Below are 144,179 nucleotides of genomic sequence, written 5' to 3' on the forward strand. Positions count from 1 at the left end.
ATACATAAATGTTTGTATATATATATATATATATATATATATATATATATATGGGTGTGTAATTATTTTACGCATTAGATTCATCCAGAGACGTATATATCACACTATATTTGTATTATTGCAAAATTCTCACACAATTTTGTCGATAATTAATCTCTATGCTTTGAAGACTTGAAGACAATATGGTTGATGCCATATATCATAGTGCCTGAGAAGAATGATTAAAGCTTGCAAAAATATGGTTTGGTTTTCGCAAAATATCAATCTTCATTGTTATTTGTAATAATTAATTCGCAATAAAATATCAATCTCCATTGTAATATACATTGTAATAAATAATACATCGCAATAATGAATACATTGTAATAAAGAATACCGATTGTAATAGATAATACATTGTAATAAATAATGCATTGTAATAAATAATACATTGTAATAATACATTGTATTAAATAATACATTGTAATAAAAATACCGATTGTAATAAATAATAAAAAATATTGTAATAGATAATACATTGTAATAGATAATGCATTGTAATAAATAATACATTGTAATAAAGAATATCGATTGTAATAAAGAATACCGATTGTAATAAAGAATACATTACAATAAAAAATACCGATTGTAATAGATAATACATTGTAATAGATAATGCATTGTAATAAATAATACATTGTAATAATAAAGAATATTGCAATAGATAATATGTAATAAATAATACATTGTAATAAAGAATATCGATTGTAATACGATTGTAATAGATAATATATTGTAATAAATGATATATTGTAATAAAGAATACATTGTAATAATAGATAATGCATTGTACATGAATAATAATGCATTGTAATAAACAATAATAAAAAAATATCGATTGTAATCAATAATAAATTGTAATAAAGAAAAGATTTGTAATGAACGGAATCTTTGAACAAACATATGCTTGGAAATTTTAAGATTGTTTACGATAAGGATGTAGGTGAAGTTCAGTGTATGTCAACATAGGAAAATGATAGGTTCATATGTCACGCAGAGAATACAATATTTTGTGCATGAATAATTCACATGGCCTTTATCGTCTGAAATGAATCAAGGCGCTATATATGTGTTTTACGATTTAATTCAGGTCTAAGATATATGTACACGCAAACAAATTTGATAATGACGAGCGTTACAATATACATTTACATATGTTTTCAGATCATACAGCTTAAATTAAACCAATTTTTATAAAAAAAAATGTAGAATTCAGGAAAGCAGTTGTTTATATAAAAAAAATGTAATGGCAATGTTGATGTAAATAAGTAATAAACATCAAAGGTAATGGCAGGGCGTGTGTTATTATATTTTCTCCACGCGTACGGTTAACGAAAAATACCCCTTCGTGGACCCCATAGTTCTAGCGCGAGAACTCAACGAGAAATTGCGAGAAACGTCCTTTTCCGGTAAATCGCCATCATGGGTATGTGTGGAAAATAAACGTGACATTTAAATCTTCTGTAATCGGCTTTCTCATTTCACATCAATAGAGATTTTATAGCCATAACAATAAATTATATCTTCAATTTATATGATGTGTGTTGGTCATGCTCTAATATATCCAAATCAAATTATATTACAATATATGTGAGACAAAATCTCCATTCGCTGACCTGTGTTTATACACTACATTTATCTAAACATAAATAAAACTAAGCATCTTTCTTATTTTAGTAACTTAGAAGATGATTAACAAGCAACTGCTTACGTTTTCTTTGCACTGTTTTGTGAAATAAAGGCAGTTGAATGTTTGGTGGTCAGAATAATTTGATGACCAGTTAATACTTGCTATACAAGTTACATGCTTGCGATGATGAAAAAATCTTTCCCCAACTTATCGACATATGACGATGTCAAAGCTGTAAATACATGCCAGATTTTCTGAAGCAAGCGTTTGCCATATCTTGATATTGAATTTTCGTTGTCTCGTAATACTACGTTTGATTAATAATTAAATTGGTGTACTACCTGTTTGCCAGGTATCTCCAGAGATAAATGGCACAAGAGGAGGAAGACGGGAGGGCGTATGGCCCAGTTGCACAAGAAGAGGAAGTTTGAGTTGGGACGCCCTGCCTCGAACACCAAGGTATACTTTCCTGTAAAGAAAAACTGGCGTGTCTACCATTATTGACACACATGGTGCCTGACTGTTGTTAGCCAATGCTGGCCATGTACACATTATTGTATAATGGCATTCGCATCTATAATTTTCATCTATACAGCTGGTTACTTAGAGTGTAGCTTCGGTTTCTGTGCTATTCATACCCCCAACATATTTTTTATCAAGGGAAAGGGAGATCGGAGGTTTGAGACAAGTTATTTCAACTTATACTAATCTCTCTTGTTGGCCTGGATGTAAGCATGCAAAGGGTCTTATTGTGGGAGGAAACCAGAGTGCCCGAGGAAAACCCATGTGGTCGGGCAGGTGACCCTTACCTTTTCACGTCCATTCCAGGTGTCGAACCCCGGACGGCAAGGTGAAAGGTGAGAGCGTTGTCACTGCACCACCCGACCACCAAGGGTATGATTTCTCTTACCTATGAAATTATGAGAATGAGTACAATGAGTTTTTTTTAATTTAATGTAATATGGTATCTTAACTTGAAGAAAACAAGGAATCGATGATGAATGAAAATTACACCATCTTTCGACTGAAATGATGCTGATGGATAAATTATTATCAACTGATGATTCCATGATGATATTCTTGTTGAGTCATGGTAACAGTAATAGATCCAGATAAAAGTGTCTTATAAATTATAAACAATTTTTTAAACAATTCTGAGTTTTTCTGACCTGAAAGAGAACTTGTTTTGTCTTTAGAAAATTTAAACATTTATTTTTAAATACACAAAGCTCCATCCCCTGGAAATGTCGCATCATACATCGGACAGATAATATACAGGCTGTGTAAAACCATCTGTATTCAACCAACTAAGAGGTCTAGATGGCACGCTAAGCAAAGAACTGTATGGGGGACAACTCACAACCCTTTTGAACTGTTTGAAATAAGGTTTCAACAGTATGGCTGTAGCATTGGTTAACTTGGACTGTACAAAGATATTATCACGAATGTATCCAACATCAAAGTTGAAATGGACATAATTAAATGGACATAATTAATCTAAAGAAAATAACTCAATGAGGTGCTTGCGATGATGGAAAAATCTTTCCCCAACTTATCGACATGTGACGATACTAAAGCTGTTATAAGCCAGATATTTCTGATGCAAGCAAATCAAATCTCTAATCCTTGTTGGATTTTTCAGGCTTTGTCAAACAAAAGTATTCATATCCAAAGATCAGGATTTAAACAATATATTGATATGGGCAATATGCCTACAGGCTAGCATTGTTGTCTAAATATTGTAAAATTCATAAGTTTCGGTGATCTTTCCTCATTTTAAAATACCTGGATATTTTCCACAAAAAAAGCTATAAACTGAGCATTCCCTGTATATAGCATATAAGTTACCAATTTTATTGGGACAACTTCAGAAGTATATATGATTATTTGTAAATTCCTCCATGAACACGCTATTTTGAAAGTAATCTGGAAAAACAAAGCTTTTTAAATTCCATTTGACATATTTGCATATGCGGATACAACTTTTGTGTACACATAATCTCCTTTAATACTGCAACAAAGTTGATATGCTTGTGATGATGAAAAATCTTTCCCCAACTTATCGTCATATGACGAGTTAAAAGCTGTTATATATTGCCAGATTTTCTGATGCATGCATATCACAAGTTTTTATCAGGAACGTTGTTGTTTGATCTGTCCCTGTTGGTTGTAGAGATTTGCCTACATTTTAAAACATCAGATTTTCACAAGTGAATAAAAAAGGAAAGAAAACATTCAGGATCCTTCAAATAAATAGCATGTAAAACTTTTCTATTTAAATGGGACAATTTACTATGTGTTAGTTGTCATTGGACTTAAAGGTAGAATAATTACTGCTGTAAATATTACAGTTGACAAGATTTATGCTAAGATGTATAACCAGACGGCTATTTCAGTCCAATCTAAATAGCAAATACATTGCATGACAGGGGGAAACTTTTGTTTCTTAATTCAAATAAACGAAAATTATATTCATGCATTTAAAATAGTAAGGGGGGGGGGGGAGTGAAAATAATTCCTATGTGTTAATGGGGATGCAGAAATTATGCACAAAATGACACAACAATTTATATGTTTGTGATGATGAAAAATCTTTCCCCAACTTATCGACATATGACGATGTCAGAGCTGTACATACATGCCAGATTTTTCTGATGCAAGCAAACAATGGTGTCTAGCTATGTATAGATATTTATTTATTGTAAAATTGTCAATTTCATTGTTTGTAGGCCTACTTGTCATACTGTAGCTAGTCAAGCCACAATTAACATACAAGTCATTTATTGTTTATTGTTTAGACATCAGCATAAGTAAAATGATATTGATATCTTAATACACTATGGAACATGTTTGATCCCAGTATTGGTGACACAGAAATTTAATCATTGACAATTCTATCGTGAAGTTGGTAAAAAAAATAACACAGCTTGTAATGATGAAAAATCTTTCCCCAACTTATCGACATGTGACGATGTCAAAGCTGACCAATAGCCAGATTTTTCTGATGCAGGCATGTTCACTGATGTGTGAAATAGTTCTGTAGAGAATACTGATAATAATTCAGAAAATTCCAATGATTGTTCTTAAAAAAAAATCTGCAATTTGATTTTTAAAAAAATAACATTCTTGTATTACCAATAGAAATGAACATAAAAGGTTTGAGGAATAGAGAGTATGTCCCTTTCTATTGCTTTATGTTTTGAATTGATTAAGATCTGGAAATATTTAAAAAAAAAAAAAAAACAAAAAAAACAAAAAAAAAACGGGGTTTTCCTTTGGAATCTGTGATGATTAACTCAACACCATCTTTTGACGGAGACAGTGCTGATGGATAAAATTGTCAATTTCATTTTTTAGACCAAGTTGTACTGTAACTAGTCGAGTCATGATTAACATACAAGTCATTTGTTGTTCATAGTATAGACATCCGCTTTAGTAAAACAATGTTGATATCTTAATACACTATGGAACATGTATGGTCCCGGTATCGGTTAAACATAAATTTAATCACTGAAAATTCTATCATGAAGTTGGTAAAAAGATAACACACAGTTTCAGCTTGTAATGATGAAAAATCTTTCCCCAACTTATCGACATGTGACGATGTCAAAGCTGACCAATAGCCAGATTTTTCTGATGCAGGCATGTGCACTGATGTGTGAAATAGTTCTGTAGAGAATACTGATAATAATTCAGAAAATTCCAATGATTGTTCTTAAAAAAAAAGACTGCAATTTTACTTTAAAAAATAACATTCCTGGATTACCAATAGAAATTAACATAAAAGGTTTGTGACAGAGGAATAGGAAGTATGTCCCTTTCTATTGCAGGGTTTTCCATAATTTTGTTAGTAGTAGGCTGTGTAGTGAAAGTAGGAGGCTGTCCTGCCGTGTACATGTAGTCGTGTATGGAACATTATTACGGAACTGGATTGGTGTAGGCGGCCAAATGATCTAAGTAGCCGGTCAAATTGGTCGGCGACCGGCTCTTATGGAAAACCCTGCTATTGCTCCATGTTTTGAATTGATTAAAATTTGGAAATATTTTAAAAATATGGTTTTCCTTTGGAATCTGTGATGATTAACTTAACACCATCTTTCGACTGAAACAATGCTGATGGATAAAACATATTTCTGATGATTCCAAGTAAACCATACAGAAATATTATTTTATGAGAACAAAGTTTTTTAAAAATAAAGTATAGAGTGTGTGGTGGGAAGTTTGGGGTTCTAGTTGAAAATATAGGAGAGTGTTTGGTGGAAGTGCGAGGTTCTATTTGCATTCAAAGATAACCCGGTGCTTGTCCTGCTTAATTGTAAATGCTTTACCAGGATTTCAGAATTACATTTAATTAGATTAGTTAAATTGGAATCGATGATGATCAACAAACACCATCTTTCGGCTGAAATAAAGCTGATGGACATTTAACAATTTACCTGATGATTCCAAAGATAAAAGATACTTTGGTATAAAAATAGTTGCCTATTGTAGCAACAACTCCCCACATGTATTTGCTGGATTTTCAGTAGAAATTTAATAAGTCAGCTTTTAATTGAGGGAGAAAAACATTCCCATGAACTGATGAAGTGTCAATACAGGCCATTTTACCTCTATTGTTTCCATTGCAGCTTGGCCCCCAGAGAATCCGAACTGTGAGAACCATGGGTGGAAACAAGAAATTCCGTGCTCTTAGGTTAGACAAAGGAAACTTCTCTTGGGGATCAGAGGGTAAGAACCCACATGTCATATCTAAAGCTTCAAAAATGCTGTACCGATATTATATAGTATGAACCCGTACAACTTTCAGAATTGAAAATACATTTTTGTAGCAGTTAGTTCTTGTGAAAAAAAATCACAAATCATAAAGATTACAGTGTGAGGGAGCAAAGGGTTATTTAGCTGTGAAATATTCACAAATCATAAAGATTGGTGTGTGAGGGAGCAAAGGGTTATTTAGCTGTGAAAAATTCACAAATCATAAAGATTGCTGTGTGAGGGAGCAAAGGGTTATTTAGCTGTGAAAAATTCACAAATCATAAAGATTGCAGTGTGAGGGAGCAAAGGGCTATTTAGCTGTGAAATATTCACAAATCATAAAGATTGCTGTGTGAGGGAGCAAAGGGTTATTTAGCTATCCTGGTGGCAGATCTTGTTGTTCCTTAATTTTTGGTGGTGGAATATGATTGTCCCCTTGCAACATGATCTCCTAATTATTAATATGTACATTTTCATATTGCATTTTAATTTGTAGTATGTTTCTTTGAATTTCTGAATAGAGAGGAAATTATAGTCAGTATGATTTTGATGGCAGATGAAATCTTGTGATGATGAAAAATCTTTCCCCAACTTATCGACATATGACGATGTCTAAGCTGTTGATACATGCCAGATTTTTCTGATGCAAGCAGATAATGAATTTTGTCTGATACATTGCTATTTAAAAAGGGCACCTTTCACTTGGGAAATGAGCTTACACAATGATGTTTTAGATTTGTTATTAGTATTCAGTGTTAAAGACTAATCTTTATAACCATCTCTTAGAGGACTAGTGTCATAATACATATATAGTACTTAGCATGCTGGTAGAATTGACGATCAAGTGTCAAGATTGACTTGGCTCCTTTCAAGGTCCTAAAGGTCTGATGTGTTGAAAAGAATTCAAAATCTGGACACCCAGAGACCCAAGGTGGTTATATTTTACCAAACACATAATGGACTTAAAATATAGGGTCTATTTGAAAGGTCAAATATAAGTAATATATACTTTGGGAATAACATCACACTTCCTATGGAAATCAGTTCAGATGAGCAATTGTCAGGTCTAGTAAGCAATATCTTTTCTATAACCTGAATGAAATCAACTCATATTGATGGTTTTATTGCTACAGCTATTACCAGGCAGACTCGTATCATCGATGTTGTCTACAATGCCAGTAACAACGAGCTTGTGAGAACTAAGACACTTGTCAAAAGCTGCATCATCCAGATTGACGCCACCCCCTTCAGACAGTGGTACGAGGCCCATTATGCCCTTCCCCTGGGCAGAAAGAAGGTTGCCAAGCTGGTGAGTCTATGGAGCTATGTTATCATATAGCTGCTTATTTTGATTTGTGTAGAAAAAAAACTTAGTGTCTCCATGATTATACTCGTTTAGATCAGTGAGGAAGCTCTCCAGTACTGAATGGAGTTTCAAGTGAGATGTAGGAATTTAATCTGTCTGCTTGTCATGGCAGCTTGAGGTGTTTGAATTGATTTAGACAGAATAATGAACATATATACATTGATTTAATTGCATATTAGCTTTCCTGAATGTTGGTTGCATTCCAACTTGACTACATGTCACGCTAGATTGAATCAATCCAATAATTGGCTGTAAACTCAACATGATGTAGATATAGTAAATCCTTATTGATTGAGCTTAAATATCAGCTATCAATCCATACACATTCAAATATAGCAGTATCAATTTCAGGGATCAATGCTCAACAATTCTTATTTACTAAGTAAGGTTTGTGCTTGTGATGATGAAAAGTCTTTCCCCAACTTATCGACAAATGAAGATATTGGTGCTACTTTAAGCCAGAATTTTCTGATGCAAGCATTAACCCCGGTGTTAGTAAATATGAGGTCTTTAGTCTCTGGTTTGGGTTTTGGATGGGGTATTTTTGCTTCAATTTTGGAAGAAAATTGATTAATAGGGATGGAACCTTTCCTAAGTGAGTTGCAAATTTCAGGAATTTGTCACATATATAAAATAGGTTCAGTTCTGAGTGGAACCCTTGATCGGGCCAATTAAGCACTAATATGATTTCAGGACTTTACGCTTTCCATAGTAGGAATAGATTAGTGACAGACAATATAAAGACATTTCATCAATCCTTATGACATTTAATGTCATTATGAAAAGGTTTGTCTATGGTTTCGATATCTTAATAGTTGTACCAGAGTCTGTAATAATAAATGTAGTAACACTAACAATGTTTCTGTTTCCAGTCAGAGCAAGAAGAATCTGTTTTGAACAAGCTGCAGTCTGCTTCAAAGAAACTCGTGAAAAAATACAAAGAACGACAAAAGGTCGGAAAGGTGGATACTGCCTTGGAAGAAGAGTTTTCATCAGGACGTGTTCTAGGTAAGTAGATGTTATGTCCTATGTTAGTTGACAAAGTAGAAAATTAGAATGGTCAAGATCTTTCTTTTGATCATTTGGACTATGTTGATGAAGGCATTTTCACTTGAGGTTTGCACTGAAACCAAACAGATAGCCTTTTGAAGCTTAGAAATTAAATGGACCCCACATGTTTCTTCAAGTAATCCATCAGAACGTATACAGTACACCATTTGATCTGAAACGATACGCAATTATAAAATATCTAACATAAACTGTTACATACTTAGATAGGATGGAAGTGTAAAATGAGCGGTCAGCATTTGTACAAATGTTACTTTCTCCTATCTCTCCGAGCATGCTTCTTTTGGGATAGCTATGGGTTATCATGCCATGTTGACTGGGGTTCAATTCCAGTCTGGACATGAATGTGTATTTACCTGTCTTGTTGCATATATGCACTTGATGATGATGCCAATTTTACATGTATTAGCTGTTGATGTTTCATGAAATGTCTTGAATTCTGAAAGTGCACAAAATATGTATTTGCTGGAGTAATAACTCGGACAGTGTTGATCAGTGTTGTCTGCTACAGTTTTCCTAACAATAGGTCTGCTCAGTGTAGCAATGTAGATAGAAATTCATTTTCATCCTGGCAACCAAACCCAGATATGAATGCAGCAGATTCGAGTACAAGTTTGGGAAGCTGAATGTAATAATATTGGGAGTTGAATATTACAGTATTGGGAGTTGAATATAACAATATTTGGAGTTGAATATAACAAATATTGGGAGTTGAATGTAACAATGTTTGGGAGCTGAATGAAGGAGTTGAATGTAAAGTTAGGATTGAAATATTACAATGTTTAGAGTTTTTGTTTAAGGTGTTGGGAGTTCAATTTTTTGGAATTTGTATACAGATGTAGTTTAATATATATGTAGCTGTATACTATTAACAGTACTTCCATGTTGATTTTAGTTGATTACTCAACGAGGAATGACTTAAGGACTTGATGATGATGATGATGATGATGATGTTGACAAATTCACATGTATTAGCTGTTGAATTTCCATGAAATATGTCTTTCAATTCTGAGATTAGTGTGAATTTTGTACACATCTCCATCAAAACTGTCTTTTGTTCCCAACATTTCTGTGTCATTAAGCATTGTGTTGAGACTGTTAAATTAACATTTGAATTTGAACGTCTATTGTCAGGATTCCTTGTTTTGGAATAAACAGAAATCACAGGGTTAAATGTTGGATGTGAAATTATCACAATACTGTAGCTGTGCATTAAAACTTTGTGTTGTATTACATGAATTAAAACATATTGGGACAAATACATATTGCAATAATTCAGTTATATACTTAAAGTTTCTTATATAATAGACAAGAGTAGGCTGATCTGGAAAGGTCTTTATTGTCATTACTATGACATATGCACTTGATGATGAAGATAAGTTTTCATGTATTAGCTGTTGATATTCCATGAAATGTTTATTATTTCTGAGAGTGCTGGTCGTAAATCAACTAGAACCATCTCAAAGTTGTTCCAGTAATCCTTAACCCAAGGATGCTAGAAATGATTTACTTTGTTCAGTTTTCTGTTTATAGCATCTAAGCAAAAAATTAGATACATTCTCTGGGTATACATGGATAACCTTAAGTAAAGCTGGAATACTGGGCTTGGATAAATGATTTTCTGGAATAGCCCTTACTTTTGGTTAAAATTCTGTTCGTATTGTGAACTTGAGAGCTTTCACTAAACCACACCTAATTTGCTCCACCAGAAGATTGCAAGCAGAATGATTTTTCTGAAACCAATATCAATTTGTAGAACTGCAGAATTATATAGTGTATTTTGAGTGCAGATTGCAGTCCATGTGCGATATAATCAGTAATATTAGTAGCAGTATGATGATATCTTTGATAACTGGAGGGTTTAGGTTTGCTATGGCCGTTCTGGTTTGGCGTATAGCCTTTACCCAAAGATAACATGTCATAGTTACTCTGACTGCCAAAGGTGCTATATCATGAAAATTCAAGCAAACAAAAAAATTCTTGTAACATGTTGGGAAAATTGAGGGTAAGAAGCTAGGCATGAAAATATGTTATTTTAAGAGATCATTGTATATGGTTTATGTACAAGAGAGATTTTGACTCTTATAGTGTGAAAATTATCTTCAAAAGTTCAGGGTAGGCTCAGAATTGAAGGGTAGGTAAGGTTTCCCAGATCAAGAAAATATTTGTTTTACCTTAATGGTTGACATCAATATTTGTAAGGTAGACATTTCCATTCTCTGAAAGTGATTATTTCTGCAGATAATTACAAAACAAAATAATTAATTAGCAGTATGATGATGTTTGATGACTGGAGGGTTTAGGTTTGCTATGGCCGTTCTGGTTTGGCGTATAGCCTTTACCCAAAGATAACAAGTCATAGTTACTCTGACTGCTTTATCAAAGACTATATCTCCTTAGATATACACCAACTTACTCGCTAGATTGTAATGTTAAATGCCTTGGTCACTAAAAATGTTAAATTATATATACATTGAATAAGAGCTTTGTGGTATCATTGTTATGGCAAAATTTTAAAGAAAAAAAGGATTTATAAAATCATTTATTAGCAGTATGAAAATATTTAACCAGGAATGTTTGTCTCCAATATAGATACCTGTTCTCTTTTCATTTTGTTCCATTACAGCTTTTAGTAGTAATATTTATGAGACATGTTTTGGGGCAATAAGAAACCATGTATTGACTCTGTACATTTTTTTATCTTTGCAGCTAAGATTGCATCCAGACCAGGTCAGTGTGGTCGCTGTGACGGTTACATTCTGGAGGGTAAGGAGCTGGAATTCTACCTAAGGAAGCTCAAGACCAAGAAAGGGAAATAAACTTAATTTATACACCTGTGATGACTGTGCCAGAATAAAGGGGAGACAAATCACTGTTGTTTTTGTCTTGTGTTAAACATTGCCTTCCAAAAGTTTTTCAGTGTAAAAAAAAACCAGAACTTACTACATACATTTACAACCATTCCAGCAAAGTACCTATCCTAGTCCAGGTCTCTAGGTTTTGTGCAGAGGTCCCAAGCATAGAATTCAATTGATAGTGTGCATGTTCTCTTTGGGAGCGATTGCATGGGATTGCATAAATGTCCCTTTTAACATAAATAGAAATAGGTCTAAACCACTATTTCCAGTTAGATTGGACAATCATACTGACTTAATACATTGCATTCTAATCGGAAGTATTAGTCCAAAAGTTCAAATATGTAGATCCCTTTCACTGTAAATACTACTAAATGGCAAGTCATTTTCAGCCCATCAGCTCTTGTTCTTAAATTCACACTTCATAGTGCTTTCTTACACAACAATCTTTTAAATATGAAAGGGCAAATGTAATGGCTCGCTTCCTATAATAAAAAAAATCCACTCAACTCGTTCCCATTGGACCAATCAAACTCCAATGTCCACACTGCTGTGTTAGTGTTGTTGGCTCACGAACATCGGCTAGTCTACTTGTCATACAGCCTTGATTCTTCCGGAAGTAATTCATTATTGAGAAGAACCAGATGGAACTTTCTCGAATGTGTAGCGTTTGTTCACTTGGTCCTATGTTTTGCCATTTTGATTCTAGACCTGATAAAATCAAATTGACGAGCAGCCATCTTGTTTGACAATGAATGTTTATCACTCAAGAACTTGGGATCTTAATCCTAGTTATGTATATTCCTCTTGGTCCCTTATTGTGTCCATTTGATTTTAGAACCGACAAGAAAATCAAATTGACGAGCAGCCATCTTGTCGTTAGACCAAGTTTATCACTCAAGAACCTGGGATCTTAATCCTAGTTAATATGTATATTTCTCTTGGTCCCTAGTTGTGTCCATTTGACGAGATAAATAAGATGGCCAATCTTTTACTTGTCCCAGATATCTGTTGAGGACAGTCATGAAGTCCTAAATTATCTAGGTTGGTGAGATATGATACTTTCAAGTGTACTGATGTTAGTGAGCTGAGGAAACAGATTGACCTACAATTGTGTTTGTATCCTTTAGCGACACTTTCTTCTGTTGCCCGAAACAAAGTCGCATTTTTTTACTTCTAAAATAAGGCACGTGGTAATGAACCTGTAGAATGTTTGGATGAAGAGCTACCAAGTTAGTTTGAACAAACGACTTTGACCTACTTTCAAGGTCATAGGGTCAAATGTTTTATAAACATTATACGACTTTTACGTAATTTAGGACTGAAGCATGCTTGGATAAAGGGCTGCATACTTTGTTCAAAAGAACGACTGACCCATATGCAATATCATGGGTCAAATGTTCTTAAGATTTTCAAACGTCTTCTCAATAACCAAAAGGTCTAGGATACTGATATTGGCCACGTAGCATGCTTGAATTAAGAGTTTCGAGTTTGTTCAAACGGACGACCTTGATTCACAAGTTCACATGGCCCAATTGTTTAAATCTGACAACATCCCAATAAGCAAAAGGTCAGATACTATCAACGGGTATGTTGGGGTAAAGGACTACGAACTTTGTTTCAAATGAATGACCTTGACTGACTTAAAGGTCTTAAGGGTCAAATTCGTAACACCCCCACCTCTCCCAACCCCCAACCCCCCCCCCCCCCCAAAAAAAAAAAAAAAAAAAAAAGTCAATGACCCCTTCATTACGCAAAGGCGAAGGGCACTAACAGGCTTATAGCATGCTGGTATAAAAGTGGACTAAGATTGTTCAAAATAATGGCGTTGGCCAATTTTCGATGTCACAGCTAGGAGTCGAATATGTTAAAACCACTTTTATCTATAATAAGGCCCAGGGATCAGATATTTGCCCTGTAGTGTACTGTGATGAAGGACTACGACGTTTTTCTTTCAAATGAATGACCTTGACCCTAAGTCACAGGGGTCAAATATGTTGAGATATTTACGCAACTTCAACTCGATTCGATAACCTAAAGGTCCAGTGTGATATTTGCTGGGATTAAGGGCTACTAATTTTTTCCAAATGATTCACTGGAGAGGGTGAGTGAAATTTAGTGAAATTAACTTTTTTTGAGTTTATTGAGGTAAATTACGTTTTTTGATTGTTTCTTTTTATTCAAACTTTGTTTGATTCCACAACATGAGACGGACGTTGATTTTATGCACATTTTATATTTGCACTACATGAACAATGTTTCTATCTTTGTTGACAAGATGATTACTGTGACATGTTACAAAAATAACGATATTATTGACAGGTGGCCGTTAAGGTGCTTGTGCTTCTTGTCCTTATCGGTATGGCTGACATGGTATTACAGACTTCAGTCGTTGACTCAGAAATTAGAAAAGCCTAGAAACGGGACTGGTTTGCTGTTGTAGTTGTGTCCTGAGGCAGGAAACTTTACCATAATTGCTAGAAACGGAATGCAACGGTCCTCTCGTGTGTTGTTAGAGGAAGAAGCTACCAGCTTGTGTCCAGGGCGACTCCTCCTGTAAACGACCACGGTTTCCAGGGGAGATAAATCTTGCTCAAATATCATTTTAATATTTCGAAAGTTTTTTAAGAGACTGGTTTTTTTTTTTGTAATTGTTTTATTTTTCAAGAGCACAACACAATCAAAGAACAAACATAACAATATATCAGATGGATTTGATTATCACTCATCATCACCTATTTGAGAAAAACACACGTCATCATCAGCATTCTCATCACTCTCGATCACACTTTAGCTCATATAATCATCATCATCATCATCATCATCATCATCATCATCATGTGATCATCCATCATCATCATCATCATCATCATCATCATCATCATCATGTGATCGTCCATCATCATCATCATCATCATGTGATCATCCATCATCATCATCATCATCATCATCATCATGTGATCGTCCATCATCATCATCATCATCATCATGTGATCGTCCATCATCATCATCATCATCATCATCATCATCATCATCATGTGATCGTCCATCATCATCATCATCATCATCATCATCAACATGTGATCATTCCTTATCATCCATCATCATCATCATCATTACGATCATCATGTGATCATCCATCATCATCATCATCATCATCATTTCCACTCAACACCACCATCATCATACATACATACTTTACACCTCATCACTATCATCATTCATAATCCATCATCATCATACACACCTAATATTGTCATTCATCCAAGCCTTACACCATCAGCATATTCTTCATTTTCATTGTGTGTGTCCTATTTTTTTTTTTTTTTTTGAAAAGAAAAAGAGAGGGTAAACAAATAAATAAATAAGTAAATAAAGAGAGAGGGAAAGAGAGAGACAGACAGGATAAAAGTCAATAAAAGGAAAGACAAAGATAAAGATATAGAAAGCGAAATAAAAAGTAGAAACTGACGAGTAAAAAACGGGGAACAAGATAATTTATCTTGGGGTAATTTTCAAAATCTCAAGGAAAGATGCAGATTCAATATTTCTTAAAGAAACGTTCATAATGAAACTGTCAAGGGTATTGGGGAAAGGTTTTAGAAAAAATAAAAAACTATCATCAAAAACACAGAAGAATTATTTATAGAGTAAGAATTTTTTCCCATTTCTTCCATTCATTCTTAAAAAGTTCAAGAGAGTGGTCTCCCTTACCAGTAGCAATATACTTTTTAATATTATGATGATCCTTTATTAGATTTACAAGGGCATTTATGTTCAACTTACTGTTCAAGCATCTAATTTTATAGATATATTGCTTAATGATTATATTAATCTCATTGTCGATTTTACTATACACTTTTCTCGCAGAAAAGAAGCCAAACAAAATGGACTCTTTGTTGAGAGTAAAGGGGATAAGTAGTGCCTCTAGAAGAATTTCAAAGCTTTGCAGAAAGTTTTGAACCATTTCACATTCCCAGAAGATATGATTGATAGTTTCTGTTTCAGATTTACAGAAGGTACAGAATGGACTGTCAACTATGCCTGCTTTATAGAGAATAGAGTTTGTTGTTAAAATATAATGCAAAATTCTGTACTGAAACCACTGGAAGTTAGAATTATTTGTTATTTTAAAAGGTAAGGTAAAGATATTAGCCCAGATATGATCTTCAAAATCGAATTGTTTGGCCCACTTTTTCCTTCCAGTGGGAATTTCATTGTTTTCCACAAAACATTGATACAAATCTTTAGTGCCCTTTAATTTAGAGAAGAAAGGTTCTATGCTACAAGGGATAAATGGCAAACAGAAATCAGAGTCTAAAATTCTCTGCAAGTCAATATTATTCCGAATAGAGTTCAACAGCCCTTGAAATCTAAGAAAGTTTGTTTTTAACCCATATTTCTCAATAAATTCATTAAAAGAATAAAAAGTAATTGTACTTTTATCTTTAATCATATCATTTACCACCCTTATTCCCTTAGTGAACCAATCTTTATAAAAAACAGATTTCCCACCAATAGTCAGCTGTGGATTATACCATAGAGGAGTTTTAAGAGGAGACTGCTGTCTACCTTTCTCTTTAGACTTCAATATCAATAATTGCTCCCATGCCTTAAAAACATCACACCAAAACTTATTTTTACATTTTTCTTTACAAATCTTAAAATAATCACTTCCACAATTCATAGCTATGTCATTATTTAACAATCTAGAAAATAAAATTTTCCACTTGCTCGTAGATGGACTTAAAAATCTCTGGAGCCAACCTAATTTCAGTGCGCTAATAAAGGCTTGAATGTTAATCATCTTTAAACCACCTTCAGAAAAATTCTTGGTGATGATATTTCTTTTCACCTTATCAGTTTTCCCACCCCACAAGAAATTGAAAAGGATTGTATTTAGTGAATTAATGAAAGTAGTATTTGGATTAGGAAGAGCAATAAATAAATGATTAAATTGAGAAATTAAAAGTAACTTTATGATTTGTATCTTTCCTATAGGTGTCAATATTCTTCTACTCCAAGCCTTCATCAAAGATTTTAGTTTAATTAGTTTTTTGTCAAAATTCATTTTAGGCATTTCGTGCAGATTTACACTAAAATCAATACCTAATAAAGTAAATTTCTCTCTCCCCCACTGTAGATTTAATTCCGGAAAAAAAAATATCTGTACTAAATTTTTTATTGCCTATCCATATTACCTGTGTTTTGCTTGTATTAATTCTTAATCCAGAGACACTTGCAAATAAATTCAGCTCAACAATAGATTCACCCAAAGATTTTTCAGACCCGTCAAGTATTAGGGATGTATCATCGGCATACTGTGAGAGAAGAATGGGGAAGTTGCATACATTTATACCTCTTATGTTTTTGTTATTTCTTAATCTAATAGCTAAGATTTCAGTGCATAATATAAAGATATAGGGTGCGATTGGATCGCCCTGTCGGCAACCACGCTTGATAGTGAAGAAATTTGACAAGTTCCCCCCTTGATTCACTGCTGAACTAACATTTCTATGAAAAGTTTTCACCCACTTCCTAATACCCTCCCCGAAGCCAAAAAAGTTAAGCGTTTTATCTATAAATTCCCATGCCACTGAATCAAAGGCTTTTTCAAAGTCAACTATTAGGAGCATTCCAGGTATATTATTTTCCTCAGTAAAGTTCATTATATCGTAGATAAGTCTAGTGTTTTCACCGATATAGCGCCCAGATAGAAATCCTGTTTGGTCATTTTCAATAAGTTTACCTAGAACAGATTTTATTCTATTTGCAATAACCCCTGATGCAATTTTATAAACAATATTCAAAAGTGAAATGGGGCGCCAGTTTTTTAAAAAGTGTCTCGGTTTGTCTCCCTTAGGTATACAAGTGATAATTCCTTGTCTTTGTGTGATAGAAAGTTCATTAACTGAGTATCCAAAATTTAGTGACCTAACAATAAAAGTACCTAGTTGTTTCCAGAAGCATTTAAAAAATTCTGTAGTGAAGCCATCAGAACCAGGACTCTTGTTATTCTTCATTTTACTAAGTGTTTTACCTGCTTCTTCAAGTGTAATATTACCTTCTAGTGATTCTGATTCTATATTGTCTAATTTTGGAACATTAAAATCATTCATAAAATCTTCCAGATTAACATCAGATATATTATCTGAGACACCATATAATTTCTCATAAAAATCATGAACTTCAGTTAGAATTGCACACTGATCTGTAATTAACACCTCATCTTTCTGAACTTTGGGAATTATTTTTGAAGTATAATTTCTGTTTTCTAGGCCAAAAAAATATGATGTGGATTTCTCCCCTTCCTCTACCCATTTCGCCCTTGATCTGATAATATTTCCTTGTATTTTATGTAACCTAATTATCTCTAGTTCTTTTTTCTTATTCATCAGTTCAACTATGTCCATGTTTTCACTATTTTCTAATTCCTCTATAGACTTCTTTAGACTTTCTTCTCTAATATTCTGCGTTTTTTTCAAATAACTTGAGTAAGAAATTGTTTTTCCCCTAATTTCCATCAATAAGACTTCTAAAAACAACTGATCATCAATACTAAAGTGTAAATCTGAATCTGACATTGTTAAGATAGAATCTAAATTATAAACAGGTAAACAGTATCTGACTTTCATATCTTCAATACAGGTCTTAACCAGTTTCAGGTATTCCAAATCATTTAAGAGTGAGTTATTGAATTTCCATAACCCCTTTCCTTTTTTGAATTTATTAAACTTTAAGCTGATTTTAGGAATTGAATGATCTGATTTATATCCTGGCTCTATAGAAGAATTTACGCAACTGGATAACAGACACTCAGACACAAGAAAAAAATCAAGTCTAGCCTGTTTAACCGGATTAGTCCTTCTCCATGTGTATCTTCTAGAAAATTCATGATGTTCTCTAAAAATGTCTACTAAACCATAGTTTTCCATGAGTTCACCTACCTTTTCTCTTGCCTTAGGGTTATTTACATTTTTGTAGGTATTATCATAATCTATTTCTGGTTTTAAAACTAAATTAAAATCACCACAAATAATAACATCAGAGTTTCCTAGTTCCTCAACAACATCAACAATATTACTATAAAAGCCTGGATTATCCTGATTTGGACCATATATAGTTATGAGAGTAATTCTTGAACCTTCAATATTCATATCTAGGGCCAGAAAATTACCAGTATCATCTTTCTTTTCCTTATTAACCTTATATTCAAAATTATTATTTATGAGTATAGCTACACCCCTAGCATTGGACTTATAGAAATTAAAATAACACTCATACCCCCATTCACTTCTATAGATGTTTTCTTTATCTTGAGTGAAATGAGTATCCTGTAGACAAAATATATTACATGATTTACTTCTCAAGTAAGAAAAAACGTCTTTTCGTTTTACCCGATCCCCAAGACCCTGACAGTTTGAACTCAAAATCGTTATGTTATCAGCAGTATGTAGTAATAGACAAAAAGTAAATATAAGGTGTAACCCCAATCATTTTCCCGAAGCGAAACTTTGCCCATTTTCGTCAGAAGAAAACAGAACAGAAAAGAGACAGAAAGAGAGGAGAAAAGAAGAATAAAAAGTATCACAAAGGTCTGAGTCAAGACAACTTTACGACTCCGCGCCCTGAAGCAAAACAGTTAAGAAAAGTTTACCAGGCAAGACTCGTGCACAGGAACGGGAACGAGGTACAAAAAGGAAGTAGCCATTTCTACCGGAAGTACTATAGTAAAGATTGAAAAAACTAAGGTTATAATCCGTATTCTCCTGAAACTAGTGGAGGAAAAAAAAAAAAAAAAAACGGGTTCAGATTTTGAGTAAATCAACAACGTAACAATAGAAATAAAATAAAATAATTGAATCCACTGATACAAAAATTATGAAAATGTATAGCGGACCGATAGTTAGTGAAGAGAGAAAGGTAGAGGGAAAAAAAGAGGACGTGTTAACCTAGCTAGTAACGATTACTGTATATGGATCATCTTGTTACACTTATTGTGTAACGATAAACAGAAAAATATGACATACCTTAAATATCGAATTCCTTAATTCCAAGGTATAATTTCCAAGGGAACTCACACACATAAATTATATCACAACACACAAATATTATATCACAACACATGCACCTAGATCACGACTAATCGGTAACCGGGTAATTCCCGGAAAGGTCCATTACCGATTTAGCGTGACGCGATCAAACACATTGTCACTTACGAAAAATCGTCCCTTTTGGATCGTCTGAAATTCTCGTCCTTCATAAGGAAATCGTCAGTGAGAGGAATATCAAAAGAAAGCCTACGCTTTCTACCGTCCATTAGAATAGCATACAGAGACTGGTTTTGATTGGCAGTTAAATGATGTGTATTTCAATTCCAATTTAATAATGTCCCAGTCTTGGCGCATCAAGGCCCGTGATTGTTGTTGCTATTTCTCTTGAGGGCTAAAGAAAATTGTAACCATATTTCATGTACAGTGTAGTTAATTGTATAAATGAAATTAATACGATCCTCGAAACCCAAACGTAGTAAAAGGACAATTTATGTAAATAAAAATCCAGCTCCTAGCGTCATAGATTATTACGGTATATTTGTGTCAAACATTACCAGAAAAAAAAATAAACGAAGTTCGTTTGAATGTATTTGGAACAATTTAGGGCCAGCCCCAAAAGGCAGGCAATATTTGGAATTTTTAGTGATGTTTAACTGGAAAATGCATGCCACGCTTTGTTCCTGGCTCTTCAACACGTCATAAACTGTCGACAAAAATGCATTTGCAAGTGATACAGGTATGTTCGGCCTGTTGACCGAAATTTTCCTGTTCTGAGTGAGTACAATATCTCGGCTTTCCTTTTATAAAAACCTAGTCCAATGAAAGCTAGTGGGGCCTCTGCATCTCGGGTCTTATGAGGTTGTAATGTACACTTACAACGGATTTTATACTTAGTGTATATACAAGTTACTCAATTATGACATCCACAAAGATATGAGTCAGAAGCCTTTATGTTTTACATATATATAATGATATCCGTCTACAGGAACTGTTGTGAACTGGAGAAGCTAATTTATATAGCAATAAAGATAAACACATTTACATGTAGTAGACAGAAATATTTATTTACCAAACATCTGCTTTATTCGGTGATATTCAATACAGAAACTGTGAACATATATTTCATAGGAATGTATATGTCTATTAAAATATTGAGGTTTAGTTACTGTACTATCTTATGTAAGTAATATATGTTGGCTAATCAGTCGACTCATACTTAAAGTCCAGTCAAGTGATCGATTACCGAGGGTTTTCAGACATCACAAAGCACGATTCACATGGTGTTGTTTTCTTTAAAGTAAAACCATTGAATATTCGTTTTTACAATCATTGGATGGTCCTACGGTCTCGTGGCATCATCGAGCCGCTTCTTTGTGTTCTATTGCTATTCATAGACGGTGTATGTCACAGGATTTGTAAGAGAACGATGGAAATGCTGATACGTCAAACACAATTCAATCTTAACGTCAATGAACTGATGGCTAAATATGGACCAAGAAAACGATTTTACTTGCGAGACCTCTGGAAACCTACAATGAGAATACGACCATGGCCCCACGGCCAAACACCGGCTACTTTAATCTTGTCAATCCAAGAGAATTGTTAAGTTATCACCAGTTACCATCAGTTAACAGGGTTTACAACAACAGAACCACTACGTCATACTAGCATAATTCTATCCCTCACATCTTGTCCGTTTAATGTCTATTTACTGGTGTGTGTACTTGGTATTTGGTGAACTTCCATACTTTCTTAGTAAGATACCAATACCATCAATGACCTTCAATACTCAATTCTGTACGGATAAGATGGCTCTCAGTCTGGTGTCGAACTTCCGGTATGGTTTCGGAAGTACCGGAAATGCGTGACACAGTACCCGCGCTCCTTTAAAGCGCGTCAGACGTTGTTTGTCATGGCTATGTAGTACAGATGGAATGTATTTGCCGCCAAGCCGATCATATTGATCCCGCCGCTTAATCCATGAGATAGCCGGAAGGTTCTATTGACGCATGCGTATTCTGGGTTCATAAGGAGGTCAGATAGGTCGGTGAATCCGATCTCGTAAGCTTTGCCGGACTTCTTCTCCATTGAGAATCGCATTAGCATACTGTCCACTATGACAGGAGAGAGGAGGAAAGCGTTTATAAAGTCTGCCCCTAGGCTCACAACTAGGGCGACTATCTGTAACAAACAGAGAAGTTAAACTTAGTAAATACGAACGTGATGGTTGACATTTTGTTGACGTACAATTCATGATCATATCTGGCTTTCCAGGTTATTTCTAAATAAAAAAAATGAATTGCTACATTCGTTGAATCAATATAATAAGTTGATAATTATTGAAACAAAACATCACACCATTCTGAACGTCTGAATGTTTACTTCATATCTAATTCATATGTACATATTGATTAAATATGTAATGATAGTGATGTATGGAAAGGGCGTGAATTAGGGATAACTTGTTAAAGAAACGGATTTATTTCAAATACAATGTATATGGCTTTTGTCAGAATGTTATGTACGGAAAGACGACAAAAGTAATAAAATTACTGTTTTTATGTGCGTAACCGACGGAAAATGATTCAGCAAGCAGAACAAATATTGAGCGTGGTGATTTTTAGAATCGCATTTAAGTTTACAAATATATTTGTTGTAATACATCTCCTGTACATGAACGTTTTAATGGTTTACATGACATTTACCTGTATAAATACATCGTCGTCGCCATGTTTATGACGAGATACAAAGGTTGCTATAGTGACTGATGACGTGACGAACCCGAAACAGAAAAAGAGCGGGAACAGTTTACTTTGCACGTGGCCAAACCATATACGTGGTAGGTTAAAAAACAGCAGAAGTCCTGAAATAACAAGCAGAAAGCAATGACGTCAGCAGCGGCGAAAATTTAATCTAATTTAATTAAACAACTCGTATGATACCCTCGTTATGTCTAATAATGGTACTGAGACCTGAAATATGAAATATTTGCGATGGTCAACATGTTACATTTGCAAAGAGAAACATCATTATCAGTATTACCTGCTACAAACGTCATCCAAAATTGTGCTCCATAATGTGACACGAATGTGAAGAAGTAAAGGAAGTTGAAGACCTTTGAACTTTGGTCCGTCGAAGAGTTGCCTGGATACAGGGCAAAGCTGAGAGATATTGTAGCCAAAATTGCGGCGAGGTAGCGAACTTGTGGAATTCTATAAAAGGAAAGATTCTGATGTCAATCATATACTGTAAAATCACGTGTTTTCGAGGGTCTCAATTTTCGTCGTTTTAAAAAACACCCTTTCGTTCACAGTTTGTGACTGGATAATGTTCAATAAATTTGTACTAATTCCTACCATGACATAATTTGTGAATAAAGAAAGCCCACGGAAAGAACGAAAATAAATCCCCCGTGAAAATTATTGACGAAATAACATTCATGTATACGTCATGTAAAATATAAACAAGCGGAGCGTCATGGGATTCGCACTACATAGTGTTGAATGGGAAATCACGAAGAAACTGAGGCAACAAACGTGGATAGCCTTCTAGAGTTTTGATATGATTATGAATCTTCTGTATGAAAATGACTAATATAATTCTGCTGCAACATCAGCGATTCGACTTTTTTCCACGTCCCTTTTCATTTCTCGGCCCTCTTTTGCTTTCCAAGACAAGACATAACAAACTACCTTGCCCTTTCATTAACGGTGTGTGCGTAAAGATTCGTTTGTCTCCTGCCAAGATAATGTCACACTTCTAGTACGACAGACCTCTCATATATTGATAGTACTCTGTCCTATTGGTCTACAGGTACTATATAACATGACCGGCTGGGGTTCAGCTGGCTGTTATCGGATCCTCTCAATATACTGAAATCTAAAAATCTTAAATTTACACGTGATTCTTATCTATCCATATACTAGTCATTAGAATCGAGGAGGATAATTTTCTTTAAATTATACACATTTATTATCATTATTGTATCTAATATATATTTGTTTTCAAATTACACCGTAATTTTAATACAACTCTGAACGCTTAATTGAATTCTACCGGTCCAGGTTATGATATTGCAGTGAAACAACACTTTAAAATGCCCTGTCGCTGGCATCGCTGGTCATGTACACCGCCTTCAAACCAAATATTTCTAATGCACAAAGGAATCAGCCTGCTGGCAATTGGTATATCTCATCATTACGACATTTAAAAAGCTATGAAGATGTACATATTTTCTTAACTAGATGCCTTTCCTTTACGTTTTAGTTGTGATCAGGCGCGTGACACCTCTAACAGCGAAAAAATCCATGCATCCATACCAGGAATACCAGGAATGCATAATTAAATAAAAACGTCATTATACACATACTTAATCTTCGACACGTGGAGGGAATCCCCCCAACATGAAGAAGATCAGGAATTAGGGAATCCCTGTCTAGTAGGGAAAATCCTTGTCAGATAGAGGGGATCCCCAGTTTAAAGATCGCGTCCTTGCCAGGTATTAGAGGGAATCCGCGGAAATCCAGATGAAGTAGTCGGAAGGTCGCCTTAAGGTCGAGATAACCTCAATGATAGTGATATAAATTATAAAAGAACATGTCAGAAATTTTTGAATGTGTAGTTCATACCGGTGGAAAAACTTACCTTAAATTCATCATGGTGAAGATTGAGACAATGACTCCGTGTTAATACCACACACTATCTTCCTTTAAATTACCTAAGACAAGCATATATATACACATTACAGTCTGATGGTCAGCACGTACGATTTCAAGTTTACGTCATTCTTTGAAGTATTTTGACAAATCAACGCACATACATCGCGTACCATACTACGTAATGCGGGGTCGTCGGTACCGGGAGTAAAGACGTTCGCTTGTGTTATCTTACTACCAGCCACTGAAGCTTGTGTAGTACCAGACATACCACTGAAGGAACTCCGAACGTCGTTGTTGTGTGACGAGTAATGTGTACCGGTCTTGTATCGTCAATAGCTTTGTCCATTATGACTCATTCGCTGAGAGGCCGTAATAGTGGACGTAAACCCCGTTAGATAGAATGAAGTCTATTATGGAAGCAGCATAGTACAATCTGCTTGAAATGATAACTTTATACACTATTGCGTGAACGAAGGGTACCGTGTGGTATTTCAATCAGAATACCAAAGATTTTTTTATAAAACACGTAAATTTGTACACAAAATTTCTTTTTACAATAAATTTTTTCTTGTTATTGTTATCATATGATCAAGAATTTCCCGTTTTTAGTTACAACGTGATATATTTATCCAAGTTACATGAGATATACTAGCATCAGGAAACGCGGTTATGAAAAACGATGTTAAAAGTGTTTCCATGACAACAAATGTTCGCTGTTATGTTAATTTCGCGGATTTGCTGTACCGTTGAAAACACCTAACTTAAAAAAAACTTTAGTTACAAAGCATACAGTGAACAATCTTTTAACAATTTGTACTTCTAAAAATCCATCGCACAAATGGGAATTAAGGCATTACATTGTACTAAGATCAATACATAACGAATCTAGTCTTGAAACTGTCATTTGTGTCCAACATTACGGACCCAGCTGGACAAATCGAACAGCTTGCTGATTTAAACATATTTTATTATCAATATTAGATAAATGGATGTGAGAAAAGTTCTAGCAACTTATGAACTCTTCTCCATAAATGAAATTACAAGTAATTACTATACTGCACGTGACACATATTTGTACTATAAATATGAAGATAAGTAATTCGTAAACGTACAATTGTAAGTTTAAATCATTTTGTCAAAAGGAGGAAAAGACGAGATGATAGGATAGAAAGAAAAGAAGAGAAAAGAGAGAGTATAGATTTTATATCAATTTTATATCAATTCAGTGCCGACTACAAACAGTTCAGAATTAGGTAGTGGTAGTGTTTTATTTACATTTGAACGGATTTAACAATATTAATAATGAACATGTATGGATATAGTGAGTTGTGTCTTCAATACCAACACCACGTTTACAATTCGGGGATTGACAAATACCGTGAACCCTATATAAATCTGAACGCGAGCCACTACAGTAATGTCTAATGCGGTCATGTATAACAGAGAGGTATCGATTATTACAATGTCAATAATCATGAACTGCAGAGTGTATGCGGGATAGTTTGGTTCTAAATGTTTAAGTGATACAGCCAATTCAGTAGAACTGTCTAAATTATTCCACAAATTTATAGACGACGGAACAAAAGACTTGTTCATAATATCCAGACGACTTCGGGGGACTTGATAGTTGTCTGGATTTCTTAACTCCATGTTTAAGTCACGCCAATTAGGTGGTATCAAGTATGGAGGGACGTTTTTGATATGTATTTTGTAGAAAGTGGTAAGCTTTGATTCCTCTCTTCTCTGTTTGAGTGGATTCCAACATGTCTCAGTATATAAAGAGTCACGAGAATGGATGTAAGGCCAGAGACGATTCTAACTGTTTCTAACTGAACTTTTTCTAGGGAGTTGGACAAGTGTTCCGAACATCCATCCCAAACACACGAGGCATATTCAAGCATAGGTCGTATAAATGATACATATATAGTATTGAGAGTAGACTTATCTACTTTATACTTCAGTATTTTTAAAGCGATAACTTTTTTCAGCATGCTCCTTCTGACCAGGACAGGACAGCTCTGTTGATATGTACATATTTGCCAACATGACAGCTTGATATGACGTGTTAGATCAGGAGGTCCTTAACTTCTAATTACATGCATACAAACATTTACTCGTAAGACTTGAAATGGCGGTCAGTGGCGTTGTAGTCCAGACCTAGGGTCATCATACATTTACAGAGACAGACCTAGGGTCATCATACATTTACAGAGACAGACCTAGGTGCATCATACATTTACAGAGACAGACCTACGTGTATGATACATTTACAGAGACAGACCAAGATGTATGATACATTTACAGAGACAGACCTAGGTGTATGATATATTTACAGAGACAGACCTAGATGTATGATACATTTACAGATAAAGACCTAGGTGTATGGTACATTTACAGAGACAGACCTAGGTGTATGATACATTTACTGAGACAGACCTGGGTGTATATAGATTTACAGAGACAGACCTAGATGTATGATACATTTACAGAGACAGACCTAGATGTATGATACATTTACAGAGACAGCCTAGACGTATGACACATTTACAGAGACAGACCTAGACGTATGACACATTTACTGAGACAGACCTGGGTGTATATAAATTTACAGAGACAGACCTAGTTGTATGATACATTTACAGAGACAGACCTAGATGTATGATACATTTACAGATACAGAACTGGGTGTATGATACATTTACAGATACAGACCTAGATGTATGATACATTTACAGAGACAGACCTGTGTGTATGATACATTTACAGATACAGACCTGGGTGTATGATACATTTACAGATACAGACCTGGGTGTATGATACATTTACAGAGACAGACCTAGGTGTATAATACATTTACAGATACAGACCTGGGTGTATGATACATTTACAGAGACAGACCTAGATGTATGATACATTTACAGAGACAGACCTAGATGTATGATACCTTTACATAGACAGACCTAGATGTATGATACATTTACAGAGACAGACCTAGATGTATGATACATTCACAGAGACAGATATAGATGTATGATACATTTACAGAGACAGACCTAGGTGTATGATACATTTACAGAGACAGACCTAGACGTATGACATATTTACAGAGACAGACCTAGGTGTATGATACATTTACAGAGACAGACCTAGATGTATGATACATTTACAGAGACAGACCTAGATGTATGATACATTTACAGAGACAGACCTAGGTGTATGATACATTTACAGAGACAGACCTAGATGTATGATACATTTACAGAGACAGACCTAGGTGCATCATACATTTACAGAGACAGACATAAGTGTATGATACATTTACAGAGACAGACCTAGGTGTATGATATATTAACAGATACAGACCTAGATGTATGATATATTTACAGAGACAGACCTAGGTGCATCATACATTTACAGAGACAGACCTAGATGTATGATACATTTACAGATACAGACCTAGATGTATGATACATTTACAGAGACAGACCTGTGTGTATGATACATTTACAGAGACAGACCTAGATGTATGATATATTAACAGATACAGACCTAGATGTATGATACATTTACAGAGACAGACCTGTGTGTATGATACATTTACAGAGACAGACCTAGATGTATGATATATTAACAGATACAGACCTAGATGTATGATATATTTACAGAGACAGACCTAGGTGCATCATACATTTACAGAGACAGACCTAGATGTATGATACATTTACAGAGACAGACCTGTGTGTATGATACATTTACAGATACAGACCTAGATGTATGATATATTTACAGAGACAGACCTAGATGTATGATATATTTACAGAGACAGCCTAGACGTATGACACATTTACAGAGACAGACCTAGACGTATGACACATTTACAGAGACAGACCTAGACGTATGACACATTTACAGAGACAGACCTAGATGTATGATACATTTTATCAATATCGTTAACTATTGTATTAAACTCGTCAAAATAACATTAATAAGAGCATGGTTCTAACCAGTGATTAGATGTAATGGACAAATGTAGGCCGCAGCCTCGCAGGTGGCCTACAAATGTCCATTTCCTGCACGTGATGGTCGTTATAAACTTAAAATGTTAACTAGGTTATAACGTGCCTTCACATAGTACAAGTCTGCAGCACGTCTAGCAATTCCTTGTAGTACCGATTTTTCATGGATTTTACCGTTGGTAGATAAGCTGAAACTATGACGTATGTTACAGGGACTTGGTACGAATTCCCAACCCAGTGTCCATATCTGACAATAATTATATGGACCATGGGTCGGGAATTCATGCAAGGTCGACGTGGCTTTTGAGTCAACATTAACATGCACTCTACTTTGGACTAACATTTTCTTGTCTTAGAATCAATTCTATTGTATACTTATCACATATACATATACTTAGGTGATGTTTTGTGTTATGTTTGAAACTTAATTTACTATACACTATATTTAAAAAAGTTAATTTAAAACAATTATGCTGATCAAAAGTAATGAAATATGTGATTCTAGATTTTATCATGCAACAATCTAGCCAACATCAGCTTGACATGACGAAATCAGTTGGCGACACTGTATACCCTAAGTAGGAACTTTTATCAATCACAGGTAGATATTTTTCTTTTAGACTGTTTAATTTATGCAATACCTTATATCTCCTCCAACAGGCCGGCTTTCATTTATCACTGATACATACATATATATATGACCTAGGTGACTTATAAGAGTTAAGTTCGCTACCGTAATTAAAATCGATTGATCTTGAACATATATATATATATATATATATATATAAATTTCAAATATCAATAATTCTTTCAAGATTAATTGGTTTTAATTACGATATCGAACATAAAATAGTTAACTTAAGAATGAAACAAGATCGTTGACGCATGCAGTAAAATACCTTGTTGATCATGGTAGCAAAAAATCACAGGGAGCTCTTACCTTGGTTATATTGGAGGACATAGCTACAAATCAACCTTGTGTACAACTAGTACAGTGGGCAGTTACGTATAGATTGCTAGTCAACAATCATACGGAGCTTTTGTGATATTTTTATGCTCTCACGTTCACTCAAAAAATATTTAAAAAAAAACTTTGCTCAAATATTTGAGTTGGGAATTTTTCATGAAAATGTGTTCAAATATTAGCATCGGAAAAATTGATAATTATCGATAATACATGTTCTCGGCCAACTTTAAAAGGCAAGCTAGATTTTCGCCGTATCCATGTTGCGTTGTTTTGTTAAAAGGCCGGAATTTTATGAGTGAACGGAGCTTATTGCATATTCATGTTTTTGTGCAGAATATAGTGACAAACAGGGGAGGTGGTTATCTCTATCGAAGAAGTGGAAAGCTAATTAATGTACAATAAAACGTCAGAACTTTTCATATCTCGTGTTTTTTTTTCAAAAAACGTGAAATGCATTCAAACCTTATGCTTTCAAATGTGTAGGTATCTTTTCAGGTTTTGCTAATGCACAGAATTAATTAGGTTTAAGTCCGTGGTTCATTGAATGCAAATGATCCAAGAAAACGAGTGCCAATGTCAAATTGGTCCACGATTTTAAGTCTCTTCAGAACTCACTTTGTGAAGATTTTTCTGTTTCAGTCAACATATCAGTATTTTTTATTCGGTTAAATTTTTGTCTCCAAATTAAAGTTACAACTATCTCTTTGTCTGTACATTTGAAATATGTTTCTGATTTATCACACAGTTCAACAGCCTTAAACATTGATATTCTGTAAAGTATAGCTTTCTCATCCAAAGAGAATACTTTTTATTTTACTTTTTATTTTAAAGTTTTACAACTGTAGTCGATGTTTTTTGTTTCCCGTACACAATATGGACCTCACCTGAGAAATACAAGGGAGACCACTCTAACAAACCGGATATTGAGAATCCATCATGGATTTGTTTGGCAGTTGACAATACGAGCTTCAGGTGTGTTTTATAGATACAAAAAATGCACTCATAAGAAATATGGGCGTCACCTTACGTGAAAACTTGTTTGTTACTTTCATAGAACCACCATGTTAAATTTTGTTACGATATACCAGGTAGTGTAGGACAACAGACTTGGAATATTATGGCTAATCCGAAAGGTATTGAACTTCGATCACACGTGCTTGCATTTTTTACTTTTTTTCACCGTCTTTTTTTCTATCATCTGTTTTAGTTAAGATATTTCGAGAGAAGTGCGGCCGGTAACGCATTTTCATTATCAAATTATCTGCGAGTTATTTTTTTTTAATCAGGGCCGCAGATAACTGTTATCTACGTCCCTGCTTTTATCAAAAAGCTTGCTAACTAATCATAAGCTGTGTTACTTTTAATCAACTTAACCGTATCGTATCCATTAAATGAGCTGTCAGCAGAGAACCAGTCATTTCATATCGTCAGAATACAATCTGTGTATGCTATGGAAATTCTATTTATTCTCAGATGAACCAGAGACGTATATATGTGTTGTATATGTCTATGGATGAACTAACCTTGGAAGCAAATGTTGTGCTGTGAAAATAATTTTTCTGTCATTTTACATATAGTATCACTACTCTTAGTTTACATGTAAAACGTCTTATTCTGGTGATACTGCTATTGTTAAGTAGGTAGAGTATACATAATTCGTATGCATGGAAATAACTCTTTAACACAATTATAAATACGATTAAACTTTATTCAAGTCGGATACATTTATGCAGACATCAGCTCACTAGAGCTGTTATTGTGACAAACAATAATGTATATTTTGTATTGATAACAACAATGTATAAAATCAGAGTAAAAAACTAGTGTAAAATCATTAATCTCAATTATTGGGACTTTTTTTGTTGAAATATATATGTATAATATACTGAGCTGTTAAAATCAGTATAATTAGGTTTATTTAACTATATTAATCCCTGAAATCAAGTGTCCACAAAAAATGAGTGATTTTGCAGTATATAATTACCTCAGGATTAGATGGCAAGAAATATCAGATTATTATGTAGTTTATATCTATAAACACTGTGTTCCTATAGATAAGGATTAAATACTTTCTAGGACAGGTGTAATTTGCTTGTATAGTAATCTGACAAAAGGGAAAATTTTACAGAATATATGCTAATATAGTGTGATTTAAAAAGAGTGTTATCAGGAACTTCAAGCAAGGTAGAAAGCTGTCTTAGACCATACTCCAAGGAGTTTCAAGAAATTAATTTCTATGGTGATCTTCTGACTACTAACACTTGAACTACAATACACCACAGCACTAATTCTGAACAAGTTTCTTATTTATCCTATGTCGGGTGTTGCTAGTCCTGTGATTAGTGAAACATTCTGAAAGTGTAACTTTGATTTTGTGTATGTATTGTGTATTTATAGGCTGCCATGGATGAGAAGCTTGAATGAAATGACGGGTAGATGATGAGATACAAATCTAGAGACATGAAGAATCGGTATGATTATCAACTCTCAGTGATTTTTCATACCCTTTGATGGGTCTGAGAAGAGATGTATGCTCTTCAATAAAATGCACTTCAATAATTCAACAATATTACACATACATTAATTTTATTTTGGATAGGAAAACATGCCAAAAGCTAACCAGTATATCAATTAATTTCCAAAAAATAATTCAAAATTTGAGTCAAGAATTCTAGCTGTGTGTGATTTAATCTGCGATCAAGATAATGAATATTGGTCTTAATTGGTATTGAATCATATTTTAGCAGTCAAATAGACTTTGCTGGATTCAGTAAGATTTTTTTTGTCCTATTATCATTATATAAAGAATAGGCCACTTAACAATGTAAGTCAGTGGGGTCAGGTAACAAGAATAGTTACCTCATTTTCAATAGGTCATGGTATAAATCCAATTAAAAAAGAAATGATAATCAAATATTGAAAAGTCAAGATTGTTTTAGTACACAAATGACTACATGACATGTGATCGCAACCAAAATAAAATTTAATGATTCGTGCAAATTTCTACCATTTCTACAATTTGTTGACCAGACTCAAATTTAGACTTGCCCTATTGGTCCAGCAGTAAGTCTGTGGTGCTAACACATCAACTTTGACTCAAAGCCAGGCATTGGGTTTATTACTGGACATTTGAAAACCATTTGTTAGTAAGTCTATAGTACGTACTGAACAGCAATAGATATATGGTTAAGCTTATCACCAAACATGTATATTAATAGATCTGTATTTTACGCAGGAATTAAGATTCTATTCCGAAACAAAATATTTATATTGATATTTACAATGAAATTTTCCCAAAAAATTGTCATTTTGTGTGAACTGATGTTATTTTCATTGATGTTACCTGTCTTAATTTGATAATTTTCAGAATCAAACATTTTCTGTGGAAGCACAAGCCATTTTGGAGATTATACCTACGTAACTTTGTCATCGTGACAATTATTGTACTGTGTTCTATCTTCATCGCCTGTCTCAATGAAGGTAAGTCTGTACCTGTTGTACTGTGTTGTGTCTTCATCACCTGTCTCAATGAAGGTAAGTCTGTACCTGTTGTACTGTGTTGTGTCTTCATCGCCTGTCTTAATGAAAGTAAGTCTGTACCTTTTGTAATGTGTTCAGTCTTCATCACCTTTTCAGTGAAGGTAAATCTGTACCTCTTGTACTGTGTCCTATCTTCATCACCTTTTCAGTGAAGGTAAATCTGTTCCCATCGTTTTTGCTGCACTGTCTTATCTGTGCTAAGCTCGTGACATTTTATCACATGCAAAATAACTCAACATTATAAGTCTGTGTCTGTGTTTACAGATTTTACATCAAAAGTGAGAGGCTATGTGTGGAGAGTAGACATAAAGACGCTAGCCGAGCAGTATAAAGATGAATCATCACGTAAGTTGTACAGTTTACCTGTCAGTAAATAAGACGTCTTCTCTTCTATTTCAACTTGTTTTATTACATAACTACATTATTATCAGTGTAAAACTGTAACACCCAGTTCATAAAATTTTACTATATAAGTAATATTGCTTGGTGGAGATTTGATTGACTGTCGAAGGTTCCAATTATTTACATTGTGACGTCATGGCTTCGTGGCATCATACCCTGTAATGCCAACAGAGAAAAATATTTACATTGTGACGTCATGGCTTCGTAGCATCATACCCTGTCATGCCAACAGAGAAAAATATTTACATTGTGATGTCATGGCTTTGTGGCATCATAATGCCAACAGAGAAAAATATTTACAATGTGATGTAATTTTTTTTGTGGCATCATACCCTGTAATGCCAACAGAGAAAAATATTTACATTGTGACATCATGGCTTTGTGGCATCATACCCCATAGCACCAACAGAGAAAAATATTTACATTGTGACGTCATGGCTTCGTGGCATCATACCCTGTAATGCCAACACGGAAAGATGTGACAAGCAAAGATATTATTGATTAGATTTTGGTATCATTCTAAGAAAATCTGTAGGGGTATAGAGCCAATGCCGTTCTTTTCGTAGTGTTCCCTAGCTTGGATACCTCCAGGTATGCAGGGAAATTGAGAAATAGTGGTAACTAAAGGGTAATCAATCGCCACAAGTCCTGGGTACCAGAAGAGTATAGTCCTGAAGAAGCCCACATGTTCAGGCGAAACCAGTAGATAGATTGTAATATTCTTCTGGTAACCTGGACTTGTTGCATTTTAAGAAAATGATTATTTCATGAATATTTGCTTAGTACATACCTTAGTCATACCTTAGTCATAAACAGAATTTTTCATTCATTTCCATTTATGATGAGATTTATGATCCTTGTTACAAATTTTTCATTTTACCTCCAGAGGCTTGGTGAAATGAAGAATTCTATGGCTTGTTTTGTAGATCTTGTATACTATTGTATAATCCTCTTTTTATGTTGTATATAAAAAGTACTTACATTTCCATATTACTTATCTGATATACTATAATTTCAGTTTACATAGACCAGACCCATGCCGACCATTTATTCCACAAGGTCAAAGTACTGTGCTTTATTTTGACCACCGAAGGAAAACTGGGCGGAAAGGTTCAGATTGTCAACAACACGTGGGCGAGACGCTGTAACAAAGTATTATATGTCTTGTGTACAAAACGTGAATCCCCTGATCTTCTGTCCACATGTTCTGTTGGTGAGAGTAAATATCACCTAACAGGTAAAGTCCGGTTTGCTATCAGACATTCCTATGAACATTATATACAGAACTATGACTGGTTTTTAAAGGCCGATGATGATACATATGTAATCATGGAGAACCTGCGATATTTATTATCAAACTATCCCACCAACAAAGCTGGATATCTTGGCTACCACTTCAAAGTACACATGAATCAAGGATACATGAGTGGCGGGGCTGGCTATGTTATCAATAGACAGGCCCTTAGACAGGTGGTTGAGCAGGGATTCCAACAAAACGGTTGTCTCGAAGACGGTGGCGACGAGGATGTAGAAATCGGTAGATGTCTTCAGTCATCCAGTGTACAAGTGTTTAGCTCACTGGATAAGTTTGACAGAGAGACCTTCCATACAGATAAACCTTGGCAGCATATCTGGGGAATTCCACCTGGTTACCTTAAGTTATATTCCAAAAATGGAGTGGGAAAGGTAAGACTCTTAAAAAGGCAGATTTTCGTACAATTAACGGTATTCTACATCATGTGTGCATGCACGAACACTGTTATATTGCTTGCCTCATTTATCTCGGGTAGACTCCCCGAAATACCACAAAATCTCTACATTTAGTATACAAAATTAAATTCCTGACAATTGTGAACATGGATGACCTAATTTTGTTTTCCCCTGTAAAAATAAAGAAATTATAGACCTTATGGAATTTTTATGACTTCGATAGGAAAATTGAATGACATACACCATTAGTGTCTATATATAGGCATGAAAACAATGAAAGAATTAAAACAAAAATATTTAACCTACAAATACATTTACATAATTTTGAAGGTAGGAAGTAGGGTACATTTTATTGATACTGTTATTTACAGGGAGCTGAGTGCTGTAGCCAGTTTACCGTTTCCTATCACCATGTCGATGCTGCTACCATGGCGTTTATGGAACATATGCTTTATAGGACTAGTGTGTATGGACGAAATGGACTAACAAACGCTTCTGATGTCTTTCCGCCACGATTTCACCGGGCCGGTTGAAATAAGTCATTGCCACTAAGACTGGCCATGAAGTATTTCACTTCCTTCCTCCTAATTGTAGAGCAAATCCTCTAATGTCATTCCCAGAAAAATACCACAGTTATATTTAGAATTAAGTACAAAATATGGAATTTCAGATATTTTCCTACTTCTCATCTCTTCAATTATTTATGTTTTATTAATTCCAGGAAGATCTGGTCAATCTGTCAGAAAATATCCAGAAGTAAGACTTTGGAAAGATTTTTAAGTAGCCTGACAAATAGCTATTTGAGTGTTTCATTTTAAATTCAGCATTAATGTTAAAGAAATTAATAAAATTTGTCCTCCATTTGGGGATAGGACAGTGAGATCTCATCACAAGGGGAAAGATTTTTAAGTAGCCTGACAAATAGCTATTTGAGTGTTTCCTTCTTAACAATTTTCCCAAGATAATTGAGACTCCCTTATGTGATCTGAAAGGGGATGATATTGATAAGTTTTTAGTACATCGTAAACTTGTGATATGAAATATTGATATTCCAATAGGAGAAAGCTATAAAGGATTTTGAAAGTATTGATGAAATTATGATCCAGTTGTATCTTTCACGTATGTTGTAGTTGGAGTGTCGTTGATTAATTTTATTACGATGTGTATAGTTGATATGACAGGATTAAATTGTAATCAATATGTTTTCAGCTCCCATGGCAACAAACCTATGACTTATGTGATAAGATTGAACATTCCTTTTGAACAACTTCTCATACAAAACCATAAATCCTTGAAAATGAGGTATAACACTACAATCAGTTTCTAGCTGGATATATAGTAAATGTACAAATATTTGCAGTAGTATTTTTTTTAGCAATTTTTGAGCTTAGAGTTTTATGCTGACATATAATTGCACTACTTATGACTTCTGTATATTCACAGCTATTGCTAGTGATATGCAGATTCTCCATTGTGCTAATTGCGTAAAGTGCATTAAAATTTGATTGCACAAACTAAATTAATTGGTTTTATTGTGGCATTGAGCTACCAGAAAAAAATAATGCAGGTACATACATGTTAATGTTTTGAGTTTAGAAAAATGAGGTAGAAAGACATATTTTGTTTCCAAATCAGATATTTTAGAGGAATATTTTTCTATCAGTATTGTTTATCATTATCTATATTTTATCTATATGGTAGGTTTTTATGTAATTGATACACCCATGTGCTTTGTGATGGATATATATACCGGGTACTGATGTCTCTGCCATCATGTCTCACAGAAGCTTATAGATTAGGTTGTTACAATACCAAGAGGTCAAGGTCACAAAAATAGGTTGTGAATATATCACATGATATTATTGGATGTGATAAAAGAAGTTGTGTTTCTATTGTATTATAGACAATCAATAATGCTGGTCACAACATTTCATTTTTTATGAAGATTTATGGCAACATTCAAGATTGATAAAATAAACCTCACAAATCTTGTGATAATATAAGCTGTTTTCTTCATTGTTTTGTCATGATGAAGGAACAGAGTCAGCATAAGTTATTTTCAGTATGGGTTCACACATCAGCATTAAAAAGTTCAGTATTTCAGAAAGTGTATCTATAAGTGCTGCAGCCACCAGATTTGGTAGATAGTTTTTGGTGGTGTACAACTTCAGTCAGAACAAAGGTACAGATCTGGATAAACTGTTCAGATTGACTCAATATGTTGTACACACCTTCAACAAGCATTGTTATACAAGATAATGTATTTTTTCATTCTATCAGCATTTTTACTCCATTACTTGTATTGCGGCACTAGTCATGTTAGAGTCAAAGCCACGATTGTGATTTACGTAATTTCACTGATTTTTCACGTTGTTTTAGTATTTTAATATCATTTTCAAACCACATGGCTTTACAATCATTTGCCTTTGTGTACTATTTGCTGTTACCTTCTCCTAAACTTCATAGGATAATTTCCGTTTTTTTATGGGTTAATACAAAAATATGTCTCTTTTTGATAAGAAATAGATGCTTGAAAGTATGTGTGTGTGTGTGTGTGTGTGTGTGTGTGTGTGTGTTACCAATGGTTTTTTTCACTACTTACATCTGTATAATTAGGTAATGGTATTTTTGAAAAGAAATGTGAGACAATGTTGGACCATAGGAAGACCTGTAACCTACTAACCAAGAAGGTTGAAAGGGTATGGTGACATATTTCCTTTGATTGATGAGTTCTGTTCTTTGATGGAACAAGAAGCATATGAGGTACATAATCTGTTGACATCATATATCAAGGGAGATAACCAATGTAAATATATAGTTACAGCATTAACATTTTAACATAACTGATTGATTTATGTGCCCCTGCCATAAGATGTTGTTGGGGGTGGGAGGGGGGAGGGGGGGCATGTTACCTTGCCTATGGCCATTGCATCTTGTCATGTCCTGTTTTAGCCCAATTCGATGTAACCACCTAGCCACTTCATTCGTTGACAGATTTTGGTCAAACTTTATACAAATATCCATTATGAGTATAGTATGAACAGTATTGTGCTTCAGTGGCCCAAGTTCAAGGCCAGGATCACCCTTGCTATATGTAAAAACATCATCAGCCTGTTTAATTTCAAAACTTAGCAACTTCATTCTTTCATGGAATTTGTGAACTTTTATGCAAAGATCAAGATTGAGTTTTTGGACATTGTGTTTCAGGGGTCAAAGGTCTTTGCTAAAATATTTTTTTTTTTACCTAGACACCAGAGAAAATTATTCCATACTTATCAATTTTTTTTCTGCATTGTGTATCATGATGTGATTGTAATTTCTATATATGCTGTTTGTGTTTGTCTGCATTTAGGGGAGTAGCCCATTTTTGTTCTTGTATAGAGAGAACACTCATTTATCTGTGTGTAACAGTTCTATAATAATTATTATATAACTTAGGTTTATCTTGTACCTGTATAGAGAGAACCCTGATCTGTGTGAGTTCTATAATAATCATTATATAACTTAGGTTTATCTTGTACCTGTATAGAGAGAACCCTGTCTTATCTGTGTGTAACAGTTCTATAATAATTATTATATAACTTAGGTTTATCTTGTACCTGTATAGAGAGAACATTCATTTATCTGTGTGTAACAGTTCTATAATAATAATTATATAACTTAGGTTTATCTTGTACCTGTATAGAGAGAACACTCATTTATCTGTGTGTAACAGTTCTATAATAATTATTATATAAATTAGGTTTATGTTGTACCTGTATAAAGAGAACCCTGTCTTATCTGTGTGTAACAGTTCTATAATAATCATTATATAACTCAGGTTTATGTTGTACCTGTATAGAGAGAACCCTGACTTATTTGTGTTAGTTTTAAAATAATGGCCTGCAATATGTTGAAATATTTGTAAAAAAATGCAGTCGGTTTAATCTAAAATGTGAAAAGTAAAAATTTTGGTTACTTTTACTCTCTGTTTTGTTATAAGCTTAGCCTACTCACAGCACAAAAAAAAAAAAAAAAAAAACAACTGATACGGTGATTCTTGTCCTTCTTTTAGGTCATCTCACTTGAAGGGTCAGGATGACATATAGCCATGTGTTTTGTCTGTCATTGTGTGCCATCTGTGTGCGCTGAGCTTAACTTTTTATTCATTGACTTGTTCTTAATTACCAACATCCACAGGGTGCTGATATTGGGCCTCCTTCATGATGGGATGATGAAGGGCTACAAAGGTTTTTAATATGAATGACCTTGACCCGCTTTAACGTCACATGAATCAAATATGTTTAAATGTATAAACAACTTCTCAATAACCAGAAGGCCCGGGGACTGATATTAGGCTTGTAGCATGATGGGATGAAGGGCTACCAAGTTTGTTATATGGATGACCTTGACCCGCTTTCATTGTGACAGGGGTCAAATATGTTAAAAAGCGTTTGCAACTTCTTCTCAAGAACCAAAAGGCCAAGGGTCTTGATGTTGTGTCTGAAGCATGTTTTTTCAACAAGCAAAATGTTCGGAGTAATGGCATTTGTGTAGTGCATGTATAAAGAAATGATTTCAAGTGTGCACGAAAATGTCTTTTTGAACCAACCAATGTCTTCTGTGTGAGCTGTAGTTAAGTTTAGGCCACCATCATCAGATAGAAGGCTATTCAAATCGCCCTGCGTCTGGTCCGTTGCTAATTCTTGAGAAGTACAGGATGGATCTTTCTCAAGCTGCATATGTAGGTTCCCCTAGTTATGCCCGTTTGATTTCGGGATTGATCAAATAAACAAAATGGCCGACAGGTGGCCTTTTTGGATTTTTCAATGAAATTTGTTATCCTTGTGTTTTGTATGGATCTCTCTTAAATTTCATATGTTGGTTCTCATGGTCTCTCGTTGTGCCCACCTAATTTTAGGACTTATCAGAATAACAAAATTGTCGACAGACGGCCATCTTGGATTTTGTTTTTGAAAGTTTGTATCACTATTTCTTAAGAAGTATCGTATAAAGCTTTCTCAAATTTCATGTGTATTTTCATTTGATTCCTAGTTGTGCCTGTTTGATTTTGGTACTGATCAGAAAAAACAAAATGGCCCACAAGCGGCCATCTTGTATTTCTCCAAATAAAGATTGTTAGTGCTATTTCTTAAGAAGTACTGAATGGATATTTCTCAAATTTCATACGCATGTTTCCTTTTGTCTCTCCTTGTGCCAATTTGATTGTGGAGACTGATCAAAAGAAACAAAATGGCTTCCAGGCGGCCATTTTGGATTTGGCAGGTAAAAATTATCATTGCAATTTTTGCAAAGGTGTGTCCAACTGTCTTAACTTTAAGAGCAAAACCAGAGATGAGAAAAGAAGGGAAAAGATCCAGCTACCAAAAAGCGAATAAAGATCAAACAATGGTGGGCGTCAAAATCCCTCCGCGATCTCCTGTTATGATCATTCTGTTATTTGTTCATAAGCATGGACGAGAAAACGATTAAGAGTTTGAAAGATATTACTTGGGTATAAAGAATAATTTTGTTTTTCTTTCCCGTTCACAAATGCAACCTATATTTAAAGACGTTGGCAATTCTTCTTATCCTGCAACAGTATTGAAAATACAGAATAACGTAATTTCAACGGTTTTTTGGGGGCTATTAAATCGATGCACGTCAAAATAACTGCTCCGCGTGATAATATAATGCGCATACTTCAGAGGAAGTATTAAAAAGCAACTTTCCAAATTTTCGAAAATAAATTAACAAGCAAGTAAGGTTATTTAAAAAGTGAATGATATTTTTGAATGGAATGTTTAAACAAATCAGTAATTATGTCGAATTAATACACGTGCTAAAATTCTGATGTTTTCCGTCACTGCTGAATACAGCAAAAATTTATGTGGCAGGTGTATTCCGAAAACAGCAGGATGAAAAATGCTGTCGTCAAACTTTGAATTTTTAATATCGATGACAGTTCTTCTAATTACGTGCTCTGATCACGTGTTTTTTATCATAAACATATAGGTCTGGTCATGAATTTAAACGATTGAAAAGCCAATAGGCTTGTATGAATTTTTTTCTCACTTCATGTTATATCAATCATGTAAATCTCTATAATCTGTGTACAATCGTGAGCAAGGATTTATCAGCTCTTTTTGCATTGAAATGAAACCTTTTATATTTGGAAATTGGAAGCGTAAATGGTTCATATTTTTACTATAAAATAAAAATGTTTAAACCTTCTTGATCTTTGATGCATACATAAATACATAAATAATTCGACGTAGGAATGACAAACACAACTCCGAGCTGCTGGAGTTGAAGTAGGCCTGTCGCTTCCCTCTCGTGGTTTTCACCTCCACCAGTAGTGATAATTCTGGTGAGGCTATAGAAACCCTTCAGTCTCTAGCAAGACACTCTACCTCTAGATTGAAGGAAAAGTCCCACTAGCTAAAGCTAGATAGGTGACAATGAGTTCCCTCAACTTCATCAACTTCTTGTATCAGTAGGAACCTTTGATTTAAAACATACACTTTGTATGAACTATGAACTAATGAAAATGTTATTGGTTACTATCGTATAAGGTACTTTAAAAGATTGGGAAAAAACCCCAGTTAATTGGATAAACAAGGAAGTTATTGATAAGTTGTTAGGAAACCAGTATTAATAACTGATCATCGATGTTGAAATCTCAACCCATCTCTTCGAACATCGAAAATATTCAACCAATCTATGAGTGCTTACTACTTTAAATCTTCAGTTGCCGATCACCGTGCATTGTACTGCAAGAAATGCATATTTCAAAGACCTTGTCTTTAACCTTCATCCGCGTCACCAATCACTAAAGATTATATGCCATTCCACATTGACATGTCGCTTCCCTTGTTTCTTTGCTTCAATACAAAGCGTCTATGAGTGTCCTCGACACTCTAGTTTTTGTAATTACTTAAACCAAATTGAGATTTTCGTGTCGGCCAACAATGGTTGGAGTTACAGGCATTTAATGCCCTCCAGACAGATTATTTCTTTGAAAAAAAAAAGATTATTTCTTTGCTCCAATCAAATAATTACAAAGTTTACCTTTGAACCAAAGTATTTTTTCGGATCCGGTATATCATGTTATAATAATAACTGCTTTATGTTTTCAGATATATGGGTTAAATATTGCTCCAAATGAGTTAAATATTACTCCAAATGAGTTAAAAATAACTTAAAATAAGTCAATATTTATGGGAGCTATATTACGTCTCATAGTGCAGGCCAATCGGTATCTGGTGCACTTTATAAACATGATTTCTTATATCACCTTCCAATCGACTGTATCACACACCTATCCCTACACTCTCCATGTATCTTTACATACAACACCAGTCACATACAACACTTGTCACATACTACACTTGTCACATACAACACTCGACACATACAACACCCATCACATAGTACACTTGTCACATACAACACCCATCACATAGTACACTTGTCACATACAACACCCATCACATAGTGCACTTGTCACATACAACACCCGTCACATACAACACCCATCACATACAACACTCGACACATTCAACACTCGACACATACAACAGTCGTCACATACAACAGTCGTCACATACAACACTCGTCACATACAACACCCATCACATACAACACTCGACACATACAACACTCGTCACATACAACACTCGTCACATACAACACTCGACACATACAACAGTCGTCACATACAACACTCGTCACATACAACACCCATCACATACAACACATGTCAAATACAACACCTATCACATACAACACCCATCACATACAACACTCGACACATACAACACTTGTCACATACAACACTCGACACATACAACACTCGACACATACAACACCCGTCACATACATCACTTGTCACATACAACACCCATCACATACAACACTCGTCACATACAACACCCGTCTCATACAACACCTGTCACATACAACACCCATCACATACAACACTCGTCACATACAACACTCGTCACATACAACACTCGTCACATACAACACCCGTCTCATACAACACCTGTCACATACAACACCCGTCACATACAACACTCGTCACATACAACACTCGTCACATACAACACTCGTCACATACAACAGTCGTCACATACAACACTCGTCACATACAACACCCATCACATACAACACTCGACACATACAACACTCGTCACATACAACACTTGTCACATACAACAGACGTCACATACAACACCGGTCACATACAACACCTATCACATACAACACCCATCACATACAACACTCGTCACATACAACATCTGTCACATACAGCACTCGTCACATACAACACTCAACACATACAACACCTGTCACATACAACACCCGTCACATACAACACCCATCACATACAGAACTCGTCTCATACAACACCAGTCACATACAACACTCGACACATACAACACCCGTCACATACAACACCAGTCACATACAACACTCGACATATACAACACCCGTCACATACAACACCAGTCACATACAACACTCGACACATACAACACCAGTCACATACAACACCAGTCACATACAACACTCGACATATACAACACTCGTCACATACAACACCAGTCACATACAACACTCGACACATACAACACCCTTCACATACAACACCAGTCACATACAACACTCGACACATACAACACCAGTCACATACAACACCAGTCACATACAACACTCGACACATAAAACACTCGACACATAAGTATCTTTTAAACCTGTTTCAATCATTGCAGTGATCCTTTTACAGGGGACCGTCATATTTGTTTCTCTATTGTTGACCGCGTGCCCAATTACCAGGACTGTAACAACTTTAATGATCTGCCTTTCAATAGACTTTAGATAGACCGAATGACACATCGATACTGTGATTTTTCCCGCCCTGGGAAGGTAACTGTAAATCTGAACAACAGTTAAAGGTATCACTGTCTGTAATAGAGAGAGGATAAATGTATATTCTGTGAAAACTGTTTTTTTTTCTGTAGAACAAAATAACAGATACAGAATAACTTGTCCATGTGGACTTCATATAAAATATGCTTTCATGGCATATCCTTGGTAAAAACTATACAATAAGTGTTTATTGTAATATTCCAAATACTACGTGTATATCTGTGATATATAATGGAATATATACTGGATAAGTGATATACATACAATACTTTATCCGGAATAAACATTATCATAATGACCAATGTGGCTAGAATACTATATAAATTTACCTTTTGTTACCATGGTGACGACACCTTTGGTTGTATATAGAGATTGGTTATATAGGTGAACTTATTTAGATTGAAATCTCTAGAACAACACTTTATTGTCTAATTTTTTTTAAACATTTGTTTTGTCTCATCCTGAACGGCACAAAGTAACCTTTTGTCAGTATATAAGATAATGATATGTTTAAGATGAACGATTAGTGATAGGATAGTCAAGCTAACAAAGACGACCATTGCATTGGTAAATGTACACCGTTTCATGCACAGGCTAAATAGAAAAATGCTTCGATTGTCACTATGGCTGGGAAAAGACAATGGGAACAAGGAGATTTAACAGAATACCTTGGTGGAATGCACGCACGTTGTGAAAAGGGTTTCGGAACCGATCACCTTGGATCTCGCTACTGACCCGTAAGGCTTTCAAAGGACTGATTGTTTATAGAAAATAACAAAGAAACCTACTATGTCAACGACATTATAATCTTGTCTCAAAGTCACACACTTTGTTGTAGGTAGTAAGTAGTTGGCTATATACGTACAACTTACAATGTTAGCGAGTAATTAAAACTCCAGTCCAGAGTATAATTTACGTGAAATGCTGTGAACTACTAGCTTTTGAAAATTTAGTAAATTGTTTACCTCTGTAAATAAAAATAGATTAAGTTCCAATGCAGATGCATCACAGATTATCTTGGAAAATCAAGCTGGATTTAGGAAAAAATATTCCACCATTGATCACATTTTCTCACTTCATTCTATTATGCAATTATTAATTAATCAAAAGAAAATGCTTTATTGTGCATTCATTGACTTTGAGAAAGCGTTTGACACGGTATGGAGAATAGGTTTATAGAACAAGTTAAAGGAAAATATGATAAATGGAAAATGTTTTAAAATTATTTTTAATATGTACAATGGAATAAAAGCAAAAAAAGTTAATAATGGTGAATATTCTGAGTCATTTACCTGCACCGTCGGTGTTAGACAAGGCGAAAATATGTCTTCGTTCTTATTTTCTTTATTTCTGAACGATTTAGAAGGTTATTTAGAGGAAAATGGTGCTGTGGGACTACCCAAACTGAGTACAAAGTTTGAAAATGATCTAAATACGTATGTTAAATTGTTTGTATTGTTGTTTGCTGACTACACGATTTTGTTAGCCGAATCTCCTACTGACTTACAGAAGGAACTAAATACCTTTAACAAGTATTGTACGAGATGGAAATTAAAAGTTAATGTCGAAAAAACTAAAGTGATGATATTCGGTAAGGGGAGACAACCCCAACACTTAACTTTTACATATGATGGTAAAACTGTAGAAGTTGTAAAGTGGTATAAATATTTAGGAGTTATTTTTTCTAGGAACGGATTGTTTAATCAGAATATAAAACATCTATATAATAAAGGTATGAAAGCTCTATTTGGAATTATTGCTAGATGTCGTACTCATAATTTATCTATAGACTGTCAAATTGATCTGTTCGATAAAGTTGTAAAGCCAATATTACTATACGGCTGCGAAGTGTGGGGCTTCTCAAAGTTGAACCTTATTGAAAATGTACATACGAAATATTGTAAATATATACAAAATGTATTGAAACATACACCCAACTGTATAGTTTACGGAGAACTTGGGCGATATCCGTTGATTATTAACATTAAAATAAGAATGGTAATTTTTTGGGCCAAAATTTATTGTAACATAAACAAAAAAATATCACGCAAATTGTATTTGTTATTGAATAAGACTAATTCACCATGGATTGAATTTGTAAAGAGTATTTTTGATGAATGTGGATTGTCTTATGTATGGCAAAACCCTATTAATGTAAATATTACTTGGTTAAGAAATGTTCTGCACTCTGTTATATGTAGTCAGTTTCTACAATCCTGGGAAAGTAATATTATGAATATTTCTAAAACTACAGAATGTTTAAAAATGTACTGAAACTTGAAAGTTTTCTAATCAAACTACCTATTAAAAACAGAAGTATCTTAACAAAATTTAAAACATGTAACTTCAATCTCCCCATAGAAACTGGAAGACGGAGAAATGTACCCAGAGAAGACAGGAAGTGTTTGATATGTGATTCAAATGAAATAGGGGATGAATTCCATTATATATTTAAATGCCAAAATCTAGAACTGGTACAGTACAGAAATTTATATATTCACCCTCGATATCGTAACATACCAAATTGTATTAATTTCTACTTGATGAACTGTTCAAACTTCAGTACATTGCACAACCTATGTAAATTTCTTACTATTCTTAAAGATAAACAAAACCCTCCTGGGTAACCTGTTGTACATTGTATAGAACGTGTAGGCTGTCTATACATTACTGTATAATCACATGTCGTACCTTCTCAACACATATGTATTAAGTTATGAGAATAAAGAACTGACTGACTGAAAAGTTCAGATTTTTGCGAAATGAATTGGACAATTAAAATGACAATAAATATGAAATAGCCCCTGGTGATTCATTAACCCCAAGGCATAAACCCTGGTAATTCATTAACCCTGTGGTATAACACCAGGTGATTAATTAACCCTGAGGTATAACCCCTGGTGATTTATTAACCCTGAGGTCTAGCACCAGGGCATTCATTAACCCTGTGGTATAACCCTTGGTGATTCAATAACCCTGATGTATAGCACCTGGTGATTCATTAACCCTGAGGTATAGCCCTTGGTGATTTATTAACCCTGATGTATAGCACCTGGTGATTCATTAACCCTGAGGTATAGCATCTGGTGATTCATTAACCCTGAGGTATAGCCCCTGGTGATTCATTAGCCCTGAGGTATAGCACCTGGTGATTCATTAACCCTGAGGTATAGCCCTTGGTGATTCATTAACCCTGAGGTATAGCACCTGGTGATTCATTAACCCTGAGGTATAGCACCTGGTGATTCATTAACCCTGAGGTATAGCCCCTGGTGATTCATTAGCCCTGAGGTATAGCCCCTGGTGATTCATTGACCCTGATGTATAGCCCTTGGTGATTCATTAGCCCTGAGGTATAGCACCTGGTGATTCATTAACCCTGAGGTATAGCCCTTGGTGATTCATTAACCCTGAGGTATATCCCTTGGTGATTCATTAACCCTGAGGTATAGCCCCTGGTGATTCATTAACCCTGAGGTATATCCCTTGGTGATTCATTAACCCTGAGGTATGTCCCTTGGTGATTCATTAACCCTGAGGTATAGCCCCTGGTGATTCATTAGCCCTGAGGTATAGCACCTGGTGATTCATTAACCCTGAGGTATAGCCCTTGGTGATTCATTAACCCTGAGGTATAGCCCTTGGTGATTCATTAACCCTGAGGTATAGCCCCTGGTGATTCATTAACCCTGAGGTATATCCCTTGGTGATTCATTAACCCTGATGTATAGCCCCTGGTTATTCATTAGCCCTGAGGTATAGCACCTGGCGATTCATTAACGCTGAGGTATAGCCCTTGGTGATTCATTGACCCTGAGGTATAGCACCTGGTGATTCATTAACCATGTGGTATAACCCCTGTTGATTCATTAACCATGAGGACTTGCCCCAGGTGATTCATTAACCCTGGGTTTTTCCATGTCCTTGGTAAAGCAGTTACCTTGGGGTATTTTCATGTCCCTGGTAAAGAAGTTACATTGGGGTATTGTCATGTCCCTGGTAAAACAGTTACCCTGGAGTATTGTCATGTCCCTGGTAAAACAGTTACCCTGGGGTATTGTCCTGTCTCTGGTAAAGTAAAGCAGTTACCCTGGGGTATTGTCATGTCCCTGGTAAAGCAGTTATCTTTTAGTATTATCATGTCCCTGGTAAAGAAGTTACATTGGAGTATTGTCATGTCCCTATAGATTTAATTACCTTTCGATTGATGTGTATTTATTTCCATAGCTACTCATTTGAAATATTTCTTCTTGTGGTGATACCCTATCGAATAGCAATCAGCTGAAACAAAAAATAATTGTTTTTCTTAATTTATTATTCATAATTTTTATTTGTTTTCATTTTTTAAAAAATTCATACGAATTTGTATACCATGGTGTTTAGATACTAAATAATTTATCAAAAATGAATTCATAGCGCACATTTTTGTCGTGTAGTTCTTAAACTGAAGTGGTCAGGGTTTAAACTGTATTTGCTAAGGATGTTCTAGTCGATGTTTCTTTCACCGGAAACTGCACAAAGTTGTCACGCCGTTGTTAAAGATGAGAGAAGCTTAGAGGTAACACGTCTCTCCTAAGTATGTAGTGCGCGGAATTAAGAACAACGCAAACAGGCTTGCATTACAGTGAATAAAGGTAAAGATAAAAACAATAGATAATTAAAAAAACAAATAAAATAAACGAACGAATTAATTAATAATGAATTGAATGAACATTTTATGTCAGAGATAATTTTACTTAAAACAACAAACATATCTGCACGAGAAGACGACAAAGCCTCGAGGATGAGAGTCTACAATGCAATACACATGGATGAAAACGTTAACGTATCACAGGATATAGTATGCATTCGGTTGAAATGCATCAGGAAGTACGTGAGCTAGGGCCGTTCCTGTTGTGCAGTGACACCAATTGTTCATTGAATACGTACTTTACACTTTCAAAGTGAAAGTTTTGGCGTTCAAGCTGTCTGTGACGTAGTTTGAACTCGGTGTTCATTGGCGAGAAACCACGGTGTTCCAACCGAGGAAAATTTGAAAACATACTGTAACAGGGGTAGGTATGTTTCATTGACTTTAACGCACCTGTTAAATCTATCAAGACTTTTTCAGGAAGGAACCCGCGAGCTATAGATACATACAAGTATATATTATATACCATTTATACAGAAATCAGTGAAATTCTCCGTTTTTCTTAAACGAAACTAGGAACTGGCAACCATCTTCTGCTCTGTGTTTTCGTTGATAAATAGGACTCCAGACATTATACTAGTGAACGTATGATTTCATGGATTAAGAGTATTTAGGAAAACAACGAAAAATAATTCTCCATAACATAAATTAAATTCCTTAATGGTGGGCAAATTATACTTTTGAAGTTTCCACTTGAAGAGTAGTAGTACCCCGTTAACACATATTGTGGTAGCTTACATATATTTTGATAAAGACATGCATTGCTCTATAATTATCTTTTTAATTGTTGATTGTAAACACCCGTTTATGGGGTTTAGGTTTGTGTTTGATTATGTTGTTTTTATTCAGGGATATACAACGTATGGTTATGCATTGGCTAATTAACAAACTTCCAAGGACTACCAACACTCCAGTTTCACAATTGTATTCAAAATTTCACATGGAAAAAATTAAGTAACTGGTAATTTATAAAGATTTCGTAATTATCTCTGACAGCCAACATTACGTAATCCCTACAAGCCAGTTTTTTTATAGTGATTATCGTTTTTTCTCTTAAAAAAAGTACAAGTTCAAACAGGTAGATTTACCTGTCAAACCTCACCTGTTGGCACTCCGTAACCAGTATTACTTGATTTTTATCAATGTTTTTTTTCATGACATATCTCTTTACATACAAATTTATAAGGATATGTTAAAACAATATTCACCTTTTTAGATATTTTTATTCTCTATAACCTATTAAGTATGAAGAAACCTTTTTCATATATCTTGTGAAATGTTTGAATGTCTTAATTTTGTTTTATTTTGAATATAATATTGATGATAATTTTTTAAAGCTTGGTCAACAAATCTTTAAATTGTCTGACATTCTAGATTACTGACATATATATTGTGCTTTTGTACGCATATTGTTGTAAAGGGCCCTTAGGCCAAACGTAAATGAAATTAAATGGAACCGACAAATGTAGTGATCATTTCCCATCGAAAATAGAATAATTTTTATACCAATGACCAGAAATGAGACATTTTCTTAACCAGTAATGACATACTTTTCCCCTTTATTTCAAATACTCTAGTTTTATTTCAGATTAATTTCTCTTTATTTTTAAGTTCTATTACAGATACTTTAAAAATTATTTTAGAAATATGTTAGTTTGTAGTTCTAAACCTTCCAACAAATGTTTTAGCGCTGAATGAAGTAAAACTTAATTATTCAGTATTTTTCATCAAATATAATTTATATACCTAGTTTAATATCCCAATCATATGAAGATAGGTTGTGAGAAACACAGGTAAATTCTCTAGTTATAGTCTAGATAAGAAAACAGCTGCCTATGTGAAACAGTATATAATTCCCTTGCCATCGATTCCTAAAACAGCACCATCCTTTTGCTTAAAAAAATGCTGGCACTCGGAGAACACACCGTGATTAGATAACCACTTTCAGGTCACATGACCTATGATCAGTGTGGTCACCTGACATAGGTCATGACGACCAGTAGCGATCGTTGTGGTCACCTGACCATAGGTCGTGGTGACCTATAGTGATTGCTACCGTTGGTGTCACCTGACCATAGGTAGTGGTGACATCTAGCGATCGTTGTGGTCACCTAACTATATGTTATATGACTTATAAATTTCGTTGTTCTACCGTCCTCGTGCTTTAACTTTTTCTTGTGAACATGCAGATTTGGGTAAAACTTGGTATGCAGCATTATATTTCTAGTAATAAGATCTTTAAAGAGTTTGACTATGAGTTTTATTGGATCATGGTTACCACAGTTATGGCCCTTTGCAATTTACTCACCATTGGACTTGTGAACACGACAATTTGAGTAAAAATGAACAAATTGTGATGAAACTTGATGTACAGTCTTATATCAATAAGATCTCAGGTGCGTTCGACTGTACCTATCGGGTTGTAATATGCAGAGTTATGGCTCTTTGCAGTTGGATTACCTTTGGGCCTTGTGAATACAATAAGTTAATATGAACTTATTTTGATGAAACGTGGCCTGCAGTCATGTATCAATAAAATATCGAATGTAATGATTGATATGATGCAACTTATAGAGTTATGACTCGTGTGCCTCTTGTTGTGTAAGTTTTGTTTTATTTCAACGTTCATTCCCGATGAAACCATATCACTTAGAGTTTAAAACGATATTTCGCCACTCTCAATATTAATATCAAATCTACGACACAGCTACTAAGTTTATAGACTACGAACAGCTTACTTTAGGTACACCTCCGGAAAACGTTCGTAATGTGTCGTGAATTCAAAGCACGAGCTCGCATGGCCACTAAGTTAAAACCTGAAAATATGTCTGTATCAACTACAAACAAAAATAAACTTTAAAAGAACACAACGGGCCAAACATCGCGTAAAGAATAAAACATACATTTATATGTTACAAAGTCCTTGATTCTATAACTATCGGTAAATTATCCTCTTTTTTTGTAAGTTGACTCTAGAACTTGTATGTATGTATAACAGGTACTCAATGGTGCGTTCGATTCGACCATACAGATACAATCAAGTTGTCACGCTATTGTAACCTCTCACGAAGTTCCGCATTACATAGCAATGTCGTGGTGTGTCATTAAAGTCTTTGTTGTTGTATATGACAGTATCGATGAATACCACAGGTCTTGCCAAGGCATTGGCTCATTACTTCAGACATTGATATGATCGTGAGCAGCTAGCTACCCGCGGACACTATGCGACCTGTAAGGTACGTCATAATTTTTAGCAAGTATTTTTCAGGGTTTTTTCCCTTATTTTTTCTAAATAAAACATCGAAATCTGTATTCTTTATTTTATCTTGAGCATAACCATATTACCTTTAAAAATAAAAATTTCATATCAATGTACGTTTAAAATCAGCATAGGGTGTAATATTTACTCACCCATTTACCATTAAGATATACGTGTTTTCATGTACTAACAACTTCTTTGCAAATCATACTGGTAGAAGCCAAGAAAGTAGACATGCATGATCTATAAACCTTTTCAGGTTAATTAATTCTTTGATATGACAGGTTAATAATAAATTGTTTAATTTTAGTCAGTGCACTTAACACGAAAATATGATTTGATATATTTATTTCTTAGGGGATGGTGGATGGGTTCGAATGAAGTGAAATTCGTCTTCTATGTCATTTTTACAATGGTAACTTGATACACCAATCTGTTAGACGGGTGGAGAAAATAATCTCACAGTCTTGTTTATATATCTCTCAGAATTTCTGTTTCACCGAAACCAAAATGATGTGTATCGAAGCTAACTGTGCTTTCCAGTAACCCGGTATACCAATAGAAAAGAGGTCTTGTTTAACAGGAGTAACCCAAATATCACAATGATGGTTCAATTGACACGCGCTACACGTATCTTTGAATTGTTGTTATTAGTCAACGATTTGCACTAGTACTTCAAAATTCTCATTTTCCTCCAAAGATGACGAGGATGTCTACCCAGTTTGAGATAAATCATTGCGTTTGATGTTGATTTTTCGAACTCTTTAAAATGTATTTACAAAAGTCTAGATGTAGTTGTTCGTTATCGAGCGCTTTGTGGGAACCTAACCCACTCGCAAGCATAGTTTGTTATGATGCCGACATATAGTGACTACAGGGTACAAAACTTAGCAGCTAGATTTACACGATCTTTTAAAAGAAAATGATTAAATCATTCCTACCTTGTGACGCGAAATGTTTCTGCGCTACACTTAAGAACCCATTATTATGTTTTAACCCCAAATAAAGAAAATAAATTACAGAATCAAGTACGACACCATCATATTGGCATGTTTTATTTCCTGTAATACAACCGATTTTCTGAAAACTCCATTTTTTGTTTTCTCAACCTCAGACCACCTCTCAGTATATGATAACGATTCGTCTAACACGTGTTGTAGGCCGTGAACATCTCCAGGGAAAAGCACCATGTCCTCGACGTTTACTAGTAAAAATAACTCTTGTAGTTCTAAAGGTTGGAGACCAATGCTGAGGAATTTCACATCACAGTCGTATACAAACATACTAAATAGAATCGGGATGACGATTCACGCTCGTTAAACCACATTAAGGCATTGGATACAACTTTTGGACAATAACCGACCTCAAGTTACATCTTTGTTGTACATCTTGTGTAAAATAAGAAAAAAATCTGTTTGAACTCTATAAAGTACTCGTTAAAAAGCAAAAAACTGCTTGAAATATAAAATGCTCGTTAAGAATGCAATGATTTTATCTCGTTTCAGCTTCCTAAGTGTTGACTCTATCTCTTCCTCTAAAAAAAGAATTACTAAGATAACCTGCTAATTTCTCTGTCACAATGAATTTCAAATAAAACCTGGTAAATCTCGTCACAACTAATCCTATGGCATTTTAGCCAGTCCTTTCATTCTCTACATTCTTTACGAGGTAATTCTCACCTGGAGAGACAATCCTAAGAGACACCCTCTCCCCTGGAGAGACATTCTCCAGGTGATACCTTCTCCCCCCGGAGAGACATTCCTAGGCGACACCCTCACCCCTGGAAAGATATTCCTAGGTGATACCTTCTCCCATGGAGAGACATCTCTAGGTGATACCTTCTCCCATGGAGAGACATCCTAGGTGATACCTTCTCCCCTGGAGACATTCTGCCATGGAGAGACATTCTCAAAGTGATACCTTCTCCCATGGAGAGACATTCCCTAGGTGATACCTTCTCCCCTGGAGAGACATTCTGTAGGAGATACCTTCTCCACTGGCGAGACATTCTATACTCTAGGTGATACCTTCTCCCCTGGAGAGACATTCTCTAGGTGATACCTTCTCCCCTGGAGAGACATTCTCTAGAAGATACCTTCTCCTCCTGGAGAGACATTCTCTAGAAGATACCTTCTCCCCTGGTGAGACATTCTCTAGGTGATACCTTCTCCCCCTGGAGAGACATCTCTAGGTGATACCTTCTCCCCTGGAGAGACATTCTCTAGGTGATACCTTCTCCCCTGGAGAGACATTCTGTAGGAGATACCTTCTCCCCTGGAGAGACATTCTCTAGGTGATACCTTCTCCCCTGGAGAGACATTCTGTAGGAGATAACTTCTCCCTTGGGGAGACATTCTCTAAGTGATACCTTCTCCCCTGGCGAGACATTCTCTAGGTGATACCTTCTCCCCCTGGAGAGACATCTCTAGGTGATACCTTCTCCACTGGAGAGACATTCTGTAGGAGATACCTTCTCCCCTGGAGAGACATTCTGTAGGAGATACCTTCTCCCCTGGAGAGACATTCTCTAGGTGATATCTTCTCTCCTGGAGAGACATTCTCTAGGTGATATCTTCTCTCCTGGCGAGACATTCTCTAGAAGATACCTTCCTCGTTGGAGAGACATTCCTAGGAGATTCATCTCACATGGAGTTTTGCAAGGTGGACATCGAGTTATGTGACAAACGTTTGATAAAAGGATTATTGGGAAATGTCTACATTTGTATGGGCCAATATCGACAAGTTTAAACTCACCCTCTGTTTTCTGTAGGCCTAGTTCAACGTACAATATCCTGTAAAGGAAACGTAATTATGTTCATGGATGAAAGAGAGAAAGTAAAAAGCTTTTGTGAACACCTGCCTTTAATTCGTTCTGTTTTAATTCACCACAAATACCATTTCAGTATGCATGAGAACATCAGAAAAACATTTTGTCATATCATTGAAGATAAGCTGTTGGTTTTTGTAGGTATGTGATATTGTTACAACCTGTCGTAGCGTCGACAGTTGATCAAGCCTTGCTATTTGTAATTCATGTCACTGTCATTGTTAAATATGCACATTGCAAAATATTCAATTGCCTATTGCAAATGAATTGACAAAATGACATCTCGCTGCACAGAGAATAAATCAATATAAATATATGATAAACATTGATTGTCTTAAAATTTTTAAAAACATGTCTTATAGACATTATTAGAACAAGTGAAAGTTCAGCCAATTTTAGTGGAAGAATTCTACTTGGGCATCATTGACAACGCCAACGACAACAACTACTTCCAATACCAAATGATTAATTGATGCTTTTATTAATTTTGGTAAAACATACATGTGCACGTTATTAAACATGTAATATCTAGATGTCTTTACGGTGTCTTTTTATATTCAAACTATATCTTTATAAAAGGAACGTAAACAATCATCGATAATTTAATACAATAAAAGTAGTGACAAACCCTATACATGGACGCATGCCTACCCGCCGAGATTATTAAGAGTTGGTAACGGAAGATAATGCAAACGCAAGTGCAAATGTTAAATGGTGTCTCTTGTTTGTTGTAGTTCCAGACTCCGGCCTACCTCCTGGTGCAAGCTCTTGTTAATCCTGATAGTGGTATCACTTATCCCTACATACATAGTCATCTTCAAAGAACCAGGTAAATATTTATATCTAACAGGAGGTGTAAAATAATTTTGTAACAATTTTCGGCCTTGAATTTGTGATAAATATACAAATTAGGCTTTGTACAAAAAAGACAAACAATATTGAATAAATAGCTATCCATGTTATATATGTAAGGGGGTCAACGTTTGTTTTCATGACGATACCGTATGCGTTGTCCACCTCAAACTCAACTCATATCGACTTTTACCTCCTAGTGAGTCCGCAAATAAAAGGTCATATTTTTTGATAGTTTAAGAAATAGACTATTTAACGCGATCTAACACCACTAATCGGTAAGTATTGCTGCAATTAAGACGATATCAATAAAGCTCAAAGACAGATATTTCTTATAGGCAATAGACATATGTGACATTCCCACACACACACATGGTCTTTTAATTGAGCCGGTTTGAGGAGTACTAGTAGCATGTGTTGGCATAACGACCTTTACTGTTGTAGTGCCGGAGTTTGGTGTTGGTCTAATTGGAGTATATGTCGGTTGCCTTCCGTCAATGTCTGGACAAACTATGATTGGGAGTAGTTCTGGGATTGTCTCGGTTCCCCCTGTATAACTACCGGCTTCGTGTTTTGAATATACGACCTTGGAGCGCTGTCCTTGTATAACAGAGGGAACTTATAATTTTTTGTCGTTATCCTAGCGGTATCTCTACTATGACTAGTAAGTGTCTTAGTACACTTGTTTTTCCTGGCGTGCTGTGAGCTGTTCATGCGCCTTTTTATGAATTTCCGGAAGAAATGTTTAAGACTTTGCAGTATTTTTAGATCGAAAAGCTTAACTTTCAAATACCTGAGTTGGTGAAAAACTCATCCCTGATAATGGAGTGTTTTTGTAACCAAACAGTACTGTATCAGGATCAATGTCCTTTTCCTGGTTCTTCCTCGGAATGTTCTCGACAGTTTCCACCATCCTCTCACTCGATCCATTTGACTGAGGATACGTTGAAGTGAAAGTTTAGTATCCCATTCCTATGAAATGCCTCAAGTTCAAGGGCCTGTTGTCGGACATTACCCATTCTGATATTTCATGTCTAATAACGAGAATTTTTGGCTGGAGTGTCACTTTCCGAGCTGTTTACTTTTCTAGGGCACATATCGTCAGCTTTTGTTTAAGTACTTGAATATATTCATACCAAGATTTCGCCACGACCTCTCCAGTATTGCGCATGGAACCAGCGGTTCTTTCTGTTGTCAATTCCAGAAACGGTTGCACGTGAAATATCTTTAACACGTAGTTCTTAATATAAGTCGACATTTGTGGCTAGCATATTGTACAGCGTGTAAGGAATTTACATTTCTTTATGCCAAAATATGAAATAAAATTTTCTACATCTTTAATCACCGCAAAACAACAGGACTTCTGCTTCATTATGTTGTCTCTGTGACACCAGTGCTGTCTTACTTGGGTCGACGCCTCTTGTTTGTATGTTGGCTGACCATAATCATTAGGGTTTGAAGTTTTTCAACCTCGTTAGTTTCAAGTTCTAGCCGTTCACGTTTGTATTTAAAGACAACCTTGTCCATTGGAAGTAGCAGAGGCTTGAGGTTGGGGTTTGCGTTTTTGATGTTGTTATTTCTTCGTGATGGCATTTACAAAACAGTGTATGAAATTTCCTATACCTGATTTGACCTAGCTGCAGACACTAGTGCGGGTTAAAGCATTTCTTTTAAACGCACCAAACATTATTACATTGTATGTCTGTTGAAGTGATGAAGATCTCGATTCCTTCGTTTCCGATTATGTGTGATAAAATGGCGTCCTTCTGTTTGTCGTCTTGCTAATCAGCTCCTGATGCTGCGTGATAGGGTCCATGTCGTTGTTTCCAAAGTGACCAGTTTTCTGATGGGATTCTATGAAATATTATGATTTCACCGTTTTGTAGGCTAGTGACTAAAACTTCTAAAACCATGCAATTATATTAACATGAACAACCGTATGGATTTCCTTTAAACGTGATTTGTTAATATGACAGCGACTGAGATTACATCAATGAAGGACAAGAATATGAAATTTCTATCCGATACAAAGGGAGGTAATTTTCTGCAGTGCCCTTACGTAATTGAGTTTAGTTATAGTATAGCGAATAGACACATGAAACAATGATAGATAGTGACGTAATGTGGTCTTTAGTTTGAGAGAACAAAAGAAAACTCAATAAAGAAACAGAACTTAAACACATACAGACTACTTCTGTCCGTATACCAAATTATATCAGGTTTTGTTTGACTATGAATTAACACTATGTTTTGTGCGGGATACATTTACATAATATTGATGGCCGATGGATGGCTGTTGTTGTTTGTGGCTTTGATCTGGATTCTGTTCTATTTTTAACTCCCGGTCCGTGAGTGGCAAAAATATCCAATGGCAGATAACCTTGCGGTGCTTATGAGTGTAAAGAACGACAATTCTGGTAGAGAATTCTTGCATTGACTTATCTTATCAAAAATCTTTATAGTGAAATCACTTAAAAGGATTTAATTTATTTCATAACACATGATTAAAGAACAATAATTCCAAAAGTCATGACTGATATCATATCTATATCTCATGCTTTATTTGTATATATTTCAGGGCAAATACCCGACAGCCGACGTATCGAAATTATTGCACAACAAACAAAGAATGACTCCACAGGTAAGCAATGATTACCAGCGCGAAACGGCGTGTAATAAAGTGTCCATATTTATTACGTTTCAACAGCATGTTGGATAATAAGTTATTTATCTTTTTTAGAAAACAAAGTTATCAATTGGTACACACACTCCCCGATCCCTCCATTTAAAACTAAAATTGAGATGTTTATAACACAACACGGACTTAAATCAACATCTCACAAGTAAATTAGCATCTTTAATTCAAATTAAGAGTTTGATACAGTAGAGCCAATGAATGAATTAGATTACATCATACAGATGTTTCGTCCCCCAAGGACTTGTCAGTTATGCTACTACGTCCGTGTTAAAACTAATTACTAGCATTTTCATTTCCATATCACAGATATAATTACTGCTTTATTGAGAGTTAAATGACATCGCAAATGCCTTGTATCTCAAACGACAGTTACTGATAGCTGCAATATGAAATAGTTATTAACACATCTGTCAGGGTATTTCGTCGTAAAAAATCAAGAAAATACCAACATGTCAACATAATCATAATCCAGACCCAAAGTCAATAATACAAAGGCAAAATATGAGCAAAAGAAAGATTTTCACGAAGACCCTTGAAAATGAGAGAATAAAACCAGGTGGAAACATTTTAATGAGATCACCATGGCAACCAAAATACTTAATTTTCTTCAACCTGCATCTTTTGAAAACCTGTGCTATGAGTTTATCCGTCAAGCAGTGGCTTCTTGGCCGTTTTCGCGAAAGCCGGTTAATTTGGCCCACTAGAGAGAATCACCTATATTCGTGTATACATTTACAACTTTGGCGTTTAAATACAATTATTACCAGTATATCAACATTTACATTCGGTAAGCACATACGATCATGATGGCCCTGAAACTGTTCAGCGTCTTATTCTTTATTTAATTAGGACGTATAGTGGAAATTGCCAAACAACATCAGGACGATTCCACACGTAAGTGACAGCTGTAGAGAATTTAGACCCTTATGTTGTATATTTAATTCTTCTTACAAATATCTATGCATTCTATTATATATTACTCAACTCAAGATTGAGCAAATCTATAAACTTGCTTTTGGTTTTTTGGTAATAGTAGACGACGAAAAACGTTGCTGTAGTGACATATCGTATCAACAAACATACTAGAATTAAAGAAACAATAGATAAAACAAAAACAAAAACAGTAAATTAATTTAGAACCCGCGAAAAACTTCTATCTGTCACTACTCCAAATGTAACTGTTTCTGATTACGGGCATCTACAGATATATTACCTCGGTTTAATCATGATCGCCCAACTTCCTTATTGTTAGGAAATTTTCGCATGGATTGCTATTCAGTTAATGTGTCCTTACTCTCATTTTAAATATATATTTATCTTGTTGTTGTGACTCTTCTTCTTTTCTCCTCCTATGAATAGTAATTAGTTTATCGCTTTACCAATGTAGTCACAAAACATCGATCTTTGATTTTATTTCAACGTTTAAAATCAAGCAAATATAGCTCCATAACTTCAGGTTGTCATAATTTTAGCTGTGCTCTATGATTTTCTTTTTTTTTAATTACTAAGAAAATATCACTCTGTAGCTACAGTTTGTGATACTGATGGCTATGATCTGTGATTTTAACAAAATATCACTCTGTAGCTATAGATTGACAAAATATCACTCTGTAGCTATAGATTGTGATACTGATGGCTATGATCTGTGATTTTAACAAAATATCACTCTGTAGCTATAGATTGACAAAATATCACTCTGTAGCTATAGATTGACAAAATATCACTCTGTAGCTATAGATTGATTTTAACAAAATATCACTCTGTAGCTATAGATTGACAAAATATCACTCTGTAGCTATAAATTGACAAAATATCACTCTGTAGCTATAAATTGACAAAATATCACTCTGTAGCTGTAGCTATAGATTGACAAAATATCACTCTGTAGCTATAGATTGACAAAATATACTTCTGTAGCTATAGATTGACAAAATATACTTCTGTAGCTATAGATTGACAAAATATACTTCTGTAGCTATAGATTGACAAAATATCACTCTGTAGCTATAGATTGACAAAATATCACTCTGTAGCTATAGATTGACAAAATATCACTCTGTAGCTATAGATTGGCAAAATATCACTCTGTAGCTATAGATTGACAAAATATCACTCTGTAGCTATAGATTGACAAAATATACTTCTGTATATAGATTGACAAAATATCACTCTGTAGCTATAGATTCAAAATATACTCTGTAGCTATAGATTGACAAAATATACTCTGTAGCTATAGATTGACAAAATAAAATATGACAAAATATACTTCTGTAGCTATAGATTGACAAAATATCACTCTGTAGCTATAGATTGACAAAATATCACTCTGTAGCTATAGATTGACAAAATATACTTCTGTAGCTATAGATTGACAAAATATACTTCTGTAGCTATAGATTGACAAAATATACTTCTGTAGCTATAGATTGACAAAATATCACTCTGTAGCTATAGATTGACAAAATATACTTCTGTAGCTATAGATTGACAAAACATACTTCTGTAGCTATAGATGTGCTATAGATTGACAAAATATCACTCTGTAGCTATAGATTGACAAAATATCTCTCTGTAGCTATAGATTGACAAAATATCACTCTGTAGCTATAGATTGACAAAATATCACTCTGTAGCTATAGATTGACAAAATATCACTCTGTAGCTATAGATTGACAAAATATCGCTCTGTAGCTATAGATTGACAAAATATCACTCTGTAGCTATAGATTGACAAAATATCACTCTGTAGCTATAGATTGACAAAATATCACTCTGTAGCTATAGATTGACAAAATATCACTCTGTAGCTATAGATTGACAAAATATCACTCTGTAGCTATAGATTGACAAAATATACTTCTGTAGCTATAGATTGACAAAATATCACTCTGTAGCTATAGATTGACAAAATATCACTCTGTAGCTATAGATTGACAAAATATCTGTACGATTGATTGACAAAATATACCTCTGTAGCTATAGATTGACAAAATATACTTCTGTAGCTATAGATTGACAAAATATCACTCTGTAGCTATAGATTGACTACTTACTTGTTTGTATAGAATACTTTATATTAGTATATATCGGTATTATTCAGAACGACGTGGTCTTTATTGTAACTGACCGACAGATGTCTAGATAACGAGACTAATAATCGAAATCTTAAAAACACTAAAGTTTATATAAAAAGGACTTGGTCTGATTCAATAATATTTATCTTATCATCCTTAGACAGGAATCAAAGTAAGTCTGTCAAAATTACAAATAATGTGGGGTTCTGTTTTTGGTGTCCATACAGGTATAAATTGTCTTTCCATTTCTATCTGCTCCTCTATACACTGTTCTTTTCATCAATGTACATTTTCTGTATATCAGTGTTCCTTTCTTTATGTAGCTGTTCACTTTCCGATGTTTACACGATTATATGTTGTGATTGTGAGGTCAGTATTAGAAGATGATGGAAATGTTAGTATGAGCTTACAAAGTGGTTAATGAAATAGACTTGTTGCTAGGTTACTTATTGACCGAATAAGTGTTATGGGACAATTTTAAATTTCCTGTGTTAAAGGGTGGGGATGATAGGAAAGGATGACTACTGGGAGAGGTAGGAAAGATGGATCTATTTCGGATCTCTCTCACTACTTACATAATAAAATACTTGAAGTAGTATTTTGTTACCGATGATCTAATTAGCATAGATTAACCCATATGCAAATAACCTTTGAAATCTAATCTTGAACGAAAACTGCATTTTACAATTGGCCAACTTCGTTAAAGTACTGTTGTTGTAACGGTCATGCAGACAATTATGAAATGAAATTTCCTTAATTTGACCATTCTATTGTTACAGTCTATGTAGACAAAAGACAGGCAGACAAGATATACCAGACTGTCTCAGTGCTGTGTTTTATCCTCACCATGGAGAGAAATCTGTACAGCAAGGCCGCCGTTGTGAACGCGACTTGGGCCAGACGCTGTAACAAAGTGCTGTACGTCCTCTGCACTGACCAGAACAATTCCGACATCTTGTCCACGTGTTCTATAACAGAAAGCAAAGAACATTTGACAGGGAAAGTACGATATTCTATGAATCATTTGTATAAATACTACTTAAACAAATATGATTGGTTTTTAAAAGCAGACGATGACACCTATGTAGTGATGGAAAACCTGCGATATTTATTATCACATTACCCCACAGACAAGGCCGGGTATCTAGGATACCATTTTAAATTATTCGTTACCCAAGGTTATATGAGTGGAGGCGCTGGCTATGTGATCAACAAACAGGCTCTCAAACAAGTCGTGGAACGAGGTTTCAAATTTAATCATTGCCGCGAAGATGGCGGGGACGAGGATGTAGAGATAGGTAAATGCCTCCAGGCCTCAAACGTAACAGTGTTCAGTTCCTTAGACAAATTCCAAAGAGAGACATTCCATACTGACTCTCCCTGGGAGCACACACTAGGCTTGCAGCCCGAATACCTTGACAGATATTCCAGAAACACCGTCCACGGGGTGAGTACAGCATACAGTCTTATTCAAGAAGACAGGGAGTTGTTCCCTCTGACGCCCACCGCTTTTTCTAACGTCAATAATTCAATTTGAGTAACTCATTGGTCAGCAGAAACTGTTGCAACTGAAAACCAAAATCTGTAAAGGCAAAAGAAACACTCATTATATATATATATCAAACCAACATGTCTCAACAAAGCCATGCTTGCAAACAATGTCCCAATTTCTGTTTAAATTCAAAATGTTCACTGATCACTGTTTATATCTAACCAGCATTTTAAAAAAACCTGGATGGAAAGGTTTCATTGATGTTATGAAAAGGTTAAAGATCCGACGGCAAGATACTAAATTTATAGTAACCATTTATGACATTCCTACAATGTAAAATTACCAACCCTATATCTCGTTCGATCAACTCATCCAAAATTTAAGGACCATATCTATGTAGATGTTTATGTTTCTTTGTTCATTTCACTAGAAATTTGGGTTGTCATGGTATTATGGTAACAAGGTCACTAGGTCATTAGCTGTCTCAGATGTTAAGTCTAGGTTTTTTTTCTGAAAAACTTTCATTGACCAGGAAAAGCTTGTCACAGTATAACCACAACTGTTATGTAGCTCTGATGACAATTATTAATGGCTATAGTGACACAAAAAGGTCATGGAAACGACACCAGAAAGTGAATATTTCCGTAGCATAGCGAATCCTTGAGAGAGTGACCACAATTAAGAAAAGGCACTTAATGGTCATGATGGGGTCTGTTGTAAGTAAAACAGTTTAGGAAATGGATTTTACAACCCTGCAAATTTCAAAACACAACATTAGACGATTAGGCCTCAATCTAATGATAGCTAGTCAGTGACCAGTCTAAAGTCAGAACGGTCTGACCAATCGTTTGATTTGAAATTAAGGGATAGCTCCAACAGCGAATGACAATCAGTGGTCAGAGTCATCACCAGTCAACACTGTAGGTATTTTATGGCGGGTCTCCTTCCTGGTGGCCAAACAATGAACAACAAATGGGAGGTACGTTATACGTCAGCCAAAGAAATAGGGACAAGCTGTTTTATCCTAAGACACAATCAGCACAGCATAGCTTTCTGATAAAAAAAAACACCCACCAGGGGTAGGGAATGTAGAGCAACCAATATTGGATCCTCACCTGAAGTCGCGTCCAACGCTCTACTGATTGAGCTATCAAAAATGAAAGTATCTTCTTGGCAAATAGGGTTAATGTATTAGACGGGTTATACTATTCCCTTAATCTCAACTTTACAGGGATGCAAATAGTATCTTTCGGTTAAAGTAATGATAGTTGCCAATTTTTCTCACGTCGGAAGTTTCCGATTTAAGTCATCATTTCTAAAATGTGAAGGAGTCATTCTCTCCGTTATATACGTCATCTGATCATTGTTATCAGTGATATTTCAGTCGGTAGATTATCGGTCTACGATGCAGACTCGGGTGAAGACCTGAGGTATGTAGGTCAGTAATACCTATCCGTATTGGTCAGTGATTCTCTGGATAATGAAAAATTGACCTTGTTTATGCAGTTGTTGTGCCCTTTGGCAAGATACTTGACACCAAATTGCTCTTGATGAAATGTCGCGGGCCTCCCACATGATGTTCAGTCAAGTTGCCACCATTTTCTCAAAGGAGACCACGTCTCCAAATAACCATTACTTCTCGATTTACCTTACAGATAGTTCGTGCAATGTTGTAACGCTGCTGTCTTTTTCTGTTGTCAGGGTGTCGACTGTTGCAGCCAGTTCCCAGTGACATATCATCATCTTAATGAGGCAAATATGTTATTTTTAGAACATATGCTTTATAGAACGCACGTCTGGGGCAGACACGGAAGAACAGACGTAACGGATTTTTTCAAACCTCAAATTGTCACTCCTCCCGACACAAAACGAAAGGACGGACAGACCGAAGTAAAGAATTAATTTCGGCCTAGTCTTAGAAACAATACCAGACAGAGGAAATGATGGTACTCAGTACAGTGGACTTGTACACTGTAGTCTCGTCAAAAATATACTGCAAAGACGAAACATCACAGCAAAAACAGTGGATTTGTACAAAACACTGTAGTCTCGTCAAAAGTATACTGCAAAGACGAAACATCACAGCAAAAAGGGTGGATTTGTACAAAACACTGTAGTCTCGTCAAAAACATACCGCAAAGACGAAACATCACAGCAAAAAGGGTGGATTTGTACAAAACACTGTAGTCTCGTCAAAAATATACTGCAAAGACGAAACATCACAGCAAAAAGGGTGGATTTGTACAAAACACTGTAGTCTCGTCAAAAACATACCGCAAAGACGAAACATCACAGCAAAAAGGGTGGATTTGTACAAAACACTGTAGTCTCGTCAAAAATATACTGCAAAGACGAAACATCATAGCAAAAACAGTGGATTTGTACAAAACACTGTAGTCTCGTCAAAAATATACTGCAAAGACGAAACATCACACCGAAAACAGTGGACTTGTACAAAACACTGTAGTCTCGTCAAAAATTACTGCAAAGACAAAGACTTCAATCCAAAAACTAGCGGACATGTTTAAACAACGTGAAAATTTCACGTAAACAAGATATTATTTTGAAATAATATCACAAAAGAACAAACGTTTTGTTATGTTAACAGTGCTGAATGATACTAATGGCGATATTATAGAAGAAGCAGGCCCACGTTTCAAGAATCTTCCTTAACTTAAGGACATCTTAACTACCATAGAAAAGCATGACGCAATTAAGAAAAAATTCAGATTTAAGAAAACTTCCTTAACCTATATAATGCTTTCCTATGGGCGATTATCAGTTACAGACATTTGCTTGAGTTTAGAAAGATTGGTGAATCTGGAACCAGAACCGACACCGAGGACAGGACTATTTACTAACCAGTGTTCAGTGAAGACATAATACCAGAAATCAATTAAGTTTTTGTGCCAAATTATATATTTATTGATGTAAGTATTGTGTATATGATATGTATACCAGATCTAGTGCTAGTAAATACAGACTCATCATTTGTGATCTTTTTACAGAACTCTTGACATCTGTTATAAAATTGTATTCCATTTTCTTTTCTTTCTTCCCGATTATTTTCAATATATATAATACATATGCAAACAACTACATCAACCATCCTCACATTCACGCATCATCATCATCATCATCATCATCATCATCATCATCATCATCATCATCATCATCATCATCATCATCATCATCATCATCATCATCATCATCATCATCATCATCATCATCATCATCATCATCATCATCATCATCATCATCATCATCATCATCATCATCACCATCATCATCATCATCATCATCATCATCATCATCAGCAGCAGCAGCAGCATCAGCAGCAGCAGCAGCAACAGCAGGATCCTCATCATCATCATCAATTTACAGCAAGAAAGGTATATGCTTGGTATCTGTGTGAAACTGTCGTAGAACAGATATCAATTTAGTATTGCAATATAGTGCTTCTTCTTTGCTATATAAAATGTTGCAAAGTATGTGTGTTAGTAGATACTTTAGTCGGTAGTTTAACTACCATGGTAGTGTATCATCAACTTGATAGTGTACATATCTTCATACATCAGAGACAGGATCACGGGCAGCTATGTCATTAGTCCGTCAAAATCTCGTCATTCCAAGACTTGACGAGATTTGCCGAGATGTTGAAATTTTGTTTGATACTAAAGAATATCTAAAGCGTGGTTTATAATACTTTTGTATTGTGTATCTTATTTATTTTGTTTTAAAAAATCAATAACAAGCGAACATAATATTCTTAAGAATATGCACGTAAAAAAAGAATTAAATGTATATAAAATGTATATGTGAAATTATATAATTTATATAAATTAATGGTAGTTCTTTTCGGCGTTCATAACAGTATGCTATTTTAACCAAGATTGATTGACAAATACAGACAAGAGGAGTGCAGAAAGTAAGACACACCATCACCAAGTTAGACACATCTTCACCAAATTAAATACACCTTCACCAAATTAGACACACCTCCAAACCTCCACAAAATTGAACACATCTTCACCAAAATTGACACACCTTCACTAAGTTAGACACATCTTCACCACATTAGACACACCCTCACCAATTTAGACACACCTTCACCAAGTTATAGACACCATCACCAAGTAAGACACACCATCACCAAGTTAGAAACACCTTCACCAAGTTAGACACACCTTCACCAAGTTAGACACACCCTCACCAAGTTAGACACATTTTCATCAAGTTAGAGACACCTTCACCAAGTTAGACATACCCTCACCAAGTTAGACACACCTTCACCAAGTTAGAGACACCCTCACCAAGTTAATCACACCGTCACCAAGTTAGACACACCTTCACCAAGTCAGACACACATTCACCAAGTCAGACACACATTTGCTAAGTAAGACACACCTTCACCAAGCTAGACACACCGTCACCAAGTTAGATACACCTTTACCAAGTAAGACACATCTTCACCAAGTTAGACACATCTTCACCAAGTAAGACACACCTTCACCAATTTAGACACACCTTCACCAAGTTATAGACACCATCACCAAGTAAGACACACCATCACCAAGTTAGAAACACCTTCACCAAGTTAGACACACCTTCACCAAGTTAGACACACCCTCACCAAGTTAGACACATTTTCATCAAGTTAGAGACACCTTCACCAAGTTAGACACACCCTCACCAAGTTAGACACACCTTCACCAAGTTAGAGACACCCTCACCAAGTTAGACACATCTTCACCAAATTAGACACACCTTCACCAAGCTAGACACAAAGTCACCAAGTTAGATACACCTTTACCAAGTTAGAAACACCTTCACCAAGTTAGACACACCTTTACCAAGTTAAACACACCTTCACCAACTTAGACACACATTTACCAAGTAAGACACACCTTCACCAAGTTAATCACACCGTCACCAAGTTAGACACACCTTCACCAACTTAGACACACATTTACCAAGTAAGACACACCTTCACCAAGTTAATCACACCGTCACCAAGTTAGACACACCTTCACCAACTTAGACACACATTTACCAAGTAAGACACACCTTCACCAAGTTAATCACACCGTCACCAAGTTAGACACACCTTCACCAACTTAGACACACATTTACCAAGTAAGACACACCTTCACCAAGTTAATCACACCGTCACCAAGTTAGACACACCTTCACCAACATAGACACACATTTACCAAGTAAGACACACCTTCACCAAGTTAATCACACCGTCACCAAGTTAGACACACCTTCACCAACTTAGACACACATTTACCAAGTAAGACACACCTTCACCAAGTTAATCACACCGTCACCAAGTTAGACACACCTTCACCAAGTTAATCACACCGTCACCAAGTTAGACACACCTTCACCAAGTTAGACACACCTTCACCAAGTCAGACACACATTCACCAAGTCAGACACACATTTGCCAAGTAAGACACACCTTCACCAAGCTAGACACACCGTCACCAAGTTAGATACACCTTTACCAAGTAAGACACATCTTCACCAAGTTAGACACATCTTCACCAAGTAAGACACACCTTCACCAAGTTAGTCACACCTTCACCAAGTTAGACACACCTTCGCCTCTGTTCTGTTTACTATCATTCCATTGACAGTACGATGTGGCCTGGGTTACGTTAATAATTGACCCGGCTAGCCGTGGAAAATGAAACCTAACTGAAAGATATTTTTTTAACCGTTGAAAAGTCAACATGTTAGCGTTAAACCTTCAATCACATATTATTATTCAAAAGGCTTCATGCGTCCCGAACTAATCAAGGGTTCCACTTTGTCGCCTATGGTATAAACTCGGTTGTCAACCCTAGTTCCTGAGGTCTTAGTCCGGCGGTCAGTATGTGTAAACAGTTGAAATCCTTACTAATAACTACATGCGCATTTGTTAGAAGTGGAGGGACGGACACATTCATCACTTTAGAATTGATTCGTTCTTAATTCCCGGAATTTTAGCCCTTGGGGTCAAAATCGCATGTCGCAAGATTTGACCAGTGGACATTACTGACCCGTGGACATTACTGACCTGTTGGTTCTAACCCCGGTTGTTACAACACGTATCCCCTCTCTGTAACTACGTTTACATTTATCTAGACCCGTGGATCTCCAAACAATTACTCATTATTGGATTATATCTCAATTTCATCTACAACGAGGAAAAAAGACCCCAGAATATTGGGATACGCGTTCATTTTTGTTTTGTTTTAAAAACACATCAAAGAAGCAAAGAAACTAAAACAAGTAGACGCGTTTCCGAATTCAACGTTGGGCGAGGACCCCAAAATATGACGAACATTCCTGGTTGAAAAAAGATCCAAACATATTGACCACATTCCTTCCTATAATGAATGACATGTGTTTAGTTTAAATATATTTTATTGCCGAAAGCAAATGGATTGACATGTGTCCATATTAACGTTAAAAAAGTAGCCCAGAATATTATGAAGCACATTACTTGTTATGTTAAAAAAATTACTCCGGTTTCATATCCAGCGTTATATTTTCCACGTCATACAAAAATTCCAAAATGTCATCGCGCTCCTTCCTGTGTTTTTTTCTCCTAAAATTGACCCCGGATCCTTATTCTATGTTAAAATGGACCTTAGGATACTATGGCACTAGTTCCTGTTGAATTAACCAAGTTAACAGCGGGCCTATATCCAACATCGCAAAATAACCCCAGAATATCATGATATGATTTCCTTGTTACAAGTATCTGATATTAATCTGATATAATAGTCCTGTACTTTATATATTGCACAACAATTAACATTTTGAAATTATTGATAAATTTACCACACCTCATACTTATAACGATTTGAGTACTTGACTCATGACTACACGTACAATAATCTCGACCAATACTTGTCTAATTCGGAGCTTGCACAATTATCAAAAATATAACGATAATATAAGTTACCAGGATTCTTTTCGAGATTGTCGGTTTATGAAATGGTACTGATGTTTTTGAGAGCCTATACGAACTGATAATAAAACTTTACGTAAGTTTAAATATTTACTGATAGACCTAACTTTGATCTCAGGACTTTTGATGTTTGGGTCTGTTATGATGAACTGCGATGTAATTCTCAGTTTGGGAAGTTATTAATTTAAGTAATATAGTTTAAAACATTGTATCAGTTTCTATATTTTTAAAAATTTAATTCAATTCCACCTTTACGAATATCCAAAACTTTTGGGTGACTTACAGATATTCAACAAGGACATTTACATCATTCACAGTAAAACACTTCTTTGAAAATAATCGAGTTTATTCCGTTACTTATGAAGCAACAATTATCAATTAACGCAAACTCATCAGTATAGTCCAGTCCTTTTCCCGGCTTCCTTAACAAAACGCCAAGGGTAAAAACTGATGAAGATCTTTATTTAAGACTATGTACATATAAAACGCTGGTAGCAAGCCCCTCCTTAAAGTTGATATTTTGATTATTTACATGTGTACGATAACACAAATAAAAGAAAATACTCCAGATAATTCTATCAATACGCACACATTTATATAAGTTAAAAGTGTCCATTAAAAGTTTAAACATATTTTATTGCCAAAATAAATGTGAACAAGGGAATTGGGCACAAGTTATTACAACTTATTGGAGCCCTCTCCCATCATACATTTTCAAATACATGCTTATACAGATATAGGCTTAAACATAGATTATATATATTAAGCATTCACACACAGACATAAATACATCATTGTGTAATAATCTTTAAAACCTTTTGCTGGATTTAATGAAATTTTGCACACGTGTAAAGACAAAATAGTTTAGGTCCTCAGAAAGATCAATACTACCAAACAAAAGAAGCTCTAAATTCAAATCTACTTCTAATTCAGCCAGGTTATGAAACAAAATGTGTCTTTCATTTCTGAAAGTTTGACACTCAAAGAAGAAGTGAAAGTGTCCATTCAGTGCTTCAAAAGAAATAATAATTAGGAGCAATCTCAATCAAGATCCAATATGAACATTTGTTTGTTTTGTTTTGTTTTTTGTTTGTTTCTTTGAGAGGAGTGTCCTTTTTAATTGAATTTGTACACATACAAGCATATATAGAATTTGGAAATAATCCCTCGAGCTCTTTCTTAGAAAAGAAAAGAACGATTGTCTTATTTTGACACACATTTCCTGGTGTTGATAACAAGTCACAACTTCTTTGCGATAAGATATGGAAATGAAAGGATTGGTTTTAACATAAACAATGATTTATTACCAGTATGATATAAACTATACATTTGCCCATGCTACATAGCATCTGTGACACGTGGGTCATTTCTTACTTGCTAAAAGTATGAACTCAAAATTATTTAAATAAACTTTATGAACAATTATTATTCAAGAAAGAAAAGTGCTGTCACTGACGCATCAAAGAAAACACATTCATTTGCAGAGCAGAGATTTAGCTGAACGATCTGGTCATTTTGATTACAATACTGATGACTTCCCCATCAGACACCAAGCTTCCTGTAAATATAGCTTCAATAGCTTGATAGGATGTTTTTGAGCAGTAAAAATTTTTATTTGTTATTTTTTGATAGTGCCTTTATAATTGAAAGTGTAATAGAGAACTTCTACTTCAGTACTAGCTTTGATAACTTTGCAAAATTTGGAGTAATTATTTTGAACGGTTTCATAGCATTGGCCCAGAAAAGCTGAAATTTCTTATTTGGCCTATCTGTTTCCATGGTAACAGAAAAAAAGTACATCTAAATGGATGACTTCTACATTACAAAAGGCGTAACTACATTACTAACTTAATGACTGTACAACGTTTTAGTAATTATCTTGAACGGTTTCAGAGCATTGCTCCTGAAAATGACCTTGCACGGACGGACGCACAAATGGACGCACAGACATGCGGATCGATCCAAATTTGATTTCGCCTGCAAACGAGTTTCGCATGGATAATGAAGCTGTGGAGTGTTATATGAAAGAAATGTACCAAAGAAAGGATCTTAACAAAGATAAACGTAAACGTTTAAAGATATCGGCTACACCGGAAATAGCCGGAAATAGCCGGAAACAGCAGTAGAGATTGCTTCCGGAGTCTTACTATCAATAACATTAATATAAAGTAGTATATTGAGTCTACTGTGATTTGTAAAGAAAACAGAATTAGAACAAAGAAAAGACGTGAACGGAGAAATATGTGAAGGTGGCAAGGTAATATTGTATAGAAAGGGAGATGCGAGGTAATACTGTTATTATAGCAGGACGATAATGTAATGCGTTCTATAGCGGGGTAATATTGTTTGTATAGCGGGGTAATATTGTTTGTATAGCGGGGTAATATTATTTGTATAACGGGGTAGTATTGTTTGTATAACGGGGTAGTATTGTTTGTATAGCGGGGCAATATTGTTTGTATAGCGGGGTAATATTGTTGGTATAGCGGGGTAATATTGTTTATATAGCGGGGTAATATTGTTTGTATAGCGGGGTAGTATTGTTTATATAGCGGTGTAATATTGTTTATATAGCGGGGTAATATTGTTCATATAACGGGGTAGTATTGTTTGTATAACGGGGTAGTATTGTTTATATAGCGGGGTAGTATTGTTTGTATAGCGGGGTAATATTGTTTGTATAGCGGGGTAATATTGTTTATATAGCGGGGTAATATTGTTTATATAGCGGGGTAATATTGTTTGTATAGCGGGGTAATATTGTTTATATAGCGGGGTAATATTGTTTATATAGCGGGGTAATATTGTTTATATAGTGGGGTAATATTGTTTGTATAGCGGGGTAAGATTGTTTGTATAGCGGGGTAAGATTGTTTGTATAGCGGTGTAATATTGTTTATATAGCGGGGTAATATTGTTTATATAGCGGGGTAATATTGTAGATATAGTGGTGTAATATTGTAGATATAGCGGGGTAATATTGTTTATATAGTGGTGTATAGCGGGGTAATATTGTTTGTATAACGGGGTAGTATTGTTTGTATAACGGGGTAGTATTGTTTATATAGCGGGGTAATATTGTTTATATAGCGGGGTAGTATTGTTTGTATAGGGGGGTAATATTGTTTATATAACGGGGTAATATTGTAGATATAGTGGTGTAATATTGTAGATATAGCGGGGTAATATTGTTTATATAGCGGGGTAATATTGTTTGTATAGCGAGGTAATATTGTAGATATAGCGGGGTAGTATTGTTTATATAGCGGGGTAATATTGTTTGTATAGCGAGGTAATATTGTTTGTATAGCGGGGTAATATTGTTTGTATAGCGGGGAAATATTGTTTATATAGCGGGGTAATATTGTTTTTATAGCGGGATAGTATTGTATATAGCGGGGTAGTATTGTTTGTATAGCGGGGTAATACTGTTTGTATAGCGGGTTAATATTGTTTGTATAGCGGGGTAATATTGTTTGTATAGCGGGGTAGTATTGTTTGTATAGGGGGGTAATATTGTTTATATAACGGGGTAATATTGTAGATATAGTGGTGTAATATTGTAGATATAGCGGTGTAATATTGTTGATATAGCGGGGTAATATTGTTTATATACATTGTTTGTATAGCGGGTAATATTGTTTGTATAGCGGGGTAATATTGGTTGTATATCGGGGTAGTATTGTTTATATAGCGGGGTAAGATTGTTTGTATAGCGGGAATATTGTTTGTATCGCGCGGTCATATTGTAGATATGGCGGGGTAAGATTGTTTATATAGCGAGGTAATATTGTAGATATAGTGGGGTAAGACTGTTTATATAGCGAGGTAATATTGTAGATATAGTGGGGTAAGACTGTTTATATAGCGAGGTAATGTTGTAGATATAGCGGTGTAATATTGTAGATATAGCGGGGTAATTTTGTCGATATAGCGGAGTGATATTGATTGTATAGCGGAGTAATATTGTAAGTATAGCTGGGAAGTATTGATTGTATAGCGAGGTAACATTGTTTATATAGCGGGTAATATTGTTTGTATAGCGGGGTAATATTGTTTGTATATCGGGGTAGTATTGTTTATATAGCGGGGTAAGATTGTTTGTATAGCCGGAATATTGTTTGTATCGCGCGGTCATATTGTAGATATGGCGGGGTAAGATTGTTTATATAGCGAGGTAATATTGTAGATATAGTGGGGTAAGACTGTTTATATAGCGAGGTAATATTGTAGATATAGCGGTGTAATATTGTAGATATAGCGGGGTAATTTTGTTTACATAGCAGTGTAATATTGTTTATAAATTGGGGTAATATTGCGGTTTTTACGTTAAAAGTGACTGATGTGGTCACTAAAAATCTCGAGACATTGTTCCTTTGTCTGTCGTCCTCACAATTATAACAAATTATGAGAAATAATAAAAACACCTCATGTTAATCGTTTCTAAACGCAGAGATTGTTCTTCTCCTATATAAACGTATTCCTACTTCCCCTGCAGTTCACAAACTAACGTGGTTATTTTTGTGTACGTATTTTCGGTATGTTCTTGTCGTGTACTCGCGTACAATCTATTCATACGCAAGAGTAATGTTTTGTATACAATGTACATGTGTGTACATGAAGCGAAAACTCGATACTCACAAGGACATAGGGGTTAAAATTAACGGGAATGCTAAATGGAGTTTTCCTATTGGTAGAATTATAAATAGAACTACAATATATGCTGTATGTTCAACCTCTTCTAGACTTTGCTAGTGGGGTTTGGGATAATTGTAATGAAAAGGATACAGAACCTATTGAAAATATTCAGTATGGAACTTCTAGATTTATAACAGGCTTTTTTATAAGATCCGGTCAGGAAATTCATCAAACTATGTTACGTCTCTTCTTCCCCATAAAGTGTCTGACATGTCTACATAAAACTGAAGAGATAGAGATGAATTTCATATTCCTTACTGCCGTCTTAGTCTTAATAAGTCTTCTTTCATACCCAATATCTATAATTAATGGAATAATTTTCATTTGGATAAAATAAATTGAACCACTTTGCAACAATTTAAAAATTTGATTAAACCGATTAAAATAGCCACAGGATAGAAAGTTTTTTTTTAAAAATTTGCATAATACACTGTCGTACACGTCATAATTTTAGCGATCTTAATTTATTCCTATCAATGTCGTCATAATATGGAGTACGCCAAACACTTTATTTTTCAATGTCCAATATTATGTTGAAAGGAATACAATCTTTAGACACTTAATATTGCAAACAAATATTACATATGAAAAGCTTTTGTATGGTGAGAATTTTCTATTTTTCTGTACTAAAAGTTCTAAAACCTTTTAAAATATATTACATGTATGTTCCAATTATTGTAAGGCTTTGCACTTGTATATTGTATTATGGAGAGGACATTGATAAGTTGTGATAACCTGCGTCCGATCTATTTGTATACTTGTATTATGGAGAGGACATTGATAAGTTGTGATAACATACGTCCGATCTATCTGTATACTTGTGTTATGGAGGGGACATTGATAAGTTGTGATAACCTGCGTCCGATCTATTTGTATACTTGTATTATTGAAAGGACATTGATAAGTTGTGATAACATGCGTCCGATCTATTTGTATACTTGTATTTTGGAGAGGACATTGATAAGTTGTGATAACCTGCGTCCGATCTATTTGTATACTTGTATTATTGAGAGGACATTGATAAGTTGTGATAACATGCCCTGATCTATTTGTATACTTGTATTATGGAGAGGACATTGATAAGTTGTGATAACCTGCGTACGATCCATTTGTATGTTATTATGCAATAGAATTAGTTTAAAATCAAATTCAAAATAAATGTAAATATGATTCTGACATGTCCCTAGAAAGCTATCCTGGATCTCTACAAGACAAAAGTGACTCCCATCAATATCTGAAATGTCTCACGGTAGAGGGAGACGGGAAATAACCCGTAACATGACTATAGTCACTATTGTATTATACCATAATCAAATCTCTTGTGTAATGACAAGTTATAAGTGTTAAAGGTTTGTGAACATTGTGACGTCACAGTGGACTTCACCGGTATAAAAGCATTGTCAGCTTTCATATGTTCCGAGATTTATACAAGAAATCCTTATTCAGCTTGTTTGGGTTTCACTTTACAACAAAAACAACTTTTAAAATTGTAATTCTAACAAAAATCAGATATCCTTTAGGTAAAATTGAAGTACACATTAATTTTGTTCTAAAGCTATGGCGATTCGTCACGCCTGATCGGACAAATAGGACATTACTCTCACAGACCAAGTTAACTGGCGGTCAACAGAACCGTGTTGAGCTCTCGACCCACTACCCTTTACAGTTTTAGGTTTAATGAGGTAACACTTACAGACATAATACGGGACAAAGGGAGACAATCGAACGCTACAGCGTACCCTTTCTTACCTATAGGTCTTCACACTTGTATTGAGGGGGTACCTGGCGGACAGGGAGACGACAACTACATAACATACAGGTATGTATTTTTGTTTCAAGTATGCAGTTTATCAACAGTACCGATATCGTTAAGATTTTATGTAAAAACTGTTTGTAAAAAATGCCAATTCATAAAAAAAATCTGAATTCTTCATCACCTAAACAACTTGACCTTAAATTTATAATAATATGAACATCCAACCTCAAACACAGTTTTCAGACTCTGTAATTATAAGCCAATGGATTTGCAACGTCTTCGCAATCAAATACTTGTACACATATAGAAGATTTACTCATAGTATTACTTCTATGCTACTGGTGACACAACTTTTATTGGACAGTGATTGAAGAAGCGCGATACAGAGTCTGGACTAACGGTTCTGTATTCAGTAAGTACGACAAAGAATACAAAACATTGTGTTGTAACTATATTCAATGAGCACCTGAACAACATGGCTCAAAGGACTTGACCTAAACCACGGGAATTAAATTTGACATCAATATCAGCACACTGTATCCGTCTCAGCTGTGTTGTCATTCAATCTTTCTCTTTCACATCGATAGTTAAAGGGAGATAACAAGATTAACCACTTTTGTCACCCTCAAAATTTTAAACACATTTCCGTGATTTTCAATATCAAACAGCTAAAACTGAAACTACTGTACACAACGTGATTGCAACCTGTGTTGTATACAAGTATATGTGTCAGACTCTCCTATATTAATATCTATATTACAACTGCGTGTATTACATTACAATAAAATATATGATTGGGCCCTATCTCGTGGTATACCGAATATTTCCCCGTCAAAATATTTGACATGACTCCATTGTTTATTGTACATCTGGATATTTATATAGCCTTTCGGTGTGGTCTACACTGATAACAACGTTTGATTAAGTATTAACAAGTGTTGATATTATCTATTGTATACTATTACTAAACAGACTGAAATAGAACTTGCAATCAGAATGTTTCAATACAACACAGCTGCTTAATTTAGAAATACTGTCACATCTAATGCACGTGACACGTGTCATATATACGTTACCTCTACCGCACGTTACATCTACCGCCCGTTACATCTACCGTCCGTTACATCTACCGCCCGTTACATCTACCGTCCGTTACATCTACCGCTCGTTACATCTACCGCCCGCTACATCTACCGCTCGTTACATCTACCGCCCGTTACATCTACCGTCCGTTACCTCTGCCGACCTTTACATCTAGCTTACGTTACATCTACCGTCCGTTACATCTACCGCTCGTTACATCTACCGTCCGTTACATCTACCGCCCGTTACATCTACCGTCCGTTACATCTACCGCTCGTTACATCTACCGCCCGCTACATCTACCGCTCGTTACATCTACCGCCCGTTACATCTACCGTCCGTTACCTCTGCCGACCTTTACATCTAGCTTACGTTACATCTACCGTCCGTTACATCTACCGCTCGTTACATCTACCGTCCGTTACATCTACCGCCCGTTACATCTACCGTCCGTTACATCTACCGTCCGTTACCTCTGCCGACCTTTACATCTAGCTTACGTTACATCTACCGCCCGTTACATCTACCGCTCGTTACATCTACCGCCCGTTACATCTACCGCTCGTTACATCTACCGTCCGTTACATCTACCGCTCGTTACATCTACCGCCCGTTACATCTACCGCTCGTTACATCTACCGCCCGTTACATCTACCGTCCGTTACCTCTGCCGACCTTTACATCTAGCTTACGTTACATCTACCGTCCGTTACATCTACCGCTCGTTACATCTACCGTCCGTTACATCTACCGCCCGTTACATCTACCGTCCGTTACATCTACCGCTCGTTACATCTACCGCCCGTTACATCTACCGTCCGTTACCTCTGCCGACCTTTACATCTAGCTTACGTCACCTCTACTGTCCGTTACTTATACCGTCCGTTACATCTACCGTCCGTTACTTCTACTGTCCGTTACATCTGGCGCACGTTACGTCTACCGTCCGTCACATCTACTGTACGTTTTGCCCACTGTACGTCATTTCTACTGTGCGTCATTTCTACTGTACGTCTTGTCTACGGTACGTTTTACCCGCTGTACGTCATGTCTACTGTATGTCTTGCCTTTTCTGCGTCTTGCCTATGGTACGTTATATTTGCTGTGCGTCATTTCTACTGTACGTTATATCTGCTGTGCGTCATTTCTACTGTACGTTATATCTGATGTGCGTCATTTTTACTGTACGTTATATCTGATGTACGTCATTTCTACTGTACGTCGTTTCTACTGTGCGTCATTTCTACTGTACGCCTTGCCTACTGTGCGTCATTTCTACTGTACGTCTTGCCTACTGTACGTCATTTCTACTGTACGTCATTTCTACTGTGCGTCATTTCTACTGTACGTTGCAGATTTCACAGGTGTGTTGTCATTCTGCCTTATATGGAAGCACGATGTCATTACGGTGTACGTAATGAGATTTTGAAAGCCGAAAAAAAATTGTAATTCATCTTTTGATGTATTTATTCTGTATACCATGTTTAGTAGTATGTAACTTCTTGTCCTCCAATGTTCAAATAATGTCCATTATCTCAGGGACGGACATTTGTTACTTTATAAGAACTATACAACCTGTTGTATGTGTAAGCTAAAAGTCTGTACCTCGAGTCAAATGTCTGTTGAATTATTTATAAGGCACTTATTACGAGACTTTTAAAGCATAGGATAGCCCTTTGTTAGACAGATTCATCAACGATAGGAAGAAGGGTGGAGAGCACTAATTTAAATAAAAACTTTCGATGTGATATCTTAACACAGATAAACATTTCACTGTAATACCTTAACACTGATACACCTTTCATCGTCATATCTTAACACAGATACACCTTTCACTGTAATACCTTAACACTGATACACCTTTCACTGTTATATCTCAACACAGATACACCTTACACTGTAATATCTTAACACAGATACACCTTTTACTGTAATATCTTAACACAGATACACCTTTTATAATAATATCTTAACACAGATACACCTTTCACTGTAATATCTTAACACAGATACACCTTTCACTGTGATATCCTAACACAGATGCACCTTACACTGTGATATCTTAACACAAGTACACCTTTCACTGTTATATCTTAACACAGATACACCTTTCACTGTAATATCTTAACACAGATACACCTTTCACTGTAATATCTTAACACAGATACACCTTTCACTGTGATATCTTAACACAGATACACCTTTCACTGTAATATCTTAACACAGATACACCTTTCACTGTGATATCTTAACACAGATACACCTTTCACTGTGATATCTTAACACAGATACACCTTTCACTGTGATATCTTAACACAAATACACCTTACACTGTTATATCTCAACACAGATACACCTTTTACTGTAATTTCTTGACATTCCTCTTTAACAAAAATATATTAACACATATACACAATCTGAACTTTGATGCACACTCTCACAGTACAATATTAACTTAAATTATACAACATTTACATAGAAATACGATGTATGTCGAGCACGAATTATGACACTTTCCAAACCCAAAATTTAAATAAACAGATTAATTTCAAAATTGATTTACAAAAAAACAAAATTGGTCTTGTCCAAATTAGACGCTGTAGGATATTATGGACCCTTTTGTGATTTCCTTGTGGTATCTTTTGTCCGTATACAAGTATATGTTGACAATGTGGTGTTTTGCTGTGTGTTTTTCATTATAGTATACTCTTTCTCGATTCTTCGAAGTTTTGTCCGTATGTTTTTGTAATATGATATTTAGCGTTCCTGTTTTTTGTCATCTATAGTATGCTAACGATGTGATATTTTGTGTCCTGGTGTGCTTTAATCGCCGAGGCACATGTGTAAACTTGGTTATTTGTTCCGGGTTGACAGTGTACATACTAAACAGGTGCGTGACGGATAACCCTTAAATAGTCGTGTATAACACAGACCTGATATACCCACAGTAGTTATACACACACAAACAGACGAGTCGTACCCCGTGATTTAATATGGAACAACAGTGTGGGTGAATGGAAGTTCAGCACTGAGGTAGGATAGATTATTTGTGACTAAATCTACACTGTTACGATTCGTAAATATTTTTGAAAATAACCATATTTGATTTATATATCTTTTATAGGTAATTATTTACTTGTATGTATATGTTAATATATATCTTTGAACGCTGCTTGTGATGTCACTAACTATGGCCTCTATTTGTGGTGACTCTCCTCTGTCAACCCTTCCCCTCTGTCAACCCTTCCCCTCTGTCAACCCCTCCCCTCTGTCAACCCCTCTCCTCTGTCAACCCTTCCCCTATGTCAACCCTTCCCCTCTTCAATCCTTCCCCTCTGTCAACCCCTCCCCTTTGACAATCCTTCCCCTCTGTCAACCCCTCCCCTTTGACAACCCTTCCCCTCCGTCAACCTTTCCCCTATGTCAACCCTTCCCCTCTTCAATCCTTCCCCTCTGTCAACCCCTCCCCTTTGACAATCCTTCCCCTCTGTCAACCCTTCCCCTTTGACAACCCTTCCCCTCTGTCAACCCTTCCCCTCTGTCAACCCATCCCCTCTTCAACCCCTCTCCTCTGTCAACCCTTCCCCTCTTCAATCCTTCCCCTCTGTCTACCCCCCCCCCTCTGTCAACCCCTCCCCGCTGTACATTCCTGCGCGCGCTCTTTCCCTATCACATCCCTGATCTATAGTGACAGAATTATAACTTATAATTGGTGTTGATTTAGTGAAAGTTGACATTATCAAGAGATGGATGGAACATTACATTGTAATTATTGCTAGTCAGTTTGTTGTTTCCCTAACACTTAAGATAACACGTATTTATAATAACTATATCTTAGTAACCCTGTATCAGTTTAACAATAAGTCCAAAAACTAAATCTCACCAGTGAAATAAAAAAAAGCTTGATGACGCCTTTTTCTGCGGCCCCACACGGCTTTGGAGATATGTATTCATTGTACGATGCAAAGTGAAATTAAAAAAAACTTGATGACGCCCTTTTCTGCGGCCCCACACGGCTGTGGAGATATGTTTTCATTGTACGATGCAAAGTGCAACCCGAGAAATTGAAAAAATAAACCTGTTTTATAACCGGGTACCATCCATTAGGCTAAACTTCGACGTTTATGGGCACTTTAATGCAACGATTCATTCATGTGTTGTAATTCAGGTAGCCTGAAGTATGTGAGGGTCAATGTCTGGAATTTAAGAGAATATACATACTTCAGTTTTGTAATTTTGGGCGAGGGGGACATAGGTTTGCTTCTATATCTAATTATGATACTTTTTACGTCAGGACATAGAAATCAGTGTCATGTTGATACACTGGAGTCATTATAACTATTATACAATATAAACTATTATACAGAGTCGACACAGAGCCACAAACCTGGCGTTTAGTTCCATAGTAATTGTATAAGGTTTGATAAGTTATTCTGAAGTTCTTTGCTCCAATAGGCATTGTTTTGGATCTCAATCAACGCGGCACTTGGCCATTATTCAGTTATATTATTACACTGTTACAGTGTATAAACTTCACACATATATATATGTGTGTGTGAATATATATATATATATTCATATATATGTGTGTGTTTAAGCGTTGATACGTAACTCTGTCACTCTGTCGGGTATTTATTTCGGTTAATAAATTTGTATATAGTATTTACTAAAGACCAGGAAGTAGCTCAGTTGGTAGAACTTCGGAAATCGGAAATGTGAGATCCGATCCCGACTCACGGTGGTTTGTGATTCATATGAAGTTGGGGAACACGTTTTTGTGCTGTAGTGTTTATCCCTTATGTTCTGGATATGTGAGGGCCTCCCGCATGATTTTCAGTGATGTAGCACCAGTTACTAGCAGACCACCACACAGCAAGATAGTCATAACTGTTTATGTGGCGACATAACTGAAGACAAGACTCCCCAGTGACACGTTTTTAGATAGGGAAAGTCTTCGACATTTTCCCTGGACGTGTGTATTTCATACAAGTCTATTTTTCTTAATTCCTTTGTGTTTGACATACGCGTTATACATGATTGTACGACGGGGCGACTCATGTTGAGAATTTCAGTGACGTCATCAGTCACCGCCATGAGCTCATAGGAACTGTACGAGTCACCTTAAAGATTCCTTAATATTCATATTCTGTTACCTAATGACTTTTTTACACCTTATTCTTCTTTTATTTTTAGATCGATGCGATGTTAGAACCCCCACCATACTCGCCCCACCCCGCGGGCTCATCCGTAGTCACAGTAACTGATGATGATACATTGTCTCCCTCTACAGCCCCTCCCCCGGAATATCACACCGTCATCCAGCAAGGTAGGCACCTTGATTTTTAGATTTCTTAAGAAATGTTTGAACTTTATAGATAATCTTATATATGAACTGTGCACATAAGGACGTTTTCTAGTCGTTCAGTTCGCTAGAACCCCGAGAAATAAAACATTTCAGATCTTGGCCGAACAACGTACAATGAACAACACAAAAGTTCGAAGTAATATCACGAAAACTTTCAAATTCTGAAGCGTATTCCGGCCACGTTGTGCTTTATTTTATCTCGAAATGTCGAGATAGCAACTCGAAATTTGGAGTTAGTAACTCGAAATTTCGAGTTAGTAATGAGAAATTTTGAGATATTAACCCGAAATTTCGAGATAGAAACGCGAAATTTCCAGTTAGTAATCCGAAATTTTGAGTTAGTAAGTCGAACCCAAAATTTCGAGATAATAACACGAAATTTCGACTTATTAACTCAAATTTCGGATTACTAACTCGAGTTTCGAGTTACTAACTCAAAATTACGGATTACTATCTCGAAATTTCGAGTTAAAATAAAACACAACGTGGCCGGAATACGCTTCCGTACAAGAGTAACTCCAAACTGTAACGATATACAACACTTAACTTATAACTACGATGTTAAAAGGTTACCACCTCCGACTTCCCAATATTTTCGATTTTGTCTCAACGATAATCTGCCTAAACAGCCGATGGCCTGTCGGTGTTCTGTTGGTATATATTTGTTTGTGACCATCCAATGTCCTTTTCCCCCAGATCGACCTTCTCCCGACGTTCAACCTACACCAGGTTACTTACAGGACAATAACGAAGGTATGTTTGTTAAAGGTTACACAGGTCATGGCGGAGGAGGGTGTATGATTTTGTACAGTAGCTCAAATCAAATATCGAATTTCAAAATAGTGTTGTTGTGTAATGAACATGTCAGGACAAGATAAGTAATATATTTCGCACAGAGGAAATTCCATAAATGATAATACAGCGTTTCTCATACACAACAGTATTTATATAATTGCACTGTCTTTGTACTGTAAAAAATCACTTTCGTGAGGTTCAATTATCATGGTTGTTTTTTTGCCCTAAAACTTGCTTTTTCGTTGACGTTTAATTTCGTTGATAGACATATTTCAATAACTCATTTTATACTGATTTAAACAGTTCGTTGACATATTATTTCTGTGTTTAAGACCAGACCGATAACAATGAAATTAAATCCCTCACGGATTTTTTTCCAGTATAAAAAGTAAAGTAAGCTTATTTTTGGTTCAGGGCTACCACAGTCCTCGATACTAGATTTACAAATAACAAATACATTTTTTAAAATACTTTTAACCGATATACATAAATGTTGATGTCTAATATTTAAACGCTGCTCTGTAATTAAAGGAAACAAACCAGTGATTATCTTCACGTATAAAGTATATACAAAAACTCAATATTTGTAAGAGATCGCTTGTTGTGGTTTTGATTTATTCTAAGAAACATTTTAATGTTCTGTTACTATACATCTTATCATCGGGGGAGATCATTTCTGTTATTTCTGAGATAACGATTTTCGTGTTTCGTTATTCGTGGAACAGAAAACAGTTTCCCTGGAATTTTTGTTTTACATACACCCAACTTAGCTGGTGAAAACTAATAAAAAAAACGGGTACAATTTTATAGATTGTGCCTTTGTCTACGTGACGTGGACTCGTATCTATGCTACATATCTATTTCACCCTTAACATAGGGAACGATGATTCATCGAGCAGCCATTTTAAACATCTAGATTAATCTCGGCGAAATAGTCACGTTTCCCTAACATTAGGGTACGAGGTAGATTACAATACAGAAATAAAGAAGTTAAAAGATATAACGGATTATCTGCCTTAGTACCATTTTTGCCGCTAGGCACCGCTAGTTGCAGTAATTAAACTACGGCATAGGTTTTTAGGTGAAACTCTGAATAAGAGAAATATGGAAAGTGAGTCACGTGATCAATCAAGATGAATTATGACGATATTCTTTTATGTTTATTTCGATTTTATTTCAGTTATACACGTGGTTGCCACCTCTGATGTCCTTCCTCCCTTACCGGAGTACCAGCGTGAAGCTGGAGCAGGTAAGACATACAAGTCTGCACGAGCTAGGTCATGTGAGTCTTGATGAGATGGGTATATTGCAGCTCAAATGACACAAAATTCGTTAAGTGCAAGCTTTTCCACGTCACAGAGAACAAATGTGTCAAAATCTTCATAAAAAGTTTGAAAATATTTTAAATGAACATGGAAGTTACCAGAATTCACTCTTGCGGTAATGTCGAATCTTTATAAGCTGAAGACCGGGTAAATGGTACAGGCCCATTGGGTCTATTGTTTCTAACTCACGTTCCTTATTGGGAATTCTCGCCTATCGCTTCATATGTTGTTTGACCCTCAGACTCGCCTCCTACCTACGAATCCCTATTCGGCCGTGTAAAAGCTGCCCAACAGTCATCCACTTCCAACTTTGGACTGTGTAAGAGTCTGTGCCAAGTGTTTCTTAGTTCCGGTAAGTAAATTCTCTGAAGACTTACATTTTAGAAGATGATACATATATTGTTTCTTTTATTAAACAAAGTGTAAAGCGTAATTGAATTGAAATAAACATCATTACGACAAGCTTCCGGTATTTTAAAGCTTTTTATTTTAAATTCCGGTCCATAAATTCATTTTGGCCCATTATGATATACATTGAACACTAGTGACATCTGTATCTGGTATATGCGACTTTTTTAAAACTTGTAATCATACTCACTTCCGGTTCAGGTATGTACTTCCTTTATCTATCACTTTGTATCCGAGTTATGTGTCTTCTATACTTAATTTTACTCACTTCCGGTGCATAAAGTTAAATACATCAAATGGACAATACACAAGAGTACCCACACGTATGCTGTATACCAACAGAATTGACTAATATCTTCAAGCGATTTATTTTCGCAAACATGTTAATTAACTTCATAAGGCAACAATTAAAGACAGTATGTTCCGCGAAAATGTATCGTTGCGAGAAAATCAAGAAGAGGGATCTCATAAAAATGAATCCTCGCGAAAATGAATGGATTTACAGTATGCTATTACATCCATGTATCTAAGTGTATGTAATAATACAATTTATGTTGTGCACATCTTGTGTACAATCTTCGATCAGATTTATATGTTCTGTTTTGCAGTCTTCTGTTTGGTACTTTTGGCTGTCTTATCTGCTCTACCAGTGGCACAGATCGTTATCGGTAGGTAAATATATAGGACCTTGCATGAGTTCTCGTTTGAAATGTAAACTTATGGTATTTGAATTTAAAAAATGAAAAATTCGTGCCCATCTTCATAAATCACATATCTAATGGAAACGAATTTAAAATTCTTATTACAACATAATTCATGCACATTTTCAAGCAAATATTGTAGAAATTTAATGTTTCTACGTCATCTCTCTATTCTATGGGCCGTTAACAATTTATTTTCCTAAGGGCTGTTATACTGTAAACATAATTGTTACTCTAATCACAGGATCTAGTAACAATTATTTTCACAAGGGCTGTTATACTGTCAATGTGCAAATTTATGGTAACCGAATGATAATGATAAATTCGCGTATCCACTCTACCTACTGTATCGGCAGCACAAAGTAACTGCAATGAGCCAACGTTAGTTTAGCGCAACACTTTCGGTGCAAAATGCGCTAAAATCAGTTAACAGCTAAAATATATACATAAAGTATGGGTATATGATTCTAATTACATTTAAAAAGATAAAATGATAGTGACTCTTTCCTGAAAAATATGATATTTGATCTATTGGAGCCAAAGATACTAGTCTCCGTGTCTTTATGAAACAGGTTGTATTCAATTTGATTTTATACAATAAGACTCGTTGTAAGTGTGATAGTTATAGTAGTATTGTATATGACATCAGTGTCATGTTTGACGGTTTAGTAGTTCATGTTGCTTTCCGTTCAGGTGCGGTTTTTCTGGATGACTGTCCTGTAGCTAAGTACATACCCGTATACTTAATAGTAATGGGTGTAGCGTGTCTCGTTAAATTCCTGTCCATCCTCTGTCAGAATGTCCGTCAACGGAACAGCGAGAACGGGGCAGAACAGCAAAAAGCGCCAAGTGGATTTGATCAAATATTGAATGTTTTTCTCCTGGTTTGGTTTATACTTGGTAAGTACGGAGGTATCACATCGACGTATAACCACCGGGGCCTGTAACACTATTTCTCGGGGATGAGGGCTTGTATAGTGTACTGTCACAGGGGCCTGTAGCAGTGTTTCTAGGGGATGAGGGCTGGTATGGTACACTATCACAGGGGCCTATAACAATGTTTCTCCGGGATGAGGGTTTGTATGGTATACTATCACAGGGCCCTGAGACACTTTTTCTCGAGAATGAGGGTTTGTATGGTATACTATCACGGGGGGCTGTAAAGTGTTTCTCGGGGAGATCAGGGTTTGTATGGTAAACTATCACAGAGATATGTAACAGTGTTTCACTAGCTTTAGAAAAGTCACCGGCATTCTGCAAATACCTACAAGAAAAATACGACTTATAATACATTTTTTGTGTATGGTTAGGTAACTGGTGGGTATTTTTTATGTGTTTAGGTAACTGGTGGATATTTTTATGTGTTTAGGTAACTGGTGGGTATTTTTATGTGTTTAGGTAACTGGTGGGTATTTTTATGTGTTTAGGTAACTGGTGGGTATTTTTATGTGTTTAGGTAACTGGTGGGTATTTTTATGTGTTTAGGTAACTGGTGGGTATTTTTATGTGTTTAGGTAACTGGTGGGTATTTTTATGTGTTTAGGTAACTGGTAGGTATTTTTATGTGTTTAGGTAACTGGTAGGTATTTTTATGTGTTTAGGTAACTGGTGGGTATTTTTATGTGTTTAGGTAACTGGTGGGTATTTTTATGTGTTTAGGTAACTGGTGGGTATTTTTATGTGTTTAGGTAACTGGTGGGTATTTTTATGTGTTTAGGTAACTGGTGGGTATTTTTATGTGTTTAGGTAACTGGTGGGTATTTTTATGTGGGTATTTTTATGTGTTTAGGTAACTGGTGGGTATTTTTATGTGTTTAGGTAACTGGTGGGTATTTTTATGTGTTTAGGTAACTGGTAGGTATTTTTATGTGTTTAGGTAACTGGTGGGTATTTTTATGTGTTTAGGTAACTGGTGGGTATTTTTATGTGTTTAGGTAACTGGTAGGTAAGTGGTAGGTATTTTAATGTGTTTAGTTAACTGAAGGTTATTTTCTACATGTTTTAGGTAACCGGTGGGTATATGGAGCACATTTCACATCCAATCCTGTCTCCACGAACTTTTGCCATTCAACTGTATATTACTTCGCTTACTGGAGTATAAACTCATTCTACATCTTATGTGCCACAGCATGTTTGCTTCTGTGTGTCATGGCGTGTTTATGTGGTGCAAACCAAAGACAAGCTTAACTCCTGTTTCACTGGACATCATATAGGTGAAGTGACCGTCTAATCTCTACAGATAGACAATATACCTGTCTCACTGAAGAATAGCCAAATGGACAATAAACCTGTCTCGCTAGACAGATGGACGATTAGTCTGTCTCTCCAGAAAGATGCGCGATTCGTCTGTCTCACTCGACAGATGGATGATTCGTCCCTCTCACTAGACAGATGAACGATTCGTCTGTCTCACTAGACAGATGGACGATTTGTGTGTCTCACTGCAAAAAATGCCAAATGGAATACACCTGTCTAATTGCACAGATGGACGACATGTCTGACTAACTGGACAGGCGTTTGATACACGTGTATCACTTGACAGCTGGACATAGAATTTGTCCCACTAGACTGACAGTGTTTCCAACGGAGTTATTGATACCTACTTTCCGAACTTTAGCCAGTTACGTCACTACCAGCCTACTGTCGAGGACTACCAGAGCATGTGACCTGTTGAGAACGAAAAGATCATGTGACCTGTTTCAGAGGAAACACAGGGAATTCTCGTTTTCGCCAGATACATGTAATATCATACGTTTAGCTTTACCAGTGATATGTCGTCCACATTTTATCTATAAATATAAATACGAGCTTGGAGGATTTTGTTAAATCAACAAAAAAGTCTATAAGTTTGCAAAAATTAAATATCAGATACCTTTCAGATGAAAAATGGATCAAATGACAGTTTCAGTTTTTAGAGTTTTAGTTATTTGTGTTTCTTTGAGGTTGTGAAAAATAGATGTACCTGATATTTCTATAAATAGATATTATGTACAACAATGTGATAATTACCATTATCCAACCATAAGATATGGTATTGCCTTCTATATTACTTACCTACTATGTCAGCAGTGTCATTATACTCATCAATTTTGTCAAGCCATCAGGGTCATGTTGTTTTCATCAAGATGGCATTGCTACATGGTTTATAAAACGGGTGTGGAATTTTGGGATTTTTTTATCGAGGCTCTCTAGCGAGATAAATAAAAACAAGTTCTCTGACGAATGGAGAATTGTGATAGTTTTTCTATTTATGATATGAAATCCAGATAAATGTTATGCTTGTTTGTTAGTTGGATGTGTCCCACCTTTTCGTAATGCAGAGTTATCTACCCTTGTGAACAGGTATTGGATATTACGTTGTTTGTAAGAGTAACGAGCTGAGAAAACGATGTAATATTCTCACGGAACGAATATGTATTTTTTTTACATTATTGTCCGGCGTTTTTGAGATATATTTGTGGTTTTGTGATTAAATGAAGGTAATCTCTGTGTGCGTGCGTGCGTGCGCGTGCGTGTGTGTGCGTGCGTACATGTGTGTTATACTATGTCCACTGTACATATATATATATATAGTCCTGTAATCTCATCACCCAAAGTCTTTGTATTTGAGCTGTCCGTTTATCTGTCCAAATGACCAGGAGATCTGTTTCAACAAATTACCTTATCTGTTATCCAATGAATTACAGATAATTCTCACTCATCTCGATACACGGATCACGGTAAACAGCTCTTCAGCAATAGTTTAACAATAAATTGTGTTTGAAATTTTCATAAATTGATGATTTTGTTGTTATACTATGCACCATGAGAGTACAGAAAAGACGTTCTTGAACCACAACCAGAAAGGGTACTAGGTTTCGATAACTACACTGTCACATCCATCACACGATCGACCAGTACATGTGAAGCGTATTAGCTGAGGTACATTGTGTACGAAATGTTGATAAAAAGATTATCACTAAACCTGGACAAAGTGGTGATCTTCCATATGTGCATTAGTTGGTGACATAAATATACCAAAAATATCCCAATCGGCTACACTTTGATTTAAACTGGTTTCGTAAAACGATGAAAGTGATATACTTTAAAGAAAATCATTTCTTGACGCTTTACTGATTTACAGGTAGGAATATCACGATATTTCATGCAAATTTAATTGTTGTTGATAAATAGATATTCAACACTTCATATAAACGTGGATGCCAGCAATATTTTCTTTGTTTTAGCTGCGACAGGGCCCTGGTCATAGGGCCAGTAACTCTATTTAACAACATGCAATACAGCCCGCGAAATAACCTTCATGTAGCTCCCTTACCCCAACCACGCCTTCTTGAAGATGAAACTAGGTGTAATATGGAATTCTTGCAACGTCTTATCGCCATGATCTACTTAAAAATCTTTGGTCATACAATTCGTGGCCAGAACACTGACGTTCATCGGTGAGAGTCACAGACACGGAAAACCCGCCACCAACCAAATAATGGTTCACAACAGTCGACATATGTTAAAAAGAATGGATAAAAAGAGGGAAAATATGAAGGAAGGAAATCGCTTTAAAACAGTAGGACAATACTACCAGAAGAATAAGACAATGTGTTTCGGAAGGGTTAGCGTCTTTTGCTTTACGTTTCGGGCCGTTAATCCAAGTTGTGACATATTCTTGAACTAATAACCCACTTGTACTTACGCACGAAAATAATGATCGCCTATGCGACTAAGAACTTCCTATAGTGATCATCAACCTTCGTCATTCGTCATCACCATTCACAGAATTGATTAAGGGAACCATCACCAAAGTCTACTGACCTTAAAGTCAGTAGTAACACCGACTTATCGTCAACTTTCAGTGTGCTTTGACGACTTAGCGACAGTTTAGCCAAATAACTAATAAAAAACCAGTTTTGTCATTTTAAGGATGTCGCGGCTAAACCTCACAAATCGCTCAACAAACAAGTTTATTTCCGAAAGGTTGCGGACACGAGTAACAGGTCTGTTGTGTATACTCACTATGAAAGGGGATAAATTTTTCCTCGCATCGAAGATGAATTTTTTTTTACAACTTTCCAGACCAATCCAATATTTTGAAACTCTTCACGACACCGACGTTGACGTTGCTTCTTGAAATAGCACCAAAAAGTATATATAGGGGCGAAATGCTGAATTTTAAAAAAAAATATAAAAGCACATGACCTTTGGGTCGTTTAAAAGGAACTGTCATCTGAGCACACAATAGAACATACAGGTCCATCATTTGTAACTGGTCCGAAACTCGTTTGATGCAAAAAAGCAAATACTTCAATTCGTTACTTCTCGAGTGAAGTTTCATACAACAAAAGTAGTTAGAGTTACTTCCCTTTTAGTTATGTTGTACCTGTTTTGAAGGGAGGTAACACGTACTCGTGAAAGAAGATAACACAACAGGTTTCCTAAAGACATAGCCAGGTATTTATTAAATTTTTTGTGACTTTCACCTTCACTTTAAAAAGTCATTTGTTAATAAAGCATCACAGCATAGAAACTATAAATCCAGGGTAAATCAGGTCAGTAATGGTCAGTTCTGGCCAGAACTTGCCTATATTGGACAGTGCTGGTCTGACTCGCCTTAACTGGCCAGACTCATCAGCACTGGTCAGAACTGTTTGTTTGGCACTATCACGTCACCTCTAATAGCATCTGTTTGGCACCATGACGTCACGTATTTTGCTATCTATATTTGCACACATTACGAACGACGTTGAATTCTAATCTCTATGACAATTGATCGTGCAGAAACCCAATGTTGCCACGCACCTTCCACTTGCGACGGATGCTGCTAGAACTGTATTTATTTCAAGAGATCAAAAGGGAAAATAGAATATTATAAATGAAATAAATAAACGATAAGGTCAAAAAATTCTTGATCACACAACTTGATAAGTGATGTTTTTAATCCATCACTCAATTCAATTTTCTTTTTTGCATTATCTGTTTTCACTTTACCAAAAAGCACATATAATAAAAGTTTGGGACTAAAATCTTATGCATAGAAAACCGTGGGGTAAATCAGAGATAACATTCCGTTCACTTTGTCTAAATCAGATGAAGTTTGACACACAGACCAAACACCTGTAATGATGTTTGTTAGTGCATTGCAATAAACGATGAGGTATTTATAAGTAGATGACACGCGGCAGGACTCCTTCTATTCATTAGCAGTTGACAGTTTTACCATCTGAATATATTCCTAACGTCCATACAAAAATCCAGACATTTAGTCCTTAAACAGGCGTATCCGCGGTGACAATCCATTGATGGTTAAATATACATTTAATTATAAATAATTTAAAGTGGCATTTTATGGCACAGCGGAACACTGCGGTGGCGTTGGTTATACAACAGCTTGAATATCCTGTCTAATGGGAATGTCTCTTCCGCTTAATTGTCTTATTTTACCACTTCCAGTTCCGGTGGATGGATTCAGCTTACTGTTTAACAAATCTTTTTCGCGACACTGTCTGTCAAACTCTGTAAAAGACGAAAATGTTCTATTGATAGGCATGATGTTCGAAGGCAAATGCAAATCGAAAAATGTTTTTTTTTTGTTAGTTTTATCAACAATTAGAAACAAATGTTTGCTTTAAGCAAAAGATCAAATTTATTTCCTATCAATTACATGGAATTGTATTAAGTAAATCTGGTCACAAAAGCTTTTTATTTCGATGCAAACATTTTGGAAACTTTGCTACTTTTAATGACGATTAACTACACCAGTATATGTTCAAATTTTAACACTATATAAAACAAGGTAAAGAAACTCTTGTATTTGAAAGTATACCCATCATTTACCTGTAGCATAAATATGTTATATATTACTCAACACGTGAAGACACACTGCATGACATACATTATCAATGCTGAAAACTAAAGGACAATACATTGTGTTCATGTCATGTATTCGCCTATTTTAAAAGAATTTAAGTTTCATTCGAAATCAATTTCGTATGGTTTCAACGCGTTAGTCAAAAGAATACACAGCCGCTTCTGTAACAATTTTTCATCGACAAAACATAGTTGTAACTTAAGTTATGCAGACTTGCGAAAATTGTGAACGCATGCGCACCTGCTATCTCCCAATCCTCCCAATGATCCTCCTCCTCATCCTCGTCTTCTTCCAAATCATCCTCGTCATTCTCGTTGAGGACCGTCCTTTGTTTCTTTATGTCCTCTATTGTGTCCTGACATCGACTCAGCGAGGAGAGAAGAGCCTTGTCCTGAGCTCGTAAAGACCCCTGAAATGACCAATAATATGATAAATTAGCATAACCAACCAGTCAGCCGGCCTAACAAGTGTCCTATTGGTGCCGAGTGTGCCCGAGATCTACAACATTATAAAACTATATAGAGGAATTCCTACAACGAATCCGTTTATCCTACAGAGAAATGGACTCTCTAAATGTGTTACTTCGCTCTGGATAAAGGTTAAGATTTTAGCAACTAGTGAAATAAATTAATCTTGTACATTCCAATGAAGCTCGTCCTAAAGCGCGATACCCCACCGAGTCTCTGGCAGGACTGTAGAAATAGCGCAAACTCGTTCATCCCATTGTGATCTCGCAACTTCAACGAGAGTTTATACAACTCGAAACAGAAAACTGACTTGCAATACGGACAATTTTATAGCGAATTAACTACCAAAGGTGATTTTATAAACGAACAGAACACAATTAAAAACCTCAAATAATCTAACACCATCACCATTTTATAGGGTAAATACATTCTCTCCTTTGTGCAGCACATTACTTACGCTGATAAGTCTGGCTATTGTTTTACAACATATTACCAAGTGGATTTGTTTTTAAGATATTGGCATGAAACATATTGTAAAAATGTGTTTTGTGGCAAAGAAAACAGAGCAGCTCTATAACATGCGATATTAATTTAAAGCAAAGTACTTCATTATCAACACTCCGTCTGTATAATCTGGCGGGGGTTTGCACGTGCGATGCCTGTTGAGTAATTTGTGGTACAGATGGCGTACATACCAAACCACTAGACCCTGTAATAGACTGACAGACATTCGGAACACTCCATCTGGTTATTTATATTTATAGGGCGAGTTGATCCGAAGAAGACAACCGGATTCCAGCCTGATGACATCCATGCATATTATTGGTTATAGGCTTGTCGGGGAATCTAGGTTACTAGAGTGTGATGATTTAATTGTGCACGTGTATATCAGGGGCTATTTGTTACAGGTACTGGTCAGTTTAGACCTACCCTGTGGGTGTACTGGACTAGAAAGTGACTATTGACCTACATCCAGTATATCCTAGGTCCCACTTGTTTTTGGTGTTTTGTTGTATTTTTGCAATTTCGCGGGGATTGTCTGGGGTAAAAAGGGGAGGGGTGTTGAAGCATCACATACTTACCACATAGGGACTGGTGTCAAAACGTTACAGCATCATTTGACAATGTTAGGTTTTCCATTATTGACAAGGAAAATCTTAATCAAGGTCATTTGACCACGGTGAGGTTACCCTACAGTTAAGGTCATTTGATCATGGTGGGGTTACCCTACAGCGAAGGTCATTTGACCATGGTGGTGTTACCCTACAGCTATTGTTTATCAGGCAACTGAAGTGACACATTAATGTTCCATACTAACTGGGGCATCTGACAAGGTTACACGTGCGTGTTCCCAATCAAGTGACACTTGTTACCTGGTGATATATTTCAAATGTCGGTTTTGCTACTGGTACGTGTTTTCGCCAAATAATCCTGGCACACGGTGGAAACACCTCGGTATATTTGTGTTATATTTAATGAAATGTGAAATGGGCGTTTTCGTTACATTTTGGTGCCAACATCAGACTTACTGTCTTTCCCAATGGTTTCGAGAGCTCACACTTTCACGAATATTTTATCGCCAAATGAGAGAGGTCTTTATGATACCGAGTGAAGTTGTAAACATAAACCGGGCATTGTCAACAATTAATGATAGATATTAGTATTATATTCATGACAAACACACCACTTCCAATAAGTCCGCGAGGTGGCGCTGCCAATTGTTTGTTATAGTGTCGGTGGTATATGATTGTCGATTCAGCCATTCGTTTGTAATGTCAACATACTGATCGTGCTATATCAAAAAGATATTGAATTAACGTTCCCATGTAATACAAAGCTAATAATTCGGGTCGATTTCAGTAAGGAATATTGGCAGTTGTGTGCTGTTGCAAGTCATCATGCCACAGACACAGCCAGTAGGCAAGGAGTCTGCTCCCCACCAAGGGTGAACATAATAGTCCCTTCATAAACCATCCCTTTCACTAATCACATATACTTGTATTTCACTTTGAACCTTTTTCGAATTTTTAGCATATTTTCGTCATCACTTATCAAGGGGGAGTAACTCTGGATAACGACCTGGAAGATAACTGTCGGTGTCACGTGACGTATTTGTGTGTACGGTGTACAAATGCACGCGCTTGTGAATATGCCAGGAAATGACTCTACATGTGTTTCCCGTCTCTTTCTTTTACAATAAGTGTAACTGTCGTGGTTATCTGTTTTTGTGTCGGTTGGGAACGGAATAGACTGATAATAACACAAACCAGGTCAACATTACACCGCCGTCTTAAGATCGGGGACAGATAATTAGATAAACAGATAAATGTTGAAGGTACAAAAGTAAATAAATGGTTGACCTTGGTAATGTTCCCTCCCCCTTCCCGGTTTTGGATAGTATGATAACTAGAGAATTAGTGTAATGTTAGTCTGCCAATTAACCAGGGTAGTCTCCAGGCTCACTATTCCGATCTATTATATTGTAAAGCCAAGGTTAAGATTTAAGATGCGGGTCCCATTTTACAGTTTTCTGCATCTGTATTTTTCATATCTATATTTCAGTGATTTTATCGATTCTACATTCATTCTGTTGGAACTAACACCAAATAAACTACACTCAGCTCAGGTAACAGAATCAGATCCCCACCCTTTTTTAAGTTGGTGCTCGATTATATGTCTACACTGTTCTATTGTATGGCATAATGGAAGGGGTATGAGGGTTCATACATTTGCTTTTTCAAAGTTTTATCGAAAACCATGGCATCAGGTTTTCAAATTAGAAATAAACTTACGGATTTGCTTAGAGAATCTGTCCCGATAAACAATGGTCCTCGATCGTGTCGATCATACTGAACATCTCGGTTAAAATACATAGTGCAGAGGATTGGAATTTTGGCAACACCCCCAACATGACATTCCGTGAAAAATTGGCTGAGTAACACGTGTCAACAGATTTTTACCAGTTCTGGTTTACGCACTTGTTTTCAACGGCTTTGGTGATATTTATAGAAGATAACGAAACATGAATCAGGATACCAAATGTCAGAATACAGAGATACAGTTTATTTTATATAAATAAAAGTATTCTAAATGAATAAAATACACGTGACATTCTTAATGAGACCTAACAGAACTTTCAACAGTTTCACAGATTGTCTGTTTTTGAATGGGTGAAACACAAACGGAATGCCTACTGAATGAAAATTGCGTGACGTCATTATTTCTACAATGCCATTGTTTCGAGCATTTCACATTCAGTGATAAAACTGGTATTTCATAACTATTTGGGATTTTGGAAACAGTTCTCCAATTTTTCAACACTAAACACTGCCGCGGAGATAGTCGTGATCATTTCCCGAAATGAATATCCCTATTGATAAGCACTCTTTGGTGTTGAAATGACAAACCGCAACGGGAAAGTGTTTTTTAACCAGCAGTGTTAGATTTCATCAGTTTGGTATCAATTCAAATGATATGTATTTTACATATGATATATACTTGTGTATACTGTCCGTGATCTTATTCTAACGAAAAGTGATTTGATATCTTCTTTATTTCAAAATTTAAATTGTGTTAATCTGTAAATCAAATTAAACGAGAGTGAAGTGGCGTTAAGCATTTGTCTTTTTTTGTTTTTTTTTTCGGTTTTTTTTTTCTTCCTCTCCGTCGGTATTCATTTTTAAAAATTTAAGAATTGATAGGCTTGAAAAGTCTTCAAGAGTTAGTTAAGACTAGCACGAGTTTCCTTTGACCTCTACAACACGGACGTTAGACGCATTGACAGACAGATGTCGTGTCTGAATTTCCTCCAGACGTTAGACTTTTGTAAGACAATTCAGTAGATTCAGACATCCACGTCAGACACTTGTCCGTCAAACTGTCTCACGTCTGAGGTAGAACCCAGAAGAATCTCGGGCTAGTAATGATAAGATATTTTCACGGGAAGAAACAGCACACTACTCCAGACCACTGAGTTGGTGAGACAATACCCGGACACGAGAGGAGTCACGGAGACGGAAGACCTGTTTATCGAGTCAATCAGGAAGAAACTACAGGTATATTCGGAGACGAAAGAAGTAATTCGCTCGACACTATGAGATTACTTTCATTTTAAATCACAGTGACTTTCACATTCATAATTCTCTCAGATGACAAACCAACCGAATTTAGTATTTGATAATTAAATGTTTGCACGATGAGAATCTAGAAGCAGGTATTCGCCAGTCTTTATTTAACACATGAAATAAAATAAAATACATATTTACTATACTACACAAATAAAATAAAAATATATTTTTATGATTTTGGTTGAATTTAAAATGAAATGATTTAAATTTGAAATCTAAAGCATCTCGTTTAAAAGAGAGGAGTATAAAATACAGTGTTGGTAACATTTGAACCTATCGTAGAAACACTGACTAAATATACACCTGGCGAAGACTTCCTGACAAGGGAGGTAACTCGACCGATCTATTCTATAATTAGCCGAAATTAAACACAGACAAAAAAACAGCAGAGGAAAAGTTATTAATGAAGACCATATGTTTGTACTCCATTTAATATGTGGTATTGGTGGCTAGGTTGGGCAGACCGCCATCTGGTCCACGACCACGTGCGGAATGGTACGTGTTTTATAAGAACCGGAAGCGGATTAATGATACGAAAATATATATCATCACCTAATACTGTGTGTCGTGTTCTTATTAGATATAAAAAGTTCATAATGACTGAGTATCCGTCATCAATTCCACAAAAGGCAGTTTTGTATTTCATTTATATTTCGGTTTTAAGTACTTTCAAAAACCGGCATTTTTAAAGCGGATTAATGATACGAAAACGGGGTTGGTGTGTGGGTTGAAAGGTCCGTTACCTGTATGTGTACGGGGAAAATCACATTACTCGTACACTATCGATTTATCCGAGTCTCGAGCCGATATTCTGTAACATTATCGGTTTTTCTTACAGAATGTTCGCCAGCGGCTCAATTTAATCGATCTCAGACACATCTAGGGGAGATCTAGGTATGACAGCAAGGAAACTTTAAATCAGGGACAGATATTTGAAAACAATTCGATCGATACAATCAATAGTTTAATCACCAGGCAAACCTGTGCTGGATGTCTCGGAGAAACCATATACTTATCCCAAAGTTAGACATTCGGGTCTCATCAGGTTAGGCATTTATCGGCAAAATTAGAGAATAACGATGGCCACAAGGTAATAAAGGTCATGGTATATAATATTATTTATTATCATTTAACGGTAAATCACTACCACGGCTTCCCAACCCTTCGGTAGGAGAGCGAAAGAATACAATACTGAACTCAGCTTTTGTGTGGCTTTTTTTGTATCTGCGATGAACATATCGCTTGATCTTTCTGTTGCTGAAATTTCTTCCGCAAAATGTACTTGTTTGATTACGTTGTGAGGAACCTTCAAACAGACCAGGATAGGTCCGTTTTGATTGTAAATTCACGTAAACTTACTATTTCCACCGGAAACACACGATGTCGTGTATTGGCTGGTCCCTGAGATTTTGGTCTATAAAATCAACGACTATATAAACTATATTTTTTCAGTAAACGGTCCTGAATTAACGAATCCATATTATTTTTAGAATAAAAGAGATAGTGTCTGAATGAGTACATAGTCTATTACACGAACAGACACTCCTTCGCCATCAACACTCACTTACAATTCAATGACAGTATACTCTATGGCCTAACCTTTCTACACCCAGTCAGATATAATTAACCCTCCCTTTGACGATTGTGTTTGTATAAAAAGGGAATCGGGATAATGAACTCTCCCTCTCACTTCTCACTTACAATATACATGACGGGGAACTAAAAATAGAGCTATTGTGATAGCCTAGACCCCATTAAGAAATCTGCTACCGTAAATAAACTTTCCGTTCCCCGGGCTGGCTTTTAGTGTGCTGTTGTGTAAATCCGGTGTCGGCTTTGGCTGTCGTTTATTTTTGTATTGTGATAATAATATTGACTGATATTGACAATTTCTATCATACGTGTTTACGAAGAACTGGTCAGTACACAAAGGGCAAAAAATAGATACCTACAGGGTTCCGTGTCACGACACATTTGTAACATTATCAGTACAAAAACATTTTCTTATTGTCTGTGCCATCAGAACTTATATTCTGCACATGCGTACAATCGGAAGTTTACAAGTACCCGTTGTATTTAAAAAGCACGTACAGAGAAACACTCCGAGCGTCCGATCATTCTTTGTAAGAATATCGGAAAAGCCCTGGTGGTTTTCCGACCGGAAGTACACGTATGGATGGGATTGTGTCCATATAACTATATCCGGAGGTGCCGGAGTGATCTGTTGAGGATTCTTAGAAAAGAAGAGAATTTTTTTGTAAAACTTTATTTCACGAACACACTTTTATATTCACATTTTATTATCTGATGGGATGACTGTTACTGTAATAACTTTAATTTTCGTGGGAGATTCATTTTCATTGTGATAGCTCGGGTACTTTTATTCTCTGTATTTATATGTCCATAAACTGTTAGGTACATTTTTCACGGTTATATATCGAAGTGCCGCAAAGTAGTGTTTTTTTATTTTTAAATATTTTTTTTTTTAATTGAGCAATACGAAAATAGATGATTTTCAAGTGTACAAACATAACGAAATATTTGTTGGTCCACTGATGCCATCTTTCAAAATGATAGCATAAATTCCTATTCATTTCGTTCTAAAATAATCATACCACTAAACTCAACAAAATTTCCTTTTTTCTCTCTATGATACCACCGTTTCAAAGAGGTTGTAACGGCGGCATATTGGAGTCGTTACAAAACTCTATCTGGTATGTTCCGTTATCTCTTCATCTGGTTTATTTATCTTAAGGACTCAGACACACACAATTTCTATATTTCAACTTTTGATCTTGTGGTGAATTTTTTACAGGTTAGATGGCAGAAATTAATTTAGTAGCCTACAATATCGCTGCACTTTTTTTACCGCTACTGTCTTGTTTTAGGGAATATTCATATTCGCGGATACATGATTTAGCGAACGCTGACCTAGAAATGACTTTAAATTTGCGAATGATTAGCGATAAGAACCATGGACTCTTCAAGACTCCGATATCAACAATGATGTCACCAAGAGTTATTTTACTAATAATAGCGAGGGACTTGAATTCGCGTTTGAATTTTCTCGCGTATAAACGCGAATATAAACCCCACGCGAAATAATAATTGATTTACAGTATATATACTGTGTACATATAAAATCGTTAACCTACATTATCACGATTCACGCGATATCAGGATTCTGTGAAGTTTGCGCATGACTGGAAGCTTTCAAATTAAATAAATATCGAAAGTACGAGATTCCATTTATTAAAAAATGTATACAGAATCTGAAATTCAAGAAGATTAAACAGTTTTATGGATCTGAAATCAACCCCAAACACAAATATGGGGAATTTCTCTCAACACTGAAGCTTGAATCATGTATTGTGTTTCCTTCAGTAATATTATTGTTTTACAAGATAAAGCCCGAAGACGTGGTACGGTATCACAATAAGATCACGATGTGTACGAGGATTAAATTGGTGGCACGCGCGATCTCAGTCTGTTTCCATGGTAATGATGGTAAACCACAATAGTGCTCGCTACCACTGATGTCAGAGTTTGTTGACTTTGAGAAGTTTATGTCGAAGAGATCGTAAACAACATAGATGGGGATATTAGATGAGAAGTTTATTTTGATAAAGAACGTGCCTGTTTACACAATTTTGGTTGATTTTAGATAAAAGTGTGATGAAGGTAAATCTTACTGGTACCAATTTTATAAACAATTATACGACATTGTATCTCCTGGGTTCACTTTCTTCTATCCAATCTCGGGACATAATTACAAAAACATATTTGTTAGCATACCTAGTGTATGTTTTTTCTTTAACCGTTAATCAATAGAGGATGTCCATATGGCATGTCTGATACGTTTAAACACAAATTATTTTGAGAATTTCGTGCTGTCGTTCCGTGCTGTCGTCTCGTGCTCCGTTACGTTCTGTAGTACTTATACGTGTTTAACGACAAATAAGGATCGGTACACACCATATTTGGATCGACTGAACAGGTAACGTGTACTTCAATTGTTCGACTGAGCCGGTGTATCACTAGGGCATGCTCTGTCAACAGAGCTATCGAACTTTGGAACACCAAGTGACATCCAAAGTTTATGGTCCGATTCTTACCGAGGTTTGTGTTTCGCAGAAAATCGGGATCACTGACATCCTGCGGTTGAGTCATTGAGTGAAGCATTTTACATCAGTTGCTATGGGCACCATGACACGGGCATGATGGCGGCACGTTTGGGGAATTTCCGGTGCCCCCTTATGATGACCATCGAAGATCAAGTTTCATACCATCATTAGGATATATTTATACAAATACAAAGTAAAACCGGTTTTCTTGTTTTATGCTAGGCTGTATTTGTGTCGCGAGAAATCGTGAAGTTATTGGTTTTTAATTTCATAGACTACTAATTGTTTGATAATGCATCGAAACCAGGAAACTCAACCCGGAACATAATAGATAAGTCCGCTCTGTAGGACTTTTTACATTTGATCGACAACATCATTAACAAAGTCTTTATAATTTAAAGACACCATTAAAAGACGATTATTGTATTGCCAGCTAGGAGCATAATGTGACACGTCATGTGACACACCATGTGATAATAAAGGGATACATATGTTACGTCATGATTACACGACCGACATCCGGTTTGAAATATTTTCTGTTTCTGAAGAGTTGATTGAAAAATCTCATTATAGTAATTGCAACAATCGTTTGACCTTAAATTGGTTGATTGTTGCAAAAAGTCCAGCCGATCGATTGATCACGTGACTTAGCAACCTCCTCTTGCAGCTGCCCGAATGGATTGCAGGGCCACACTAGGACATACACGAAACCCAGGTTTTAAGTGAGTCATGTGTAAATTAATTTGGCTCTGCTATCCTTGTTTTCCGATAAATGTTTCCCCCGAGAGAAACACAGAAATTGTAACTACACAAATGGCACTACAACTCAATTACATGACTAGTTTTTCCATGTGCTATCATCTGCCCACTAAGTAGCTATTGTGGACAGGATAAAAGAGGCTGTAGAGGGGGTACCGAGTGGTCACACCGAGGTTATGATCTCTCTTCCGGGAGGAAAGCACAATAAAAGGCCTTATGTGCAAGTCTGACATTGGCTATATCCTTCAAAAGCCGACCAAACTCGTGCGTCATCGAGAATTTCTATATTCGGGTGACAATCATTTAGTTCATAACAAAACTACATACATGTATTTACCGTTGGTTTTGTTTTAATATGTCATTTTAAAATTAAGACTTTTGTTATGAAATAGATGTGTGATGAGAAAACTTCAATTACGGGCATAATGGTTCTTCTGGCTCGTTATCGATCCATACATCATGACATACCCGTTATGACATTCTCGTAATTGACATACCCAGTATGATTTGGCAATATTTGACATACCCATTATGATTTGCCCGTAATTGACATACCCATTATGACATTCTCGTAATTGACATACCCAGTATGATTTGGCAATAATTGACATACCCATTATGACATTCTCGTAATTGACATACCCATTATGATTTGCCCGTAATTGACATATCCATTATGACATTTCCTTAATTGACATACCCATTATGAATTGCCCATATTTGACATACCTATTATGACTTGCTCGTAAGTGACATACCCATTATGACATTTCCGTAAGTGACATACCCATTATTATTTGCCCGTATTTGACGTACCCGTTATTACTTGCCCGTAAGTGACATACCCATTATTATTTGCCCGTATTTGACATACCCATTATGACTTGCTCGAAAGTGACATACCTATTATTATTTGCCCGTATTTGACATACCCATTTTGATTTGCCCGTATTTGACGTACCCGTTATGACTTGTCCGTAAGGGACGTACCCATTATGACTGAAACACATTTTACAAGAACGTCTTTTACACCTTGAGAGAGGCAGACACAAACATCTTACATTAATCCTTTTAACAGGAACGTCCGTAACGCAGTGTGAGAGGCGCACACAACAGATCTAGCGTTAATCCCTTTAACAGGAACGTCCATAACACAATCTGAGAGAGACACATAACAGATCTAACATTATTCCCTTTAACATGAACGTCCGTAACACAACCTGAATCCCTTCTACATGTACGTCCGTAACACAATTCGACAGACAGCCTTAGCAGGTTCAGACATATATTCAACACATGGACGATGAGTTAGACTTACCAGTTCCGACCTCAGCCACTTGAGGGCGTCTTGTATCCGGTTTGTCCGTTCCTCCCAAGCCTGTCTGTCCTGTTTTAGTGAGCTTGTAGCTGATAATCCACTCGGATCGGATTTATTAATGTTTCTTGACAGTTCATAGCTCGGGGGGTTTGGAAGGTGTGGGGAGCTGAGATCTATGGGTGACTTTGGGCTTAACGGTGACGTTGGAAGCACCGGCGAGTTCGTTTCGCCATCAAATTCGTTCATTCTGTCTGAGAGAGATGGGAAATCAAAACTACTCATAGAGTTTAATTTACTTCCGCTTCCGGTTACCGTGCTCCGAGAATCAGAATCATAGCCATTCGAAATGTGTCTGCCTTGAGAGTAAGTTCCAAGGTCACGAGAGTTCATGACCTTGCTTGGAAAACATTTGAAATTAGAATCGCTGTCTTTCCAGTTTTTAGATAAATTTGGATTTCCTGTATTAAGTGGCACTGACCTTGGACGGTCAAGGTCATTTAACGTCCGATCACACTTTGAATACATCTCGTGCGGCATTGAATGCCTCTCGTCTTTCAAGAAGTTGTCCTCTAATTTCTTTGATAATTCGGCGACCTTTGAACTATCCGAAGACGAAGAGTTTGTCCTAACATGACCACTAAAGCGACTTTTTGAACTTCCTGGTGAAAACGAAGAATCTGACATTTCTGATAAAGTTTCGTTGGAGTCTGTGGTGTCGTAACTTCCAGTAGAATATGTAGACTCGGATCGTTTCACATTTGTGCGTTTGAATGTATCATTGTCCCGTTCAGAATCCGACAGTGTCGTTCGTTTAAAAGTTGAAAATGTGGGAATGGATGAAAATCGATGTTTTAGATCATTCACTCTCTGATTGCTGTTTCGTCGCCGGGGGTCACATGAAGCTGATGACGATGACGACGATGAAAAAAAGGAATCAATAGGTTTCGAAAATAACTTCATTTTTCGAAAATCTAAATCTCTCCCTGATTTTATATCATCTATCAGTTCATAAGTATCCTTCAAAATGTCGGACTTTAAAGAATCAAAATCCATCATCGTGGTTAATGACAGATATAACGTAGACTTGACGAGAATTCTCTGTTTGTCAGATCTAATGATCGGGAATACAGGACCTGTCTCTTCGCTGTAGTGTAAGATAATCCAGTCATATAGTATAAAGCCTTACTGGAATCACATTATTGTCATTCACATATCGCCCTATTCACAGGGCGCTTTGAAATTCGAAAACAGTAATAAAGATATCACGTATTTATATTGCACATTAATATAGCACACGTGCAATGCTATACATATCTATTGCGCGTGCTTTGTGCTCGCGCTCCCAAAGCAGACTGCCTTGGGTTTGGCAGAGTTTGGCAGAGAGAGGAATTCCATCAGAATGATGGGGATGTCGAGTCAATGGAAATAGGCGTTGATTAACAGCGACGAACTTCTGTGTAACATCCCTTCCAGCTTCTGTATCTCGGTCTACCGTCCATTGTGTGGTAGGTACTACAGCACATTAACCCAGTCATCGTGGAGGACGTTTCGCTCTCCGCGATCTAGTCAACGAATGTGCATAACAGTGCACGATATGTAACCATTGACTCCGAGTATTTGGCGTTATCTGATGAAAATATCAGCTTCTGCGGAAGAAAACGGAAATGGCATTGTTAGTGTTGTTTGGTAATAAACCAAAGGAAATAATGCTGGTTTCATATACGTGCATTCATATAATCCTGGACAATACAGACAACGTTTATCTGAAAACAAAATATAGTGTGTTCACGATCCTACCATAACTGACATGATATTTTCTGGAGTAATATCTAGACAAAAGGAGGTGAGATAAAAACCCATAGTTCTTTACAAATAGGAGTAGGTTATCTGTTGTTTCAAATACTTTCTCAACATCAAAATACGAAAATTACAATCAAAGCTATATACAAATGCGCCTGCTTGTAAAGTGTGTGTTAAACAGGAACTATAAACACATGTATGAAATATTTTCTATGTATTAAAAATTCTGACATCTTTTTACACATCATCATCTGATAATAACGGTGAACTTGGGACACAGAACAGACATTTGTCCTTGTAATACAGTTTTTTCCATGTTGGTAAATCTAGAATAGATTTTCTTATATCACTAAAACCTTCATCAGACAAGTGACTTGTGTGAAGCACAATAGCGCTGGTCATTTCCATTTCGTACACTCTATAGCTCAGTCAAATACGCTTCAGACTGGTAATTTAACATATTGGTATGATGAAAGTGACAGTGTGGACATCGAATGGTCATTTATAACTTTCTTACTGGTTGTGATATAAGACCTCACTCTGTAAGGATCGATTGCGGTCCAATAACACAAAATGGCCACTCGGTATTGTCACGGTTTCATCGGAACTTTGTTTGTGGATAAATAAATAAATCTAGGATGAATTGTCCACTAACAAAAAAACGGGTTACGTTACGGGAAGGCTTCAAACAATTTTATAGTAAAAGTGGGCCAAATTGATGGCACATAGATGAAAGAATTTAAGTTGTGTTTGGAATGTTAAGACGGATTACTTAAATAGTTGTCTTTAATGTCTCGCTATCTATATGAACCTTGTATATCTAAAAGTGCGCAAAATGGTTGAACTTGAACAATTCTAAAAATCTCAAATACCATCGATGATGAGTATTCAAGATTACACACAATATGTATTCTGATTTTACGCTTGCATAAACGTGTTTACCAAACGCGCGCATACCGATTACACACCGTGAAAATAACGAAAGTGATGCGCAGAAGTTTGTATACATCAAATATTCTACTAAGGTACATACATAACACGCGCATCTCTGTACTCACTCCGGCATCCTCTATATCAGTATCATATACTCCTGTAAAGTACGTGCATTATACAAAATAGCAACTTGTTCAGAACAGGAAAGGTACAATGAGCTAGATAGGTTACTTACTTCAGAGACGTATAAAACGTTTATCTGTGTATGTTTTGATGATCTCATCACTGATCTGGAATTTGAAGATTGAGGTGTGATATTGGAATATTACAAGTAATACGAGATGCATTGAACCACCAATAAGTAATTCCATGACATAATTATCTTGTGTGTTGTAATATTGTCTATGTAGACCGAGATTACACGGGACTTACGAAACCAGTCATTAGTGGGTGGTCCACGTTCCTAACGACTGATTAGATCAATATATCTTCAATAATCATAATATTCACCTATTTCGATAAAATCACAAAATCAACGTCATCATTTCTTCCCTAATATACAGGTGACTCCGTCCAAATTTTGGAACCCCCCTCCCAAAAAAAAAACCCCAAAAAAACCAAAGAAATGTTTAGTTTGTATTACTTCTAGTTTCTTTAGTATAAAAACTAAGTATATTTGATATTTTCGTATTTAATAAAAAGATAGAACTTAAACTATGTTATTCTCGAATCATTCTTCTACATCCTTCATGTAAACAGTAACAGATCGTGAGGCATGGAAAACATATAGACCTATTGAGCTAAAACTCAAATTAAAGCCGTCGTCTCGCATCGTGACGTAATGTTTTAACCACGTGCTCTGACAAATCTTTGCTTCATTACTACAAGTCACGTCTGCGTGACCGGTCCAGCTGATCTGTACATGTGATATTCACATTGGACAAGGACAAAATAGCTTATTCGACTGACTTGCCAGTACTCCGTACGGTAACTGGAACTCGGCACAGCAGGTTATGGCGGTAAAACCATGTTGATGCTATGTGTTTCCTGGACCTCAAACGTCGACGTTACGAATGAGACGAGTTAACAGACAGTAATCTGACTCAAAAACATTATAGCATTATGTTTTGGTGTGCAAACGGACTGAACACATGGTTTAGTGTAGACCCACTTACCAGCAGAAACAATTACATTATAATTGGTCATAAACACAAGCTGCAATAAACATCTCCCACCGAAGATTCTATTTCTCCTAAGCTTTGTGGCAAAGCAACTTTGTTCTTTGTAAATAGATAACACATCTTTGACAAAAACTGCACAATTGCTGGAAACCATGGAAACGCTCTAAACAACTTGACATCAAGAGAAGCCAAAACTATTTAGCCACTTCCGTAGATGTCACAGAGTAAATTTCCAAGACAACGCCAACAAAGCATTGATAAATACATGTAGATAGGAATATAATGCTTTACGTCAGAGATAGATATCCATGTCTTACACATAACATAAAGTAGATAAATGGGTGGTGGGGATTGGAGGTGTGAGGGGGTGTGTGGGGCTGGGGGAGATATCCATGTCTTACACAAAACATAAGACAGATAATTGGGTGGTGGGGATTGGAGGTGTGAGGGGGTGTGTGGGGCTGGGGGAGATATCTGTGTCTTAAACATGACATGAGATAGTTAAATGGGTGGTGGGGATAGGGGGAGGGGTGTGAGGGGGTGTGTGGGGAGGAGAGAGATATCCGTGTCTTACACATAACATAAAGTAGATAAATGGGTGGTGGGGATTGGGGGTGTGAGGGGGTGTGTGGGGAGGAGAGAGATATCCATGTCTTACACATAACATAAGATAGATAAATGGGTGGTGGGGGTGGGGAGGAGAGATATCTGTGTCTTACACATAACATAAGATAGATAAATGGGTGGTGGGGATAGGGTGTGTGTGGGAAGGAGAGATATATCCATGTCTTACACATAAGATAGATAAATGGGTGGTTGGGGTGGGAAGTTACCGTGCCTTGCACGTGAGATATCATACGAAAATATTACAAGTGAGATCCGGATGACGTAACTATATAGATCACTAATAGGATCTGCATTTACATATTAATCGTTACCATGGTCACATGTGTACATAATTATCTTGCTCCATACATGCATTTGTTGGCTCCATTTTTTCTTTACAATACATATGTGTCTGGCACGTGTACTATAACGACAATATATGTTTTTATGCTTTGTGTCTTATATCGCTACCGTATATACATAGGGCCTATATTGCTCCCTCACATCTGAATATAACACGTATCTCTACATATGTACCTCACGTGCATTACGCGAGGAGTGTCGACGAACTACGTCCTAGAATAGCTTCCGTATTGATGAACACAAGGCTTACTGCACAGTGCGGTTGGTCGTACATATCCGTGGTAACGGACCATTAGCAGATCGAGACCAATACATATCCGAACTCGTTTAATTTGATGAGCAAGAAGCATGAATTAACCTGAATTCCGTCAGTTAGCTCCAACCACGATGGACGGTGATATATACACATGGTGTTATTATTTTAGAGATAATTGTATATAATATAGACAACTTCGATGTCGTGTAAATCTGAGATATTTATCGCCATGTATATTAAAACAGATTCACTTCGGAAGTCACGTGACTATATTTTTTACTGCCATGTGACCATTCAAATAGTTCAACCCATTTCCAATGACACTATATTTTTTTATTGCCATTTGAAACTTTTTTACAGCTATGAGACCCGACAAAAGTGGACGAAGTCCCATGTGACATGTGAGAAAGAAAAGGCTACATATTCCATCATTGCCTGTTCTTAGGTTTTGACAGTTGCGACCAAGAACTGTGTTGTGTATATGTAATGGGTGAAGTGATGGGAGGTAATTGTTTGGTCTTGTCGCTCCATCGCTCACAGGATTAGGTACAATTCAGCATTTAGTATTACTTATATTGGAACTCTTTTATATGAAAAGTTACGAAAAAGGAAAATAAAATAGAGAGAGAAGAACTCAGCACTCTTGACAGGTTAGTTTATCGTCATTTGTTACCATACCAAATTCCCCTATCACCGCTGATCGTAACTTTCTAAACATGACGAAGAAATCCTAAGCAGGTTCATCTTGTAAGCCAACGATGTTCAGTACGATAATGTTCTTTCTAGTGAAGAGATCGTAAGCAATCGTTACCATTGGAAGATCGAGGATGAAGCATGTATATACAGAACCACATAGCCTACATTACACCAATGGTGTCTGATTACTGTCCTTTTCCACTGTCGCGTTGGTGATACGTCAGCGGGACAGTAGTGATTACGCGAAAAAATCAACTTCCTGGTCGTGTTTGCGAATATCCGACAGTATCAAAATTTCGTTTTTTTTCTATATATATATATATACTAAAGACATATAGACGATATTGATTTCTTGATACAAAATGAAATTTATGTCTTTCAACCTTATCCTTTCAAAACGTTTTACCGATTTCAAAATCGTCATGAATGAGAACATTTCTACAGGAAGATATGACGAGAAAAACTGAAGGAGGAAGTAGTCCTTCTATGTGCTCCATTCAGACAAGTTAACAAGAGATTGGCAGTACTGTTACTAATAGCATATCAACCTATTTTAAAAAGTCTGGTAAGTTATGATAAAATCAGTTCCTGGTGTCAATTTACTTTAGTAAGTTGATTAGTTAATCAAAGCTGTGGGTATGTCTAGCAATGAAATGCACATGTACCACACACTGCATTTTTGACCCAGAACAAACTAGTTTTAACAGAAATCATGTGTTTCCTGCATTTTAACGCGCTTCCTTAGTAAGTCGATGCAAGGTCAAACAGGTCATACATACACCTAGCTGAGGTCACAGGGTGTGAACTGGGTAATAGGTACAGAAAAGTTAGTGAGGACATCGCTATAACCTCGTTTACTCCGCACCTTGAAAACCGATTAGATTGTCAGTAACCTGGTTAAAATGTACGTTATGTACTACCTAATTATTAACCTGATCGGACCGATAGATAATCAGTTACCACGTTGTAACTAGTTAAATAATCAGTAACCTCGTTATACCTGTCTAGATCATCTGTAACCTAGTTATAATTGGCTAGATAGTCAGTAACCTCGTTTTAACGGACTAGATCATCAGTAACCTCGTTTTAACGGACTAGATAATCAGTAACCTCGTTTTAACGGAGTGGATCATCAGTAACCTCGTTTTAACGGACTAGATGATCAGTAACCTCGTTTTAACGGACTAGATCATCAGTAACCTCGTTTTAACGGACTAGATCATCAGTAACCTCGTTTTAACGGACTAGATCATCAGTAACCTCGTTTTAACGGACTGGATCATCAGTAACCTCGTTATAACTGGAAAGATCATCAGTAACCTCGTTTTAACGGACTGGATCATCAGTAACCTCGTTTTAACGGACTAGATGATCAGTAACCTCGTTTTAACGGACTAGATCATCAGTAACCTAGTTTTAACGGACTAGATGATCAGTAACCTCGTTTTAACGGACTAGATGATCAGTAACCTCGTTTTAACGGACTAGATAATCAATAACCTCGTTTTAACGGACTAGATCATCAGTAACCACGTTATAACTGGAAAGATAATCAGTAACCTCGTTATAACTGGCGAGATAATCAGTAACCTCGTTATAACTGGCGAGATAATCAGTGACCTTGTTATAACTGGCGAGATAATCAGTGGCGAGATAATCAGTGACCTTGTTATAACTGGCGAGATAATCAGTAACCTCGTTATAACTGGCGAGATAATCAGTAACCTCGTTATAACTGGCGAGATAATCAGTGACCTTGTTATAACTGGCGAGATAATCAGTCACCTCGTTTATTCATTTCAGTATAAAGACTCCGTGCCCGAGAATACCAGTCATTCCAGAGTAGAGAGTGGGTGTTGTTTGTTCCGACATATAACCCGTATGTTAACAATAGTATGCACACAGATTTGGTTCTTCGCATTAGTCCATCCCGTGCGTTTTACTCTGATGTGTTTTATGTTTTTTGATCTCAAGTAACTAACACTCGTAATCAATATAGCGATGTCGTGATGTTCACAGACACGATACTAGGATATGATTGTCCAAGGCTACAAGGCGTTACCTCAGTAGACTAGACTGTAAAAGTACATCAGTTCATCAAACGTACACGACAGAAAGATGTACAGTATTTCTACAGCCACAACAGAGGACACATTTCGTAGAATCAAAACAGAAAGTCGTGTTATGATATAATGTTTGTAAAAGTAGTAAACTACACTATCAGTATCTATTGTGGATTCTCAGTGGTTTCTTTTCGGTCACGTCAGAAATTAAACGTTACACTGGTGAGCTAACTATGTATAAATAAACAAGATGAGATATAGAGTTTACATCAATGATATATCTGATCTTCTAACATCGGTTTTATTTATTATTTATCGGGTACTAGGAAGTCCTGTACACAGCTGATTTCAGATCGTATCCAGTTGCAGGTGAGTCACGGCGACAGTGATGCAGTAATTGACGGGATTAGGCTTGGCAAATCCAATGATGCAATGAAACTGACCGTAAACCAAATCAGAGGTGATGTCCTTGTTTTTACATTTACAATTTTGTGATTCTTTAAAATTCGGTTAAAATTAATATAAAAAAATAATACGCAAAACATACTGGATCCAGAGCCCCTACCCAAGACACTCGGCAGACGACCAGGACAGAAACCGAATGTATTGGGCCAAGAACCCCTACCCCAGACACTCGGCAGACGACCAGGACAGAAACCGAATGTATTGGGTCAAGAACCCCTACCCCAGACACTCGGCAGACGACCGGAACAGAAACCGAATTTACTCCGCCCAGAACCCCTACCCCAGACACTCGGCAGACGAATGGGACAGAAAACGAATGTACTGGGCCCAGAACCCTTCCCTCAGACACTCGACAGGGGAACGGGACAGAACCGAATGTACTGGGACCCTTCCCTCAGACACTCGACAGAGGAACGGGAAGGAACCCGAATTTACTCCGCCCAGAACCCCTCCCCCAGACACTCTGCAGACGAACGGGACAGAACCGAATGTACTGGGACCCTTCCCTCAGACACTCGACAGAGGAACAGGAAGGAACCCGAATTTACTCCGCCCAGAACCCCTCCCCCAGACACTCGGCAGACGAACGGGACAGAACCGAATGTACTGGGACCCTTCCCTCAGACACTCGACAGAGGAACGGGACAGAATTCCTAATATATACGTGTACATCGACAGAAGAACCGGACGGACTCTGGATATAATGGGGCCCAGAACTCCTAATCTACACGCCCGCCTGACGAACTGGACCGACTCGGAATATACAGATCCCAGTATTCCTAATCCATACACCGGCAGACGAACCGGACAGATTCAAAACCACACACCCGGCAGACGAACCGGACAGATTCAAAACCACACACCCGGCAGACGAACCGGACAGATTCAAAACCACACACCCGGCAGACGAACCGGACAGATTCAGTACCACATACCCGGCAGACGAACCGGACAGATTCAGTACCACATACCCGGCAGACGGAACGATTAGGCTCTTGATATAATGGGTTCCAGAACTCCTAATCTATATACCCGGCAGACGAACTGGACAGACTCCGAATCTACAGACGAATGACACCCGAGGGACGCCCGGACATACTCGGGATGCACTGGGGTGTAAACTCGATGTTAACAACACTGATCACGTTAAGATGTGATGTTAAATTACTGTATCATAGTGAACATCGTCAACGCTTCAATGGTGCTATTTTTATTTTCTGTACATATCGGTTCGTTAGTTTTCATAGTCTTTTTGATGTGTGTGTATCTATCTACTGACATTATACAACTATTGAAACATTCACACGATCATGTCAGGTAAAGTTACCTTAACATCGACTCTCTAGTCTCTACACCACTCCGGATAAGATGCTGTGTTTATAAAACTTGCAACACACCAAAAGATCGAGATTCCGTATACCGAAACACAAATTACACAGATTTTAATCATACGCAAATTTTCCATTTTTGTTTAAAAATAATTTTATATGTACCAAACTATACCAAAGGATATTCGTTTAAGTTATTTGTCGCCTTTTCGTGCACAAAAAAAAAGAGAATAAAAAGTGTTTTATGTTCCTGCAAGGAACTGCTACAGGTCGATCTCTCAAGTGAAAAAAAATATGTGATTCCGTTGGATTTATTCCCCAAAATCGTGAAAATGAGCACAGATGAAAAGTGTACTCCAAAAGCCAAGAGGCTGCGTCTTAAAACCAATATCGTAACTTATCTGAGAAAATGGCTATAACTAGCGTAGTCCACTAGCCACACGATAAGTAGAGATTTCAGTAATTAATGTGTCGAGGTCAGTCTGGTCAGTATTACAGAACGTGTAACCAAACTGAAAAACAAGGAATATACATTAATAGCACTGTACCTGATCTGACCACCGTATTCCCTATAGTAAATGATACTTACTCTGTATTGTGGTATACAAATCCGATCACGGCCATAGGAGGGTGTTTGTCCTGAAATTTAGAAATCACAGAATTCCGTACCTTATCTGCACACGAAAGATTTAAGTTCCAAGACAAGATGTACAAACCAGTCAATAAACAGGGTTTGTAAATTCCAACACTAACTTCAAATTTAAACCTTGAACATTACAAGCTTACGTCCTGAGTTCGAAGGTATTTGCCTTTGGGTGAAGAATTAAACACGATTTAAGTCGAGTGAGAGGTCCGAAGAGTTCGTTCCATGCAGTACTCACACCACGTAATATACCCACGTTGTACCCTGAATTACACCAACAGATATTAATTAAGTCGCTTGCGACATACGTCAACGGTATTTCTGTACAAAAACACGGGAAATCCGAGCCGTCTATTTCGTCTACGACAACCGTATAACAATGTGATTATAATACTAGCTTTGTTTAATATTTACGTAGTCCCTGATCACCCGACCGTCACAGCTTTGTACCCCTTGATCAATCCGCGAGGTTGTATTCCCATATCGTATAAACAAACTCAATCACACAATACGGTCCACATATCTTCATTTTCTTCAATGTGAAAATATTTGTTTATATATTTAAGCACAGACTTTATATATATATACATTATCGAATTTTCTTGTAACGTATGCTCCAGTGAAAAGTGTGAAGAACATATGATATGTAAGAATGTCATTAATTTCACGGTAATTTTATAATAATTGACAGTTTTTGATAAACATGGCTTAAATTCCAATTCAACTATATCCATTTTAATATCTATTTCATAAAAATAATAATTGTATGTAAGTAATTGGGGTGATACGCTGGTTAAAAGCGCGAGCTTTGGGGCACCAGGTCACGGATTATGAACGTCGGATCAACGATCCGTTTTAATCCCCAATATAATACACGTGGGTCCTTAAGTGGTCTAATTGGGTGTTAGTGGAGGCAATCAACACCTGACCTGTCACAAGGCTGACCGATCAATCCTCAGGAGTTACAACTATCACTCAACGTTAATTTATGAATTGTTTGTAAAACGGCTCGAGTGTGGTGAAATGTTTCATTTAAGTGTAAAGTATCTAGCTGTTAAGCTTAGTTGTATAGATTTAATCTCGTTGAGATGTGAGAAAATATCTCACCTCACGATCACGCTGGAGAACCAACATTGCTGTCAAAACATTCCAGCTTGACGGTTTATGAAATAGCGTCAAAACTTTGAACAAATGGTGTCACATTAACTCTATATTACGTTTTGTTTTAACACTGAATGCTAATTTTATGGTATAGACTGGACACAAATATCATTGAAATATTTCAATGCCATCCCTAGAATCTTAATTAAGCTAACTCAGAAATCTTTTTCCTAATTGACAGACACAATTAGTAAATAAAAACATTTGGCATGTTAATCGTTATTAAAATCATTTTCCAGTGTCAGCCATGGAAATCACAGAATATTTATTGCGTTTAATGTCACATAAAAGTTCGTGTGGCCTGCGTAGCTTTATGGATGTGATCGGTCCAAAGAGTTTGCATTGTTCGTGACCTTGACCTTTGACCTTTGAATCTGAAAGTGTCCCCAACAATAGCAAAACTTCCGCTCTTTATTGTTAAAAAAAGCAGGAGTTCTTGTGTCGGTACATAGTATTAACAGTATTACAGGTTCTAGTAACCTTCGGTCTTCTAATCAGATAAGCAAAATTGAATGTACTAAGGAACATCAGTATAACCAGAATACCTATGCGAACATTTAGACACCAGTGGTGATAATTCTTTACCGATAATGGAATATAGCATTCTGCTCAGGGTACATCAAATTTTGTCACATGGGTATTAATCTCCTATCCGCTTGGTTTTCTTGACACCGGTAAGATAAAACTAATATATCTTTAAATGGAGCACTTCCGTAACGTTACTTTTAGCATCCGTTGCCATAGCATCAGTGACACGAAAATGACTATTCCATCAATTACCCCAACGTTCGGACGAATGGACAGTCAGACGCTGCCATTACCAGAGGATGGCATTACCAAGCCAACAGCTAATTTGACTTTTTCTGTATTTGAAAATTCTGGTTCGTGCCGTTTGCCCCGCCTTGATGCTGGTTTTGACATTGTTTTGTGCTGGCCGGTTAGCCTAGAACGATTACCTCACGTCATTCCGGGCTCATATATGTGGTACCTGTTAATTCTAGACAGCACATTGGAATTTATTGATTGAGGGAAAATGTTTTGTGTGTCGTCAAAAATATCGGATTCCCGCTAGAATTGATCTTGTCTGTAGAATGCATTATCGCCAAACGTCATGAAAATTTGATGTTTTGAATAAAGGCAATCTGATCCGGTTAAATGTGGGCTTTACAGGCAAGATGGGGCACCGACAGGGGGACGTTACACCTGTGTGACAGTGGGGGCACCGACAGGGGGACGTTACACCTGTGTGATACTGGAGGCATCATCACTGGACGCTACATCTGTGTTTTAGTGGAGGCATGAATGAGGGGACGCTAGACCTTATGGTAGTGGGGGCATCAACGAGGGGACGCTAGACCTGTGTGATAGTGGAGGCATCAACGAGGGGACGCTACACCTTATGGTAGTGGGGGCATCAACGAGGGGACGTTACACCTGTGTGATAGTGGAGGCATCATCACTGGACGCTACACCTGTGTGATAGTGGGGGCATCAACGAGGGAACGCTACACCTGTGTGATAGTGGAGGCATCAACGAGGGGACGCTACACCTGTGTGATAGAGGGGGCATCAACGAGGGGACGCTACACCTGTGTGATAGTGGAGGCATGAATGAGGGGACGCTTCCCCTTTTGGTGGTGGGGGGCATCAACGAGGGGACGTTACACCTGTGTAATACATGAGGCATCAACGAGGGGATGCTACACCTTTTGGTTGTGGAGGTATCAACGAGGGGACGCTACACCTGTGTGATAGTGGAGGCATCAACGAAGGGATGCTACACCTGTGTGATAGTGGAGGCATCGAGGGGATACACCCGTGTGATAGTGGAGGACGAGGGGCTACACCTGTGTGATGTGGAGGTGATACATCTGTGTGATAGTGGGGACATCAACATGGGAACGCTACATCTGTGTGGGGTAATGGAGGCATCAACGAGGGGACGCTACACCTGTGTGATAGTGGAGGCATCAACGAGGGGACTCAACACCTGTGTGATAGTGGAGGCATCAATGAGGGAACGCTACACCTTTTGGTAGTAGAGGCATCCACGTGGGAACGCTACACCTTTTGGTAGTGGAGGCATCAACAGGGTGACGCTACTCGTGTGATAGTAAAGACATCAACAGGGGGACACTACACCTTGTTCCGGTATCCATTAGTTTGTGCAGACTAGTCTATAGGGTAGTTCCTGTGTCCATTTGTTAGTACAGGTTAGTCTACAAGGTAGTTCCGGTTTCCGTCCATTAGTGCATATATTAGCTGATTTTACGAATATCCGGAATCTATTAGTTAATGTTGGCTTTTGACCATACAGGTAGCTTTAGTAGCGCTAACAAGGCGATTCAATACCAACCCAACCTAAATATTTCATCACCTGGTTGGCTTTTGTTGGCAACGATGTTTTTTTTAGGAAACATATCGAGATATCGCGTGCACAAAACATCATACCAGTTTTAGAGTTTCAGAATTTATTTTAGTCTCTTCGACCAGAATAATGCTTAATAAAATAATCTTTTTAAATGTTATGGGTTACCATACAACCATATCGTGCTGTTACACTTTTATTGAAATATTACTATACACGGGAATATGTTGCTATACATGAATGGAAATATTACGATTTATGAAGGCAGTGGCATGGAAAGCGTTACTATAGGTCTACACACCTCCACAGCTGTATTACAATTCACAAGGAAATGTTATCGTACATGTATTTGATCGAACAAATCAAAATATTTACTTTTTTATTGGAATATTTTAGTGATTAAGGCCTTAAAAATGATTTCTCGGTTTCCCTATTGACCCCCTTTTCAATTACTGTTTAAGTCTATACACGAGATAAATTTTAGGTTTGGTAACGATTTGTAATTTTGTTATGATAAACCATCATATTTTCTTAGTATCCTTTAACTATAATGATAGTGTATTTTATACCACATCGACCAAACAATGGGTCCGGGTTACTCATAACGCCGATCCCGTATTTCATTTCATAAAATATAAACGGTATTATATAATTTGATGGCGTAGTGTATATAGAGGAACTAAATGAGAAATCTTACATAAAATATTTATATCTTATGTACGTATAAACTGTACATAAAAATCAAAAGCTATATTCTGTTTTTGAATAACAATATCAAAGCCGGAGACGTTTAAATATCCAGGTAAACACATCAAGCTAATGGTGTAAATATGACTGTTTTACGTATCACATCACAATCTACCTTCTTATATGTAAGTCTGTGACATATACCTAACATCACTAATCGGTTTCATCAGAAAGATAAATATAATATAAGTAGGCTGAAAATAAACTTCAAACAGAGGATTCGTGGAATCATTCGATCGCCTATGTAGATAATGTAGCACAGATTACGTATGTATATTATACAAAGTACCTTCAGAGACCTTACGTCTACTTCAAATGACATTTTACACACAAGATGTTTGATGTAAAATCTTATAAGATAAATACAGAACTATAAATTCCCCTCGTCATACACAGCACCAGTGGATGTTGTCAGGTATACAATGTCTATGTATGTGATGTATTTTTATAGGTCATGCTTTACTTGATATTCAAAACTTACGTGTCGTCGATCGTTTACCTGACATGTTGATAAAACTAGAAATATATATGTACCCCTGTACTCACCGGGTAAAATGTCCAGTATATATCATTCTCGGTTTTTATTCGCCATCAGCATCACAGCGTCCTTCTGTCTCTGTCATCAGTGTTGATACATAACAACATACCTACAATTATTGATCACAATTTCTCACCTGAAAAATACATTCCACAGGTAAGAGCGATGACATTCCTGTCTCTTTGGCAGCTGGTACGGATATGTAGGTAGAGATCAATAGACCTAGGTGAGAACAGGTGAGCGCGGGGGGACTCGCTACACACGACGACAATTACTCGTTTTACCGAGATTGCAGTTACGTCACGTTAAGTAACAGAAACACCATTGTCCGGGTAAATCAAACAGCCTGGAATAATGACTTACAAAATGTCACCTACCTCTCAACTGACCACTCGGACACTACGCCAGCTTTAACAAAAGACTCAGGAATGTCGTTTCTTAAAAATGAACAATTCAGAAAGTGGAATTTGTTAATTTTGTAGATGTAGATAGCAGTTTCATCAAAGCAAGCGATATTTTTATTCATAAAGAATATTCTTTGGGGAGTAAATGGGAGTTTTCATATGACAAATTATAAACAATTGTTTCTTGTGCGCGTAGGAGTAACCCTGTCGTGTTATGTGTATGACAGTTAAACGTTGATAATCCATGCAGCAGTATTTTGCTTTTCATGGGAATCGTATTACGTTCGAAAGATTGTGAAGGCCTTGTGTTGTTAACCTCGGGGTCCGGAGTCTCTTACAGCGGAAATACCGCTTATCATTATGAACACAAACCATTGTACAACGAAATGGAAAGTAGGACTTAATTAAGATGTCATTTTACTCACTAAATGACTCCGACTGACCGGTGTCTAAGAGACCACTGTGTCCTGATCAGGCATGTGCCATTGTAACGAGGCTGTTCCATTTTATTATGAAATTCGATTTTTTGGAAAATGTGATGCCCAGATCCAGGTAGTACTAGTATTCTGGAACCAATAGGTCTATATGAGTGTGTATATTTGTTTGCAGGGTTTTTATCTCTCAATAAATAATCAAGGTAAATTTGGAAAGGAATCTGTTTGCTTTAACTCAAGGATAAATACCTCACCGAACAGCATGAGGGAAGACCGTCACCACATGATGGTCAAAGCAAATGAGTTAGAGCGCAATTTCCATAGACTTATAATGTAACTTTGAAAGTAACAAGACAAGACTGTAACAACAGATATATATATATCAAAATGTTCCTCAACAATCAGTCCATCCTATCCCCAAGCCCGTCCCCCATCTACAAGCCCGTCCCCCATCTCCAAGCCCGTCCCCCAACCCTATCCCCCACCCCTTCTATCCCCCGCCCCCAGGGCTGCAATAGGTCTATTGCATAACAATTTGTCCATCTACTGATTTTTATTTTAAAAACTTCCATATAATTTAAGTTCAGTAAATGAGTATCATAAACTTCTTGACTCATTTTCCACTTACTCAGCAGAAATTTCTGGGAGACTTAACCACAAAATAGTTGTAGCCACATTTTTGAAATGTATTATTATAACGGTTCATGTATTTTCATTGGAATTTAGCGTTAATGACGAACCTTATTTCTCAAAAGCAATCGTTTTTCTTTTTGAATATTATTATTTCAAATAAAGAATGATAATAACATAACACAATACTCATTATCAGAACGACTCTTTGGGGTTTTATAAATTGTTCCATACACGTGTCCCCGACCGAGTGACGATATATCTGCCCTACATCTATGTCCCGCACCACCAAACACCACAGTGATATAATTGGGATGTATTTAGCCCTATAGATAATCCTACTGGGACACTGCCATATAGGACAAACATGTGTATGATCTTTCTACCCACACAGATATGGACCGGGTACGGCCCCGGACGCCCACAGATACAGACCGGGTAGGGCCCCGGACACGTTCCTGTGTATGTTGTAGGTGAACATACACACAGACTAGATAGAGTCTGGACCTTGAACTGGCCTGAATCTACCATGAAAAACATCGATCTGTATTTTTATTGAAAATGGTGAGAATTGTTCACTCTCCATTACCATTGTGAATTGCCATGCAAAGTGATCGTCCCTCTTTCGGAGTTATTGCCCTTGTTTGGAATGTAAGCAGGCGTGCTACATTGTTTCAACAAAAAATGCCAAGTATAATTTAGAATATGAAGGCTTATCTGTACGTCAGTCCGTGGCATCTATTTTTATCACATATTTCTCAATTAGATTTTGAGGGTGCAACCCGTCTCAAATTTCCTGACAAACGAGAGACCAATAAAGATGTAAAAATCACAGTAGCTCTTGTTCATATTACCAATCCCAACTTTGTTTCCACACGTAAATATAAGGAACGGAGAAATTTATACCTGTTCAATAAATCAAAATTATACTCTCGTTTATTGTTTCATGAATGGACGAAGTTACTATTATCGTCATCTTAATGTATTTTTTACGTGTTCTATTGAACAGTCGTATCAAAATGACGCCAGTCCGAAATACCCTACAGTACGTTTGATCGGCTGATGGTTATATACATGGAAAGCGATCCGTATGTATAAATTCTTCACTTCCTGGTTAAACAAAAATATGGAAAAGTAAAAAAATCTACTTTAAAATTATCCACAGAGACAGAGCCATGGGCTACAAATAAGGGAATCACGAGGCTTGTCTTTCGCGTCCGTTCAGACCCAGTGAAATATCCGTGTTCAAACCATGTTCACCTCTACTAGTTACAGTGGGCGGGTGCGTGCTTAGAGAAGCATATCTGGAATTCAGAATATTTAGAAAATTTTAATTTTTGTTCGTTTAGTATTTATTGTTACGTTTAAAGGTAAGGATATGAAGTATGAACTGGTTTTTTTTATTTTTAGATATCTACTTGGGTCACAATATATACCGTGTAACCCTATACCCCGTACCTTCCCCTAACTGATGATTTCTACATACCAGCTGGGCAGATAAAATTGTACTATCCGGACCGCTTTTCTTGTCGCTGATTAGGTATCCGATATCAGATGCAAGTCACACACGTGAAATTACAGTTGTAGACTAATTATAATTTAAACACAAGTTCATGACAGACAATAAGTGTTGGGTTGTGACCTACACAATAAACTTTCCGCGACAGTGCGACTTTTTTATGCCACAGTTGGCCAACCCTGTTATATATATATATAATAGACTTCATTTATTCAATAGTATTAGTACGGACAAGCAAATTATCAAATTTTCGTGGCAACCTGCCCCTTTATCAATACACAAATATTACATAAATTACATCACATACATAGAACATAAAACAAATACAAAGTTATAAATCTAAATGGAGAGCGGTGGTGTAAATTTAGGTGTCTCGATAATCATATATATATACATATATACAGTGCTACCACTGGACTAAAAGTTAGTCAGACGTAAGATCTAATGATGAGATAAGTTCACACATGCCAATACTGAGCGTTAGTTGGGAGTAACGAGACATAAGACGATGTTGTCTAAAACACGTCTTATCCCATCAAAGTTATCTCCCCTTGTTTACAGATGCTGGGTGTCTCAGACGATGCATCGTTTACGTTTTTAGTCATACAAATAAGGATCAACGGAGCCTAGTGTCCACTTCTGTAGCGGCACTGAAAATACTCAGTGTGTAAAAAGGATAATCGTAATATTAAACATCATAATTCAATACTACTTCCTATTCCCTTTTTGGATTCTTCAGCAACCTCAGTGAATCCGAAAAAAAAACATGCTTTATAAATACTACCAGACTTGGTGAAGAAATGAAGACAAACACAATATTTTGAGCATTCTTGACTTTAAAGTGTTCAATTCAGTTGTGAAAGTCTTGACTAAAACATGGGCCGCTTTGACCGTCCCGAGTTTACAGTGTAGTACCTTCAGAAAACCTGACAGTCTTCTCACATGATAATAGTGGTATAGCCCTAGTCACTAGCATGATTACAAAATTATATACTTAAAATATCAAATATTTATCCCAATCAACTTGTAAGTGATTCGATGGTAATATAGAAAAACAATTTTGCTTGAGTAGACATTAAGTAGTAGCAGATATATATAAGATTGATTATGACGGGTTTTGACCTAAAGGTGGAACACATTTATAATAGATTTCAGTTCTTATGTGGAAAATCAATGAAAACAGATCCCGAATGCTTTTTGATATATTTAACAGCGTGATATGGAAAAAAAAGTGAATTGCAAAATAAAAAAAAAAAGATTCCAGCTGAGCATCGAATTCTGAGGTACAACTCCCACACAGGAAAATATATTGTACTGTCAACCAATCAGACAGCAGAACGTGTGTCAAAAACTCTCCACAAAAGGAGGCTAGGAAATCACCAATATCTCTTCGGTTTACTCGGATGTTATTATAGTCATGCATAGTAAAAACTAGAGACACTCGAACAATTTGCTCAACATGGCGTGGCCGGTAACTGATGTGTTGACGAAAATGTTTTCATTCTTTATAATAGCATTGTTGATCGATAAAATCACAGGTAAATGATAACGGTCTTATCATATTTACAAGCTTTTTGATAGAGAAACTTTTATCCAATTTAACCTAAATTATATCTCGTTTACATGACAAACCTAGGTGTGTTTACATTTTTCAATAACTGACATCGTGTCACTTAAGACTTCAGCTATTCATGATCAGCTTTCGGAGAAAATCGGTCTTGGGTTGTGATTTTGGGATGTCTGTGATCATCAAGATTTTTTCTAGTTTGTTATGATTTGATAGTCAGTTAACTGTGTACATTGGGATATATATATATATATATGTATCAGTGTGATGACCAACTGAAAAGAAAGTTTGTATTTATATTGAATTTCTGTACATTTTCAGGTTTTGATTATGACTATGTTACATGTGGATCTAGTTTAAAGCTATTAAATAGTTACCACAATGTTCGCCTGCATTCTCATGATGTCAAATATGGCTCTGGTAGTGGACAACAGGTAGGTTGTATTCATTTAAATATGAAGAAATGCACCCCTCATACTCAATATGAAATATACTAATTTAATATGTTCAAAAATTGATGTAATTGTATCTTTTTGAAATGTGTAAATATGTAGTTTTGACAGAAGCATGTTCTACAGTATATTTTAAATCTATCTTTGTGCTTTCTCTTTTTTTTTCAATACTGATACTGTTTAGCTTTTCATGAATGCCTTGTCAATATTTCTACATTGTTGATAAGTTTGGTTTGTTTTACAGTCAGTCACAGCTGTTGATTCCTCCGATGATCACAATAGTTACTGGCAGGTCCGAGGTAAAACTGGTATTGGGTGTACACGAGGGTAAGTGTTTGAAATATTACGGAAATTAAAAGCTGCTTGTTTATGTTATCAGATACAACCAAGACATATGTGACTTTATATTACAAACAATTTTGACATAAATGATGTTACATATAAATTTGACATAACCTATATCACAGACAAGTGAGATTTTATGTTTGGTATGATCAGTTGTGACATCATTTCGTTTTACAGTCAGCCAGTAAAGTGCGGACAGACAGTGAGGCTTATGCATCTAAATACACGACGCAACTTACACAGCCATCACTTCCAGTCACCACTGTCACACAACCTGGAAGTGAGCGCCTTTGGAGAGAACGGCGAGGGAGATGAAGGTAGGATTCAGTCAGTGTATGACATCAAAAACTCCAGTGGTCATATTAAAATAACTGTTAAGAAATTCTACCCTTTCTGTCTTACAGCTTTACGCCATTATAGTTGTCTGTTGCATGGAGTACTTTCATTTTCTAAAGTTAAACCTTTTTAAGTTAAAGTTTTAAGTTAAAAGTGAAATCATTTATGTATAAAGAAAGTTAAAATTAACTGAACATGAAAAATGAAATGTTTCTACTAAATGTTATTATAGACGATATATTGCCAGAAGCCAGTCTGGCAAGTCTTTGATAAACTTGCTCACTGGGTTGAATGGGATTTTTAGTTGGCCACTTCAAATTATATAAACTATAATTTCAATACATTTGGGTACAATTATGAAGTATATCTCATATCCTTCAGGTAAGCTTTACACTTTTGTTATTGAGGTATGGTGTAATGGTAATATATTATTTTACATAGGAACAAAATGAAGGAAGATGACAATTATTGACTTGTGCCCTGTCAGGGCTTCAAACTTGTGACCATTAGCTAAGAATTGCTCAACCATTAATTGTTTTTAGTTGCCAGATTGATAATGCTTTTAAGCAAAATTTGATGTATACATCATTTCCTACCCTCAGTCTAATGCAATAGGATAAAGTGGTTTTTCAATAGTAAGTTGAGTCAAGATGCAAAAAAGAGAAAAATAAACTTGAATTCAGGACTCAGATATCTACATGAGTCACAAAACTTGAAGAATAAGACATCAGAGCAAACATGTGAACAAGGTGCTATTTGATATGTGATACTGGTACTGTTTCTGTACACAGGTGACAACTGGGTGGTTGTATGTCCCGGACAGCACTGGAGCAGGAAGGAAAAGGTCAGGATCAGGAATGTTGTCACAGAAAAGTAAGTAACCTTCCACCTCGTAAACATCATATTTTACAGAAATCTTTTTACCTCACATTAAGCAGAAAATACAATCTTTACAGAAAGTAAGGAACCTTTGACCTCTTAAACACATTCTGTACAATAAATAGGTACGTTCTGACCATATGAACACAATCAGTACAGAATTAAACAGTACAAAATGGGAAATCATTAATTGTATGTTAATTCATTTCGTGGGTATGATAAGTCAGCAAATTCATATGTTTATAAACTGTTAAAATTAGTATATGCAGATTTATTGTGCAAAATGTTTCCACAAAATTAACTGTCCACATAAATCTTTTTGATAAATATCGGATTTCACATTAACTTTTGTCTCTATTGACCAAATCTGTTTAATCTGTGGAGAATTAAGGGGTTATCTTTGGTCATATAATTGTCATGTTCAACCAATTATGAAATGAAATTTGACTTTAAAATGTCTGTGCAGTATTGGCCATCTTGTTTGACACTGAAAAACAACATAATTGCTACTCTGAACAGAATTTTAGTACCTTTTTCCAAACTTTGTTTCTATTTCAATGCCCTGAAGCTCTGTGGATATATTGATATCAGACATCATATTAATCGACTGGCTCTGCCAACAGAGCCAATGAAACAAGTTCCTTCAACTTTGTTACAGTTGGCTTACAAATGTACATGTCTTATTTCTTGTTCCAGTTACTTACATGTGGCTGGTGACACCTATGGACGCCCGATTCATGGACAAAGGGAGGTAAGCGCATATCCATCACCATCAGAACTGAACTACTGGATGGCTAAGGAGGGAATATATGTGAAACCAACATCGGAGTCTCCATCTACATTCAACCATGATGAGTTATAGACAAGAAAACTGTACAAAGCGCTTTGTCTCACAAGTCATTCCTAAATGAAGATTTCTAAACTGAAACAACAAGGAATGAAATGAAGACTATCATTTATTTTTTGTTAAAATTGATTATACCTGAACGTGAAAAAAAGTGGATGTTAGTGAATAATGATAAATTACATGCTTAGAGTGAAGAGGGAGGTATTTATATATAAATTTACAATGTGGATTTCTCATAGGGATTCAAGTATATTTTGTTTGGGAAACTTCACACCCATTTATATGGTTCCTTCCCTCAAACTTTTTATTGCTCTCCACAATAGAAGAGTTCCACAAAGGTAAACAATTCATCTTATACACTCTGTGATACTGTAGCTATTACAGGTTAACCATAGTATATGTTGTCCTTTCTGTTTTGACAAAGTTGATTCAACACAGGGAAATCTTTTTTTTTTTAAGAAGTCACTGAGTGAAATTTTTTGAGGAATGGAAATATTCAGTGTACATTTATCTCACCATTTCAAAGGTGAAAAGAATAATTAAGAAAGAAATGTCTTAATCATAGGTTAAGCTTTTTTACCTATCGATACCAGATTTAAGAACACTTTCACTTTTCACAGATGTTAGTATTGAATATGCAAGGTAAAAATGATTATGCATTGGATTTGGATGTTAAGACATCTTATAATATAGAGGTATCATATATTTGTCTGTTGCTTATTTTTTGTTTTTTCCAAAAATGCTGTTTTGTTTTGGGACTTGTTTTTGTTGATAGATAATATTCCTGAGATTCAGATTCGTTAAAATGCATGTCCTTTACTGTTTGGCATTAGATTATGATACCCAAAAATCAACTGAAAATAGGCACCCACAAAAATTAATGATTTAACAGTACCACAAAGAACACTAAATGCTGGTGACTAGATTAGAACTCTTTGAAGTGTAACAAGCACATTCAAATTGCATATTTTTGTTTCAATTTTCAAAATGCTGTTCTTATTATGTATAACCCAACTTGGATATAGGGGTTAGATATTTATGTTTTTTTCTAAGTGTCTGTTCATGTGTCCAACTCATTAACCTCTTAACATTTATTTCATATTCACATCATAGCATCATACCACCAAGGTCTATCCCTAATAAGATTTTGGTAGTTATTAGTCAAGGTATAAAAGGTCAAAGTTCACCCCATGACCTTTTTGGTAACCTTTTGCACAAGATTAGGAAAAGGGAAGGATATCTATGTCAGCCTCTGCTCATTTTGACTCTATTGATATAACTTATAATAAGTGATGATTGATCATTTTGTTCCTAACTACAGAGGTATGACTAATACATCATGATGTTTTTCGATCGATCGTAAAATCCTTTTAAGACCTCGTGGGATTTTTTGTGATTACACAATTGTAATTTTTCCTGAAAGTCAGATAACAGCTATTTCTGATCATAGCTATATATTCCAAATATTATGCACCATATTTTTGTGAATGCTTTGCTTGAGACTTCCTGTTAAGGTTAGAACACATGAAATGGTGATAATAACGATAATGATAAACTAATCCCAACACTGCACTGTATTCATGAGATTACATGATCACTGTATGTTGTATATTATCAGAGATATCATTCATGTTGAAAATGTTGAAAAACAGGGAAAGCCATGGTTACAAAACATATATTTTTCTGTGTAATATACTAGATGTGTATGTGATGATAATAATTTCTTTTGAATGACATAATGTACATGTTTGTTATAAAAGTTTTTGTAAATTATGTGTAAAAGTGTTCATGCACCGATGTGTGTTGTCTCCTGCTTCGTCACAAAATTGTACATGTCTCAACTAAAATTAAATTTGAAAAATAAAACTGATTGTTTTCTGGTTAATATTCATCTTTGAGATCTACTCTACACTGCCAGAATAAAAAGTAAAACCTTCTATATACACAGAAATATCACTACCTGTTCCTGTCACCATGATTACAACACTATATTTACAACACTATATTTAAGAATAAAATCTTCGTTAATTTGACCACAACATGACCATCCTGCCAGAATTGGTGTATAGTAAAAACTGTGCAGTCTCGAACACATTTGGCTCTGATGTCTACAGTTCTTATTGGTTAATTGGAAAATCAGATGTTTATGTGAGAATATTATGCATGTAGATTTCGAACCTAAATCTATTTGAGAGAACAGGAGAGCAGAGGTATTTTTATCTGTGTTTTTTGTAACATGGTACATACACATTGTACATAAGCATAATGGGAAATAACTCTGGCACACCCGACTCAGGTGGCTCGTCATATTACAGAATTTCTTGTTGAGTACAATTTTGCTTTTAAGATTGTTATTTATAAAAATCTTAAATTGAGAAGCTGTGAATGAGAGAGAATGCTTTTTTAATGTGTGTTAAAGTTTCAATGAACTGAAATTGGGAATATGTTTGCTTCAAAAGGTTTACTCAAGCACAGGATTCAAAGATATGTTATGTGTGGATTCTTCTTTTGAATAAGTAGACACTGTAATTTATGTACCAGAGTTTACATAATCAAAATTGGTGTATTTTCTTTAAGGGGTAGTTAATGTGATAAGTTAAGAGTGTGTAATGTAATTTGGTAACACCACTTAACAGATTTCATTTGTTTTATCATGAATATTTTTTTGTACAAAAAAGTCATACTTTTCTTGAATAAATATGACAAAATGAAATCAGTATTGGCTTGTCTTTAGTTGTTAAACACTAACCCAGCTTTTCTAAGATACAAATATAATGATCTTCAGTAAGATCCAATTTCAAAATGGCTGCCATGGTATCCATCTTGTTTTTGCTATGTATTAGTATTGTTCGTTTTCTTGAGAGCATATCAAGTGTACTTTGTCATTTAGTATTATAAAACTAGCTTAGTGGGTATATCCTGTGAAGGCAAAGTTTGGATCGGTTGAAATTTTGGTCATTCTGACCTATATTAATTTCTAATTTTGATTGCATTCCTAGAAAAGCCTTTGTATTATTAAACCTTGTACCCTGTTTCATGAGGAATCGCCAAAGCCGCTAAATAGAAATCCTGTTTACATAGAAATGTTGTTTTGTGTTTCCAACCCTATTTCATTTAAGGTTATCAAACACGCAATAAATGAACTTCCTTGTTGATGATAGAAAGATGATAAAAAGCATTTCATATTTCATATAGGATTATCAAATTTGATGTAGCAAGGTCATTTTGGGCAGGATGAGTGTCTTTGAACATATTCAAGTCAAAGTGATCATCCACATTTTACAACCAGGGTGAAGCTTTTCACTCAATATTAATCTCTGTCCAAGGAGTTTGCCAACACCACTCTTGTTCTTCTGAATGTGCAAATATACTTTCTTATCTTTTTAGTTGAAATTAACAGAAAATGTAAGACTTCAATGATCCTTGTAACAATAAGTTCTTACTTTATCAGTGATATCAATAATATGTGATTATCAACATAAGTGTTTTTATGTATTATAATTTGTATAATATTACGATGCTTTAAATATTTCAAAACAAAAATTAACAAAAACTTTTCCTCATTTATATCAGCCTTACTTTACTCTTTCTGTTGAGGTTCCATTCCTGCAGTGAATATGTGCCGTGATGGGTTCTGATAATATATTATTATTCTAAAATATATAAATATTGTGTGACCAAGCAAGGATTCTCTCCCCTGACGAGCAGAGACCAATGTCTCATTGATTTCATTGTTAAAGAGATCAAGCTCAACAACATGAGGGATCTCTTTGTTATAGAGGTCACACTCTACCCCAGGAGGGATCTCTTTGTTATAGAGGTCGTACTCTACAACAGGAGGGATCTCTTTGTTATAGAGGTCACACTCTACAACATGAGGGATCTCTTTGTTATAGAGGTCACACTCTACACCAGGAGGGATCTCTTTGTTATAGAGGTCACACTCTACAACAGGAGGGGTCTCTTTGTTATAGAGGTCACACTCTACACCAGAAGGGATCTCTTTGTTATAGAGGTCACACTCTACAACATGAGGGATCTCTTTGTTATAGAGGTCACACTCTACACCAGAAGGGATCTCTTTGTTATAGAGGTCACACTCTACAACATGAGGGATCTCTTTGTTATTCACATATGAGAGATCTCACACTCTACACCAGGAGGTATCTCTTTGTTATAGAGGTCAAACTCTACACCAGGAGGTATCTCTTTGTTATAGAGGTCACACTCTACACCAGGAGGGATCTCTTTGTTATAGAGGTCACACTCTACAACATGAGGGATCTCTTTGTTATAGAGGTCACACTCTACAACATGATGGATCTCTTTGTTATAGAGGTCACACTCTACACCAGGAGAGATCTCTTTGTTATAGAGGTCACACTCTACACCAGGAGCGATCTCTTTGTTATAGAGGTCACACTCTACACCAGGAGGGATCTCTTTGTTATAGAGGTCACACTCTACAACATGAGAGATCTCTTTGTTATAGAGGTCACACTCTACACCAGGAGGGATCTCTTTGTTATAGAGGTCACACTCTACAACATGAGGGATCTCTTTGTTATGGAGGTCACACTCTACAACATGAGAGATCTCTTTGTTATAGAGGTCAAACTCTACACCAGGAGGTATCTCTTTGTTATAGAGGTCAAACTCTACACCAGGAGGTATCTCTTTGTTATAGAGGTCACACTCTACACCAGGAGGGATCTCTTTGTTATAGAGGTCACACTCTACAACATGAGAGATCTCTTTGTTATAGAGGTCACACTCTACACCAGGAGGGTCACACTCTACACCAGGAGGGATCTCTTTGTTATAGAGGTCACACTCTACAACATGAGGGATCTCTTTGTTATAGAGGTCACACTCTACACCAGGAGGGATCTCTTTGTTATAGAGGTCACACTCTACACCAGGAGGGATCTCTTTGTTATAGAGGTCACACTCTACACCAGGAGGGATCTCTTTGTTATAGAGGTCATAGAGGTCACACTCTACAACATGAGGGATCTCTTTGTTATAGAGGTCACAGAGGGATCTCTTTGTTATAGAGGTCACACTCTACAACATCTCTTTGAGAGGATCTCTTTGTTATAGAGGTCACACTCACAGGAGGGATATCTTTGTTATAGAGGTCACACTCTACACCAGGAGGAATCTCTTTGTTATAGAGGTCACACTCTACACCAGGAGGGATCTCTTTGTTATAGAGGTCACACTCTACAACATGAGGGATCTCTTTGTTATAGAGGTCACACTCTACACCAGGAGGGATCTCTTTGTTATAGAGGTCACACTCTACAACAGGAGGTATATCTTTGTTATGGAGGAGGGATCTCTTTGTTATAGAGGTCAAACTCTCAGGAGGTATCTCTTTGTTATAGAGGTCAAACTCTCATCTCTTTGTTATAGAGGTCACACTCTACACCAGGAGGGATCTCTTTGTTATAGAGGTCACACTCTACAACATGAGAGATCTCTTTGTTATAGAGGTCACACTCTACACCAGGAGGGATCTCTTTGTTATAGAGGTCACACTCTACACCAGGAGGGATCTCTTTGTTATAGAGATCACACTCTACAACATGAGGGATCTCATTGTTATAGAGGTCACACTCTACACCAGGAGGGATTTCTTTGTTATAGAGGTCACACTCTACACCAGGAGGGATCTCATTGTTATAGAGGTCACACTCTACACCAGGAGGGATCTCTTTGTTATAGAGGTCACACTCTACACCAGGAGGGATCTCTTTGTTATAGAGGTCACACTCTACAACATGAGGGATCTCTTTGTTATAGAGATCACACTCTACAACAGGAGGGATCTCTTTGTTATAGAGGTCACACTCTACCCCAGGAGGGATCTCTTTGTTATAGAGGTCACACTCTACAACATGAGGGATCTCTTTGTTATAGAGGTCACACTCTACCCCAGGAGGGATCTCTTTGTTATAGAGGTCACACTCTACAACATGAGAGATCTCTTTGTTATGGAGGTCACACTCTACAACATGAGGGATCTCTTTGTTATAGAGGGCACACTCTACACCGGGAGGGATCTCTTTGTTATAGAGGTCACACTCTACACCAGGAGGGATCTCTTTGTTATAGAGGTCACACTCTACACCAGGAGGGATCTCTTTGTTATAGAGGTCACACTCTACAACATGAGGGATCTCTTTGTTATAGAGGTCACACTCTACAACATGAGGGATCTCTTTGTTATAGAGGTCACACTCTACACCAGGAGGGATCTCTTATAGAGGTTACTCTACACCAGGAGGAATCTCTTTGTTATAGAGGTCACACTCTACACCAGGAGGGATCTCTTTGTTATAGAGGTCACACTCTACAACATGAGGGATCTCTTTGTTATAGAGGTCACACTCTACACCAGGAGGTATATCTTTGTTATGGAGGTCACACTCTACACCAGGAGGGATCTCTTTGTTATGGAGGTCACACTCTACACCAGGAGGGATCTCTTTGTTTTGTTCTGTTAAAAGAGGAAAACTTTGACAATGATTTTGTGTTAATTTTTTACTTATGAATTTGGTGTTGGTGTTCAATGATATAACTATAATTGTGTTTATTTACCAATAGGATGTGTTTAAATACACAGCACCGAACTCATTACCGAATCTCAACTACAAACGGTTACGATTTAGTAAATACCAAAATGTTAAGAATGTGTCAATTTATTATCATTCTGACTGGAAAATATCTACGTTTTCGTAATGAATCTCTCAACTAAATTCATACATAATTTACAACCTAGATTTGAAAAGCTATATTCAGCATATGACAAGAGACCAAATTTTGAAACGCCAGTTTGTATTTATAGATTTGATATCATGGAGACGGGTGTCACTCTAATGTCATATGGCAAGTATTACTTTAATGATGTGAAATATTTGCATATAGGTGTTGTATGGTGAAGATTTATAAAGGGGAAGAAACAAAATAAAGAAAATGAAACTAAATCTGAAAACAGTACTTTCGGTCTACATTCACTATCTTTTCCGTCATTTTTGACACGTTTTCTTTCAGTATTTTCTCTAATTTTAGTCACGTAGGCGTTTATGTTATTTATAACTTGATCCAAACAGTATTGCTTATTTTTGCTTCACTAAGAAGAAATAAAGGAATAGAACCGAATATTTGGTCGACAATCACAGAAATAAAGAGTATCGATGGAAAACTTTAACAAGACAAAATAAAGTGGAAAAAATATATAGAGACCTGTTTTAGTAAGTTTACCAAATGAATTAATGATCTATAGGACAAAATTTACAATGGGGAAACGGAAGTAAATGGGTATTGCATAAGTTGTTGCTAATAACGTTGTGGTGTGTAAATCATAATGTTAATTATCGTTGTTGCACGGCTTTCTGTAATCAGCTTAAAAATAAACATGACTAATGTAAGTTAATTATTGGCTTATGAATATAGTATTAATCTAAAAGAGTACGTATTGGGAAATCTGTAAATAAAGTAGATATTGTTTTTACCAATACAATGTCATCTATAGAATGACTAACACACATCAGTAACCCTGTGACGTGTAAACATTGCAGTAATCAGATAAGTTTCGGCCAGGCTTGCATCTAACATGCATTTACAATTTTATTTGTTGAATTAAGATCCAGTTGTAATAAGAGTTATTTTGAGAGAAACAATGAGTTAACATCCGTTTAAAGAATCGTCATTTTCTTCACTTTTTTTTTTAATTATTTGTAAAATTAGAACTTTCTACAAATATCCCCTATGGCGCCCCTAGTTACATTCTGTCCGTGACGTCACAATACTGACAGCCATCTTGCTTGTCTAATGTGAGTTGTGGAAATACTACAATCCACATATTTTCCTGTTGTCTCGCTGAAAGAGCGAGTTCAAAACAACTACTGCGATCAATGTGTAGAAATATACTGGTAAGTGTTTAAACTTTTCATTTTCAATCCGATACTGTGTTTAATTCCCTCCAGACATACCGGGTCAATCAGTGTATTGGAGAGTTATGAGAAATATTTCATGTTGAAAGTGAACTGTTGTGCAACCGCACATTGGGTTGATATAAGAACTTCACGGTCGAAAAAACATAGCTTGAGTCTTACGTCTGTCTTTATTTCATATCCATGAATGAAAATATAGGCCTAGTCACTTGACCTTGTTGTTCTCACAGTGAACGCTAGACTTAGACGTTATCTCCATGCCTCGGCTACAACGTTAATGACTGAAACCTTTCTCTCAATATTAGAACAACTTCAATAAGCCTTGTGTTGCTACACTTCCTGGATTCGTCGCCGGAGACAGAATATCACGAAGTCGTAGGTTGATAAATGTAGGATTATGTTATTTACTATACGTACATAAATATACTATGACCACTTCAGGAGAGGCTGTGATATGATGGCCACCGTTTTCTATGTCACCAAAGGTCACATGTACTGGTCAGGCCATTACACAGAGTCCTACAAGTGTACAGCATTGGTTTAAATACATGTCATACTTTGTGGCAATATTGAGGAATATTATCATTATCATTATTATACCTGTATAACATACCCACATATAGATTCTCGAAATATGATTCGTCAACAACCCGTCAGATGAGTTCATTAGAGGGATGAACTGTATATATAAACTACTGTGTAATTGATAACTGTTATTAGTATTTACTGTTTGAACTTATTTCTATAACTTTCTTCTGATCTTGGTAATGTATTATTATAAATAGTATTCATAATCTGATCTGCTATTCTGTGCAAATTTCCCTATTACATGTAAATTTTCATCATGTTACTCAATGCCTATTACATATACCTTAATGATTAAGCAAAGGTATTTGTAATGAGATTTCAAATCTACGATGTATTGGCTTTTGTTGAGTAACAGATTCTCAAACGACAAAAGCAGGTACTCTGAAATCATGATTTTAAAAAAAAGTTTTGTCATTGTTGATTCAATATTATCCATGATATAATATGTAATAATGTCTACATTATATACCGATGGATGTAGTTAGTACTGCTTGTTCATGAAGTGAATGAAATGGTGATTTTTTTCCAAAAAAACACCTTTACAGCAAGTATTGACTGGCAGGCTGTCTCTAGATTATTAAAGTCGCAAGTAATTTGGATCTTTCGGATTCAATTTGTATATGTTACTCAAGTCTTAATTTTTAATCAGGGAAGATTCTATAATCTAGTGTAAGAATTTAGCAGAGCAATTCATTACAATATCTTAGGTCAGTGCTGTAATGTGACATTTGGGAGGTGTTTAAAATAAGTGATAATAACAGTTTATTGAAGAAATTTTGGTAGACTTGGTTAAAAAAAAAAAATCATGTGTCCCGGATATCTCCACTACATTGTTATGTGATGGAGATTGGTTATCATACATACAAATATCAGATACTAAATATGTATCTGTAGAACTTCCTGCTTTATATTCATAAATACATGGTAGTTTGAATTAACTGACAAGTACATTTACATAATTTATTCCTGAAACATTTATAGTTATTTATGGGTAAAAGATATTGTTTCAGACCACAATTTGTTAGGTAGAATGTGCAGAGAATTACACTGGCAGAAGTTGATGTTAAAAGCTATAATACCAGTATTCATTAAGATGTACATCATGGTCGTAGAGCATTCACTAATTCCAAAATTGTTAAGTCAAGTGAGAAGTATATTATATTAGGAATGCAGGCCTATATATGTTTAAATGGAGAATGATTTATGTAGACTTAATTGTGTGTAACAGAAAGCCATCAAATTATGATCCTACATTTCACATTGATTTTCATTTATGTACAATATTTGAAGTGTTATATAGCTTAACATAGATATATGTGATGAGTAAAAAGCAGTAGGTTTCTACAAAGACTTTAGAAGCTACAGATATTGTATCATTTGGAGCGCTTATTGGAAGTGAAAGTTAATCACAATTTTCACATGTAGTGAGTAGTAAGAAAATGAATGATATGTTTACACTATATACAAGTGATTAGAAGACAAGCATGCGTAATTGGCAGCGATCAATCTTTCCTGTTTTTATATTTCGTTTCAATTAATCAAAGTCATGTTTTGTTGATAGTAATTTGCTCTGAAGAGCTCCTGGCTTTTCCTGTAGACTTTTTGGGGGCAGTAATGGGCCCTAATCAAGATGTTAATATTTTGATATTTGAGCATAATTCCCCAATATCTTTAAATTACAGATTCCGCAGAAAACAGTGTTATTGATTATGCTTTGGAAGTGTTGAGCGTGAGTTATGATGACGAGCTTTAGGTCATGATCATTTTAAGCAATCAGTACTAATACTGTAAACCACAGATATAAGCTATTTCTGATAAGTCAATTAATTAGTTGTGATTCTAAAAGGGATTGTGAAATAAATGAATGGATTTCAACATTTGAGTGATATAAATTTTACAATGCTTGAAACTTGTCCATTATATCTGACTGGTGGATTAAAAGGGATAAAGTAACCTGCCTTTATATGTTCTACATTCAAATATTGGACCATCATAGGTACTTTTTTATGAAAGTTACTGTTAGTTTAAAATTTTTATCATGTTTCAGAAATTTCCATTGAGGTAAGGATATATCAAATACATTTGATATTGTATGTGTCAGTAAAGATGATATATTTTAGACAAAACAGGATATGAACTTTGAGAAAAAAGTCTCTTGGCTAAGGAGGAACTAAGAAAAAATGAATCTTTAGAAGCATAAAACGCAATTGCTAACAAGGGAAAACCCTGGTGATGTGATACACAGTTTGAAACGTAGTAGCTAGAGAACCGTTATGATTCACAACTGACCTGTTTATTGCTACAGAAAATCCGTTCAATAGCCAGTCATATCATTAATTCACCACCACAGAATCTATGTATTCATAACCTCGCCCTGTTTGGAAGGTTTTATCCATTCTGAAGCTTCTTTCAGAGAAATATGTATGTTCTATTAATGCTGTTTACTGTCTCGACTCCCATTACAGTTAGGTTAAATATATGTGTTTGAGGTTCTCCTACCCACCACTGAAGCTAATATTCTTAAAAGGAGCCATATATTACAGAAACCCAGATCAGGAATCCTGTATTTAAGTGTGATTGGGGTTATAAATCAATAGACAATGATCAGTTTCTTACAATTATTAACAGAAATGTTGAAGCTTTGAGAAAAAAAAAAGGCTTTTACTTTTTACTGTATTATGTGTTCTGTAACAAGTTTACGAATGCTAAATCCAGAAACACCCATTGTCTAGAAGCCTAGTCATTACGTCTTTTACCACTATCATTGAAATACAGTAAAAATCCTACAGAATTATATAGAACAGGTTTGTTTTACTTACAGGAAGTTTTCTTCACTGTTTTTCTGTTTTGTTTTGTGTGTGTTTGTTGGTTGGCTTTTTTTCCTTTTTTTTTTTTATGGAAACTACATAAATTGAATTTGGGGAAAACTGGGGAAAATGGGAGTCATTTTTCTGCCATTTCAGGTTAAAGGAGTTTTACCCAATCTGTAGGGTAAATAAGATCTAATGCTTCCAAAGGCTGTTAGGAAAGTTTTAAAAAACACTGAGAGTTAGAAAAGCAAAAGTTTCGACTTAGTTTTGTCTGCTTATTAACTGAAAACTCTGTCAACTGCACAGTTAATGCCCCTTTTATAATTATGTATATAAATTGTGTATTTAAAGCGGCTATTACCTTAGATTTCAACATCGGGAAATGGAGAATTCGGCTTATGAATAATAAAATATATCCATATTAAAGCGATACACGCGCCTATAATGTCAAATTTGTTGTTTTTGTACATATTTTCAGAGTAGGAACATTGTTTATCTTGACTATTGTTTATAAACATGTTCACGCTTGGTTTATTATGAAGAAAGTTGAGTGGGTCATATGGCTTGTCACGTGACGAAGTCATTTACTTCCGTCACGAAGAAAAAATGGATTACGAGGAAAGTGTAAACAAATGCACGTCTTATGTATGACACATGCTTTTGCGCCTTTCTGCTAATTCTTGTTTGCAGTAAATGATTCTATAGTGTTCTAATATATAATTTTTAACAGTCAACCTTAGTTATTCGTTTTGTTTTGGCTTGTCGTTCAAGAATTGTCTATGTCAATCGCGGGCGCTATACTGGTGGGGCCCCAAAAGGGGTAATTACAATCAGAAAAAGAAAAAACTCATTGTGCAGGAGAGCACAGGAACTGATACTTTGTCTATACACATTAATAAATATTGTTTACCATTCAACATGTGTCAACATTTATCAGATAACACTTTTATTAGTGTTGTTCATAACATATTCACGCGTCAAACACTGGATATTGGATTTTATTCAATGACAGGCGGATACGTTATAAAGCTAACGTTAAGCCTACCAGTCAAGCAGCAGCTTCGAAGATTCCAAATCCGTATTCAGTCCAAGGTCCTCCTTCATCTTTCGTCATCTATCGATCACCTGTCTAATATAAATTCTTGCCTGTCCTCTTTTCTGGTCAGACTCCTTCTTCTTACTCTTTCTGGCACTTTCTGTAAGGTAACTTTTAGGTCCTTATCGCCTTTTCGTATTTGCATCCGCCATATTGCTTCTTTCTAGGCTTATATGCATGCGCAGCATCAGGGTTACGAGCGGTAATGTATGAATTAGATCAAGACCGCACTGCTTATAGTCTTTATTTTTTAGATATCAATGAAAAATGGTTGCAGTGACTTTTAATTCTAGTAATTATCAGAAAGTCTAAGTTTTGTAACATACTATCGGAAAATGGAATGTTTTATATTGTTTTCTAGTAGCGTTTTTTAACATTATAGTCACTTTAAGGATATTATATTGATCTCTGAAATTATTTTGATTGACATTTTTCATTTGTCCATTTTTTTTTTCATCTTTGTCAAATTTGTATTAATAGATAACTCTAAGATGAAAAGGTCAAATGTTGAAGTGTCAATGACCTGGAGCTGTACCAAAGTGATATATATACACAACTTCATTATTATTTTTGTCAGGCTGCATTCTTGTTACTACTCAGAGAGATGAATTGTGTAGGTGGTCAGAATACTTTGGTAGGAATAGTGCAGTGTTTACAAGTCTTTAGCAGAACATGTGCCTTAAAAATCACCTTATACTTGGCTTGGTTTTGTCTCCTCAAAAGTTCTGATTTACAAGGGAGAGAGGCGTTGATCTCGTTTTCGGGCACCCAAACCTGTGACGTCATAAGTTCAACGCTTTTGTTGATGCAGCCATATTGTCTTTACTGTGCTACATGTGATTGTGATCTATTTTGGGATTTTCCGTGGTAATTTCTTTGTTTATTTACGTGAAAGTACTTCACATCTTCGCAATATCTAAGGTAGTGAACGAGGGGTCGGTGAATTAGCGCTTAAATCCGCTAAAAATGGCTTCCTATCGAGGAGGGAAGCGGTGTGTATGGTTGTCCTAACACTAACACGGATGGGGTGTCGATGCATGACGTCGATAAATAAAACTGATTGTTGATTAAATAAAAGTATATTTGTTAGGTTGATATTTTGTTATTAATTCTACAACTAAACATTTTAAATTGATAGGCTAGCCTATGACTTGGGCGGTCATAGGAATATTATTCCTTCGTAATCGTGAATGCCTAATACTCGGAGAAGGCCTAGTCGTGAATGGGTCACGGGAATTTTCACCCCGAGAATTTTCATACTACTATTATATAGTATAGAATAGAATTATTAGAATTTATAGAATAGGTTATGTGTGTATGTTGTTTGTATAAGGTGTATTTGGTTTTTAGATCTTCCAGCAGACGATGTTGTTTAGTTATTAATTTTGCGATCGTAAAAATAACAATAAGATCACCAATCTTGATTTGAAAACACAGTTCACAGTGTAGAGATGTCATCTAAACTCATAATCACACCTGTGCCAGGTTAGGTAATTAGCACTTCTGTAGCTGGAAAAAACAATTGTGACACCTGTGAGGCGACACGCCTGTTGGCTAACAACAGACGCGTACCAGTGCTAGGGTAAAAACCAGTCAAATAATTGTTTAAACTTCTAAAACATCAAATTTTTATTATTAACACAGTGGAGGGTGTTATAATTGGTTGTTGACACCCTATCTATATATATCCATAGTGCTACGAAAATTCCCTGGAAAGAAAAATTCCCCTCGGATGAAACTTCTTCGGTAAGAAAATTCCCGACAACTCGTGAATGTATGCATAGTCTTGCACAAACGTGATTTCCAGACGTCAGAAATTGTTGATCGAGACTTGAAGATAAAATTAGTCCAAAACCACACCCAATTTTATTTTGTTTCTTTGAAACGATGATTCACTGTTCGACTACTTTCACGACTACTGGTGAGACCCAGTGAAGTACATGCCAATCTATGTTGCCCAAGCGATTGTCACTTTTCAAAGGGTCATTTTCCTCCTCACTGGATACATCGTCTTGTAATTCCAGTTCAAATCGGTAGGGCTGGATTCCGTCTTCAGACATATCATTCACACCATAATCAAACTCCTCAAAACTCATGCTCAAATTGCTCTCAGTTGCGGTGTCGTTGTCACTGTCAGTCATGTTGACTGCCATTTCTGTTGAACTTATGACGTCACGAGTAGAAGAGCCTCGATTCCGCGGAAATGACGATTCGGCTGATTAGGTCTGGGCGGACAGGTGAAAATTGACAACTTTGAGCTTTAATAACTCGACACTGGGGCGATGGATTTTGACAGGGTTTTCATTATTATTATATTTACAGCATTCTTAACATTATATCTAAATATAAAATTACTCTCAGGGTACACTTTAACTACTTATCAGCTCAGTGAAGGATATGTACTGGAGTAATAACCCCTAGTTATGCTTGTAGTTTTACAGTCTAACACTACTTTGGGATGATTTTTTTTACCTAGCTTTAATGTTTTCTCATGGAAGAAAAATACTTCTCTGGCACCAGGTACATTAGTTATACCATCTATGTGTTTGCCAGAAAGTGATAATTAATGTACCGGTACATGTACAAATACTGTAGAGACTTGGTACTCCATTTGATCATAATACTGGAGACGAGTTCATAGTCAGTCCGTCTTTAAAACGAAAGTAACTTGAAGTCAACAGTATCTGGTTTCTTTCATCACCATATAATTGCATGTACGCTATGTTCAGACAGAGTATTTAAGAGTCGTTTTTAAACCATGCAGGACACTATGCTTTACCAGAAATAGATTGTTAGAGAATAGTCCCACCTATATTGCCCTCTACTTATCCAAACAATATCCCTCTCCTCAAACTCTAGCTAAATCCTCCTCCTCCACATTTCTACTTCATAGGTCCATATATTCTGACAGTGAGTGGTGAGTGATATAAAATAAATATAAAAAGGACCAGGGAGACAGACCAAAGACTTTCAACAACTTTGGTCCATCTATCTAGACATAACTAGTGGCCAGCCTGAGTTATCTTACACTGATATTTGAGGTTGGATCCGTGGATTATTAACAAACCTTATTTGTCTGTATTTAGAAATAGCTGAGCACAACAACAGGAACAATTATAGTAGTATATTCTTATATACTGTTGAAAATACTATTATATCCACGATTGTTCAGACTTTGGAAACCCACTTAAGTTGCCTAATTCATTTTGCCTTAAAGGATTGACAAATTGATTTCTGTTACCCTTGCCTCATTTTTTGGCAGATCTTTTTTCTGTAAATTCTAGGATATGCCAGAAGGTGTTTTGGGTCCTTATGAATCTTTCCAAATAATGGATGTGATTTTCATGGTATTTTAACTTACAATTTAAAAATTAATTGATGTTTTTCTGTTGAAGAAAGGCTGTAACAACTGAAAAACAAAAGACCTACTTGGCAAATAACACAGAATTAAGCATTGTCTGAGAGGGATGTTTGGAAATGTCAATAGGTCACAATCAATGAATATTTTCTTTTGTTAACAATAATCATATTGATGATATGGTTTTATGTACATAGAAAAAATGCATAAGGTGTAAGATTTGGTTCGCTGCTAGACATAACTACAAAATAGTATCAGGTTCAATGTATAACGATCTATCTGCAGCCAGTTGATGATAGCCTTACAGAGTATACCCATATGCAATTGGTGCTTTGGGAAATACCAGAAATCCTTTTGGAATAGACAGACATGCACATGTGATAGTAGATGGTTACATAACCACTAACTCTTACAGCTGTCGGTTTTTGCAATATTTGTAATACCTGTTGCATCATATTCTGAAAGCTACAAAACAAGGTTTTGATATACTACTTATCTGTGTCAAACAGATTTACTAAACAATACTTAGCATTACAAAAATGATGAAACAAAAAATGAATTAATTATTTTTAAAAAAAATGATAAAACGAAATAATGAATTAATTATCTTTGTACAGGTATATCAGGGACTTGATAGACTGATATACAAAATCTGTTGTCAATGTGATTGGTCTGTGTCCTCCATTTCTTTGGGATTTTGGTCAGGGTTAAGATGATTTTAATAATCAACACAGTCTTGATCAGTCTTCATGTAGGTGAAAGAATTTTTTTAGGTCATGATAGGTAGAAGTGAATATTATGTGTAATTTGTTCTGTTGATGATGTATTTTTGTAACTTACTGAAGTAGATATACACACGGTGTATGTATACAGAGCTCTACACACAGTTACCACAGCGGTGGTTTGAAAGACACCTAGAGGACAAACAGTTGTTTTGTGGCTCCAATATCTCCTTCTAGAATACGCTACAAGCTGATCATGACAGCGCACGTGTGATGTGTGTATACCAATGGAAATACCACTCATGAAAAAAGGGAAATTTGTCCTTTTCGTACTTGAACAAAAGAGCAAGTTTAACAAATTATGATGATAAATTTATTGTGTCATTGAATTGAACATTACACAAAATTCTTGTTTAAAATGCCAGATGTAGTTTTGTAAGAAAAAGTAAATTTTATTGACACCAGTAATGTTGTAAGTCTGTAGAACTCGTGGGAAGGAAATTTATGTAAACTGTGGGATTGGAGATTGTATGTAATTCTTGTACTGTATGAAGAGATAAGAAAAAAACAGTCTGTCATGGTTTAAATTTTCTTTTTTAGTTATTAGAGGCCTCTCCATACATTTTACCATAAGTTATCGATCTCCTGAAGCTCCGACAGTATAGCCTACATGATACATCAGATTTTAATTTCATGTTCGTTCTTGGAGTTTTTTCTCTGCTTATTTTTGTGAAGAGATATGTTCAACAAAGGAAGAATAATGCAACGATTTTGTTTGCTGGTGGTACCACAGACTGTACATGTACATCAGCCGAGGAGATTGAAATACATAATGTGTTCTGTATAGGAATGCTCTTGTTTATAAGTACTACTGTTGTTGTTAAGCAGTTAAAGCATTATGGTGCTGATATATAGGTCAGATGGGATAATTGATGTGTACTGTGATTGTCTATAGCAATTGTCAGATCAATTATGTAACATACAATCACACACTCCTTTTATACTGCATCTGATAACACTTTACAAGGTCAAGTACCAGTTGTTTGGGGCTATGATGGAGACCATGAAACAGATCACAGTTGTTTTCATGGAAAGGATGGACCAGGAATCTTGTCCAGTGCACTATAAACTTTAAGAATGTGAAAATGAATTGGTCATTTGATCAATATTTACTCAATTTTTTAGACCCTGTATTAGGACCCATCAAAATTTTGGAATTGCCAGGTGTTATGTACTTTGCCTTATAACTGAATATAATTTGGTTACTTGTTTAACAGTAGTTGTGTTGATAGTAATTACCTGTAAATAATTTCTGTGTTGATAGTAGATGCCTGTAAACAACACCTTTATTTTTAGTAATTACCTGTAAAATAACCTATCCCTTTGTTGGTATGATACATAGTCATTTACCTATTAGCAGCACCTGTAACATGCTGACAGGTGTGGTGTTTTGGTACATACGTTGG

At 36.1% G+C, this 144,179-nt stretch overlaps 7 protein-coding genes and 2 non-coding genes across 9 annotated transcripts; 7 read left to right on the forward strand and 2 right to left on the reverse strand.

Moving 5' to 3' along the window:
• The first annotated feature begins 1,429 nt into the window (after positions 1 to 1,429).
• On the forward strand, positions 1,430 to 11,730 carry LOC132564242 (small ribosomal subunit protein eS8-like). The gene is made up of 6 exons (XM_060228916.1): positions 1,430 to 1,465; positions 2,022 to 2,128; positions 6,298 to 6,397; positions 7,558 to 7,733; positions 8,663 to 8,798; positions 11,568 to 11,730. Exons 1-6 carry the CDS (start codon positions 1,462 to 1,464, stop codon positions 11,675 to 11,677), a joined length of 633 nt encoding a protein of 210 aa, XP_060084899.1. The 5' UTR covers positions 1,430 to 1,461; the 3' UTR covers positions 11,678 to 11,730.
• On the forward strand, positions 2,659 to 2,735 carry LOC132564785 (small nucleolar RNA Me28S-Am982). Its single transcript, XR_009554910.1, has one exon. It is a non-coding gene; the product is annotated as a small nucleolar RNA Me28S-Am982 (small nucleolar RNA).
• Positions 8,178 to 8,275, forward strand: LOC132564793 (small nucleolar SNORD12/SNORD106). The gene has a single exon (XR_009554911.1). It is a non-coding gene; the product is annotated as a small nucleolar SNORD12/SNORD106 (small nucleolar RNA).
• Positions 11,731 to 20,810: 9,080 nt separating the features above from the next.
• LOC132564300 (transmembrane protein 205-like) lies at positions 20,811 to 24,452 on the reverse strand. The gene is made up of 4 exons (XM_060228974.1): positions 24,412 to 24,452; positions 22,810 to 22,979; positions 22,473 to 22,630; positions 20,811 to 21,948 (listed from the first exon to the last, which is right to left on the reverse strand). Exons 1-4 carry the CDS (start codon positions 24,423 to 24,425, stop codon positions 21,664 to 21,666), a joined length of 627 nt encoding a protein of 208 aa, XP_060084957.1. The 5' UTR covers positions 24,426 to 24,452; the 3' UTR covers positions 20,811 to 21,663.
• A 7,351-nt stretch (positions 24,453 to 31,803) lies between these two features.
• On the forward strand, positions 31,804 to 35,824 carry LOC132564711 (glycoprotein-N-acetylgalactosamine 3-beta-galactosyltransferase 1-like). The gene is made up of 5 exons (XM_060229346.1): positions 31,804 to 31,879; positions 32,776 to 32,888; positions 33,213 to 33,293; positions 34,369 to 35,036; positions 35,432 to 35,824. Exons 1-5 carry the CDS (start codon positions 31,845 to 31,847, stop codon positions 35,591 to 35,593), a joined length of 1,059 nt encoding a protein of 352 aa, XP_060085329.1. The 5' UTR covers positions 31,804 to 31,844; the 3' UTR covers positions 35,594 to 35,824.
• Positions 35,825 to 57,570: 21,746 nt separating this feature from the next.
• On the forward strand, positions 57,571 to 64,767 carry LOC132564447 (glycoprotein-N-acetylgalactosamine 3-beta-galactosyltransferase 1-like). Its single transcript, XM_060229102.1, has 4 exons — positions 57,571 to 57,637; positions 58,180 to 58,242; positions 62,153 to 62,820; positions 64,567 to 64,767. Exons 1-4 carry the CDS (start codon positions 57,571 to 57,573, stop codon positions 64,765 to 64,767), a joined length of 999 nt encoding a protein of 332 aa, XP_060085085.1.
• Positions 64,768 to 82,571: 17,804 nt separating this feature from the next.
• On the forward strand, positions 82,572 to 88,238 carry LOC132564456 (transmembrane protein 272-like). Its single transcript, XM_060229112.1, has 7 exons — positions 82,572 to 82,695; positions 83,431 to 83,487; positions 84,710 to 84,778; positions 85,096 to 85,206; positions 85,871 to 85,930; positions 86,657 to 86,863; positions 87,969 to 88,238. The coding sequence occupies exons 1-7, from the start codon at positions 82,572 to 82,574 to the stop codon at positions 88,148 to 88,150; spliced, it is 810 nt and encodes a 269-aa protein (XP_060085095.1). The 3' UTR covers positions 88,151 to 88,238.
• A 3,147-nt stretch (positions 88,239 to 91,385) lies between these two features.
• On the reverse strand, positions 91,386 to 105,101 carry LOC132564138 (dentin sialophosphoprotein-like). The gene is made up of 3 exons (XM_060228821.1): positions 103,618 to 105,101; positions 93,063 to 93,231; positions 91,386 to 92,467 (listed from the first exon to the last, which is right to left on the reverse strand). Exons 1-3 carry the CDS (start codon positions 104,671 to 104,673, stop codon positions 92,331 to 92,333), a joined length of 1,362 nt encoding a protein of 453 aa, XP_060084804.1. The 5' UTR covers positions 104,674 to 105,101; the 3' UTR covers positions 91,386 to 92,330.
• An 18,107-nt stretch (positions 105,102 to 123,208) lies between these two features.
• On the forward strand, positions 123,209 to 128,044 carry LOC132564160 (stromal cell-derived factor 2-like). The gene is made up of 6 exons (XM_060228838.1): positions 123,209 to 123,290; positions 123,641 to 123,753; positions 124,016 to 124,098; positions 124,294 to 124,433; positions 125,244 to 125,325; positions 126,028 to 128,044. Exons 1-6 carry the CDS (start codon positions 123,212 to 123,214, stop codon positions 126,191 to 126,193), a joined length of 663 nt encoding a protein of 220 aa, XP_060084821.1. The 5' UTR covers positions 123,209 to 123,211; the 3' UTR covers positions 126,194 to 128,044.
• The last annotated feature ends 16,135 nt before the right edge of the window (positions 128,045 to 144,179 follow it).

Source organism: Ylistrum balloti, unplaced genomic scaffold, assembly GCF_031769215.1.
Source record: "Ylistrum balloti isolate Yb309-2 unplaced genomic scaffold, AGI_CSIRO_Ybal_v1 Utg369680, whole genome shotgun sequence".
Taxonomy (NCBI): Eukaryota; Metazoa; Mollusca; class Bivalvia; order Pectinida; family Pectinidae; genus Ylistrum; species Ylistrum balloti.

Coding starts and splice junctions, on each gene's coding strand:
- LOC132564242 (XM_060228916.1), top strand. Junction 6,398..7,557: donor CTTCTCTTGGGGATCAGAGG/GTAAGAACCCAC, acceptor TTATTGCTACAG/CTATTACCAGGCAGACTCGT. Junction 8,799..11,567: donor TTCATCAGGACGTGTTCTAG/GTAAGTAGATGT, acceptor TTATCTTTGCAG/CTAAGATTGCATCCAGACCA.
- LOC132564300 (XM_060228974.1), bottom strand. Junction 22,631..22,809: donor TTGGATGACGTTTGTAGCAG/GTAATACTGATA, acceptor TTGTTATTTCAG/GACTTCTGCTGTTTTTTAAC. Junction 21,949..22,472: donor ACGACGATGTATTTATACAG/GTAAATGTCATG, acceptor TGTTTGTTACAG/ATAGTCGCCCTAGTTGTGAG.
- LOC132564711 (XM_060229346.1), top strand. CDS start 31,845: ATGATGAGATACAAATCTAGAGACATGAAGAATCG. Junction 32,889..33,212: donor CATCGCCTGTCTCAATGAAG/GTAAGTCTGTAC, acceptor CTGTGTTTACAG/ATTTTACATCAAAAGTGAGA. Junction 33,294..34,368: donor GTATAAAGATGAATCATCAC/GTAAGTTGTACA, acceptor CTATAATTTCAG/TTTACATAGACCAGACCCAT.
- LOC132564447 (XM_060229102.1), top strand. CDS start 57,571: ATGACAGCGACTGAGATTACATCAATGAAGGACAAGAATATGAAATTT. Junction 57,638..58,179: donor TCTATCCGATACAAAGGGAG/GTAATTTTCTGC, acceptor TATATATTTCAG/GGCAAATACCCGACAGCCGA. Junction 58,243..62,152: donor AACAAAGAATGACTCCACAG/GTAAGCAATGAT, acceptor CTATTGTTACAG/TCTATGTAGACAAAAGACAG.
- LOC132564456 (XM_060229112.1), top strand. CDS start 82,572: ATGTTAGAACCCCCACCATACTCGCCCCACCCCGCGGGCTCATCCGTA. Junction 83,488..84,709: donor CTTACAGGACAATAACGAAG/GTATGTTTGTTA, acceptor ATTTTATTTCAG/TTATACACGTGGTTGCCACC. Junction 86,864..87,968: donor CCTGGTTTGGTTTATACTTG/GTAAGTACGGAG, acceptor TACATGTTTTAG/GTAACCGGTGGGTATATGGA.
- LOC132564138 (XM_060228821.1), bottom strand. CDS start 104,673: ATGATGGATTTTGATTCTTTAAAGTCCGACATTTTGAAGGATACTTAT. Junction 93,232..103,617: donor AGTGGCTGAGGTCGGAACTG/GTAAGTCTAACT, acceptor TGGTCATTTCAG/GGGTCTTTACGAGCTCAGGA. Junction 92,468..93,062: donor GGAGGATTGGGAGATAGCAG/GTGCGCATGCGT, acceptor CGTCTTTTACAG/AGTTTGACAGACAGTGTCGC.
- LOC132564160 (XM_060228838.1), top strand. CDS start 123,212: ATGGCGTGGCCGGTAACTGATGTGTTGACGAAAATGTTTTCATTCTTT. Junction 123,754..124,015: donor GCTCTGGTAGTGGACAACAG/GTAGGTTGTATT, acceptor TTTGTTTTACAG/TCAGTCACAGCTGTTGATTC. Junction 125,326..126,027: donor AGGAATGTTGTCACAGAAAA/GTAAGTAACCTT, acceptor TTCTTGTTCCAG/TTACTTACATGTGGCTGGTG.